This window comes from Catharus ustulatus, chromosome 8, assembly GCF_009819885.2.
Source record: "Catharus ustulatus isolate bCatUst1 chromosome 8, bCatUst1.pri.v2, whole genome shotgun sequence".
Taxonomy (NCBI): Eukaryota; Metazoa; Chordata; class Aves; order Passeriformes; family Turdidae; genus Catharus; species Catharus ustulatus.
Genome location: NC_046228.1, coordinates 8326869 through 8471047, shown reverse-complemented (window position 1 = coordinate 8471047; position 144179 = coordinate 8326869). Strand labels below are relative to the sequence as shown.

The 144179-nt window shown below is 40.7% G+C and overlaps 4 protein-coding genes across 5 annotated transcripts; 3 read left to right on the top strand and 1 right to left on the bottom strand.

The window, feature by feature from the left end:
• The first annotated feature begins 36622 nt into the window (after positions 1-36622).
• HABP2 (hyaluronan binding protein 2) lies at positions 36623-50835 on the top strand. Its single transcript, XM_033066019.1, has 13 exons — positions 36623-36641; positions 37349-37417; positions 42740-42877; positions 43967-44074; positions 44479-44595; positions 44890-45009; positions 45620-45791; positions 46220-46308; positions 46398-46629; positions 47520-47662; positions 48000-48134; positions 49613-49758; positions 50659-50835. The coding sequence occupies exons 1-13, from the start codon at positions 36623-36625 to the stop codon at positions 50833-50835; spliced, it is 1665 nt and encodes a 554-aa protein (XP_032921910.1).
• A 1209-nt stretch (positions 50836-52044) lies between these two features.
• LOC116999481 (nebulin related anchoring protein) lies at positions 52045-99954 on the bottom strand. Of its 2 annotated transcripts, XM_033066224.1 has the most exons (43): positions 99883-99954; positions 99519-99613; positions 98685-98772; positions 95506-95610; positions 94873-94977; positions 94078-94185; positions 93161-93265; positions 92523-92630; positions 91444-91548; positions 88585-88689; positions 86764-86880; positions 85296-85400; positions 84266-84373; positions 83463-83567; positions 80966-81064; positions 80353-80457; positions 79070-79177; positions 78171-78272; positions 77481-77678; positions 77156-77260; positions 74793-74891; positions 73640-73744; positions 73082-73189; positions 72152-72463; positions 71009-71113; positions 68715-68813; positions 66808-66912; positions 66306-66413; positions 65747-65860; positions 64261-64458; positions 62939-63043; positions 61840-61938; positions 60871-60975; positions 60396-60503; positions 58502-58813; positions 57638-57742; positions 56888-56986; positions 56666-56770; positions 55058-55165; positions 54065-54380; positions 53673-53821; positions 52400-52516; positions 52045-52335 (listed from the first exon to the last, which is right to left on the bottom strand). In XM_033066224.1, the coding sequence occupies exons 1-42, from the start codon at positions 99952-99954 to the stop codon at positions 52415-52417; spliced, it is 5214 nt and encodes a 1737-aa protein (XP_032922115.1). In that variant the 3' UTR covers positions 52045-52335; positions 52400-52414. The 2 variants fall into 2 exon arrangements, with proteins under 2 accessions (XP_032922115.1, XP_032922116.1); XM_033066225.1 differs by lacking the exon at positions 52045-52335 and having other exon boundaries at positions 52415-52516; positions 53676-53821.
• A 6332-nt stretch (positions 99955-106286) lies between these two features.
• On the top strand, positions 106287-128262 carry CASP7 (caspase 7). Its single transcript, XM_033066217.1, is given in 9 exon segments — positions 106287-106320; positions 107540-107652; positions 123012-123160; positions 124017-124145; positions 124615-124790; positions 126106-126199; positions 126202-126236; positions 126238-126247; positions 126752-128262. Coding segments are annotated over 8 exon segments (930 nt in total). The 5' UTR covers positions 106287-106320; the 3' UTR covers positions 126976-128262.
• Positions 128263-131596: 3334 nt separating this feature from the next.
• PLEKHS1 (pleckstrin homology domain containing S1) lies at positions 131597-143979 on the top strand. Its single transcript, XM_033066018.1, is given in 13 exon segments — positions 131597-131632; positions 132055-132146; positions 132238-132344; positions 133639-133773; positions 134950-135025; positions 135683-135790; positions 136459-136554; positions 139558-139668; positions 140669-140788; positions 142107-142285; positions 142502-142603; positions 142989-143124; positions 143911-143979. Coding segments are annotated over 13 exon segments (1362 nt in total). The 5' UTR covers positions 131597-131601.
• The last annotated feature ends 200 nt before the right edge of the window (positions 143980-144179 follow it).

Below are 144179 nucleotides of genomic sequence, written 5' to 3'. Positions count from 1 at the left end.
GGTAAGGAAATCTGAGGACTTACTAGTAAAGAGTAGCTATTAAAAGTGAAAAATCAAGATCTTGCCAATGTTTCGTACTAAGATGACCTTGTCCAGCCCGTGCCCACAAACATCATGTGGGAAATGAAATGAGTTTAATGCATCCTCTTCCTCCATCTTCCAGCACCCTGGGTGCATTCCTGGTGTTTATGCATCCCAGTGCTCAGCTCCCTGCTGAAGGACACACACCTGAATGTTACTCTGCTGTGGGCCAGTGTGGAGCATGGCCAGATGTTGGTTTGCAGACTGGGGTGCAAAGACCCTCACCTCTCCTTCTGCACCTCATATAAAGGGCAGCTGGGCTCATCCCACCCCAGTACATCCTCTGTGGTGCAGCCTCAGGAGCCTGTTTAATCCTTCTTCCTCACTGAGATGAGATTGAGCAACTCCTAAATCCTTTCTGATATCCTCCCTAACAGCTCCATCGAGGACACACTGCAGATTCCTGCTCCTCCAGGGGGCTGGTGGCCCACACTGAACCTATCTTTATGTCTCTGTGGAACACAGAGGGTTGTTATTCATTCCTCTTCTGTAACAGCCATTCACATGGGAAAAATTTTGCCTTCTCTGCCTTTTTCTTTAGTTCTAGGCTAACCAAAGCCATGGGATTTTTGCCTCTGATGTGGATTGGGTTTCCTGGATCTCAAGTGTTTCCACTTGCCACCTCTCCATCACTACAGAGCCCAGGTCCATGCATATCCTTGCTGCATCTATCTCCCAAAGAGGTTAGGGTCCCCCCACCCTTCCCATTTTGGAAATGCCTCCAAGGACTTGTGGAGAGGCCAGTGAAAACGTTTCACAGTTTCTCTGGAAAACCAGATAATAAGCAGCATTTGTCAATAAGAACAAAAGCAGAATGTGATGTTCCTTTTCTCTATGGGTGTGGAAGTGTTAAAGGCTTTTGAGCTCTGCTGAGGACAAGGTAAAAGAAGTCCCCAGCACGCCTGTAACAGTTGCACTGATGCCTGCAGGTACATGTGTTATCTGTAGCAACACAATACTTTTGCAGAGGGCTTTGGAAAGTGTGAGAATGAAACAGACTCGTTTTAATCTCATTTGTTTCCTCAGGCCATCTGGATTTAGTAAACACTCAAGACGACAGACAGGAAAAAGTTGAACCTTAGCACTAACAGGTTCATATGTGCATTAGAAGCCAGGACTTTCTGCACTCCAAGCATTGGCTGGATCATTGGCTTGCTACGAAGCCTTAATAGCTTTTCTGCAGTTTATACGTCTTAAAGTAGGCCCAGCTCTGACTTGTTGCCTCATGGGGTGCTTGGGAATGTTTTTTACTTATTGCTGAGAGTGGACAGCATTACTGAAAATAAAACTATCGGTCTTGTCCAAGGCTCATTAAAACCTTACAAATTTGGCTTGTGCAAAGTCATTCTCAGGAGTTACCTGTTGAAGTCTCTTTACACCTTCTTGTATGAGAATGGCAGAGCTGAGCCTTTCAAACGGTTTCCAAATGAATCTGCTCTCAATGTGGTCAGGAGAATCTTAAACTGGCTTCAGTGGAAGCGTGGGATATGGTCCAAAGTAAAAGAATCGGCACTCTGGGAGTTTGAATGAAAACTAGTAACTAATAAATGAAAAGTACTTTTGTTTATCCATGCTGGCAAGCAGCCTGTCTGTAGTGAGAGCACCAGTGCCCAAGTATGTTCTTGATCCGTTTGGATTTATACGATGCTAAAATGGGAGCCTGGCCAAAGCAGGAGGTGCCCCTGCCACAAAAAGCAAGCTTAGCTCTGAGAGCTGTTTGTGAAATCTGTGTGAAACAGGGCTCCCAGCTCCATGACATCTCTCTCTTTGCCTGCTCCTGTTTGTGTCTGTCCAGCACAGACTTCCATTAAAGATGCTGCTATGTTGCTGGCCTCTGTGTAATGCTGAGTATGGAGGGAGTATCTGGATGTAAATTGGGCAAAACATCAGCTAGAGGCCTGGATGTTTTTTGGCCTCATAGTTCTTAAAGTTCCTTCACTGGGAGGATTCTCAGATGGTTTAGTCAGCTTAGCTCTTTTACTGCCTTGAAGTAGCACCAGGAGTCTAACCCACCAACACTTGTGTGACCCTGTGCCTACCTCTCTACTCACTGATGTCAGAAAGGGGTTGAGTAAACCATAAGCTCACTTATGGTTTCTGGGGTTTAAAATAAACCTGTAAACCTTGATTTATTTTGATGTACAGGCAGCAGAAGGAAGGTTAAAGTGGTATTTTGCCAGTATTGTCACCTATCTGATGCTTACCCTTATCTATAGTCCTGCTGTGAGTCTTGTGTAGTTTTATTGAAATTTGTGTTATGATAGCTTTTATGAGAAGGGGGATATTCCTCTTTATTGTTCCTGATCCTGAAAACTGAGGATGCAATATTCTACTTAGACTTCAAAGTGTATTTTAACATTAGGAGAAAGAGCTGCTCAATGCCTTTTCTTGGTGTATACACTCAAGATACTGGGTTAAATTATAAAATTTGGTCTAAATATTGTATGAATGAAAAGCTGCTGGAGGGAGTTTTGAGGAATCATTCAGCTGAGCCACACCTAAAATATCTTCCTGATTTTTGTGCCCAGGCACACTAATTACAACCCCCACCTCCACCCCACAGCTCAGACTTGTGTAGGACATTTTATTCAAGTCAGGCATATCTTTGTAGCTCCTACAGCATGACACAATGCAATGATAAGGCAATCTCTAGCTGCAACATCATGGAGGGGCTTTTAAAATTGCAGACAAAAAACTCTCACCTATTGCAAGGCATCTTGGTCAGCTGCTTCACGTCTTCCACAGGAGGGGGAGGGGGTGGTTTCATGCAGGCTGGTAAATCTGAGCCCTGGTTTGACACCACCTCAGTCTGAGGTTGAGCCATTTGAATTTCACGGGTATGCAAAGTGATTGGGATGGAAGGTGTGGGGGGAAGAGGCTTTCAGCTAGTTAGAGCCTTACACTGTTCTTGGTATGATGCCTCCTGATGGGAAGCAGTCTAATAAAGCTTCCATTTTCAAGTTGAGATAAAAGCATTACCTATCCAATAGATCTGTGTGTAGAGACTAATGCCTCTCTGCTTTGTTTTCACGTATTATGTGTACAACTGGCATTAATTGTTACATTTTCCTTATGTTTTTCCAGTATGTTTTTAATCTCTGCAGGCTGTATTGATTTTTTTCCTGTGTTGCTTCTACACTTGCCACCAGGACCTCCTTGTAGATAAGGTGTTTCAATTCAGTGTGTGATATTTCTTGGTAAAACACTCTAAAACACTTTTTCTTTTTTTTTTTAAATGTGTGTTTTTTTTCTTCTCTCCCCCCTTTTGCGATGTATTAAAAGGAAGATGCTGGAAAAGAATTCAGAGCACAAAGCAGGGACTTGCAATGCCCTTTCTCTTTCAGCAAACTCTTTTATTCTACTGTGAGGAATGAAACGCTCCTGTTACAGCAAACACAGACTTGTGTTTTACAGCAAAAGCTTTTTAAAAGGTTATACACAGACTGTACACAGAGTTGAGCTTGGTAACAAGAGTGTTTCTGTGTTGCTAATATTGAGAAGAGACCACTTATTCTGAAGTCACAGTTGTTACAGAAGGAACCTTCCTTTTAGTGCTGCTGTCATCTCTTTAATTCAGAGCTGAGGGGATTCTGGTTGGAGAGCTAGGAGTTAAGGAACATGTTAGGCTGTCACAGAATTGGGCCTGGGGGCTACAAAAAGGGTGTCCTTGGCTGCTCTTCTTGCCTGATGGATGATAATGTGGGATAAAGTTTGGCATGGGGTGGGTAAATCCAGTGGCCCCAGATAGAGAAATCACAATATTTTGTATGTTCTTGGAGTTTATGATTCATTCCTTAAAAAAATATTAAATATTAAAGTTCTTCATTACCTCAGCACATACAAACAGCAGACATGAAACAGCCTGAAAATACGGTGGAGATGGACTCAGCTGCCATCTCCAGGCAAACAGAGCTGCCAGAGATGGCTTGTGGTATGTCATGATCACCAGTGTTGTGCAGATGTGATTTATGTCCTGTCACTCATCTCCCACCATCCCACCATCCCAGAGAACCCTGAGGGGTTCTGTCAGAAGGAAGCTTTCCTCTCAAGCATGCTGCCTCCCTGCTGCCAGCCCCCAGCCTTGCCCTCAGCTTCCCAACCCTAAACTGAGTTGTTGAAACCCGGTATGAGCACAATTCACCTCGGCACAGCACATCTAAAGAAATGTCATAAAGTCCAGCCAAGCCACCCTGGCTGTGAAGGTCCCACAGAAGGCAGTGCTGCTCCTGTTCCCCCACCTTGCTTTCTCAGCCAGCTGCTGTGGCAGCCCTGATCCAGGGGATGGGACTCACATCATTCAGTGACAAGTCCTGCAGAATCCAAACCACTGTCGAGCCCTCTTCAGTAATAAATTGAGTGGTTTCACTTGTCTCAGGAGGCAGGACCTTTTTCTGCCCTGTGCACTCCCCTGGACCATTGGTTGCTGCCCTCTCTCTTTCCTGGTGTGGACTGTGTGAGCCTGCTGCCCTGCCTGCTGCCTGGACAGTATCCTGCTGCTTTCTGGATATGGTATAAACAGGCTAACCCACATTTAGCAGTTAGAAAACTGTGCTCGGAGCATCATGCTGTGCACTTCCCACAGCCTGTATGATGTGCAAGCCAGCAGCCTTGTCTGCCTCAGCCATGCATCATTATCTGGGCCCTTCAGATCCACTGCTTCTCATTAGGTCTCTTTCTTTAGCACAACAGTGCCCACCTGTGTCCCCCCAAAATGTCAGGGACCCTCCTGGCTGGTGCTGCCGTGGTGATGACACACACACAAAACCAGAGATGATTTTGGTAAACCACTAACTCCTAGTTCAGCTCCAGACTGATGCTGCTCTGGGGAGTGGAGGATGGGGAAACACAGGCGTCTCTTGTTACCAGGTGCAGTAAAAACTCAAACCTGTTTCTCTCCCTTTATTCATGCCCTGTGTTTGGGTGCATTTGGCTGCTTATGGACCCCCCACAGAGTGCTGCAAAGCATCCAGTACTTTTGCCAGTACTTATGCGATGATCTCACTGTTCTGGCTAAGTTCTCAGTGCAAGATAGAGCAAAAGAAACTCCCCTTCAAAGCTCAGGGTTCAAAATCAGACAAATAATTCCCATAGCACTTTATTGCCTGGGAAGCCTATCTCAGCTGTGCATCATACACCATCAGCCTGGGATACTCCAGCACCCAGCCTCCCACAGGCACCAGAGGGAGAGGAGATGAACTTCCCACCAAGCACCAGGACAAGGGAAAGAGCAGCAGCTGAGCATCTCCCAGTGATGCTCATTCTTTCATGTGCAGTGAAAGAAATTGCCACGAGTAGGTCAAAGAACCTAAGCTCTGCTGTCACAGGCTGTACCTCGGGCAAAACACAGCTGAAAGGAAAATCAGAAACCTTCCAACCCAGTCAACTTGGATCCTAAGCAGAGTGAACATTGTTAGAGCAGAACTACATTTCCATCTGATGTCCCTAAATACAAGTGATCACTTTAGAAAATAATTTAACATTAAAAGTTCAGCTATCTTAATCAGAAATAAGCCCTGATTCAACACAGATGTACAAAAAAATGTTTTGAATTTTTAGGTCTACACCCCAACCCCAGAGAGCTAAGCACTGAATCATCACCACTTTGAAATGCATGTTGTCTCCTGGAAAGTTCTCCAAAAGGTGAAATGTGCTGTAGTTTGTTTTGCTTCCAGACTGATTTAACTAACTACTCGAACTTTCAAAAAAACTGTGTAGGAGTCTGACATTTAAAAGAGTCGGGGGTGGGGGCGGGAATTTAAAAAAAAAAAGGAAAAAATGTGGGGGAGGAAGTAGAATTTTCCTTATGAATTTTGAATTTGCAAATACATTTTTTCTGCCCCCCTCCCCACGCAGAGTGTCTGGAGTGCTGCTGGGCTGGTGTTTGCTCCCAGCGGGCAGGAGATTGATTGCTCCGTGTGTGTCCCGGAGCAGATGGGGGTGCTGGAGTCAGGTTTGCCTGGCTGGGCAGCCCGGAGGGAGGGGACTGCTCAGGAGAGCAGCTCTCCCTGCACGGCGAGATGCTGCTACAACAATAGGAAATGTTTGCAAACACTTTATGGGCCATGGGAGATTCAAAGCTGGAAAACACAGAGCGTGCTACAGACCGGTCATCTGCCCGGGAGCCAGACAAGCCTTGTACTCCCCTTAGTCAGTACAACCAGGAATTTACCAAAATAAACAATTTCCAGTGTGTTTTGTGTGTTTTTCCCCCCTCTGCAGAATGCAGAATTTCCATGCATGCACACACATACAGACATAGAATCATATAGAATATAGACTGCTATGATATATGCAAGTATTTTCCCCAGCTGTGTAAGTATTTCTTCCATATTTTGAGACACATTGTGGATGCAAATTAGTTGTTTGGAAGCACAATAAAAAAAGAGAGCCAACGTGTAAGCCACGAAAAGGTGTCCCTAGGTAGAATCTTTCTGAAATTTAGCACAAGAGAGGAAAACCTGCTTTTTCCTTAGGAAACTATCACCAGGCAACACATATTCTTAGAGAAAGTTTTTTTTCCCTTTCCCATACTGGCATAGACAGACTCACATAAATGATCTGGATTTAGATAAAAACTCCTGATGTCTAAATGTTGACATACAAATGGCAAAGTTCTCTGTAATCATCCTGTTGAGCAGGTGACCAGGGGTTTCTCAGCACAGCTCCTCTCCCAGGGCCCTTGCAGCTCCTAATGGAAGGTGCAGGTCCACACTGAGTGCCAGAACGATGCTGCTGAGACTGGTGAGAATTTAGCTCCCAGAAACTGAAATAAATGCCTCGTTCAGGCAGAATGTGTGGATGTTACTGAGGTGTGGAAACAAACTATTAGGTTAAGTCCTCTCCCTTGTCAGCACCAGATGTGGGCTGCTGTCCTCCAAAAGTGTACTCACACTAATCCTTCTCGCTTATGTCATGCTTCCCTGAAGTAAAAATCAAACAGTCCCTTTTACTGAAGTAAAATCCAACTCCAAAGCTATTCCTTTCTCTGAGCTTCCCTCTCCATCCTGTGTCTTTTGTTTCTAACAGAGGTTGGGAATGCGGGCTGTTCGGGATCGCAGCTTTCAGCACCAAGACTTAAACTGAAAATAGTGCCTTGCTGGTGAGGTGAGAGACAAAAAAATGTCAAATACAGATTAAAAAACACATTTTCAGGGGTTTCAGTAAAAAATGCAATCCTAACAGAGTATTAATTGATACAACTATCTGCAGAGATTATTTTTTAATTAAGTTAATATTTTGATTTATTGGAGAAATGCAAATCAAGATCTCTCTTCCTTAAAAAATTTCAATTTTAACATTTTTCTTTCATACAAGAAACCTGTGAATCTCCTAATTTTTCTTTTCCTTGCTTTTCCTCACACTAAGATGAGCTAAGAACACTCAACAAAAATTTAAAAAGAAATTTAATTTACATGAAGTAAAATAAAACGTGCTGTGTAAAAACAGAACAGTAACAGGCTCTCTTTTCATTCCTTTTTTGATTTTTGGTTGTCTCTTGGAAATTTTAGGGGTATATTTTTGCTAAAATTCTTTCAGTACTTACATCTTGCATCTTCAAGTTACATTTTTAAATATTTTATACTATCTCAGTGGCATATTTCCAGTTATCAAGAATGGCAGTCATTCACTTCTGCATGTTTTTAATGCTGGGGTTTCTTACATCTGGTTTATAGCTAGCAAAAAGGTGTGAACTGATTTGCACCAAATTCCCTCATAACAGCAAGAGTTTATAATAAAAAGTGATTGCAAAAGTGAGGGAAGCATTAAATATAATGGCAGAACAATTCTTTTAATCATTCAGAATAGGATAAGCATGAAATGCAGTTATAATATGAATGATAATCTGAAGGGGGGAAGTAACAGCTGAAAGACTGAAAGAATTTCAATTAAAATATATTAAGCTTAACTGATCGTGCAGATAAAACCCACCGATACAGCAACGATGGGCGCTCCATACATGCCAATGTAGATTCCCCGAGCACACCAAACAGTTTAATTAAAAATGAATTTCGATACAATTATTATTTTAGCCTGACAAACAACCGCAACAGAAAGTCTCGTCTCATCTCTGGAGCTCCCGGCACAAAGCGTTCCATTGTCGGGTGTTTACCCTGCCCGGTTTTGTTCCAGACCCGGTAAGGGACACTTGGAACGAGCATATCCTGGTGTCGGTCCTTTGTTCTGGAATTTTATCTAAAGATATAATGAGGGGGAAGGCGGTGGCACAGCCGGAGCCCCGCTCGGCGCGGGAGCCGAGCGCTCCATCCCTTCGGCTGTGTGTCAGTGCCCTCTCGTGGCTCGGCCCGCGGGGACACGGGGACACGGGATGTGACACACGGGGGTGTGACACAGGGATGAGACACCCGGGGATGTGACACCCGGGGGTGTGACACCCGGGGGTGTGACAACCGGGGAGGGCCCACACAGGGACACTGCCACCCGGGGGTGTGCCAGACAGTGACATTACCACCTGGGGATGTGACATACAGGGACACTGCCACCCGGGAATGTCCTAGGGGACACTGCTCCCCAGGGATGTGCAATACAGGGACACTGCCACCCAGGGATGGCCCTCAAGGGGACATCGCCTCCCGGGAATGTCCTAGGGGACACTGCCACTCGGGGATGGCCCATACAGGGACACTGCCACACGGGAATGTCCTAGGGGACACTGCCACTCGGGGATGGCCCATACAGGGACACTGCCACCCGAGGATGGCCCACACGAGAAGAACAGAGAACACAGGGCACAGAGCACAGGGCACAGAGCACAGAGCACAGGGCACAGGGCACAGGGCACAGAGCACAGAGCACAGGGCACAGAGCACAGAGCACAGAGCACAGAGCACAGAGCACAGAGCACAGGGCACAGGGTACAGGGCACAGGGCACGGGGCACAGGGCACAGGGCACAGGGCACAGAGCACAGGGCACAGGGCACAGGGCACAGGGCACAGGGCACAGGGCACAGGGCACAGAGCACAGGGCACAGGGCACGGGGCACAGGGCACAGGGCACAGGGTACAGAGCACAGAGCACAGGGCACACAGCACAGAGCACAGAGCACAGAGCACAGGGCACGGGGCACAGAGCACATGGCACATGGCACAGGACACGGCCCTGTCGCTCTGTCCTGACCCCATTCCGGGGCTGGCTCGCTGTCTCCGGTCCCTCCCCGCCTTGACTCCCGCTCCTGTGTCCCTGCACATCAAAGGATGCTGCAGCCCGAGCTGTACCTGCCTGCACGGGGTTTCTGTAACAGGCAGGGGTTATGGACTGTGTGATGGCTACTTCAATACTTAATCGAGCATTTCAAAGTTCTCCTGTGATCTATACATACGTGCCATTTAAAACATCTTTCATGTCTGTTTTGTTCTCATGGCATTTTTTTCCCCACCAGCTGGTTCTTTCTGCCCCTTCCTGTGCTCCCAAACCGAGCAGTGCCTTTCTCAAACTGCAGGGATTGGAGCAGGGGCTGCAGGCTCAGGAGCAGCCAGGCTCTGGGCAGCTGCCCAGGAGCATCCCACACACAGCACAACTCTCCCCCAGAAATGAAGTTTCTGGTTCTCTCCTAGTCCTGATTGTGCTGCCAGTCACACTGATTTGTACCAAACTGTGCTATACAAATGCTCTGATACCTAATTGTGCCTAATTCTGAATCCCAGTCACTTATCTAACACTGGTTAGGAGTCAAGCTGTGACCATTACATTCAGATCACTTATGACACTAACTTGATTTAAACACGTATCTCAAGCAGCATAAACCTGTGTCTTCTGACTTTACCACAGTTTTAGATGATGGTAAAAGTCAAAACCACCACCGTAATTACCCATCTATTTCTCGTTGTGTTTTCTGTAGTGCCCATCACTGTAAAACCAAGGATATGATGTTTGAAAGTTAAATAAATGATGTGAAACTTAGATCTTTGTTTCAGCTAGGCATTTTTTACAGCATCAGAGCTTGAGTGCAGACTGTAAGCCTTGTCTGTGCACCATGTCTTTTATTGCTCCCTTGCTTGTACAGTGCAGCTTGGGAATTTTAAGGCAGAGGAGGGTGTATGAATTGCACAGCTCTGTACCACAGATGGAACAGATCCCTGATGTAATCCTGCTGAAGGTAGGAGAGCTGTAAATGAGAAGGGGTTTTGCTCAATGTTTAGTATATCCATTTCACCTAGCAGTGCTCTGCTCAGCCTCTGAAGCCTCGTGCTGAGAAAGAGACAGCTGGTGGAGAGCACTTGTAGGTTTAAAAAAATTAACTGAGCAAGAGTCATATTTCCTTCTATTTTTTGTGTCTCTGTGAGACTATGTAGACATCACTTTTTATTTTCAAGGACACAGCAAATCAAAGCCATACCAGGTCTTGGTAGTTTTTCCTCTGATGCCTTCCAAAGAAGGTATCCCCTTAAGATGTTGTTGAATCACTGGTTTTATCTTCTGCTGATACTGAACTGATGCTCCAAGTGTGGGGAAGTTTCTTATAAAGATGTTTTTGCAAAAAAAAAAAAAAAAAAAGAGGAGAAGAGGCACCCTGACTCTTGTTTCTGTGGGGTATTTACTGGTTGGAAATCATGTATCAGTGCAACTGAGGCAGCTCATGGACATAGCTGCTACTTCTACTACTTTCCCAACTTTGCCATCCATGTTAAAAAGAAATGTATCTGGTCTTTGAGAAGGGTGGAGGGAAGCAGATGGGGTCACAGGAGCAGGCAAAATTTCTACTAGGGCCATCCAGCACATCTGGCAAGGCAGCTCTGCTGCATTATTAATATAAAAGTGTGCACACACAGTTCTCAATCTCGTATTCTGTGAATCATTAAATGGAACCTTTCAGTACAAACTAGGATACCTTCTTTTCAGTCTTCAGTACCTCTTGCACTGAGTCTAAAGATGTGAATAGAAGTTAGTTACTCATCAGCTTTGTAACTAAAATCCCAAAGGACCAAGGGCTAAGAGATGTTGAGCTCCCAGAGAAACCTGCAGATTCTGCACACAGATGTCAGGTGTGTGCCCAGTGGTGGGAAGAGTTGTGGGAATTGTGGCTACAGCCCCTTGCTGTGACTGTGAGTTGAAATGCAGCTCCCTTTGCACAGACAAGGCAGTGAGAGGGAGTTTCTTTATTTGCTTGGACTGGGGTGAATTCTGTGTTGCCATGATTTTGCTTTTCTGTGATTCCTGTCCTAGTGAACTCTATTTTTTTTCTCACTGACATTTCCTTGAATGCAACTGTTATAGTCAGAACAAAAGGTGAATGCTCAGAGATGTTTTTGGAAGCTGGTTGCAAAGGCCAGGTTAATGGTTACTTGTGTGCTAACACAGACTCTGACCCAAATGGTGCAGCCAGAGAGGAGGAGAGCATTGCTATCATCTGCTCACACAGCACAGGATGGCACAACACAGAGACGACCTGCAGTAGTGCTGTCTCCTCACTCTGCCTCATCTCTCATTAGCAGCAGCCTCTACAGCCACAGATGCTTCTTTCGAAACTTAAAAAGTGAGCGTGAATGCTGTTCAAAAGCCTGCTTGTTAGAAGACTAGAAATGAGTGGCAGCCTGAGCCAGAGAGATATAGAAGACTTTAAATACATATATATGAATCATATATGCCAGCCTATGAGCTGGGGTGTATAGAGACTGACCTTTCTCTTTCATCACTGCAGAGTAAACAAACTGCAGAATTTGCTCCATCCATGTGTACTTGTCCCCTCTGTGCTGTCTGTCCCAATGTCACATGCTGCATTTGGCAGCTTGGCTCCCTCCCTCTTCCCTCTATTCCTGTCCTCTCTCAGCCAGCACAGCAGGGAACCCATCCCTCTATTTTCCCTGTTTCTTCACCAAAAATATGGTCCAGTTTGTTCAGGTGCAGGGGTGAGCCCTGAACAGAGGCAGTGTAGAACAAAAAACACGGGAACACCTTGTAGGAGAGCTGCCTAAGCAGTCCCAGCTTTACTGGGACAGGCAGTATGTCTGTCTCACATACAGAGGGTTAGGTGGCTGGATGCTCATCTGGAAAGGCAGAGATCCTGCTCTTGGTGGAGGAAAAAAAGTTATGGCCAAGGAAAGAGAGAGAACAATGTAAAGGTTTACCATGTGAATGGAGCACTCAGACCTGGTCCAATACATGTTCAGGCATCAAGATTTGAGTTCACACTCAATGCCAACACATTTGCACAGGCTTTTTTGAGGATGGATCTGCTCCAGATTGAAGAAATTCCTCAAGAGTAGGTATGGTTTTATATTTGGATTCCCCAATGTTGGGGCACTTTAAGATTCAGCTGGAAAAGGTGCTGGGACATGGTGTCTAGACCATACTTTTTTTAAGCAAACAAAGTTGGACCTTAATGTCTCCTTCCATCATGGTATTAATGATTCTAAGATTTTGTGATTTGCTAGCTAAATTGCACCAAAAGATCATGTTCTCAAGGTTGAAGATCTACATTTAGTTTTTCCTTGAGGTAAGCAATCACCATCAGAAAATATATGTTTTTCACTCACATAAGCAAACAAATATTCTACATGAAACTGATGCATAAAATAAGCAAAGAAAGCACCCTCCTGTGAGTACAGCAGCCTGCTAGAAGTCCTGAGTAAGCAGCATTAGAAATCTATTACTTCATGGAGGCTGGAATAGGTTTGCTTAATATTTTTAGCCCAGTTGACAGTTTTGCTAACCTCTCTCCCTTCAGAATATTTTTCATGTAAATATTTTTCAACAGTAAGTATACAGAAGCAGAGTGGTAAAGGAGGAGGGAAATGTTAGAGGAGCACATGAAACTGGCAATGCAGGAGCTGAGACCTATGAAATACCAACTCTGCATCCTGATCTCCATCTGCTCTCTAGTGGATGCCTGCGCAGGGAAACTTCAAAATTCCCTTGCCTACAAATAAATCTGATCTCTGAGCTGCACACACACACTGCCAACACACTCTCCACCTCAGCTGGGAGGCCTGGCCCCCCAGCTCTGGATCTCTGACCCCCACAAATGACTGAGAGCAGCCCACGTGTTGCAGCTCAGTGGTGCCTCTGAGCACCAGATCCATGGTGCCCAGCTCCAAAGGGCCCAGGTGCCACTCAGGATAACGGGATTCATTTCAGTGTAACACTGAGATCTAGTCATAAAAAAGGAGTGTGAGCTCTTTATTTGTTCTTGACTGCTGATTCACTGAGGGATAACAATCCCAGAAGATGATAGGCAGTTATTTAATCAGCCTTTTTCTCATTGTTCCAAAAGAGATTTTTTCCTATAAGTTTCCAGATAAAGGTGAAACCATGGCCACTGAGAATTACAGATCATAGAAAGGTCAGGCTGCAGGAACACTACCACCTGCATGCCCTGAATCCTACACAAAGTGTTTGCTGAGCCTAAAAAGCAGAAAGAATGGTAAAGACTCACTGTAATGGAAATTCTGGACATGCATTAAACCACTGGGTGTTAAGGGAGGTTTAGGTGATGGGGCTGGGGAAAGGCATTATTTGTGGGGAAGTGATGTCATGACTGGAAAAATCATCCCTGTCCCTTCCTTTGTGCTGAGGTCCAGCCTTGCAGAGAGATCAGTGCTGGAAGGGGCTGTGCCAGGAGGCTGTGACTGCTCCTCTGCAAAATGTCCCTGAAATCCAGCTAGAAACATTCCTGCAGTGCTAGGGCAGGGGACAGCTTGATGAAAGTCACAGGTATTTGTGTTATTTGCTGTTTTCTGGCAGATTGGGTTGTTGGATGATTCAGCTATGTGTAAACCTCTGTCTCCTCCCTGCTGTAATGTCAAATTACCTTCACTTCTCCTCTCTCCCTTCCTGTGCCGCTTGTTTGGATGGAGGTTGGGTGACCTGGCATCCTTTATTCATGAAAGGAGCCCTGTAATATATGTACATTTGTTCTATGTCCATGGGGTTAATTTATTTTTGGCAAAAAGTGCAGAGAAGCAGCCCTGAAGATAAAAATTCTGTATTTTCCTTCCCAGTGTTGTCCATGCTGCAGTGGTTGTCCTGCAGAATTTCTCCTGCCTTATCTTGAGCACCACAGGGAATTTCAGCTGCTGGTACAGTCCTTGGCCTTACTGAGATCAGGATAACAGTGCCAGCCTGTTACGCTAACCTGGTAGATTTTATAGCTTCCCCTACCTTCTCCAAACTATAAACTGGATTGGGGGAACCAAATTTTTATTTTTTTTTTCTGTGGGGTGCCACAGAGAATCACAGTCAGTGTCTGACGTCGCCCCCTTCTCACTATTCAGCTGTAACCCATGGGTAGAAGATTTGCTGCCTTCAGCAATTAAAAGGTGGTTTAAAAAATGGTTATCTGTCCCCCTTATAGCAGGAAGTGTCTCCAGTTTAATTGTGAAACTTAACACCACCAGAAAACTCCTGTTTATCCCACATGAGCTATTATAGAACTTCTGAGAAAGAAACTGCATTTGTCACTGGGGAATAATAAGTCTTATTTATAGAGTAGCCCATGCATGAAATCCTCTGGGCAACTAACAAAATACAGTCTGGCTTCAAAAAAAACCAACAAGTAAAGTCTGAAAAAACATCTCCATGTAGTCCAATAAATGCCAAGAGGGGTGAAATAGTTTCTTAATGTTTTTATACCAAACGTGGTCAGCAGTAAATGAGTGCAAATGGATTTTTAACAGGCATTTTCTGGAGTTGCTTGGCTATCCTCTTCCAACCAGTTGGTAGCTGTGTGGGATGATCAGAAAAAGAACAGAGAATACAGCTGAAGAGGTGATGATGTCTTGACCTTCAGCTCATCAGAGCACCCCTTCCGTCTCTCAGCAACTTTCATCTAAAACTACTGAAAAAAACTAATACAGAGATGGCTCTGCTGAACACCAAGTGACATTAATTTTACCCTCAGAAGTGGTAAATTAGGAGAAAAGGCCACCTGTTTAAAATATTTCCTGGTTAAGTCTTGAGGTCCCATCCCAAGGGACAAAATTTGGGATTTTCCCTTCCATTCATGTGAGCAGGGCAGTCCCCATTCCCTGAAGGGGCTGAAGTCACAAGGGGATCTGAGAACTGCTGGGCCACCCTTGAGGATCTGCTGGTCCCCAGGGTCAGGGCTGGGTGTCACTGAGAATTACACAGACACAGCACTGGGGCAAAAGTGTGAGAAAGGACAATAATATCCAGACCTTTTCACCCCTGGCTGGAATACAGGTGAAAATCCAGGGAGGAGACTGGGGACCAGAGCCAGAGGTGTTCTCCATGTCAAGGTTCTCATCTCTACTTGTTTTTGAGGAGAATAAGAGTGAATTCAGGATGCTATGAAAAAACTGATGGTAATTTATGCAGGTACAATACATCTCTTAATATCTTCCTTCCAACCACATTTCCTGTATGTTGCAGCTTTTATTTTAATTATTGCATTCCAAATGACTTGCCTTTCAGTCAGCAAGACCGAAAGATCTTGAAAGACCCCAGAAGTAATTTATGAGCAATTATCTGATTTTCATTTTTAGCAGCCTGTACTGTTCCGATTTCTGTCACCTTGGAATATTCTTCGCTGCGGTGTAGATAATTTAACTAATAGGAGGGACACCCATTTAAAAGGGGGCTTTCTAATGACAGGCCCTGCTGAGCCTGCTGACACTGGTGCTGGTAGTTGGAATTATTATGGTGATTCTCAGCATTTTCATTAATCTCTTCTGCATTCTCTGGGGTTTTTGAGTTGAAATTTGCCAGGCAAGGTCTTAGCAAAGTAACAACTTTTATTCTCTTTCCTTAGGGCCTTTTTCCTATTGAGGGAGTGTATTAAATAAGTTAAAAGTAGTTCACAAAACTACAAATGAAGATGGTGACAACAGGCTGAAGGCATATATAGGGAGAGCAATGAGTGTGTGCTGGAGCAGTGAATTCCCCCTTTCTCTTACTCTTCACCTGAACATCTGGGTCGAGGAGGGGGGTGGAGTGGCAGTGTGTTGGGAGAGAGGAATGGAATGCATGCAAAGAGCCCTGTGGGGGCTGTCAGATGGGTCTGACCCACCTGCAGAGCAGGTTGCAGAGTATTCACCTTCCCTCTCTGCCTGTCCAGGCACAGCTGAGGTGTCCTCCAGCAGGTGTTGGAGAGTGGGGCAAGATTGGCAGTGGGGCAGCACTGTCACGTCCTTTGTTCACTCTCTCTGACCAAGTGGCCACTAAGGGCAGGAAATTGTCTGGTCTGACAATGTTTGACCAGCCCTGAGAGGACAGAGCTGCTGGAACCAAAGCTCTTGCATTCCTGAAGCTCAAGGGCTCCAAAGGGTTCCCTCTTGGACAGAGAGCCCCATGAAGGTGGTGGGACCCCGGTGTCTCTTCTTGTCATGTCACCAGCTGGGGAGGGGGTGCCCACAGCTCTTGCAAACCAACTTAGTCAGAGATGCCCTGGCAAAACGAGCATTTCCTCATTCTGGTCACTAAGAGAAATAATCTGTTTTCATCCCCCTTGGGTTAAATTTGCTTCAGAAGACAGGAAAATTCCACTTTTTGCCTGTACAGGATTGGCTGCAGGAGGCCCCATTTTTGTGTGGAGCATTTGGATGCTACCACAATCCAAATCACAAATAACATTTTTTGTGTTTATCTTGTCTTCCCTTTGATCTTTCCCACACTGTGATTGCTGATAGATTCAGCTAGCTTAGAAACAAATATTTATTGCAGCTATGCTCTTCCATAAATAGAAATTGTATACTTTATTTTTTTTAAAGTGTGTATCTGGAAGCTAAAGGGAAGGAAATCACAAGCATTTAGAAAGGCATGTAGGCATGTGCACATGTCCCATGTCTGCACTAGAGCTGAGCACACGTAGCACTGCTGTTCTCAGCAAACATCAGAGTCTTTAGTCATTTAAACATTCAGATGCAGAGGAAGAAAAGGCATGGCAGCTACCAGCTAGCTGGGAGGTTTTGTTTTATTTCTCTCTCTGTTCCTCTTGAACGCACTTAGGTGGCTCAGAGGATTCAAACTTCCTTGCTTGCTTGTAGGGAAAAAAAATCATCCCTGCTTTGGGAACCCAACTTCTCTACCCAAGTAGGAAGTCACAGATGTAACACATCAGTAGGTAAGAGGAATGCTCACCTTGCCCCCACCCTGGCACATCAGAAGTGAAACCTAGGTCAAATCTTTTCATGTGTTGCTCATAGTTTCTTTAAAATAGTGTTTCCACTGATGCACACCAATGTGATGAACATTTTTTCATGTATTATTAATGCATTTTTCTGTACCATGTTCCAAAAAAAAAAAAAAAAAAGTTTTGATTTATTCCACACCTTAAACCCAATGTGACAAACTAGTGAGATGGCAGCAGGCTGCCTCTTTCTTTCTCCAAGATTTGAAAACTGAACTTAAAAGTCTGGAATTATACTCAGATGCATTCCACTCTTGTAATATTAACATTTTTTTTATTACCTGAACTATTTTCCCTGTCTCCCTTGACTCCCACAGCAGGGACTCTCATATTATTTCCTGCAGTGTTCCACCCCCACTTTCAGAGACCTGGATTTGAGGAGCTGCCCTACCGTTTATCAAAGCTTTTCCCTTGGTCATCAGAGAGAGTCTTGTCTGGTTTGGGCTCTATGAAATTGTCTGCTTCTACTTTTTTCCTTGCTTTTTCTTCCTCTTCTTTGTATCGAGTTATCTGTTCACAGCTGAGTAATCTCAGTAGAACTGCGGGGATGGAGATCTTCTTGCCTCACGTCAAAGATACAGAACCTTTTTCAGCTGAGCCAGGGATTGGCAATGCAGACAGGTATTTATAAGTGCTCACACAAAGTAGGCATGAGGTGTCCGCTGTGGCAATTCCTGTGCAATATTGTATTGATCATACACACCTCTGACCTCCTTTCCTGCCCTCTAACCGTGCAGTTCACCTCCACCAAGACTAACTGCTTTCAGTCTTCTTTACTGCTTGGTGCCTCTCAAGCAGCAACTGTCTTCCTGGGAAAAACAAAAGAGAAGAAAATAAAACCCAAACAACACACACAAATCTGAAAAAGAAGGTCTTTGTTTCTATTCTTCAAGACGTAGGATTTTCTCCCAAACCAAGGCTATAAAATATATAATATCCATTCCTAGGTGAGCTGATATATTTAAATCTCAGTGGATTGAAAAATACCTTAAATCATCACTTTATTTATCCCACAGAGATTTGGAAAGCATTTGTTTGACAAGAGAGGGAAAAAAATTAAGATAGAGGTAGATTGAGAGATAATAGATTTGAAATTGCCAGTATTGTACAGAGAAAAATCACAGATCATTTCTCAGTGAAACCATTGCTACTAAATTTGTGGAAAGATTCCATCATCAGTAAATATTTTAAGGATACAGTATTAGTTTAGGTGATCCAACTGCAGAGTGCTATGATTCTAAGCAAACATTTTGGTTAAACCTGCTTGGGGGCTAAATCCTTTGTGAGCTTTCAGCTCTCCTGCTGGTGATCTTTTCCTCACAATGCAAAGCCCCTTCCCTGCCTGTGCTTTACTTCTGAAGCTCTTTAAAAACATTTCTCCCTGCAAGCCTTTCTGTGGTGCAGGCAGTTCACAGAGGTGGAAATTTTTGGTTGTCCCTAATCTCTGTCCATTTGTGTGATGGTGCCCTGCATGGGAGCTTTTCAGAACAGAAATGAGTCCCTCCTTCCTGAGAGTTTGGAAATCATCTATCTAACCCACATCAGCACCTGTGATAAAGATGCTGACACCAGTGTTGCAATGGCTATTACTTATTTATGTTCTTGCAACAGAGTAATTGAGTGCTCTCACCTAATATTAATAGAAATGTCTTTTTACAGCAAATATATATGTGTATGTATATATATATAGGATTACAGATAATGGGAACATCATAAACTTCACTAATCAGGTCCTCAAATATTTGCTTGAACAGAAATCTAGATTTCATCTATCTCTATTTGTTTTTCAGAAATTTGGGGAAAGAAAACATTTTTTCCCCCAAATATAATTGTTGCATTTCCTTTTTTAAAAAATAGAGAGAAAAGACCTCTCTTCTGATGTGTTTTTATGTTGCAGCCTTTTCCAAGCCTGGGCACTTCTGTGCCTACTCTAGGTGACAATTGCAAAACATTTGATGTTTGCTTGAGGTCCTGAGATATAGAAAACAAATTTGGAATGCTAAATGGTATGCAAGGAAACAAAATCTCATTCCAAGAGTAACGCTCGATCTGCTAACCTGACAGTGGAAAGGAAACCCATATGAGCTGTATATTCCAAACCAAGATTTACCAGCCTGGCTCATGTACCCCTACCAGAGGGTTGTAGGAGACTGTTTTGCTAATGGTTACAGAACACAAAATCTGCAAGGTGTAAGTGCACATTTTATAAGCATAAAAAAATGGGCAAATCTATAGAATAATTTATACACACTTTTCCCCACTTCTTTTTTCTGACAGCATAATTCTGCCCATACTGTGTTGAAAAAGGTTTTCACAGATTTGTAATGTTAACTGTTGAATCTATATTTATGAGTTTCCATGATGTTTCTGCAATAATAAGATTATTAACATCCTTTTTACTTAGTATGAGGCACTAAGGCAATCAATGGATGAAACTCACCCGCCTGTAACAGTGGCTGGTTCATTAGCCAGGGACTGCTGTAAAGACTGGGGTGAACATTAAGGAATCTGCATTTATTTTTAGCAAGGACTCGATATTCTGTGCAAATCCAGCATGAGAAAGGGGAGTGGATTTCTCATTGGCAAAGAGTCCTTTCTGGAATGGCCTCATTCAAACACTTTACATCTTTTCTTTCTAGTCCTGCACCCTAAGGTTCTGGTGAAAAAGCATGAAAAGCACAGAGAGGGTTTTTTGGTGAAACTACTGTTCTGTTTTGAGTGTTGTCCCCTGAGTGTGGTTCTACCAACAGCTGTGCCCATTTAATGCCTTGTCTCGTTTCCATTTTTGGCAATCAGCTCACGAGAACATCATGTTGGGTTCTTTCAAAAGCCTCACACAATCTTCAGTCACACCTTGCTCCTGTTGAATTCTACTCTGTCCTTAGAATCTCTGTTCCTTACAAGTGAGACCAGGTTAGATGGGAAGGCAGTTCCCAAAAGCTGGATCTTGCACCCTTTTGAGAACCCCAGATCCCTTGGTGGGCACTGAGTGGCCTCACCATTAGATGTGTGGTGAAAAAGGCTCTGATTCAGCACTGGGGTCCCACCCTGACACTGCCCACAGTGCTGAGAACATCACTTTGACAAAACAGGCTGTGAACATGTCCAGTTCTCAAGCTTTAATTAATCAGATTGGAAGTCCACTTGCTCAGCCAAAGAGCTTGCAACAGCAAAAAAACCCAGTAAATGCTGTGGTAAATGCCATTATTAGGAGTATTTCCATAGTGTGAGTGGCTCTCCATCAGCAGGCAGACATCCCAAAGTAATGCACACAGTATTTTCGAATTAATATAAAGTGTATATGAGCAGCTTTTGTAAGTGTGCTGTATTTCAGGGGAAGCTCAAACTGAGGCTTTGACCTGAATTTGGAATTGAGTGCTCCTTTCAGTTAAGTAAAAGCTCATTTTTCATGACTAGAATCCATTTATTAGGTGAACCAAAAACCCCATAAGCAGACAGTTTTAGGATTTCAAAGTGCCTTCATACAGGTTCTGGGAAACAACTTGCAAAACATGCAGGAATTTATACAGAGATGTTTAATAAATCAAAGAGACACTTACAACAATGAACATCACTCAGTTTAGGTGATTAGTTCTTTACAGTCATTAGGATTGGAGACCAGAGTGTGTGGACTAGTCTCTTTTTATAGATGATTGATGGGATGAGAGAGATCAGAAACAATATTGTAGACAACAGATGAACAGAGAATATTAAAAAAGCAATGGGGGGAGGATTGAAGCCCTGCTGAAAGATTAAAGAATAGAAAGAAGTACAAATGAGCAAATCAATTATTGTGTGAAGATTTCTAGGATGTTGTTTAATTCATATTGGCCTGTTCTATATTTAGTTTCCTCACAGTTTCTTTTTTTATTGATGTTTCTTTTAGTTCCCTCTCTGGAATCTGATTCTAAGATGCATCATTGAATCATCCTTTGAGGGGAAATGTTACAAAATGAGACCCAATCTAGCAAACATTTTCTGACATGAGCCGTCTTGCCTTAACTAAGCAAAATTCAATGATGCTGCTTCAGAGTATGAAAATCACTCAAAGAAGCAAAAAGTTTGGGAATATTGGCTGTGGAGGGGGTGCATCTTCTTTAGGAGGGAAAGGCAGAGAAGGAAGGGGAAGGAGTAACTTCAGACATGCTTTTTCCTTCCTCTGGAATTTACTTGAGCGCCCAGTATATGGGGCAGGTTGCTGGTAGGATGGACCCAAAAAATGTCCAGAGCAAAGGGGATTTATGTGCAATATCTCTCTGTCATCCCCTGTCATGCAATGTCAGGAGCTGGGCAGCTCCCCCATGGGAGTATCTGTTCAGGACCAGCTTCAGGAGCCAGGGAAAATGGGTTTTCCACCTTCTGCATCTGCCTGAATGCTTTCTTTTCCAAAGCATCCTGTACATGGCGTGAAAGATCCTTCCCTCAAGGGGGTTGTTTGCTTTGGTTTTTGGGGTCCCACTCAGGTGCACAAGTGAGGATGTCAGGGAGGAGAAACATTTTTACTAGGGAGGCACCATGGAAAAGGGAAAATGGGAAATAAATGCAGATTTTTAAAATCATATACTGTTATAACAGACCACAGACTTTAAAATAATGTAACCATATTACTTTGCTGTCTTCAACATGTCACAAAAGAGCTGAGATCAGGCTGTTCAGGAATCAGTTCCACTTTGGAGCACACTTGCATTAGTTTTAACAATAAATTATTCAGTTTTTCAATGCCTGACTTAGGAATGATTATAACATCACTGTAATTACTTTTAATGTAAACACTGATAAGTACTGCCACCCATTCCAGCACCTCCACATTCAAAATTTACAGTGAAAACTTAGGGGCCTGTCTAAACCTACTGTATGAAAAGTGCTGCTTTACACACAAAATATCAACTTTTTCTCAAAAAGTTCTTTTTAACAACAGCCAAAAGAACTCACTGATTTCCTTCTTGTGAAGCATTTCATAGGAATGTAGGACATTTCATAGGACTCTTGACTTTTCTTTCTGGAGAACAATGAGGCATTACAGGAAGATTGTCAAGCAGGATGTTCATGTTATCACCAATAGTTAGGAAAGGAGGAACTTGACAGCTGCTATCATGAAACACTGTCATGATAGGCTCATATAAAAATTTCTCAACCTTATAAATCCTGAACTTCTGGTTCAGGAGTCTGAAGTGAGAAAATCACGGCAACTTTCCAGTGAGCTGATAGAGTTATTGGCTGTTAACAAGAGAAGTCTCAATGGACACTGTCTGCATTTCCCTTTATGAACCCCAGACTCTGATTTTTCATGGTGCTGGGTCTGTCCATTCTCAGTCTGGTCCTTTGGAGGCTGTGCTGGTGGTGTGGGCACAGAGACCCACTGGGATGTAAATATCTTTGCTTCCATCACTTTCACTGGGTCTGGCTCTTCATTCCTTCCATCAGTGCATCTTTAAAGCCTGCAAGGTTTGATTGCAATGAGAACAGAAATTGGAGATGGAAAAGGTAAACAAAAGAGATTTGGTCAAAGGAAGGCTGGTTAAAGAGGAGCAGAGGGAAGCAGGCAAACTGTGCTGAATGCAGTGAATGAGGGGGAAGAACAGTGGTTGAAGCTTTCAGAGTAAGGTAAGGATGAATTAAGTGGAAATAGGACACAAAATCCCTTAGGATCTGTTCACAATTCTGGTGACTAAATTACAAACTATTACCCCTGCAGTTACTGATCTGGTGCTCACATTTAGCACTGCTGGCCAAGAGACAACTTTTTCATCCAAAAAAGTCTGATAAAAACTATGTGGTTGTCACTGTTACATGGAGAAAAGTGCAAAGCATGCTGTGCTGCTTCTGTTACAAGTTTCAGAATCTTAAATTTAAAAAAAAAATTGTATGACTTCAACTATGTTAAAAATGAGCTTGAATACTGGATCATTGTCTACAGAAAAAATAGCTTTTCAGAAAGAAAATCCAGGTCAAAGTAGAGATCTGAGGGAACAAAAAGAGGAATTGGAACCTGGGGGAGCTGAGCTTGAAATGAATCAACATCTTTATGCTTAACCAAATTGGCCCTGCTTATCACACCAGGCCAGCCAAGTTGAACACGAAACCAAGATAAACATGACATAAGGCTGCTCATGTCACCACTTCCACAAGGAGAACAAGAAGCTTAGACAGCATCCACCACCATGTACAACTTTTCAGCTGGCCATTCAGATGAATAATTCTGTCCATATGCACTAATGACCACTAGACAATATATGAAAATTTTAAATCTCCTTTATATACTTATTTAGTGTGTTGCACAAGGAAATCGAAACATTTCAGGAGAATGAAATATTTGTACAGTTCTTATTGAAACTTCTTTGGCTCTGTCAGAACTGCATAGCTGTGCCCATGAGACTTGTGCATCTTTGCACCTGAAGTTACTTGTGTCTGTTATTTCAGTCATTCAGACAATTCATTGAACACCATATTAAATTATTCTGCCAAAGAATTCACAGATATTCAGTATGTGTATTACTGTATGATTACCTGTTGGAATCCTTTCCTGAAAACAAATGGTGACTTAATGAAAAGTGTGTGACTTCTCAACACTACAGCAAATAGAAAGAAAAAATAATTTTAAAAAATTCAGCAATTATTATTTAATGATGCAAGTTGGAGGCACATCTTGGAGTTTTCTTAAAACTCAGGTGTTTTCTAATTTGTGATTGCCTCTAAATGCATGAAAAATAGCATGGGGGTCATGTTTTATTACATCTTTGCTTGTATGAGCTCTCTCGGATTAAGGTTCCTGCTCTCCACTCTGTCTGGAGAATGGGCCTGTGGAGGAGGTGTTTGGTAACTGGAGCAGAGACTATATTAGCTCTACCTTTGCAGTCTAAAAATATCTCTGTTTTAGGATGGTTGGACAGAATTTGGCCCTTGGGATTTGTAGCCTAGGCAGGTTAAGTGAGTGCTGTGCACATTAAATGCAGACTTTGAGGTAGGCCATCGCATCTTTCCTAAAATGATGTTACCCTACGGTCAGATTTTGTTTGTTTTTAATACTCTGTAAATTTACTACAGGGGCTTTGATGCATGTTTTTCAGCTTGAAAGAAAAACTGTCTCCCTTCATCCACCACTTTACAATTTTAATGCTTTTAGCAGGCAGCTCCAAGACACAGAAAAGCAGCACAGCTAACAAGAATATCTGGAGCTGTTCTAGGAAAGATTTAAAAGAACACCCAAGAGGCCAGAAGAGGACTGAAAATCTTTTAGCCAGGAGTCTGTCAATCTTTGACTGAGCACATGGACAAAGCCTCACCATGGCAGGTTGCTCTTCAAGGTGGTGTCTGTGCACCTTCAGAGGAAGAGTTTGGTACCAAATCAGTGTCAGAGAGAGGCTGCTGGTCCTGGTGTGCATCCCTGGGGTGGGATTGCCTCTCTCCTGCCAGCTCAGCTTTTTGCACCAGCTTTGAGCTTGCACAGAGCCTTTGATGGGTGACCTCTGGGTTACAGCAGGATGGACAAGGGAAGAGCCCTCTTGCAAGTCCAACACAACTTTCTGCTGCCTGCACTCATTCAGGTTTTTGTTTGTTTGATTGTCTTGAAATTTTTAACTGCGCTTTTGATCTGAGCCCATGAATTGAAACCATCACTGGGAATGTGCTGCTAGAGAGAATCATGAAGCAAAATGCAACCAAAATACTTTAAATGTTGATTTAAGGGATGTCTAGACCTCATGCTGGCTTTCTGCACAAAGATGAATTTCTCATAGACAATACCCCTCCTCCACTTTCCAGATTAAAAATCAATTTCCTATACTCTCAACTCCAGTTCTTCTGTATAAAGAGGAATAATAGGGCTTCTGCTTTCTCATTTTCATTTGCAGTTTGGAAAGGGCTTGTATTTAATGGAAGTGGAGGGAACACTAAACAGGAAGCACGAACATGTACAGGGTTTTTGAGTTATTAGATTAATTAAAGAAAGCCATAAAATGGTAGCAGTGTAAAAAACCAAAGTCAAAGCATCCATGCACATTCCATGGCATTGCTGTAGAATCTGAAAAAAGATGTTCTTACCCTTGGAGGGCCAGGCTGGTGCTCCTGTGGGCTGATGCCAGCAAGTGTTTCTAGAACTTTTGTTAGATTCACATAGTAGATGTTTTTATCTTGCTTTTATCTTTGGAATTTTCTCTCTTCCCTCACAGCTGTGGTGATTTGTTTATTCTGGTGTTAACAACTAGATCTGCAGTTAGTGAGTCTAACAGCATAATAATCTACATACACCAGACACATAGAGGTAGATCCAGCACAGAATATTCATTTGTGTTGGAGGATGGAGAAGAGTTATCAGCCAGGAAGGATTTGAAATGCTTTCCAGGATCAGAATTCAAGTGATCTGTACAGTGGCAGAAAAAATATCCAAGAGTAATATTTTTTCAGTGGAAATTCTCATTTTAGGGGAAAAAAAAAGGACCAAGTAATGTTTCTGCTGTTTATTCTGGCAACCAAAGCTGCTCAAGCATTATAGAGTATAATACTCAGTAGTAATTCCAAATAAATCATTTGAGACTGCAGTCTTTTAGGTTATTTTTTTCCTTCCTTTGTAGTAGACATCACAGCTAGGACAGGGCATGTCTTTTGCCTGGAGCTGCTCATTAATACAAGAAAAAATAGTGAGTCAGAAGAGTTTATTATCTAAACAGACAGGAAAGTAGAAGTTACTAGCCACACTCTTGTGATGGGAATGAAGGATTATTTAGAGAAACTATTTGTACCAATAGTGATGCAAGAAACCCCCAGACCACCACAGTCCTGATGCAGTACTTCAAATTTTATTTATTCTCAATTTTAAAGGGTTTGATGGTTTTTATCTTATTTTTTCCTCTGTGTTTATTGTTGGAAGACACTGAAATTGTCACAGAGAAATGCTTCATGTATGAATGGGCTTGGAGATGTAGGGAATAGTCAATTCCCAAAAAAAAGAACACCTGTACCTAAGTCCTGCACCTCCCTTGAAGCCCTTTGCCATGCACAGCAATATATATACTTTATGCATTCCCATGCCCAGAAGGAGGTGGCCATATCCTGATGGACAAGAAAAGCAAGATGTGAATGTGGACTCATGACTGTGAAATATCAGAATGGTTCCGAAGCCTCTTCTCAGTTTCTCGAAGCTGCTTCTGCTGACAAAATATTTCTCTATATAGGAAAGTGAAACAAGGATTTTCGCTTGTTTAAACTTCTTGTATTCACTTCATCTAAGCATCTCCTAAAACCAGAAGTTGCAGGGAGGTTTGCCTTCCCATTGGGTCTGACATGAGGATCACTTTGCCACCATCAGGAGGCAGAATAAAATCGGATCCACTGCACATTCACTGGTCAAAATCCTCCTGGCAACAGAGACCTTATGTCTTGCATCTTATTGTGTAGATTTATGTGGTATAAAAGGACCATGAGCACTTTTCTAGCTCTCTGCACATGGCAGGATTTCACCCAGCAGCTTGAGAAGGTCAATTAAGTATTAAATAGCACCAAGGATAGCAGGCTAAGATCACTAGGTGCCATGTAACATTTTTTTACATGTCATGAGCTGTGCACAAGGGCATATCTAAATAAAATGCACAGGAAATAGCATCACACAAATATGATCTACATTTTTTCTTGATCAAAGAGGCTGAGGGAAAAAATAATTAAAAAGTAAAAGCCTTATGCAATGAGATTTAAAAGAAAACTTCGGAGGCTGATAAGATGCATCTGGCACAACTTCAAAGTCCATCAAAGTACATATAATCAATGTTTGTCAATAGCAGTTTTGCATCCTTTAATTTATCTTTCATGGATATAAAGCATGATGTTATTAGGATCCAGTCCATACCTTAATTCTGTTTGAGATTTGATGAATCAGGGCTCTATTAAAATTCAGTGCAAATCAGCTTACTCAAGGACACATTACATAAAGTCGTGTGTTATCTAACTCCTTTTATCTTGCTGTCTTTCTAACTAGTTAAAGAATCTGGAATTTCATAAACTTGTATTTGTGGCTGGCCACCAACATACTGTCTCAAACACATATTTCTTGTAGGCACCTGCTTAAGGTATGCACATGTGGCATAATCAAGATACCAAAATTCTTTGTCTTTTTTTTTGGTGTATGAAATTTCTTTTAGGAATGTTCATGTTCCAGAGTAAGGAATCACCAGAAACAAGGTTCCCTGGCATCCAAATTTCATCACCTGTCACTGTAATCAAGTGCTCACAACTTGATGTTTTTTTTCACCACAAAATCCCATTCGGGATGGGAAATTTTGAAACCCTTGGGATTTCACTGTTTTCTTCGTATTTCAACATATGGACACTATTTCTATCACCTTCTTCCTTTTCAGATTCTAAACTGTCTCAAAGAAAGAATGGTCACTTCATTTGTTATTGTAACATACAGCACAAAGAACATCCAGCAAAAGTTTGTCAGCACTTCCGCAACAGAGGGTTGTTTATTCTTGCAGTAATACTCTGATTTCCTGAGTTGCTACTGCTGTTATAAATGCCTCAGCCTCAGGAGAATTGAGGTTACTCAAGGATTTGAATTTTTATTTAAAAAAATAATAAATCCTGGTTCTCAAATTAGTGGACAAATGCTTGAGAACATGAACTCTGAAATTTAGAAAATAATCAAATAACACACTTTGATACTTTAAAAAATCATATGTTATGTAACAAGATCTCACTGTTTTTCAGGTAGAAGTAAGTATGAGTCATACCTTTTTTCCAATTTAAAATAATAGTTGAAAGATAATTCTACTACAAGGTAAGCACTTGTTTTTATTGTTAATTTATACTTTTCCCATCCTTGTTATTTACTGATTTGAAACATTTGCCACTGGTCAATGCAGTGATTAGCTGGACAGGATGCATTTATTTGACCAGGGCAATCTGTTGAACATTAAACAATATTTGAAGCAGGTTAATTATTTGCACTGAATTAACTTGGCCTCAGAAGATTGCAGCTGGTCTGAAAAAACATAGGCAAGAAGAAAAAGCTAATTTTAAGAAAAAAACAAGGATGATTCACAGTGCTTTGACGCTTCAGGTTCTTCCACTGGTTATTGTCCTAGGGACCACATGTTTGGGCGTGAGTATGTTTTCATTCTCCTTTTATTTTCATGTGCCAGCTCTGCTGTATCTGCATTTCAGGCCACTGAGGTGACCAAGTTAATGCAAATAAGAAGAAAGCCCCATGGGGTTTTTTTGAAGCAGGTATCTCAAGGAATGGCTCTTCTGGGTACACTGGGTAGCCACATCACTCCTGGTGGTCTGTGATGGGGAGCCTGGTCCCTCTCCTAGCCCTGGGCACTAAGAATGCCCCAAAACCCTGGGCTGCAGCATGGGCAACTCATCTTAAAATCATAGAATGTTTTGGGTTGTAAGGCACCTTAAAGACCATCTTGTTCCAACCCCCTTGCCATGGACAGGGACATGTTCCACTAGAGCAGGTTGCTCGGAGCTCAGTCCAGCCTGGCCTTGAGTATTTCCATGGATGGGGCATCCGCCATCTCCCTGGGCAACCTGTGCCAGTGCCTCACCACCCTCACCATCAAAACTTTCTTCCTTCTTTCCAGTCTTCATTCTGAGGGACTAAATATCAGATTTAACAGGTCAGGTACCAGGCCCTGCCTTGGCAGTTTTGACAGCTTTTCTGCAAAAGGTAAAAATTCCCCCAGCCATGTGTTTTGATTGACTGAATTATCGTTGTCACTAACGTGGGAGGAAGGTTAATGGCAAAATATTCAACACAGCTGGGGGTGACCAAGCTCTGCTCTGGCAGAGCTTGATATACTTTCCTACATCTATTCATCTCCTCTTTAGAGAAGACTGGAAGGATGACTTGTAATCAAAGGAAAGTTAAAAGTCAGTTTTAAAAAAAATTTCTTTTGTTCTTCCAAGCAATCAAGTAGATTTTCTCATGAAGGAATCTGAGGTTCTTTTAAACATCTGCTTTCTTAGTGACTTTTCCTATGTGTGCAGGTTTGTATTTACTGAAATGCATTGCAAAAAATTCAGATGTTGACACGTTTAAACTGAATGCGTTGGGAAAATATATAGTAAAGGGGTTCAATGGGGCATAGATTTTTTAAAGAAGTCTGGAATTTGAGATCAGTGATTTTCACAACTCAATAGAATAATTATTAATTAGTGTATCCCAGGACCCATGCCACACTCGGTCCAGTAGTACATGTAGCATCTTACTGAGGGGTTCAGCTCTAGGATACTTAAATGCCAATTTTACAGACTTTGTGGGAACACCATCTAATACAAATAAGCTCGTCATGAATTTGGCAGTGTTAATTCATGATCACTTAGGAAGATGTGAGGCCAGTCTTAGACAACACGAAGTCTTGCCCAGGTTTTTTCTAACTAGTCCTAAGTGCTAGATTGACTCAATGGTTTGACAGTCCTAATCTGACTTTGCTTTAAAATTGCTATAGAAAATGTAGAGCATATCTCCCCCCGCCCCTGAAAATTCATTAACATTGCTAAAATGCAAAAGCAATTCTGCTGTCACTGAAAAGCAGCACGACAGAATATTCAGCAGGCTAGTTTTTAATAAAACATGCTTTTTCTTCATAATTAATATAACAAGGCTTTCTGGCTTAGCACTTGGCATGGATCCCAGGGAAAAAAAAAAAAAGAGGTGAATGAGTTGCCATGATGTGTCCATGGCATGACAAACAAGTTATGAGACGATATTTTTGTCTTAATGATTTGTCCTGAAGAAAAAGTTGCACTGAAATAGTTTAAATGAAAAAATAATAGATGTTCCGCTTTGCTGAAACCACAGAAAACACCCTTGAATCCCTATTTTCAGCCTTTTCTAGAACTATCTTCATCATTTTTATTTGAATCTGGTTTTAGAAGTTTTTATAAGTAATTAGCTGATAACAAATATTATTGGCAAAATATACCAGAAGTCACACTTGGGTTTAAGCAGCAGTTCATGTTGAGTCAGTCACAATAGGACAAGAAAATACTTGGACATTCATGTATCTGGCAGGTTTGGAGCAGAGCCCTAAGACAAAAAATTTCATTCAGTTCCTGAAAAGAAGCTGATTCCATCTGCATGAATCCAAACTATTTCCATAAAAGGTATAAAGCTGCATGGTGAGCACTGAGTTTGGTTCTTTAGCATGTGTGATGGAACTGCACCAAAGATTGTTTCCAGACATGGCAGGTCTTCTTGGGATGGGCTTTTTTCCCCCTGCTTTTCATTTCACTTCTGCTCAGCAAGATGCTGTAGTAGAAATGTGCCTGCCATCAAGGTATTGCATTGTTAAGTATTCCTTAATTAGTCAAAGAGAAGTCCAAAGAACTCTGCTTTAACTGAGCTGTGTATCCTTAGTTATCCAGACTTGCACTGAAACAACTTTTCTGGAATGCACTCAGATTTAAACGAAATGCTAAAATGTTGTGCTGAGTTGGCTAGAGCAATCTGGAACAGGACAATGGAAAGGTGCATCCCCCAACACTCCAGTGACAGACAGCCCTTCCTCTACACCAGGCTGCAGCTCCCACTGAACACTGCACTAAAGTTTGCAGGAAAAAAATTATGTTTAAATCTCCAGGTGTTCAGATCAGGCCCTTTCCTTGTATCAGATATCCCTGCATGCTCAATGTCCCTGGCAGCAGGGAGGAAGACTTGCAAGGGTGAGAGCAGCAGAAGTGGCTCTTCACTGAATATTTTGGATCTTCAGAAAATTGATGTCTGCTTAGTTGTGATGGAAAGTGTTTTGAAATCACGAGCCCTGCCCAATCCAATAACAAAATGCACTTAGTAGTGGAAAGGGAAGGATAAAAGTATCACATTAAGATCAAACAAATGCAAAAAAAGAAACCCTTATCATAAGGGCCAATCTCCCTCTTGGCTCACAGCAAGCTGGATGCTGCTGCCAGCAGTGCAGGTCTTTCCCTGCCTCAGGCGCTTGGAGACCAACATTCTAGGGTGTTCCAAAGACAGCTCTGTCTGACATCTTTTTCTAACCCCCAGTGGATCCAGTCTTGTTGAAAACTCCCAGTTGTGTTTCTCTCACCCTCACTGCTGTGCTGCACCACGCACACGAGGGCTTTGCGCTCCGCTGTGTCATGCACCGAGCGCTGTGAGGATAAGTGAATGCTGCCAAGCCCGCCTGGATCTGTGGCCCATTGGGTGTAAAACCCTTCTGCAGTGCTCGCCTAAATTTGCCTGATGCAGCAGGAAAGCAACAAAGCCCTGGGAGCGCTCCCAGCTAATTTTGCACCGTGCTCTCAGAGAGGGAAGTGTTCCTCGCTGACCCCCGAAGGCAATCAGCTTATGCCCTGCAGCGTGCAGGTTGATATCCCCTGTAACTAAAGGGACTTAATGACTTTGCATAAGCTTTAAGTCTAGCAGTATAACCTGCATTCCCAGTACTGGCTGCAGGAGTGTTTGATAGCGTCGGTGTGACTAGCTGGCTCCAGCAGCCCCCTGAAAACACATTTTGTAGCTTCCCTGTGCTGTGGCATCCAAGGCTGACCCCATTTTTCACCTGGGAGCACTTCAACCACCAGAGAGCTTTAAAAACACCCAGCTGCTACCAGGCCACCTCTCACAGAGCAAAGATTAATTTGGAAACTGATTTCTTGGGAAACAAGAGCAGGTAACTCCTTAGCAGAGGACCAAGCTGGTTTCAGCAGCACCTCTGAAGGATCTTGCTTTTTTTCCTGGATCCCTGTGGGTTTTGTATCAGGAGCCACCACTAAATAATCAGCAAAATAAAGATTTTAGGTGTGAACTTCACTGGGTACTCTGGGACTAGTTGATAAGGAATCCATTTACTCTGAGGCACACATTGCAGTTCAGTGTGGAGGCAGAAGATGTCTTGTTAGCAGAGAAGTGAAGAACTCAGAGGTTTTGGTGGAATCCTCTCAGAGAATGGTTTCCCAGGCTAAAAACACAACATGTGCTGCATGTGTGCTCCAGATGATAATATGCCCTGCTTTCATTATACTGCAACCATGGCCTTGGCTGAGAAGCACAATGTCATTGCTGGAAAAGCCACTTTCCCTTGAAGTTCAAAGACTGTCGCTACCCAAGATGGTTGCAGGCAAAAATCTGGCCGATTGTAAGAGCATCAGAACTGTCGATTCCCTCCTCCTTTGGCAAGCAGCCCAGACAAAGGTTCCTACTGAGAGCTGTCAGCAGGATCAAGGGGTTCACTACGAGAAGGCAGTAGCTGTGTCTGCCCTCGTGGCTCCTTCATGGCTTGTGTCACTTGTGGATGGAAGTTGATCAAATATCCATCTTCGTTCTCCAGTTCTACCCCAGCCCGCCTTCTTCTTGGCTGCAAAGCTGTGGCTGCACAGATGAACAAATGAAAGCATAATCTTTGTTTTTCTGCCACAGAGGCCACTTTGTGACAAGTTGCAGGAGAATTTGCAGGATTTAATGCAATTGAGTGAATAAGCCAATTCCGACCAATGCAGTTTAACACTGCAATTCCTGGAGTGCTTTGTTGCAGTGTGTGTGTATGTATAGAGCTAATTTTGCTACTCTGTCATGCCGCTTCGAGTCATTACACTGTTTTCTCTGGAAGTCTGTTTTGCACACATGTAAATTCACAGCATAACCCTGGGCTGTCACCTTTTTGCTCTCTTTCTGCACCTGCTTTTGTGTTTCAGTGATTGATTTTTATTGTAATAAGAGGTAGCAATGTACCCAAGACACAATAAACAGTTCAATTGCAGAATGCCCATGGTAGCTGTAAATAATTTCCCTTGAATTTGGGGTCAAATTTTCCTGAGTTTATTCAGAAAGAATTGCTAGAGTTTAACTGGACGTTTTTGTCTCAGAAAGAGCCATAGGATTCCATCCTGAGATAAAGCTCATGGTTCTGTCATTCTTGTTTGAAATCTATTACATTTCATTAGTCTCTCTTTCTTAAGGAGTTGAAATGGAAAAATTGAATGTATGATGTATCTGCAATGTTTAATATTAGTACAAATCTATTTAGCAGAATTTTGAAGATTCTTTGGAGGAATGAAGTTTTAGTGAAGTGCTGATCATTACAGTGACAAAAGACAACAGAGGTCAGGTGAAATTAGGACATTTTGAATTTCACCATTTTTTTTCTGGGAGCCCTATAAATGTATTTGGCTGCATAGTCAGCAGGGCACTGGTACCCATTTAAAATGTCCCTCACAGGTTTTTTGTTTTGGTAGAGTTTCTTTTTTTATGAGCCTGAAGTAGTAAAATTTAAAATTGTTCTCTGCAAATTCTTCCATCTCTGTCCCTCATCACTGCAGAACTGCTATGAACAGAATCCAGTGATTTTATTCCCTCTTGAGAGAGCACACAAAGTATCGGTGTCGGGCTGCAGCAAGGAGAGCGTTTGGTGAAACCAGCCCCACAGTCTCATTCCTTCTGCCCCCGCCCCCCTTCCTTTTGTTCAAGCCCGGCTCCTCGCTGGGCTCAGCACTGCACCTCGTCGGAAGGACAAGATCCTCCTCTGCTGGCCACGAGCAATACGGCACTGCAGGCAGGAGCCCTGCCATCCCTGCCCCTGCCTGCACTGCCTCCTGCAGCCCCTCCTGGACCCCCACCCTGTGAACCCCTCCTACAGCCTTCTGCATCCATGGCAGGCATCCTTCATCCACATCCTGCATCCACATCCTGCATCCCACAGCCTGCATCCTGCATCCCACAGCCTGCATCCCTCCTCCTGCATCCATATCCCACAGCCTACATCCCTCCTCCTGCATCCCACCTCCTGCATCCCACCTCCTGCATCCTGCATCCACCTCCTGCATCCACATCCTGCATCCACATCCTGCATCCACAGCCTGCATCCATATCCTGCATCCCACAGCCTGCATCCATATCCTGCATCCCACAGCCTGCATCCATATCCTGCATCCCACAGCCTGCATCCATATCCTGCATCCCACATCCACATCCTGCAACCCACAGCCTGTATCCACAGCCTGCATCCCACATCCTACAGCCACCTCTTGCATCCATATCCTGCATCCACATCCTGCATCCACCTCCTGCATCCACAGCCTGCATCCCACAGCCTGCATCCCACAGCCTGCATCCACAGCCTGCATCCACCTCCTGCATCCACCTCCTGCATCCCACAGCCTGCATCCACAGCCTGCATTCACACCCAGCATCCACATCCTGCATCCACAGCCTGCATCCTGCATCCTGAATCCCCATCCTGCATCCACATCCTGCATCCCACATTCTGCATCCCACCTCCTGAATCCCACCTCCTGCATCCCACCTCCTGCATCCTGCATCCACAGCCTGCATCCACATCCTGCATCCTGCATCCCAAATCCTGCATCCCATATTCTGCATCCCTCCTCCTGCATCCCACCTCCTGCATCCTGCATCCCACCTCCTGAATCCCACCTCCTGCATCCCACCTCCTGCATCCTGCATCCCACAGCCTGCATCCCTCCTCCTGCATCCCACCTCCTGCATCCTGCATCCCACAGCCTGCATCCCTCCTCCTGCATCCCACCTCCTGCATCCCACCTCCTGCATCCTGCATCCACAGCCTGCATCCACATCCTGCATCTTGCATCCCAAATCCTGCATCCCATATTCTGCATCCCACCTCCTGCATCCACATCCTGCATCCACAGCCTGCATCCCACAGTCTGCATCCCACAGCCTGCATCCCACAGCCTGCATCCCACAGCCTGCATCCCACAGCCAGCATCCACATCCTCCCCTGGAGGGGATGAGGGGAGAGCTCCAGCACACAGGAGGGAAGGAGTGAGCTCTTCCTCCTCCTCTGCTGCAAGCTTCATACCTTGAGTCAAAAAGCTAAAATTTGGCCCTCTGCTGGCTAGCAGGGGTGAAAATTCTTCAAAATCAGTGTGGTCTGGTGAGTGGTCCAGGGGACCTCAGGACACAAGAGAAAACTCTCCATGCTGAGAAAGCTCTGCCAGAGGTTTTGTCCCCTGTGGCTCTGCTGCTGCAGGTTGTGACAGGCACACGAGGAGGGAGAGCGGCAGCACAAAAGCAGATACAGGAGCCTTACAATAAAGATTGTGTTTAACTCCTGGATTCTCTATGTTGAGTGCACCAGAAGCCTTTGTTCCCAGTAATATTTAAACTGTGGCAGCAGACAGAGGCTTTCATCCAAAAGCAGGAATCAAAATCTGGGGCTGTCACCAGCCACCAAGCCATTGACTGTTCTGGAGGATGACAGTGTAAACCTGCACATTGTTGAGGGCAGCACTTTATTGAAAGAGTGAGTTAGGGTAGCTGCCTTTCTGTGGGCAGCTCAACCCGTGTTTGGACACAATGGCAGTTGGATAACCTGGGAAATAAAGTAGTGTAGCACAATGATGCATTTCTCATCTTTCCTATTTCCTTGGGGTATGAGCTTTGTGAGACTGTCATCTCCACCCTACAGCTGGGGAAACTGAGGCACACAACAGCCTGGTGCACCTCACTCAGCCTGGGCTCAAACCTTCCAACATTCCCTGGGGTGCAAAGGGCTGCCCTGAGTGCAGGGGCAAGCTCACTAAATCAAACCTTTCAGACCCAAACCCTTTCCAAGCCCATAAGGCAAGCACCACAACAGGGCAGCACAGAGAGCTGGAGAGTGAGATGAAATGTTTCTTGCATCATCCTGCTCCCAGAGCTGCTTCCTTGTTCTTTGTTTCATCTGCTCCTCCAAAAGAAAGGAGTACACTTGCAGGGTTTGTTTTGGTCTGTGTTTATGGATGAACACTATCACTAATTGTAAATGGAGCAATTAGACCTTTGCTTTGTATAGTCTCTGTTGGGGTCTGGCAAAAGATCTGACAAATGCTGTACCTGCACTCAAGAAACATATACACCAAGGACAGAGCTTTTACAGCCTTCTCATTTACCATCATCTCTGTACTCATTCAGGAAGGGCAATTGTGTGAGGATGTGTGTGTCCTTCCAGCTGCAAAGGATTTAGTTCTGTATGTGTGTGGCTCGCTCAAATGCACCTGGGAAGGGGCTCTGCTGAGTGGTTCAGGGGACATTGCTCTCATTAAAGTCAGTGGGGAAGGGAAGAACTGGAGTGTCTGTTCTCCCTGGCTCAAACACAAGAGGGACGCAAACGTGCCTGAAGCAAAAGCTCATTTATATATTCCAGAAAATATTCACAAATGAGGATTCTGAGCTTTTTATTTTGTCCTGTTTCTTATTCATTGCTTCTGATTCATTTGTACTTAGTCTCAACTAGTGTTATCTGAGAATTTCTTTCTTCTATATATAATGTGTGACTAAACAGGGCATATATTTACAGTCAATTGTATCTGTAGCAATGCATAGGTGTACATAATAATTGTGTGTGTATGTATGCTGTCCTTACTACGAGTGTTAAATTGTTTGGAAACACATTGCATTCCCTAAAATTATGTGGGGGATGAAGAACAGCAGCTTCAAATCTCTTTTACACCCACTGTTAGCATGTGTATCCTCACTGCAGGTGGGTAATCCTGTCCTCAGCTGGGATTTAGAGCAAGAGGGAAAGCAAACGGAAATTGTCATGCTGGGGATGCGTCCTGGTGTAGAGTCAGTGCCTTTCCTTTCAGACAAACCTCACTTACATTCTTCAAAGGCTAAGAGCTGTTTTCCTTCTTCTTCTGTTCCCTTTTGTTGCTTGCCCTTGATCATGAGCCAAACAGGAAAGGCTGGAGCCCCACGTTGGAGGTGGGACACACGGCATATCCTCCTGGAGAGTGCCAGAAATATTTTCCTACATACAAAGATTGTTGACAGCCTTCTAGCTCAGGGGTCCAGGTCCCACTGGGTGCACCAGGTGTAAGTTCCTGGGCCATGCTGCACTGCCCAACATCCACTCTGCCATGCCTGGGCAGCTCCCAGCCCCCAGCTTTGACAGCCAGCTGGAGCATGGCCTCTGTCAGCATCTCAGAGAAATAGGACAAATGGCCAGTGTGCAAACTCCATAAGCAAAGAAACAAATTAACTCATTCGGGTCAGGTTTGCCCCAAATCAGACCAGCTCAGCTCTCCATGGGTTGTTGACATTCTGTTACTCTTTTCAAAGAGCTCTTAAAATCTAGGTCAGTTAGCTCCAAAGTGGGGAACAGCCTTATCTGGATGCCCAGCACTAGGGGCAAACAGAATCTTTGTACTGTAAGCAAAGTTCTGTTCTGGCTTTGATTTTTCCCAGAAAATGACTCTGACTTTCATTATCTCATGCAGGCTTCCTACTCTTCCTTCTGGGCCAGCCTGATGGATGGTAAGTGGTTTCAGTTTCTTCCTTTCAGCTTCTGCCTGCCACAAAATTGAAAGGCTGGCAACCTGGTTCAAGACCCTTCACCAGTACCCAGTGCTGAATTATATTAACTTCATGGAGAGCCTTGCTGAGCTTAAAATATGGCCTGTGATCAAGTAGAAAGTGTGTTTGACTTTGGACAAGCAATATGATGAGTGCTTTCAGACCTCCACCTGTGCTGTGTCAGTGCAGGAGACAATGCTGCATCATGTCCCAGCCAGGAGTGTGTCTGACAAACTAGAGCCAAAAACAGAGGTACAGGCAGCAGCACCAATGTGCAGCTGATCACAGGGTTCTCCTGGACCACTCCTGGAACTCTCAATTCTGTCCCAAAACAGGACTTTTCTGCCATTCACACAGTGGGCCATGGTCTGGAAGAGAGGTCATGGTACTGGGCTGCAAACCTCACAGAAGGTTTGAAGCAAAGAGCTGGGGATGAAAACTGGACATCAAATAAATGAAGGCTGACTTTCCCTTGTAGCATGCAGCTAACTGTGGAACTTATTTCTGCAAGGCTTTGTCCCAATTGCTAGAATATTCACGAACAAGCCCATGCAAGTAAAAAATCATTAAAGGCTGTGTTGCATTAAGATGTTGATAAGGGAAAAGCTGTGATGAATATTGTGTGAGGATGTGTAGGATGTGTGAGGATTTGTATATCCTTTCACAGCCTACGTGGTCCATGTAGAAGATTATGGTTTTATTGATAAGTTTAGTATTTTTGCAGGTAAACCCTGCTCTTTTTTTTTCTTGATTTCAATGGACTCTAGACCTGAGTTTCTAAAGCATATCTAATTAATTGTTACAATACTTTTGCTCATTTTCCTGCAAAAAATTAAGGCGAATTTTATTATGCACTCATTATTCATCTGCATTCCTGTTCATTCCAGTGATATTTGGGCTTTTAGATCAAACTAGAAATCGTCACTCATACAGCAGTGCCCAAATCAATTTTGCTGTGCTAACAATATGTGTGTAGAAAACAAATTTCCAAATAATTTTTGCAATTGTATTTGGGTTCTGCAAATATTTGGCCATAGTCATGCACTTGATCCAGGGTTTACACACCTGGTAACACAACCTTGTGCAAACTGGTTGATCTGCCACTTTCACAATTTCATAATTCATCCTCTGCCTTATGGAGTGTGGTCCTTACATCTGTCCCTCCACTGTTCCTACAATCTCCTACTCCCCTTTCCCCTTAAAGTCTCCACTCCTACAGCCATCACAATTCCCCTTCACCCTGCATCTATCCCTCTGAGGAAAAAAGTGCTGCAAAACTGCTTTTAAGTAACAGCCACCAAACTATTTGAAAGGCTTTCTAGCTTTGTTGTTAGCTGGTCTCCCTTCTTTCTGAAGCTGCAGCTACTCCCAGCCACAGCCTGCTTGGAAGGGAGGAAATACTGTGAGGTCTCATCTCTGCAGAAGTAAATGGGGAATATCTCATTATTTAAAATACAGTCAGGATTTCAGCCTCATAAAAATAACACTGCAATAATCTCAGAGCTGGGGACAAAAAGTATTTAGGGGGGTGGTAGGAAAACTCATCCTGCTTAAATTAGGCTAGATTTCAGTCAGCCTCCAGAGGTTCAGAGAGCCTGAATAAATGCTGGGTACTTTCTGGCACTCTTGATGTGTGTTGGCAATAGGCTTTAACTCTGCACATCACTCATCTTGACAACTGCAGTCCAACAAAGTTACCTTGCAATTCAGGTCACCCGATGGCATCCTAATGCATCACTTTCCCACTTGGAACATTAGTCATCACTTGATCCAGGGAAGGTTTTGAAAACAGTGTGACTGTTGGCATTGGGGTATCTGTTCTCTCCGTAACAGAGAGCCTGTGTAAGCTAATGAACAAGGGGATATTGATCAGAAATCCATTGCCTGATTGACAGCTCTTGGCAATGTGAAAAACTGCAGATGAAAGCTTGCGCAGTTTAAAAGATCACCCAGACCTCAAAGCTGATTTGAAGCTTTAAAAGTCAATCTCTGTCTATCAATTATGGGGGGATTTTTTGTACTACACAGAGGAAAGTTATTCTTTGAAAATTTGCATGCAGGATGTCTAATTTAATTTCATGTAATAGTCACATTTCAGTGACAAATGTCAGATCACTGCTTTTTATAAGCATGTTAAGGTTTTCCAGCACTTACAAAGAACGAACACTGTGATTTAGTAATATGTTTAAATCAACCAGTGTATCAGACTTTGTGCTTTAATTATGTGCTCAGATAAAAAAAAGTGTTGTTTTTGCTTTACTAAACCTATGGCTTGTTATGAATAATTTAAAAAAATGGAATGGGAGCACTTCTTAAATAAGAGATGTGGAAGCCAAATAGTTATTTAGTGTCAAAACAGTGATAAATAAGAAGACATATTTTAGTTTGATATCATATGCCCCACTGAGGTTTTCTGGTCTTTGTTTTTAACTGCTTCATGAAGCTGGAGATGACATAGAATAGCTGGGAGCTGGAAACATCACTCATGTGACGTGTAGGAGCTGTGCCAGTTTCTCAGTTTCATGACGAGGGATAGCAATGGGGAAAGCAGGACCTTGGTCATTTCTCAGATCTGTTGCATTCTTACATCACCTTGGCTGGTCTCCTGGACAGTAACCTCAGCTTCCTGTCTCCCATATCCACATGGGGGACAATAGGGTTTGCTGATATCTTCTGAGCCCTTCCCACACACACCCATAGCTCCATGCCTTGGCCTTTAATATTTCTTGAAATGGAAATTGCCAGCCCTGGAGGGGGTTGCTCAGGGTTGCCTGTTTTGCCTCAGCCCTGGCTACCTGAAGTTGCCCTCTTGGAGGGCTGCTGAGTGCCCAACTGGCCTCAGGTGTGTTATGTCCTCTCCCAAAACTGCCCCATCAGTTCACACAGGGGATTGTGCCCCCAAACCTCTCAGAGCCACCAGAAACAGGTCTTGCAAAATGTGAATTGCGTCTTGGCCATCTTGTTTACAGAAGAGCTGAACTTAAAAATAGTTCATAACACACTAAGTCATTACATAAGTGTTCTTAACAAATGATTAATCTGTTGCTGAGCAGTCATGCCAAACAAAAATCAAGTTACAGTAGCCTAATTTCTTAACAACACACATTAAGCAATTGGTTTAAAAAGCAGACTAGATGATTATACAAAGGCTTAGCTATTGGAGTTCATTCAGGGCTCTTATTTTTCCTCTGTTGGCTCGGGAGTCCTCACCAGCCTCTGTAAAGTATGCTGGCATGTTTGCAGTCTGCCTTCCACAGTCATCACTCCCCTGTTCATCCTTCATAACTTTTAGCAGGTACATTTTTCCATAAAAAGGGATACCCCATCCTTCAGACTGCATCTATGGAATAAAAGCCAGCATGCCCCTCTAAGATTCTGAAAATAAACAGGGGATACAAAATCAGACTACTTCAGACAGTTCCCTCAACCTCAAGTCATTTGCAAAATCTCCTCTCCAACAAAGTGAACTTGGAGGCTGCATTTCAGGCAAAACTTCCTTTTTGTTTTTCTTCCTTAACTACATCACATTAAATTTAATTTTGTTCAGTGTAGACAATGTCCTTATCTTTCAGCAAGATCCTTCTGTTCCTCAGCAAGGCGTACACTTCTGCAACACTTGCACATAGTCGAGACTCGGCTCCTGTGGAAATAATGAGCTGAGGAAAAGGAGTCTTGACTTGACATAGCAATAAATGAGGTGAAACTTTCCTCTATTTTTTTTTCGTGAGAAACGAGAGTTGGCATGTAGGAAAAAAAAAAAAAAAGAAGAAGAAAAAAAAGACGGTTCTATTTTAATATGAAATATAAAACACCCATTGTATAAATGTGGAATTTCTTTCTTTTTTTCAGAAGCAAAGAAAGAATAAAGATAAAGGCTGCAAGTGAATGAATGAGGAGAGAAAACTAAGATAATGCAGTCGATAATCAGTTCAAGGCAGAGCATTATCCATGGGGCCATCGGCCCGGCCCTAGGGGAGAGCTTTTTAAAACGTCTCTGTACATAGCTTAGCTTTACTCATTACCATAGCTTGTCTTTGAAACACTGGAGTGGCTTCCACTGGCAAGAGCTGTACCTGTGCAAGGAGACCCCAGACAACTTTAATCAAACAACCCCCCCAGCACGGCTGACCAAGCCACGGTCCCCTGGGTTCCACTGGGACATTGGGGAGGACACTGACCCTGCTGGGGTGGGACTCTGGCCCTGCTGGAGTGGGACACTGGCCCTGCTGGGGTGGGACACTGGCTCCTGCTGGGGTGGGACACTGGCTCCTGTTGGGGGAGGACACTGGCCCTGCTGGGGTGGGACACTGGCTCCTGTTGGGGGAGGACACTGGCCCTGCTGGGGTGGGACACTGGCTCCTGCTGGGGTGGGACACTGGCTCCTGTTGGGGGAGGACACTGGATCCTGTTGGGTGGGACACTGGCTCCTGTTGGGTGGGACACTGGCTCTGCTGAGGGGGGACACTGGCCCTGGTGGGGTGGGACACTGTCCCTGCTGGGGTGGGACACTGGCCCTGCTGGGGTGGGACACTGTCCCTGCTGGGGTGGGACACTGGCCCTGGTGGGGTGGGACACTGTCCCTGCTGGGGTGGGACACTGGCCCTGCTGGGGTGGGACACTGGCTCCTGTAGGCCATGGGTGGCAGAGGCAGGGAATGGGCTCCTCAGCCCCTGTCTGCAGTGCTGGGCCCTCGCTCCTCAAAGGCTGTTTTGTGGGTGAGAAGCCACAAAACCACTCAGGTGCCTGGGGCCCTCTGCTCCCCCTGACTGCTGTGGAGATAGGCTCAGTGTCCCCACACAGAGCAGGGTCCCTGTGCTGGGAAGGGCCCTGCCTCATTCTACAGCACTGGTGGTGATGGTCAGCAAAGCAGCTGGACAAAGAAAATCCCTTCTTTTTATAGGAACCTGAATCTCTTTTTGTGCAGTACCAGCCCTGGTGGTGGTACCACACAGGGGGCTCCTCCTGCCTGGGGAACCCTGGCCTGCAGCCCCTCTGTCACCACAGCAGTCAGCTGGGCTGCCACAGCCCCAGTGCCCTTCAGGAGCATCCTCGGGAGCCAGCTGTGCCCAGGGTGCCATGCTGAGCACTAGGTGAGCTCTGCCTTTGCCAAGGGAGAGCTGAATAACATCTTTGGTCCTCAGGATGGTCACTAAGCCCACTGACATCCCAAATGAGCTGAAAGGGAAAAGTACTGTCCATCTCAGGAATAACCTCTTTCATAACTTGTCTCCATCCAGTTTTAATTCCTCTGTTCCATCACTCTCTTCTCACCCTTCTCTGCAGATGAGACTGATGACAATGAGAACTACGACTACTACTACGATACAGAACCAAAGCAGGACACCAACCCCCTGCAGGATCTTTTCCAGGAGGAAATTAGCTGGCTTGAGACATCTTTAGGTGACTACGATGTCATGAGAGGTACGTCTCAGGGGTGGGCAGGAAGGCAAGGAAGGGGTAAAATCCCAACCCTGTGCTTGAACCATGAGCATGGCAGGCCTGGCTGCCAGTCTGCTCTCGAAATGCCTGCATCAAAGGGATGAGTTAGGAGGATCGTTTGCAGTGTTCTTCTTTGTATTTCTCTTGTAAGAATCTGGTGTTTTATCTCCAGGTTTCACAGGATGGATTCTGATCATGCAGAACATTTCTGATTGCTACTACAAAAAGCACAGACTTATTTGTCTATAGACACTGTAAGATGTAATTGCTGTTTTCACAGGATATATGTTCTGTATTTATGCTAGGAACCAAATGTAGAGCAGGTTTCCTTTTTATTTTTTTCTCCTTCTTTTATCAGTTGCAGGGGGTTTATTTCCTTTTCTTTTTTTTGTTTTCCTAAATTTCAGGAGAATGGGAAAGGATCCTTGAGATTGCACAGGGGACTCAAAAGGAGAGGCAGGGAAGTTGCCTGTAACATCCCCTGAGTTATGCCCTGGTACAAAGCAAGCAGAGCTGACTTTGGTCTGTGTTCAATACCAATTGCTCCTGGCAGCCTGGACTGCAGAGGAGATGTTGAGCACAGTGTAAGGAGCAGCACACGAGTGACTTTCAGCAGGTGCCAGCTCCCTTGAGGCAACAGCCACCCAGGGGTATGATAGAGTCTATAGGCAGTGGATGGCTTTTCCAGAAGAGGGTTAATGCTATATTCCAAACAAGACAATGCCAAATCCACATCACTCCAGACTCAGTGCATGAAGGCAGACAGCCAGAGGCAATGCCACAGAGGCAAATCTACCTCTGATCAAAGGAGGAGACTTGCCCCATTTTGACTCTGTAATAGGACAAGGGGAGTAGAGAATCTCCAGACACAAAGCTGTGAGCTGCTGCAGCTTGGAATAAACTCTGCAGTAACTCATACTGCTCCTGTGGGTGCTGAGTTGATGCATAAGCACAGCACGTGTCACACAGGATACTGTGCCCAGGAAGAGACTCCTGCAACCACAAAATGCAAGAAGAAAAGCAGGTGATGAAGGTTGAGAGGCTGAAAGATCTCCATCCTTACCTCTGCAGACTCGTGCTTCTCCAGCCCCTGCAAGAATGGTGGTACGTGTGAACCCAAAGGACGTAACTTCAACTGTCGCTGCCCCAAGCCATATGGTGGGACTACCTGTGAGACAGGTAATGGCTCTTTTGCTAACCTGCACCCCTTATTTTGGCAGTTAACGCTACTGATGCAACTTTATAAACCCACAGCTGAGTGCTCTGACAGCCCACAGCAGTCATGTCCATAGTTCTTAGGACCTCATCCAGGCCAAAGTCTGTCTAAAGAGCATCCAGTGGAATAAAATGCAGGAGTGCAGAGGTTGCTCCTCTATGCCCTGCAACGTGGGCAGTGGGGAGCTGCTGATTGGTACTACAGATTTTTTGCCGTAGATACTGTGAACAAGAAGTGAGATCTTGAGCCCCCACCTGCCAAATGAAATCTTCCTTGGAGTGTCAATGGAAGGCATGTTCCCATGCAAAGACACAGCTCTTGTGCACACACAAATGCTGATGATGTACTTTATGTGTGTTTTCCACAGTGGAGGACATGTGTCTGGAGAAGAACTGCCACTTTGGTGACTGCCTGGTTACATTAACCCCACCCTATTATAAGTGCAACTGCAAGCCTCCCTACAAGAGACCCTTCTGCGAGCGTGGTGAGCATTCAGCTGGGCACAAATTGTGGTGGCACCATGGCCAGTCTGCAGTGGGAAATCACCATGCCCTAGTCATGCTACAGCTGCCATCCATGGGCCTGGCCAGTGATGAGTTATGCTTGATTTGCAGGGTGGTGGTTCAGTCACTGGTAAAAACGCCAGAGATATGCATTTTACAAGATTTCATGAGAACTCAAAGCCAACAGGCTGAGTGGGAGCTCTCCACAGCTTCCCTTGGGCATGTGTAGTGTTCAGCACGTTGACAAGGCTGTTCTGTGTTTTCCACATTGACAGCATCCCGACAGTGCAGTCCAAACCCTTGCAAAAATGGAGGCACCTGCGTACGGAACAGATACAGATCAAAATTCACCTGCAAGTGCCCTGAACCTTTCAGAGGGAGATTCTGCGAGATCGGTACGTCACAGCCCCTCAGGGGAGAGGTGAACATCCAGACAGCCAGGGGCTGGCTTCCCCCTGCAGCCAGACTATCTGATGCTGTTCCTGTAGCATCTTGTGGTGTTCCTGCCACTGCTCCAAGAGCCTGACTACACTGAGGGCCTTGGAGAGAACCTGACATCTGCAGCTACTGCTAGAAAAGGGGCTCGAAACAGTTCCCATCTTGGTGTTTCCTAAGTGTGCTTTGGCAAAGTCTCACTGCTATATGATAACTGAGCATACATTTCCCAGAGATCACATGTCACAAGGGGAAGAAATGTCAGGTTTTCCTTGAACATTCAAAATCTGATGTAGTAAAGATGCCTGCACAGTTGCCTGTGGCTCTCCAGGCTGAGGGGACTGCTTCTGATGGGTGGCATTTGAAGTCAATCAAGCTAGAAGGTGGACAGATGTTGGGACATTATTCTAATTTCTGGCCTGTGTACAATAAGGAACATAATTACTTGGCCCAGTCAGTTCTTCTGATCCTCCATAAAATGAATGTAGGAAAGGAAGGGAAGGAAGAGGAACCACTTTGAGCAAGGAACAACACAAAAGTCATTTTCTTATGAGCACTGTCTTTCTACAGGACCATATGATTGTTATGAAGAGGACTCCTCTACATATAGAGGAAGAGTGAACCAAGCAGAAAATGGCAGGACCTGCCTGCACTGGAATTCCCACCATCTCTTGGACCAGCCTTTTAATGCCTTTATGGAGGATGCTGACTCATATGGCATTGGTGAACACAACTTCTGCAGGTATTATTTTGAAAAAGCAGCTGTAGAGGTCTGTATCAAAGACATCCCTGAGGACAAACTGCCCACAAATTTGAGAAACTGATGGTGTTAAGATCTCACATCTATCTAGACACTGCCTGCCCATAAAACACCAGAATGTTAGAGATGCTTTCTCTAACCATGCTGATGCAAGGCTTCCAGAAGCTGCCTTCTTTGTTTTGAACCAATCCCACCTTTTTCTTATGGCTAAGATAGGTATGGGAATAGTAATATCGCAGTATTGTATGCCTTGATCAGTCATCTTCTTTGTCAAATCTTACGAAATATTATCTTTGTTCATCTCCCAGATAGAAGTATGAGGCTTCTCCCTGAGATTCCTCAGCTCCTTCACTAGTTTCATGGAGATTTCTCCATTCCTCCTGGCTGATTCTCTCAACTGTTCCCTTCAGGAATCCCGATGATGATGAAAAACCCTGGTGCTACATCAGGAAAAATAAGGAAGTGGATTGGGAATACTGTGATGTTTCACCCTGCTCAGGTAAACAATTTGAAGCAAGTGATTTGGCAGCATGTAGGTGGTCTAGATATTAACTCTGCATTATACATCTGCTGTCTCTTCCAATGCAGATGAAGAGACCCCAACAGAACCTCCTACAGACCCCCCTGAAACATTCCAAACATGTGGACAACCAGAAGTTCGTAGGACAGTCAAGAAGATCTTTGGTGGATCCAAGGCTACACCTGGAAAACATCCCTGGATGGCATATGTCGACATTCATACTACAGATGGGGAGGAACATTTCTGTGGTGGAGTGTTAATCAAATCCTGCTGGGTTCTTACTGCTGCACACTGCCTTGAGTAGGTGCAAGTCCTATCATTAGGGTAGATAAACGTATAAAAATCAGGATGGTTAGTAAAGGCAGCTTAGTATCCAAATTATTTATGGTCAAAATGATTGCTGGGAATCCAACTGAAGGGAAAACATACATGTGGACAGAAAAAAAAATGACTGCATACATAAAAATGTTTATATACTTGAAAATGGTGCTTGCTTAAATGGCAAACTTACGCCCCACTCAAAATGACCTGAAGAGGTTGTGTGAGAGGAAAATAGGAGGAAAGTAGGAAGATTTTGTGATGTGTAAAAGAACTCTGTTAAAAACTCGGGGGATATTGGTATGCCATAAGGAACATCACATATAACAGCAGAATTAAGTTCTTCAAAACAGTAAAAATATGCACTTAGCTTTAATTTTTTTCTGTGTCAGCTACCTTAGAATATTACATTTCCAGGAACATTTGTATTGAATCAGCTGGAAATTACCACCCTATGAAACAGGTAAATTACACACTGGAAATCATTTCAACGTGGATGATTTTAAATATGCTCAGACAATGGCAAGCAACTCTACTCCCATGACTACATGAGCTGCCACTCATCATCACTAACACAGTAATAGACTGCGTGCACTCTACTATTTTGCCCTAAAATGCAAAGAAAACCATGTACATGGAGCTTTAAATCACTTTATCTCACAATTGCAACAAGTTAAGACCACATGTATTTTCCAACACGGCTGCTTTCCTCTCCAAGCCTTCCTATAATGGTTTTAGGAAATCTTCTGGCCAATCTCTACAACAGGAAGAAATATCTTGACTTCTTGTTACTAAAAGCGCAGGTTTGCACCACCACTGATAAAAAAAAGTCTGTATATAAATGACTTTTTTTTTTTTTTTTTTTTTACCAGTAAACCAGTAAAAAAGATCCAAGTATCCCTTGGAAAGCAAAACCTCCAGAAGAAGGAGGATCATGAGCAAATATTTGATGCACTGGAATTTATTTTACATAGAGAATACAAAGACACGGATGATGCCCTACACAGTGATATTGGTAAATCCTTTATTTGATACTCTCATGGCTCACCTCCAACCTTTGTTGTTTGAAGTCTCTCTCCTGCTAAAGTCAATGTAAAATTTTCATTGAGACTATACTCTGGAAATAATAAGGCCAGATTGTGATCTAGACCCATTTGAATCTTGGGATGTAAATTGTGGTGGGCAGGCAGAAGTCACTGCGTAGGAGAAGCCAAACAACGGGAACAGGTCCAGCACAGAGAGGCAAATGGAATGTTTGGTTTATGCAGCTTGGCATGGTAACAACTGCTAACAATAGTTAGGGATCAAAATTAGCTCCAAATACATTATGTTATTGTTTATCTCCTCTCCAGCACTACTTAAACTGCAGCCTGTTGATGGTTACTGTGCACTGGAAACAAAGTATGTGAAAACAGCGTGTCTCCCTGACTTCTTCCTTCCTACTGGGACTTCCTGCTTCATTTCTGGATGGGGCCAGACAGAGAAAGGTACTTGTGGGCTAACTGGATTTTGGTGGGTACTCTGGAGGCAAGGTGGGCTGCTACTTTCAGTAGCAATTGCCAGACACAAATGTGGACCTAGGCACTAGTGAAACCAAGACATGGAATTCAAAAGTAAGGTCAGCTAAAACATGTCATGCAAATTACTCGTTAGCAGAAATTGCCAACTGCTAAATCAACCAAACTGTCAGAGTTCTGATAAGATGCCTGATGCTTTTTTTTTTTTTTATTTGCTTGCTATCTGATGCTCCATGTCATGGCTTCATCTGAAGCCAGCTGCAGAAGCTTGTGTGTTTCAAGACAGGACCAAGAGAGGAATTTTCACATGGTTTTCCAGCCCATTGGGTCAGATAAAGCTTTTCAGAAGCAGCATCTGGACCTTCAGATATACTGAAAAATTTAAAAAAAAATCCCAAGCTTTTCAAGTTCAACCGGCTCCATCCAGAAACCTTTCTTGCCCATAGTAAATCATAAGGGGAGAAATTATTATGCTTAAAAAGAGATAATGGCAATTTTCTGAAAAATGCATTTTCTCATGTTCTGGTTGATGTGTTGCAGTAAAGCAGCAGAAGGAAAACCTGTCACTGAGGCTGCAGTAGGTGCCCTAGTGCTTTGTGACTGATACGAACTGATTCAACATATGAGACTAAATTCTCTCTTCTGATATAACTCCCATTGAAGTCCACAACAGACAAATGTGTTCATTTGATCAGAATGCACCAACAGAATTTAATGGACTTTTTTAAAAAGTCCCAAATAAAAAGTCTCACTTACAGAGGATAAGGGAGATTTTATGGGTTTTTTCCCTCCAACAAAGAATATCAAGTACCCTGTACATGTTCAAACTAGATGACTCCTTCTTTGAGCAGAGCTATTATTAGCATTTCAGGAAATCTCTGCAGAAATGGAATATTTCCTGAAACTCTAGCAGAACCAAACTTATAAACTACCTTTAATTATCTACAGATGTAGTACTTTGAAACTAAGGCTATTGCCTTTAGATGTCAAGTTATGTCTTTAGATTCACTGTAATTAATCATTGCCCTTAAATATTGTATGATTTTCAGTTTTCATCTGTTTCATTAGCTTGCATGTTAAAGTATCTAATAGTACCAGTCTGAGAAGTGCTGAGCAGCTCAAAGTCCCATGGGGATCTCTGGGAGCTGCAGACAACCAGCACCTTGGAAAAGCAGAACTACACAGAGACAGCTGATTGGAACCAAATGCTGAACACCCAACTCCACTTCTATTCAGGCAACAACTCTGTCCTGAGTGAAACTTCAGGCTCCAGCTCATTGGAAACTTATTTCAGCCAGATAGTTCTTTCCTTCCTAGGCTAGCACATGCATCCCTCTGCTCTTCCCCCATCCATCTGTTTGTCAAGCAAGCTCGTATTTTGAATATAGAACAATAAGTAACAGGAATGGGAAGAAAGTGACCCAATTTTTTTGGTGCACATCCCATAGGTGACACATCCGATGAGCTGTTAGATGCCAATGTCAAGCTGATTTCACAGAAGAAATGCAATGAACCCAAACTACACAATAATGCACTGGATGACAGCATGTTTTGTGCAGGAAGACTTCGGAAACCCGGGATTGATTCTTGTGTGGTCTGTTGCTTTTTCTGTATTTGAACACTAATTTGTTGTGTAAAGAGTCAGGCTGTGCAGAGCTTTGGCAATGTGCTGCATATGTATCTGTTCTCACATCAGTATATTTCAATAGCCTTTCTGCAGTACACTTTTAGTTGTACATCCATAGAGCTGATATTGTCACTGTCACCTACAGCAGATCTGTGGAATCAAGACACCAACCTGGGAAGCTTGGCTTCTGAGGCAGTTTGCCATAGTAACCTGAAAAATTGCTCTTTTTCCCCTCAGTTTTGTTATGGCCTCAACCTCGAGTGCCAATTCTAATCTGATTTTCACTATCAGAGATAAGACTTGTAGGGAATCAGTACTGATGTTTCTTTCCATTACAGCTAACACAGATGTGAAACAAGTTCATACTTACACCATTGAAAGATAGGAAATAGTTTGAACAACATTTGTTAAGGTGCAAATTACCACTGTAAAACATATTTTGCAATAGAAGTAAGAAAAAAAAACAAAAAAAAAGAGACCAAGCAACTCAGAATAAGGTTTTTTTGAGGAGGGTGAGACTGCTTAAGTTTTCATTTGTGCCAGGGATCACATCTTTATCTTTGTGAGTTCAGGCTCTGAATTCCTGGTCCTTTCACACCTCGGAAATTTCATGTGACCTTGTCAGATTTATGTCACAGACTGGAAGAAAATGAAAACTTACAATCCAAAAAGTCTGGTATCGTTTGACCTGGTCACAGAACTGCAAGTCCACTTAGGGGCTAAGCAGCACCTGATGGTACATCTGTTAGGAAAAAAACCCATCATTACAGCTTCCAAGTCTTGTGATGAGAGAGAAGCATTCTGATTTTGGTTACTATTTTGCTTTGGTTACTGTTTGCTTTGAACATGTGTTCTTTCCTTCATCAGGGAGACTCTGGAGGCCCACTGACTTGTGTAGTAAATGGCTCCTACTATGTATATGGCCTTGTGAGCTGGGGTGAAGGATGTGGGTTAAAAAACAAGCCAGGAGTTTATGCCCAGGTGACAAAATTCACCAGTTGGATTAAAGATACAATTCAGTCTTCATCAAGGTCTCGTCACTAGGAGAGAGCTTTGGAATGACAAATGGTAAGATTGAGAATTTTACTATTTTTATTAATTCCCTAAATGCTTAATCTTTGACCAAAAATATTAGTGAAATTTTCTCATGGCCTACATGGGGCATCCTATCTTGAAAATAGCCTTAAGGGTGTTAGCTAGAATGTCAATGACAGTTTTTCTGTCATGGGCTTTGAAATAAGGTAAACAGCTAAACAGGTAGCTAAACAGATCACAAAGTAAAGATAGTCCCCAAATAAATCAAAGGCCCTGATATCATGTTTCTAAATTTGCTTTTCAAGCCATGAAAATTCTCCCACCTCAGCTGCCGCCAGACATTTCTTCTTTCCCTCCTGCTCCTGTCTCAGCTGTGTTTTTTCTGCACTCATTGGACACTGACACCTCAAAGCTATTGGTGTGTGCTCTCAAAGCCAGTGCCATTTTTCACACACAGCAGAATCACTGTGTGGCTGAGTTTGCAAGATTGCAGCCATTGGAATTTCATGAGGAGGGAGGATCAGGCAGGAAAATTATTTTTTAAAGCACTTTTGTGGGTAAATAACTAAAAATTTCATTAGTGATGCATTTCAGCTTGAAGAACCAGACAAACTTTCAGTATTAGGATTATCCACTTTATTCCTGACTAGAGAATCATTACATGTTATGCTCCAGATCTACAATGGTTTATATGTGCTTAACCAATGAGCACCAAACACTATTTAAAAAAAACTGTCTAAAGCCATTGGATAATTTGGGGGTTCTCATAAGATGTAACTTCTGCCCAATGATTCTGTACAGAAATTTGAAAAACAAGTGATTGATAATAAATCAGGGTATAAAGAATAGACTTGTTTATGTAAATTTGATTTCTTAAAACAGTAATATCAGTCCCACTTGAATTCCAGGGTTTACAACCTTCTCTAAGCAGCTACCTAATCTGTCAATAGCTACCCCTACTGCAAAGAGTAATTCTGATTTTTTACTTGGAAGGTTTGAAAAAAGCTGAAGAAATAATTGTGACCTGAATACATCCTGATAGTCTAGAACAATTCCCTGATGCCTGCTAGAAGACCTGCCTTTGGCAATTCAGCGATAGCTTTTCTCCCACTGGCCTTTGACTCATTCATCTCTCAAACCATCTGAATTGTGCTTTTTTTACTCTCTTAGGTCAGCGGTGCCAATATTCCAGGAACATCTACAAAAATGACAAACATAGAATAAGAGTCACCTGATTTATTCATTACAAATTATTTCATATTCTACCATCCATAGTACAAAGCTGAGCCTGCCAGTCATCTAGTACTAATTTCATTTACAGCTTTAAATAAATAGCAGAATCTGTAATACATTCAGTGATAAATCACAAAGTATCCACACAAAAGTAAAATGATGGGTTATAAGTTGCAATGTTTGGGTTGCTTTCTAAAACAAAAATTCTTAAATGCCATTCCAGAAAACTGGAAAAGCCACAGGATTTGCAGGACAAGATGAAAATCTAGTTATGTTGTGTTATGTTATGTTATATGTTATGTTATGTTATATGTTATGTTGGTTATGTTATGTTATGTATATGTCATGTTTCTGTTTACTTCTGATAAAACTGCATTTGCCTTCTCTTGCCTTGCAGAATTTCTGAAGCATCAGGGTTGACTCCGACTTGCTGAGATCCTTCTGTCCCCAACTGGTCCTGTAAAATCAAGCCCCAAAAAAATTGTGAAACCAGACAGTCGTTTAAGGGAGGGTATTAACTATTATTCTATAGCAATATTTTAATATTCAAAATTACACAACTGGCAAAAAAAATGAGGAAAATATAAATCACTGTTCTGCACTGAGCAAATTTCTGCTGTGGAGAAGTGCAAAAACGACCTGTTCAGTTAGATACCTTGCATACCAAAGGACTAAATGTGCTCAAGTGCTAGGTTCTATTTTGAACCCTAAATAAAAGCAAACCAGCAAACACCTGAGTTCCACATGGACTGCCCACCTGTAGGTTTCCTTGGGACCATCAGATCATCATCATTCCTTTAACTTAAGATATTGCCTGTAGCTCCCACTGCCTCTGTTACTCAACCATATATTTCACTGATTTCCCAGTTAACTTTTCAGATGGGAATGTAAATCATGTATATGTACCGTTTCTTTTGGTTTGGATTTTTTTTTACTTCTTACCAAAGTTAACAATTAAATGATAGAAGCACCTGAAGTGCAGTGCTTCTCTTTTATTGCAGCTGAATGCTTCCTAACTCTAAGGGCTACAAGATTGGACTTCTCCCTTGTGCTGGGACACTGTAGACTGGGAGTCATCTCTGTGGAGGCAGGCAGAAGGAAAGCCTGGAAAATCCCTGCTTGTGATAACTTTAACCTTGAGCTGAACAGAGGCAGAGCATTTCCCCTTTGCACAGAGCCTCCCACAGCACATTTCATGCTGTTAGGAGCCACACTCAGCCTGTTAATACAGCTTCCAGGGGAGATTACATGCCAACATGGAATTACACAGCAACACATGGTTCCAGATGAAATTAGGAAAAGAGAATGGGAGTTGCATGGCAAGTCCCTTCTATGTCTGCTTCTGCTTTCCTCAGAGGTACTAGGACACTTGGAGATCTCACATCATCCACAAGTTGGGGAAAAAACATCCTGACATGCCACTGCTGAATTTCCCTGAACAGTTCCTTCAAATTAAAATGTACACTAAAGCACAAAACTGCATGAGGAAAGTGCACATATCCTGTTCAGATAATAGGCAGAACTGTAGACTCCAGAGAGCATTCAAAAGTATTAGGATGTGTGCAGGTAAGGAACAGAGCTATTGGGATTTGTCAGAAGAATGGTTCACTTACAACTCCAGGTCTGTACTGAGCAGAAGCACGCAGCAATCCCATTTCCCGAAGGTATGCCAGCTCAGCAGCTCTTCTTGCCATTTCAACTTTGTGAGAACCTGGGGGAGTCCAGCCAATGCCTCTGAGCCAGTTCAAGTCAGACTTGTATTCTACCTGAGAGAATGAAACACGCACCAGGATGTATTATTTTGCTGAGCCCTAACCAAATCCCATGGCCTGGGTATTCAAGAGAGAGCATATAAAGGAGCAGCAGAGTCAATAATAAACAAATTATTCATTTTTAGCAAGCAGACTGTGGTTCTTTCCAGGTGATTTTGTTGGCAGGTAAGGTTTGCAAAGGAGATTCACTGACAGCCCCCAGCCCAGGGAAGGACCATATCACTCAGCCACACTTACATCACTCTGCAGCTTGTAGGCTTGCTTTGCATGTTTCACATTTAGCTGCTCAGGGTCACAAGTGTATTGGTGCAAGGGCTGCCTGTAGTTAACATTGCTGGCAAGCTGCTGGCTTCTCTTGGCATGAAGGAATCCTGGCTGGTTGAGGTGACTCTGGTACTGTGCCATGTTTAGGGCGTAATCATTCCTGTACTGGAGGTCACTCTGGAGTTTCCCCACTCTCAGGACATGTCTGATTTTGGGATCATCATTTGCACTGAGGAATCCAATTTGCTGGCCTCTGTCTCTCAGGAAGGCTTCTCTGTATTTGTACTGCAGGAAGTGCAGAGGAAAATCTCATTTTCACATTCAAATTACCTTCAAATTCGGTTATGAAATAACTTATCCTCCCCTAGCTATCAATCATGTTTCCCGTAGTGCACAAAGACCAAGGGTTTGTTTGATATCAAACTACATCTCCTAATCTAACAAGACACTTCAGAAGAGTTACCTTTGTGCTCATTTTTAAAGGAGTGGAAAGACTTAGGGGGCCCAAAATGCTCATCTCTCAAAAGTAATCAGAGATCCTCCTACTGTTGCACTCTTGGGTACACACAATACACAGCTCAGCCAATGAAGCTCCTCCATCTTTAGCTTTCTCACCAGCTGTGGTCTTCTGTGTTCAAAGATAACCCACTTTATCCTGGACTATGATTTAACTATTCATAGCCTAGTACCTTTTATTTCATTAAATTATTTTTTATTTCATTAAATAATAATATGTCTTCTTCCCAAGAAAAGCTCTTGGGACAGGAGACAGAACAGCCTTGTATTGGACATAATTAATGGTAGCCCTTAGGTGGAAATCTTTGCACGTAACCAGCACTTTGTTTCATTGGATCACCAATTTTCCACACCAGAACAAAGTTCACTCATGTCAGACTCATTTTCACAGGATGGGGTGGCATGGGAAGAGGATTGGGAAGTGTCTGAAACAGAACAATTCTTACATCACTGGCAATCTCTCTTGAAGCCTTTGCTGTCTGGAATGGAATGGCATCAATCCTGAAATCATAGCCAGATGCCCTTGTCTGTTCCCAAGATGTTTTATACAATTTCTGTGTTGAAAAGAAAAGAACAAAACAGTCATTTCCCCCTGCAGTTTCTTAAACGCAGTCCCATAACTGCAATAATAAATGTTTTATCCTACTGGGCTTATTTGTATCAAGAGTCATCAGTACCATCTCCAAGGTTTTGATCCAGTTCTATAGCACTTCAACTTCTTTCCTATTCACCATAATGATAAAATGCCTCATCTGAAAAGTGCCACCAGGGTTTCCTTTTGTACTTGAATGTGGTTGTTTTTGATGTGATTTAATTTCTATTAGAAACTGTGATGCATCAGTCACATCAATATTGCATTGATATTGCCCTTATTCTCTCTTTTGATGCATCCACTCACAGTGTCTTGGGTTTCCTGGCATCCTAATTTCAATACCAGTTATTTCAAGCTTTTCAAATGATCCCCGTCTCTATCCCCAGCCACATGTGGCTTCATTAACTCATGTGGAATAACAGCCAGTTCTAATGTGACTTTGAGGATCTGAATCACATTTACATCCTGAAGAGAAATTGCTCTAGATTTGGTTCTTCTTACATTAGCAGCTTTCTTAAAATAGCTTCCATTCTGCAGGTCCTACTACACAGCCATGGTATCTTAGCTGACACTTTCGGCTGTCCCTTTCTGATTTTATTCATTTGCTTTCTGTAAGTCTTTGATTCATCCCTTCTGGGGTTTGTGACCATACGAAAAGAAGCACAAAATCTACTCTACACTTTAAGATCATCTTCTGTTTCACTGGTGAATGTCATGCTAGGTGGTGATAATTTTGAAACTGAGATGCCAGAAATCCTGCAAGACAGCAGAAGCAATCACTGCACATCTTGCTAATGGGGCTAACCTTTCATTTGTGTGCAATCCTTGTGCACAATATTTGCCTTTTTACATGTTTCTCTATTGCTTCAAAAATGTATTTTCTACTTATTTCTCTCACCTATCTCAAAGTTCCTTACAAACTAAGGTCATTCTGACCCTACAAATAAAGACAACAGCTTTTTATTCAGGAAACAGGACATTAGGAACAGACTGAGTTCCTCTGTATGAGATAATGTGGAAACAAATTCTCTTTAAACTACTTCCACTCACTGATTCAGTTACATCCAGATTGATGACAACTATGCCTAAGGGATCAGTTCAACATAGTGTTGCAGCTTCAGAATATATATAGAATAGATGGTCTAGGAAAGAGGATTCTCCCTCTTCCCTCATCCAAACAAAACCAGTATTTTAATTTGTGAACTAATCATATCTATAATGAAGATTTGAAATCCTTAATAATAGCTTACTGCCCTAGAAAATCAAAGGAATGCTCAAAAGGAAAGTTAGCAGACTTTTCCCTATTCCTCCAGCCCAAACCTAGCAACACATTGGCAGTTCACTGCCTCTGGCTTCTTTTAGTTCTGGTCAGGCTCAGAGAACTTGGCTTCCGCATACATGAAAGCTTCTATTCCCAAACAAGTTTACCAAGTCAGCTCCCCAAAGGAGAAGGTTTGCTTACATCACTGATGTAAAGGGCATTCTGGCGGGCTCGGATAAAATCCGGATGATCAGGAGGCAGGGTGTACCTGTGCCTGTCTTCAGAGCCTCCAGCCTTGTACAGCCTCTGTGGGGCCAAAAATCATTGAATGCAGATGATACTGGAAGCAATGTCAAGATAATTCTTTCATGCATTATGGTACAGCAAAAGTTAAGATCACTTATACATTAGGATGTAACCTACATCATTGCACTGGAGGTAGCTGGTTTTGGCATGAATCAAACTTGGAGAGTCAACCACAGCAGTGAACTTCAGACTTTCTGGCTTCTGACGGTACTTGGTCTGAGAGGGGCAGGAGGCAACAAAAACAAACAAAGGAAAAAAACACGAGATGTTTCTGTTAATGATATATAACAATTCCAAGAGTGTGATAACTGGGGTAAAACATAAAAGACACTCTACTGAAGCTGCTGTTCTGCTTTAGTCTCAGTTGCACTTTCAGCTAGGGATTGGAGATGCCTTTGTATCAGACACAGAACTTTTTTGTGTGTGTCTATGCAAAGGACTTCCCACTAAAAATTCACATGCAAAAAGCTTTTGAACACTACACTTTTGACAGCTCATAATTTTTCTCCATTAATACATGATACTGAGCAGGCAAATGCCCCTTCAGTGTGGTTGTCAGTGCTGTATCTTTCCATGCAACTTCCTAACCACCTGCTTAGAATTTCATAATGGAGTTTCCTGCATTTATTTATTGCTGCGTGTTTTGCTTATACTCTTGTGTTTCATTTGGAATGGAAAATATTCAGCAGGTGTCACACAGTGGACTTGTGTCTCCCGTACTGCTTCTTGGTAACTTACACCTTGTATAAACAGGCTCCCACATCAAAAGGAAATGATAAGCTACATTCGTAAGTGTCATGTAACGAGGAGCCTTGATGGTAAACAATTCCTACAGACTTGCTATCCCATGAAAGATTTATCAGTTACCTCACTGATGAGCTCTCCAGCCTTCTTTACACTTTCTATCTGCGGAGATCTCAGAGCCATCCAACCAACTCCTTTCATGAAGTTCAGGTCTGATTTATAGCGATGCTGTTAAAAATGAAAATCATTAACTATCAGTTTTGTATCCACAGCTATTAAGTTTTTTTAAAAAAACTCCCTGGTTCATATTCACATTTTGAGGTTTTTCATTTGCCATGCACATATCAGATCGTAAAGCCAAACTGTTTGCATTTGTTCGTTCCACCAGGAATTAAATAATGTATCATATGCAAGTTACAAGAGAAGGCCCCACGAGTGAATTAGTATGACTCAAAGCAGTAAGTAATAACCTGTTTGTACTGGGCGTAAAAGAACCTCTTTTGAAATAATTTTATGAGGTGAGTTCAAGTCAGGAATACTAATTACTTTATCTGGTTCATGGTTCCTCGTTAACCCCATTTCTAGGAGGACACATTACTCTTTCTTTACTCACATTAAAGGCTTGCTTTTACATCCTAATCTATTAAATGAAATCAGGCAGACCCAATAAAAAGTGAAAGTCAGCAAAGTGCCTGCAATTCCAACAATCCTGATTTCACTTCAGAGTCATGGTTTCTCACTGTGTGACTTTAATCCAATTGTCCATTTCTCATATTTGTTCTCCCCTACATGTTAAAAGGATATGACAATCAACTAACCCATGTGTGCTGTACATTTCCAGGCAGTGAGGGCATCAGGCACAACCATCATCACCATTTGTCTGCACTCCTGACTTGGGGTTCTAAAGGCAAGAGCCAAGTGCTGAGGTTCTCCCTGTCCTGTCCTGTCCCTCTCTAGGCAGGCTCAGCAGCACATGAACGATTTTACCTCACTCTGTAGCATGTGGGCTCTTTTGGCCCACTTCATCTTCATGTCTTCCGGGAGTGCTGTAAATTCATGGAGTCTCTGTCTGTAATCTTGATCACTTGCTAAGGCCTGGGCTTTCCTGGCATGGACGAGATTGACCATGTCCATGGGCAGATGAAACTGAGACCACACGTCCTGGGATCCCTTCTTATACTCTTGTTCACTCTGTAACTTGGCGGCGTGCAAGCAGTGCAGCAACCTGGCATCATCCAGAACACTTCTGGCACCAATGCATTTTCCTCTCTCCATCACAAAATTGTGTTTATATTGGTACTAAAAAATTTAGAAAAAGGGTAAATGTGAAGATGGGCCAAACTTAGACTGTCTATTACAGACAACTAACTTAAGATAAATTACTGAAACATCTATGTTTTCTGTAAAACCGGTATGTACATAGCACTAGAAAACAATTGTTTGAATGTCTCATTGCTCTCAAATTTAAGTACCACAGGAGATGCAACACTGAAGTGCATCTCATTGCATTTTCTGAATACACCCCAAAAATCGATCATGTTTAACCTCAAATCATGTACTTTTATTATCTCTCTGAAAAATTTATTCCTATTGCTAGGAATGAGAATGTGAGGGAAACAAAAGACAGAAAGAAAAAAATCTGTACAAAAGCAAAACACCATGCACTCTGTAGCCTTCAGATTTGCAAATGCCACCCAGCTATTTTAAAGAGTAAATTCAGTTTTCCTGGAAAGAATAAGAACCAGCAACCCCTCATTCTCATCTTAGCTGGAACTATGACTCTCCCTGTGATCTTGCATTTATCCTCTCTGTGAAATAGTGATGATGATGATAATGCTTATTTATACAGCATCAACAGGGTGCTTAGAACTTTAAAGGGAAGGCCTGGGCCCTGAAGAGTTCATAATGTAGTTGAAATGGGATAATAACACTTATCTACCACACAAGAGAGTTGTGGGGATTAAATTACAGCATCTAATGTTTATAAAGTGCTTCGAAGATGAAGGGCCAAATTCAGATCTGTTGTAAGTGGATGTAATTCTATTATGGGCTTGTACCCTCTAGAGCAGATCTGAAGCTCTAAACCAAAAGCACTCTGCAAAATATGGTTAAATATATATTATAAATTACAACTAGAAATGGTTGCTTCATGAAACACGTGAAATATATTCATATCTTATCACATTAGAGACAAAGTATGCAAAGAAATACTACACAAAATGAAGACTTTTTCCATCTTCCTAGAATTTATTACATATCTTGTGAAGGAGGGATGAACTTAGGCTTTCTGAGAAATTGGAACCATCACGTCTGAGTGTTTTGCATACAAAAATCCAAATGATAGGATATTTATAAGGATAAGGTGACTTGTTTCCCCTATTCTGGAAGTTAAGGGGACATATATTTACAGGAATTTGCACTAATTTTTTACTTCCTAATCAGACAGGTAATTCCTGATTTCTGGGGATTCAAAGAACTCTCAGCTTTTTATGACTTCATTTCAATTTCAAAACACTAAACACTTCCAAAACTTAGCTCAAAACAGAATGGACAGAGTTAGTGGGCATTTATAATATGAAGAGTCAAAAGCCTGAAAAAGAGCAGAATCTCTGTTTTTTCTGTTTTCAAATACTTCAATTCATTTGCAATTTCCCACTGGAAGATGTTTAACCTGGCTTGGTTCCCGATTAGCAGCGATTCTTCCTCTTCTTTTTTTTCCTAATTCACACAAAGAGTCTCATTCATAAGTAATATATTCTGTCTCACACTTGTCTCACATGGTTATGGAGTTGCTTTAATTCAGTAAAATCTGCTTTAGACATTGTTTTACATGAAGTTAACAGAAATTAGGCAAGAAGGGAGGTTGAATCATTCAACTCACATCACTGGCAATTTCTCTGGAGGCCCTGGCAGTCTGGAACGGGAGCGCTTCCATTGTCAGCTTGTAGCCTTGAGCACGTAGATTATGCCAAGATTCTCTGTATTTTGCCTAAAGTGGGAAAGGCGCATGTAGACTGCTGCTTTACTTTTAAATGCACAAAGGAACAAACAAAGGAACCATCTTTCATTTGTTATTCTGTGTTACAGTCTCATTCTTTATAATCAAAGGATTTTTTTTTTTAAATTATCTTTGGGAAATCCTACTAACTCAGACAAAACAAGTCTCGTTCTTTATGTAGATTTAATTTACTCACAACCGTATATGTGCTAATGGAGATAAACATCATTATAATCAAATCAGGGAAAGCATAAATAGAATAGACCTCAAATCTCCTCTATTTATCCATCTTCCTTGCCACTGCACAATTCATCCTGCATGTGAGATAAGTTGTAAGAAACACAGAACAAATTCTTACATCACTGAGGTTGGCTGCATTTATTCTTGCCCGTGTAAACTCTGGCAGACCCAGCGTTGGAGTGTAGTGGTGCCGACTGTCCTCTCCTGCTGCTTTATACAGGCGCTAGCAAAGAGATCAAAGGGACAACTGAAATTAATTTTCTCTCTTGTTTCAGTAATACAACAGCAGTACTTAAGTTGTTAATGATTGTGGCAACTGTAGTCAGCCATCATTGAAAATAGCTGAGTGTATCATTGAAATGGCAAAGTTTTTTTCTGGGCATAAAGATGTGGGGCTTTTGCAGGGCACAAAGGACATTTACACTAATTTTTATAAATATATGATGATGCCAAACCACTACATTCTCAGCCTTGCATTGTTATGTTCTCAACAGGGCAAAAGTAGACCTAAGAATGTCAAGGGTATTATGAATGTGTGTGAAATAAAAAGACAAGTATTTTGGGGAAAGTGGGCATATTTTCTAGCTTGATTTTTTTTCCCCCCAAGTTATTATATATGATTTTGATGATTTTTAATAGGTTTTGTCTTGTTTTTTCAGAATTTAGAAAAGTGATTTTTTCTAAAAAAGAAAAGGCTCTTTGAGGAGCTCTCAAAGGTGAATCATAGTATGCAAATGAGCCCCCTCTAGAACACCTCACAGTCCTGAATTTTGAGTCTCAGTTTCAGGCAAAAAAACCTTCATAATGGAACTCTCTTGTATGGATACTATGTGAGCTTTTTGAAAGAGATTGAATTGAAAATGGTATTAAATGTTTGGAAGCAAAGAAAAAAAACAAAACAAAACAAACAAACAAACAAAAATAAAAAAGAGAGAGATCTAACTGTGAAAAAGCACAAATCAGTGATGCTTTTGCTTTATTTGATGCATTTTGCTTTCAGAACAGGGTTGTCTCTTTCGCAGTTCTCCATCCCCAGCCTGCTGCATTTTGAAAAGCGTATTTTGTGATTCACGTTAGGAGAGCCTACCTCATTAGCAATCATATTGCTGAATTTTGCATGAAGGAGGCCAGGAGAGTCTGTCACCGATGTGTACTTGAAGGAATGCGGCTGCTGACGATATTTACTCTGAGTTCACACACAAAGAAAAATGAGCAGAATAAGGAAATTGCCTTGTCAGATAAAGGATTTTTTCCAATTCCAGTGGTCTAGTACTGCTTCTTGTGCTTAAAACTCTAGTTTGTCTATTAATCCTTAGACTAATTTATCCTTTGCTCTTCTGAGTTAGGTGCATTTAAGTCTCACAGGGGAAATGAAAAGTAAATAAGGAATAAGACGTGAAAGAAAAGTGCTGCCATGCTGAATATGCTGAAAACAGTAATGAGGTTAACCCAGGGTATTAGAATTACAGCACAGGCAGTCCAGTCCAAAGAGAGAAGGAGCTGAACAAGCCCACCGGATTTTTTGTGAGGAAAGAAAAGGTTTCACCTGGCCTGTGGCCCAATGTCAGAATTGTGAACAAAACAACTGGAAGGCCACTGCAAGTAGGGATTTGTTCCCTAGAACACAACTCCTACTTTTCCTCATTTCACATCCATATGAATATGGGCAAAAGTTGCAAGATTTGAAACTAGGAGAGACTGTACAGAGAACATGGCAGATGAAATAAAAATCCAGCTAGAGAGGGAGAAAAACAATAGCACACAAAAGCAGCAGGTGAAAAACAGACTGACTGTAAAGCAGGAGTAGAGATGAGGACCCTGTAATATTTTGGGCACTACACAGCTCATTCTAATTTTTGACAAATAGTACCAGGTACTTATTACAGATAGGCACAGTTTTATTTACAGTTGGAAAAGCCCATTTAAATTCCTAAATAAGTAACATAAAATAACCACCTCCTGGTTCTGAAGCATTCTGAAAGATTTGCAAAATAAGCAAGCAAAGTTTGCAAAGCCTAAAACTCCATCAGGTTCACCCATCTGCAGTTGGACACGAGTGGAATGATCAAACACAGGGGGAGGGAGTTTGGAATTATCCTGTGAGTCACTTTGCCAGCCCAGTCTAATAGAAAGACATCTGGCAAACTCTTGTTCGTAGTGGAGAAATCAAAACCCTCTTTTGTTACCTCGCTGATGAGTTCAGAAGCTTTCTTCTTTCCTTCAATCTCCAGGGCCCCTGGGGTAATACATCCAACGCCTCGCATAAAGTTCATGTCAGACCGATATAAATTCTAAGGAAAGCCAAGCAGAAGTAATTACCAGTTTGCAGTTGAGATGCCCTATATTTATTCACCCCAAAATATACAATAAATCCATTAAAATTAGTATCTACCACAGAGAGTTCATGCACATTGCCCTAAGATCTCGTGTCTATGAATGTGCCTGTGTGAATACAGCCCTGCCAAATCTTCAGCACAGATGCAGGATTCTGAGGACTACTGAGCCTCACGAACTCCAAATGCTGCTGCAACTCTTCCATTTTTAACCTCAAAAAAACCTTTTCTAGGTACATAAATTTTCTTCATATATAACACATAAATCACAGGTAGATATTATTGATTTATAAATATACATAAAATAAGACCAGTTTATAAAAACATAAGAAAATATGATTTTTCTTTCTCTTTTATGTAAGAGAAACTGCAGACAAACTAGCCTTGACTTTTAACAGTTCTGAATGTTCATAATATAAGCAAGGAACACTAAGGAAAAATAGCACTGCATACACTTCATTAAAATATTTTCTGCATCACCAAACCTAGTAGTGACTCCCTGTAAATAGCAATTTTTCAAAAGTTACCAACTGGTTCCTGATAAACACACTACAACAATATTATTTCATTTGATAATGGGAAGGCTGAGGAGTAGGATGGATGGAAACCTGTCTCAGAATCTCTGATTATGTGTTTCACCCAAATTAGGGTAACACAACTAGCATCTCATGTCACACTTGTTTAGACACAGTCTGCCATCTCCAAGCCTGTTGGCTGACAGTGTTAAGGTGACATACAGTCTCATTTTGAGCATTTTGTGGCCAGGTATGTTTTTAAGATGCAGTCCCTCCTGAGGTGTGCAGGAACAATGTGATCTATGAAAAGCTCTTTGCTCAAGGCTCTGCCTACAGATTTGTGAGGCATTATTTAGTTAACTTTACTCAAGACTATGTAGGGAGTTAAGCTTATCCTTAGAATTTCAGTGGATGAGTCTTGGGCCAGAGTTTATAAGTGTATTACAAACTAAACCTTTCTTGTGAAAGTACAAATGAAATTTCACCCAGATCCAAACCAAGTTGTAAACAGCAGTTGGTAAAGGGTTTGCATTGTTAGAAAGACCTTTAAAAGGATATTTTCACCAACTGTCCAATCATCCCCACTTGAAAACCCTTCTCTACACAGTCATCAAAGACTTTATCTCTGTAAAATCATGAACTGGGACACTTTGCCATTACCTCACTCTGCAGTTTGTAGGCATTCTTGGCACACTGCAGCCTCACATCATCAGTCAGGGCAGTGTACTGGTGGAGCAGCTGCCTGTACTCCTGCTCACTGACCAACGACTGGGCTCTCCTGGCGTGCACCAAGTGTATCATATCCAGTGGCAGGTGGAACTGAGACTTTGTGTCCTCAAAACCTTGCTTGTATTTCACCTATCAAATGAGATCACATAGATATCACAGCAAAGTAATTAAAATTCAGGTTTTGATCAGAAGAGACGTTCCTCATATTTCTTCCATTTTGCAGTATAAATTATTCTTTTTAAAACAAGTTCCCTAACTTATTTAACCATACTGTGAAAGATCAATAATTTTAATTAGAATATGTGGCAGCCTATCCTTCATCAAAAAGTAGTCATCTATATTATATTCAATTAAGCTGAGATAATTTATTTAGTAAGTTTTTGTTAAAACTTCATCTATTAAATCTATAAAATTAGCCAAACAGGCAAGAAGAGTGCTAATTCACTGCATGTTTAGAAAGTGCCACAAAAAGGGGCAGCTACTTCAAGCAGCCTTATTTATATTAGAATTAGAACAAACCCTCATGTCAAAATATTTGTTGATTTGGCCAATTTAGTTTCATAATTTTAGACAAATCCTTAGTGCTGGGTTGGGGTTTTTTTCACTTCTTGTCTCTGTCCAGGAGAAGAAAGGTACAGAAATCTTCAAAGAACTTTTTCCACATGACATATCCTAATCAGATTATGCAAATTTGAGATGTTCAGGCTGTTCATTGGGATAATGAACAATCCAGAGTTATTGGTGGTCATCAAATGACTTAGAGTAACCTGACAGATGGATGAATTCTTCAGACACTTCTGTTACCTGTTTGTATAAGCCTGCCAACACTACAAGTCCAGCACTTCTGAGAGCCATGAACACACTCCCATATATTTCACTGCTTTCTGGATCAAGTCACAGTCTTCAAAATGCTCAGAAGAGTTACAATTCTTATAAGCAAACAACAAATTATGTGATTCTTAGCACAGGTCAAGACCAGATGAGAACCATTCCTCAACCAATAAAGTCCAACTTGAAATTCCATAAACTCATTCATCCTTTGGTCTTTCAGAAAAACAATAAACTGAAAATAAACATTGAATAACTAATTTAATTTACTTCTGTGCAAAGACCAGTGCTAGTTTTCAATTAGTCCTGCCTCTGAATGATGCTTTCACTGAGTAAAATATTCTGTAATAGGCATCAGTGGTATGAAGCAGGGGAGTGTGCTAGAACACAGGCTTCTTTTACTGTCAAATTAATGTTACTGTAAATAACATAGAAGAATGGCAAGAATATCATGATTATATTAAAATATCTGGAAAGTGGGACAGAAAGCCCTAAGTCCTAAATAACTAGGCTATTCCACAGTTAAGTGCATCCTCCTTGAGTTAGGAAACCAATTCAAGAATGGCCCCATCATCTTCCTTGTACTTACATCACTCTGCAGAGATGTTGCATGGACTGAATGAGCAATATGAATGTCACCATCCAGGCCACATGAGCCAACCATCTGCCCTTTCATTTTCTGGAATGCCTCCTTATATTTGTGCTGAAAAGGAAGTAGGAAGAGAAATATGGATAAGAATAAAGAGAAGTGTTAGGCCAGCTGTTAAAACCTGAATAAAAGGGTTTTCATAATGCATACATTTTTCATAATACAGTAAATTCTGACAATATTGAGTATGATAATAAATCTGAATGAAGCTTTAGTGGGTTCTAGGAAGACCTCACCCAACTGTAATCCCTGTGACTGACCAGTCTGCAGCAGGTAAACTGCTCAGCTTTGCTTTCTCAAACCCGCTTTTGCTAATTTACCAATAACACCTCACTGTGGCTGCACCTCCAAAAGCACCACTAACTGGTCTGAGGACAGATGTCTCCCAGGTGCAGAGCTGGTTGGACATGCTGTTTCCACCAAGAGTCACTCAGCAGGGCAGGTACAGTCTGGAGTGACTGACACACCACTGGACAACATCAGCAGGACGTTCACGTACATCACTTATGATTTCACCCGAAGCCTTGGCTGCCTGGAAGGGGATGGCATCCAGTCTCAGCTGATAGCCACCATCCTTCATCCTTCTCCAGGACTCCTTGTAATGAGTCTAGGAAATATGAAACAGAAAAAAAGAAGGTTTTCTGTTCAGAGGGTTGGCATCGCAGCATTACTGATATCCTCGAAATGTTACTACACGAGTTTCATTCTATTCTAATGCAGAGGGCAAACACAAATGAAACTATCAATGCCCAACAGGAATTATTGCAGGACAAATGTCCATTATAAAAGACTATTTGTTTGTTCATTCCTAATCTTTCTAAAGCAGGTGAAGTTGGATAAGAAGTTTGATTTCCTGTGTTACTTCAGAAATATTTAGACCACAGAATGATCATATTCTGGGGAAAGGAAAGAAATCTAGTATGATTTCCTGTTTAGGACAAACAGCAAAGCACTATCAACATTTTCACTTTCCTTTAAAATATTAAAGGTCAGGTTTATACCTCACTGATATTCATAGCATTCAATTTGGCTTGAAGGATTTCAGGAAGATCTGTTGTTGGTGTGTACTGATGCTTTATACTCTCTCCATGCTCTTTGTACAGCCTCTGCAAACAGAGATGAATTTCAGTGACAAGTACTCTACATGCTCAATCATTAGTTCAAACAAAAACATTAACAATTAAGTTTATGGAAAGCAAACAGTACAGAAAAGCAGCAGATTAAGAAATACAGGTAATTGCATCAGTCAAAATGGATTCAAAATGCTTTGGGAGTCTGATACACTTATCAGCTGGAGTATGCTAGAGAGGAGCTCCTTGAAGTTTTGAGTGTGTAAATCAATGTATATGAAAATTCTGATATTTGAATATTAATTTGATAAAACTTCTAACATATGTGAGTAGGGAGAGGAAAAATAAACAGTAGTAATTAAAAGTGTGCAGCAATGAGTAGCCCACAAATACTTTGAAATTCCACAGAAATATAGGGAGTCAAAGATCCCTAAATATCTCTCCAAAGGTGCACAATTTTAGCAGATAAATGGGATGGTAACTATCTCTGTGATTGCTCCAAATTTATTTCCAGAGTTAGTTGCAAAGGGGTCCTCAATAGCCAAGGGGAAGAGATTTAAAGACCTCAGAAGGTGATTTATCCCATCATAGAAGAGCTGTCTGTGTGCGCCACTCACATCAACCCTTGGAGGAAGAACACAGAGCTGGCCCAGGACCAGATAACTTTCAGATGTCTGCAGACAGGTAAGAGGAGTTCTGTGCAATTAACTGGAGCTGCAACTTCCCCTGCAATGGCTCTGCAGAGCTCTCCTTCTCACATTATTTTTCTTTTCCAGCCTAGTTTTCGTCTTTCGTTGGCACCCTCTGGGCACCTTTCCTTGGCCTTAGATATGACCCCCATGTCTGGAGCACCTGACTCGCCTTCCCCAGGCTGTTATTCCTGCAGGAGAGCTCGAGACCCTCTGCATTAGAGTGGACCCCTCAATTTCACCCATCTGACACCTTTTTAGCACCTGGGCCCACTTGTATTGCAGCTCCATAAGAGGAAAATTAATGAGAGCTCCATGTGTGGAGAAGTAGAGCACCAGACTGATTTTGACTGTGGCTCAGTGGAACAAAATGACTTATTTTATCCTGCCTGAGATGTAAGTCTTTTGGATCTTATTAATTAAACCAAAGGCACAGACACCAAAAGTATTACAATAGCATGTGTTTTACACAAAGCCTTTCATCTTCTCCTTCACTTTAAAAATATCTATTTTCACAATAAAACATCCTCTCATGTTTGAAACTTGTCTTTTTTGAGTGACTTTTGCTTATTATTCACTTCTGTATTATCCCAGTTAAGTCTACAATATTTTTAAATCGCTCTTCTATTAAAAATAAACATGTTTAAACACCAAACAGCCTCAATTCTTCCCTTTAAGGTTTCCCCTCCTGGATTTCTCTCTCAGCAGGATGACAGCTTGAAATAATTTATTTTTCCTTCCTTGTCATGCTGCCTTACATTTTGTTTCCAAAGAATATGCAGAAACTGAAATTTGAAAGATCTGTTTGAAAAGGGGAAAGAACCCCAAACAAGTTCTTCCTTAATGAATATCAAAAGGCCAAAATTCTTGTAAGGTCGAAGGTCAGTCTTACTCCTGAATTTTACTTCTGAAAATAAATGGGACAGAAAGTGCTTTCTGTGTGAAAATCCCATTTACTTCTGTGGGATCTCTTCCCAGTCCAAGTTAGAAACACACTCATTGTGGGATGCACCACACCAGAGTACAGAAGTTTCATGGTTCCCAAGGATAATCTCAGAGAAAGAGAGAGAGAGAAAGCCAGTGCTTCAATCAGGTCGTTCAAAGAGGATACCACTCTTATAATCATAATGTATATACATTATAACTTACATCCACAGCCTGGTTATAACTAATTCTAGCCTGGATCATCTCAGGAGTGTCTTTAATACTGGTAAACTTCAAAGCATATGGATGCTGACGGTACTTCTTCTGTTGAGCAGAAAAAGATCAAAGCTGTGAATTTTGTGCTGCTCTTTCATGCTATTTGAAAGAGAAAAATCATAGGTTGCCAGAGATTAGAGTGAATTTGTGAACATAATTATTATTCCTCTTTCCTCATCTTTATGTCCTAGGTGCTTTCAGATTAATATTTGCTTCAATTTAACAATAACCTTTTGCCAATTAATATTAATCTTTAAATATAAGAAAAGTATTTCAAAATCAGGTTCTGCTTACCTAAATACTCCAGAACTCAGGATTTTAAAATCTTTTGCACATTACTTCAAATAGAGTATGACCGATTTTATTTTTAATTTATAGTTCCTTTAAGCAAGAAATTATAGACAGTTGTAGTGTGTTTATAACAGCAACTATTTGATTTATTGTTTAGGGGTTTAGGTTACCTCCTCAAACCTGCAGCAAATCTGTGCAGTCATTGACACTGTACCTAATTGTTATGGCATATCTTCTAGATAATGATATTCATTTTGCTTGCTGTTAAGGACTCATAGCAGCTTCTGAGAGCTTCTTGGTCTTGTTATATATACATAATTAAGGTGTAGGCAGCTCAATGGAAAAATGACACTTTTTCCATTTGGTCAGGTCATAAAAGCTTCCCTTCCTGCAGGAGTTGGCTTAAATCCATCAATACCCTTATCACTTCTCCAAATAGCACATAATAAATTTTCCAAATGCAGATTTGGAATGCAAATTTCAAAATTTCCAAATGAGATAAACTCATGGCTTGTCATTTTCCTTTAAACTGAGCTGTGACTTACAGAAGTTTATTTGAAGCAACATTTTGACCCTTCAAAGACTAAAAATACCAATGTAAAACACAAAAGAACTTTAAAGTAGTATAAGCTTAGAAGTAATGTTTTGGTTTCCAAAAGTAATACCTTTAAAATGAGCAATATTACTGAGTGTAACAGGGAACAAAAGTAGTTTGTGCCTTGTCTTAATCAGATTTGGAGACAAAGCAGTGTTGACCAGAATATCTCTGCATAAAATTGCTAGAGATTATATTTTGGCAATTTTTTTTAGCAGCATTAGAAGGAGTAGTCCCTATATGTAAGAAAGGACAAGGCTCATAGGAACCTAACATTAGTTAGTACTCACAAAAAGGTTGAGAATGAACAACCTAGGGGGTAAAATTTCTACTCAGCATATTTCACTGCTGCTACATCCAAAGAGAATACCTATACAGATTCATGGTTACTGTTCCAGTTGGCATTACTGTACCAGCTTTTATAAAGCTACCTTGCTTGACACTAGCTGAGGATCTCATTTATGGTGTCTAAAAAAACCATCCTTCCTCACAATGGATGATTGCATGGGTCAAAAATAATGGTAGCAATCAGCCAGTTTTGAAAGGATGACTGTATTTTTCTGAGACACCACAGACTGAATGGACACTGATTCCTGCATCATAGTTATTGAAAAATCATAGGATTCAATCTCTTACAGCAACAGATTAGCCCAGTAGGACTACCTCTGAAATAACAGAAACAGAACCTTTTAACCATTTCCACCAGATTTTCATTTGAAGGCCTCATGCTACAGGCACAAAATATTCTGGAATCTGCCTTCTCCTGTAAGTGATATTGGTTATAGGGAGAAACAAGGATAAAAACAACTTGAGCAGATAGAAAGACATCTGTCTTTACATAGATAGGGAGATAGATAGATAGATAGATAGATAGATAGATAGATAGATAGATAGATAGATAGATAGATAGACAGACAGACAGGTATCTCTAGAGACAGAGATATCTATATTAATTTCAATAGCTAGCATGAATATATATGGAAAATGAGCAAGAAGGAAACAGATCTGCTACAAAAGAAGGTTCTGGGTCCAATGTCTCCATCTTTTCATCATCTCTCCTGTTTTGGTTCATTAAAAAGGTAGGCTAGTGGGTAGCAATTGAGCACTGTTTGATTGCCATTATTATTCATAATATCATTTGTCACCTACTTTGTTTTTGCAAAGGCTATATGGACTCCTACTGGTATGTGTTTGGTATCTGGTTTCCCTCTAATTACCAGTCCTATCCCTGGTTTTGAGGGCTTTCATGTGGTATGCCTTTTTCTTTCCCCTTTGAGTGGAAATTATTTTAATTTTATACAGACATTTTGCACACATTATGCAGCAAATTCTGTTACATGCTGTCATGAAATCTCACCTCACTAATGAGTTCTCCTGCCTTCTTAGCCTGTTCCACATTTAATGACCCAGTGGCTATCCATCCAGCTCCTTTCATCCAGTTCAAATCTGCTCTGTATCGGTTCTGACAAAGGAAAGAAAATGTCCTATTGTTGGTGTTCATACACTTAAAATGCCATTAAAGGGCTCAGACATCTTTGCAGCAACAATGAAGTCAAATTAGCTGCTGCTTTTGTTTTATTCACTATTGCATAGTTGCAAGGAAAGCAAAAAAAAAAACAAAAAAACAAACAAAAAAACCCCAGAATGAAATAGAAGTATAAGGACACACCAGCATTTGTGCAATATGCCTTGCAAGGTAATTTTTAAAAGTGGTCTACACCTTACTATTGCTTGCAATTTTTACTCTAACTTCAGTTTTATTGTATATGGAGCTCTCTTTAAAAGATCATCCATAACTTGCAATAAAAAAAAATGATACTTAGTATTTTCCAAACTATATCCTTTTGATTTACTGGAGACAAAGCGTTTTGTTTTGGGTTTTTTTCTATGTGTCTTTAAGGAAGAAGAGTACAGGAGCACTTCTCACTTTCTTCACAAAATCTCTCCTACCAAGAGCACTGCATTTAAAATGCTTCGCTGATTTCTCAAAGATGTCACAAAGGTTTCACCAGCCATGCTTCAGCAAGGCCTGTGCCCATTTCTATCTCAGTCTCCCTGAAAAGCTCTGACTTTCAACCTCAGAATGGGAAGTCTAACTTAACTGTGTACAGTATCAGACAGTTCATCTGATGGTTGCAGCTGAACATGTGGTCTCCATATGGAATTTTATCACCATTTTTATCACCATACTTTACTTAACCTTCCTTCACATTGGGAAACAAAAATAAATGTACATCATATAGGCATCCTAGTGCTTTATTAGCATTTGAAGTAGGCTTTGAAGAAGCCATGCTCGTAAGTGGAGTTATAACCCTCCTCAAAAACACTGCACACTTTAAATTTATCTCTTGAGGAAATAAGTGGTTAATATTTACTGTAAATATTCACTGTTTAATAGCTGAAAAATTAGGTACATAAGATGCCATGGCATTACAAGCATAAATGTCTGAAGAAAGGGCTGGATGAGAGGGCACTGGAAGAGGTGCAGTTCTGCACTTACATCACTTTGCAGTCCATAAGCCCACTTGGCCCACGCCACTCTCCTGTCAGTAGGCAGGGCTGTGTACTGATGGAGAGATGTCTTGTATCCTATATCTGTGGCCAGATTCTGAGCCTTTTTGGCATGAACAAGGTTAACCATATCCATGGGGATCTGGAACTGACTCTTTGTGCCCACAAAGGCCTTCTTGTACTCCAGATCACTCTGCAGCTTTGACATCTGCAGGGAATGAGCCATCTGCGAATCTTCCTCCACAGCCTTCACTCCAATGAGCTTACCCTTCATCTTCTCATAACCTTCCTTATATTTAACCTGGGAACAAGAAAGCAGACCAAGAGTAAATGATTTCAGCTGCCAAGCTGACAGCCCTACTGGGAATAAAGCAATGCTCTGTCCGTGGTGTGGCATGCTGGGTCCTCAACACAAGCAAATTAGAAGATCATTTGCAAAATAGAACTGGAATGCCTTAGAAATTAGTGTCTATAAAGAATAAGCCCTTTCTTGATAATAATATGATCACAAAAAACTGTAAGAAATATATTTTTTTTTGTTCTCTGTAAGAAAAACAATATTCTTCACGAGGTCAGAAGGTTCTTTCAGGAATTTTCTGGCCAGGCATAGCTGTATTAAGTTATGATGTTTTACAGGAGATTTCCACTTCATTTTGAGTTCTAAAATTCACCCTCGGGTCAAAATGAGAATAGGAAAACACAGTCAGCATGTGGGGAAAAGCTCTGAATTGCTCAGAGCAAACCTTCTGACTAATTATAGAATGCCAATCACCCAGACAAGTCCTCCATCACTCCTTAGCATGAATCCAGTGAGGGTGGCTCAGGGCACAGAAACATATGTGACACATCCCCAACACTAGCAGCAACCTGGACTGTCAGCTGTCCTAAGAAAAGGAAGGCTGATGGAGACCATACTCACATCACTTGCCAGATCCCTCTTTGCCTTAGCTGTCAAGAATGACAAAGCATCCAAACGAAGCACAAATCCTTTTTCCTTCTGCTTCTCCCAGCTACTCCTGTAGAGTTTCTAAAGAGATGACAACAGCACAGTTCCTTTATTACTATCAATCCATTCTATTTTTTCTATAGTCACAGTGAAAGCTCTCAAGTAATGAGTCCCTCCTTCACTCCATGCTCAGAAACCACATGGCTGCAGATCAGATCCTGGTGTCATCCTTTACATCCTGTGACTGTGGATGCCGTGGTTACTGCAACCCCAGCACCTCACTGGTTCCAGTGAAGCTGTCAGTGTGCTGCTTGCCTGGAAGCATGTGAAAAATGCACAGCTTCAAACTCTAGAAGTGGCAAACAGAACAGCAGATGTGACTACTATTTATTAGGGGCATGGAATTAAATTTTAAGTTTTTATATGTAAAACATGAGGACCTTCTCTGAGAAAGAACATATGTTTTACCTACAGAACAAGTATTTCACAGCAGCTGTAACTACTCACAGGAGTGAGGGAATCACACAGTACCTCACTGATATTGGCAGCATTTGCCTTGGCCAGCATGAAGACAGGGTCATCTTTGCTGATGGTGTACTGGTGAAGAAACTGCTCTTTCCCTGACCTGTAGGCAACCTGTCCACAGGAAACGAAGCAGACTCAGCAAGCAGTAGTCCACATTTGATGCTGAAGGAATACTGGTTAAAACACCCCAAATATTCAAGGATTTGTAACAGTTAATTTATTTGGGAAAGTTATTCTTTATTACCTTTATCTTTTATGTTAAATATGAGTTAAAAAATGACCTACAGAGTCAGGTTGACCAAACTATCCTGGTTAAATTTCCAGGAAGCTTTGAAACAGCACATATATCAGGATGCTTTAATTTTATTTCTCAAAGTTAGCTACTTATCTAGCTATAAAGCTGACAGCAATTCATACTCTACAAAATGCATGCTAAGACATATTTCACCTGATGTTAAACTGCTACTTGTTGGGTAGAATGAAAGTCTTTAATGGGATATAGAAACAGTGAATTCTAGGCTTGAAATGAAGAACACTAAGCAATTGAATCTGCAGAGAACATTTGTGACCTAAATGTAATTGCTGATACAATACTCCAGTGAGGACTAACGTTACAACTTCGAATGAAAACATCAATGAACTTTTATGATTGGAGCAGAAATCATCCCCTTTTATATCCCAGGGCTACGACAGCAGAGAAATGAACTGCTCTGCTTTAGCCCAATAATTTCTTGGAGGACCTGAAAAACTATGTTGAAAAACTATGAAAATATGCCCCATTTCACAAAGTGCTATGTTTCTTACCTCCCACAGAAAAAGAAGTGCCTACTATAAAGCTCTAAATCTGTGGTTACTGTTCTGATTTCAGCACATACAGAAAGGCAGTTTGTCCAGCACCCAAGAGAAAAGTAACAAGAGTCAGGAGCCCATTTCTAATGGTGCTTGATTTTTGTTGGTGTTGCTCTAGTTCAAAGAATTCCAGGAGAAAATTAACCAAATAAACAAATAAAACCCCTTAGAATCAATCTGAAGGAACTTTATATATTGAAAAGCTTCATGACTGGGGGCTCTCTCACCATCACACCGGTGTACAAATGTCAGGAATGACCACGTTATGCCTAAGCTGCTTGCAAAGAGACAAATTCAGTCAAGGACTCACATCACTTTGAAGTTCCTGGCTTTTCTTGGCATGCTTGATCTGAGAACTGTCAGCCACACTGGTGAACTTCAGAGCATCAGCCTTCTGCCTGTACTTTTTCTACAGCAAATTAAAGCAAGTTACACACAATTTTCTACAGTACTTGCCCTCCCCCCAAAAATGCATCACTTTTAAAAAAATACATGAGTGATAGAGCCAGAAGAGGCCTATAAATTCCCAAGACAGTTTTAGCACCGACAAGATAAGTTTCCAAGCACTACCCACTGTTGATATTTTGAGGTGAGGGGGGCAGTGCACAGGTGTGTGCCAAATGGTGGCATGGCTATCTGTGGTGCCAGATGTGCTGTCTATGTATCTTACAGGACCTGGTCTGCACACCAACCAGTGAGTGCTGTTCACAGCCTGGGTGTGACTCAAGTCAGGACCCAGGAGAGCTGATAACCCACAGTCAGTGTTATTATCTCATTTCCTTGCAAGAGATTTCTCAAGCACATGCTTGGGTGGTTCAAATCACTGAATTTATGTTACTGAGATCTTTTTAAATTATTAAGATGATAATCAAATTAGAGTGAAAAATTTCAGTGTCCTGAAAGTAACTTGAATTCAAAATCTTCCCCATCCTCTCAAAATCTTCCTCTTTTCAAAGCAGAGCAAGGCATAGACATTGCAGTCAAGCCTTTCTGGGATGAACAGCTCTGAGAGGCCTCCACAATGCTCAAGTCTCAGACATGGGAAAAAATATTATTCTTCATTCATCCTTTGGTGCCAGTACTTATATAAAATCCATTTGAATGGACAAATGCATTTAGAGACTAATATTTTTAGTTTGGTAAATAAGACTGTCCATAGTTTCATTCCATTTTACATTTTGTTTTACATCTGAAACACACTGAAGTGAATGGAAATCTTCAATTGACTTCATAAGGCTTTAGAGCAGGCCTGTTTTCAATCAATGTCTTTGCCTCAACCTTTTGCACCACTCATTTGAGAGTGAGCTAAGCATCCTTTCTTTCTTTGAGATGCTACAAGGAAATGCAGGACTCTGCTTCATGACCACAGTGTGACAGGGGAGACCAAGCAAACATTTCTTGTATACTTTAATTGAATTTCTATTCTACCATTTCAGTCATGAAGTGGGGCATTCCACCCAGAAAGGGTGTAAATGCATTTTTTTCATTATCTGGCATTTCAGGAGAGAAATTCTTCTGTTTGAACTGATGGGTGAACAGATCAGTTTACACTGTGTCTCTGCTAGGGGAACACAAAATAGAAGTTAAAAAAGCATGCAGCACTTCAAAGAGGTGCTCATCGCTTTATTTTAGAAACCTGGAAGGGAGGGAGGCAGATTAAAAACAGCATGTTTTGTCACATTGCATGGAACACAATGTAGTGACATCCTGCAAAGAAATGACAAAACGCCAGGCTTTGTATGGCAATAGAGATCTCTAAAATAATATCCACCAGTCTCCAGTTTAGGTGGCTGTCAGCCATCTCGTGGCCTTGCACAGCACTGGAATGAAAAGGCAGATCATTATGGATTAAATATTTGTGGAAGCGATTATTACTACAGCACACCCCAGAAGCAGATGTCAGTCTACCCATAGCAAGACACCAGATCTGAGGTAGCTGCTCTTCTTTTGTTTCTAAGATGTATTTTTCCCCTTGTAGGAGCATGAGAGGATGTCAGAGACCCAAGGTGTCAGAGTGTGACCGCCAGTAACTAACTGGCTTCTGCTCCTCCTTCCAGAACTAAGTGGGATTTTATCTTTCTTGTCAAACTTCCCCTAATTTATTCTCCTCTCTGGTCTCTAGTTTTCCTAGCACTAGTGAGACTGCTCAACCATAGCTAAGAAGCTGAGGAAATTTGCTTCCATAAGGTTAATGGCAGTGGAAAGTCATGAATTAATAAAGCAAAAGCAAGGAAAAGCAGGAAAAGCTGAAGCTGCCAGTAAAGCCACGGCCCCTGCTTGCCAAGGAGCAAGGAAATTTTCAACTATGGCTAAGAAAGATCTGATTTTTCAATGCTGTCCCTTAAAGCCTCTTTGTATTTCATGCAGCACATGAAACTCAATAGAAATTCAATGCTGATCTGCAGAATGGACAGGAGAATGAAAAGAGGTAGAAGCACAGCTATGGGGATTTCTACCTCACAGATTATTTTGATAATTATATAAAGGAAAAACATCATTTCAATCTCTAACCCAGGATCTTCTAAAGTATAGAATAACTAAATTATGCCCATCAGTTTTTCCATTCCTCAGATATTCCTGGTTAGGAATCCCTTACCTATTCCACATAATGTAATGGAATAAGAGTGCATGAACCTTTGAACAAACAGACAGAAGCCTGAGAACTCTGCTTACCTCACTGACTAAATCTCCTGCCTTTTTGGCTTGTTGTATATTAAGACTTCCTTCTGTGATACATCCAGCTCCTTTCATCCATGTCAGATCTGCCCTGTATTGGAGCTGCAGAGGAAAATTACATTTATTGGCACAGGGAACACGAGTATATGTTTGCAGGTGAACATGTGCACCCTTTCCAGTTTCAAAGCCATTGCAAATGACATTTTATAAATCCATAGTACCATCTGACAGTGTTAGTATGAAAGAATAATTAACCTCAAATGGAAAAATTATAATCTCTTGTACTGTTTTGAACAGTTAAGCTGGGTGTACACCATCTTACATCACTCTGGAGATCATAGGCCTTCTTTGCCCACTTGGTCTTCATATCTTCTGGGAGCACAGTGTACTCATGGAGTCTTGTTCTGTAATCCAAGTCACTGGCAAGTGCCTGAGCCTTCTTAGCATGCCTCAGGTTTATCATATCCATGGGCAGATGGAAATGGGCCTTGCTCTCCTCAAACCCTTTTTTGTAGGCAATCTAGAGAAAGGAATGAAAACAGTTTGTCTGTATCAGGTATTACAAAGATATCTTAAGTCACCCCTCTTGTTTGGGTGTTTACACAGATTAGGCATAAAAACCCCAAACAAATATAGAAATCAGATGCCAGGATAAATCTTCTAGATTCCAGAGACATTTTCCCTATTACACTACATCTTACTTTTTAGCATACCTTTACAGACTTGAAAGTTCTATGTAGAAGTGTTTATATTGAAGTTTCAGTATGATGATATTTTATTCATATTGAGGTTTTAACTTGGTGTTATTTTCCTGCCCCAAAGTAAGGACACTTGTCCAAAATCCCCTGCTGTGCAATCACTGCACAGATTAACAGATGGTGAAGGAAACTAATTTTGTTAAATGCTTCCAAGAATTTCTTACAGTGAGAGCAGTAACAGTTATAAATTGCATAGTGTTGCTGAAAGTTACATAATTATGAAAAACACCTTCTGTGTAAGAGAAATAATTTACCTCGCTACTCATCTTGGCCACCTTCAGAGAGTGCAAAAGTCTTGAATCCTTGGTTTCAGTTGCTTTTCCTTTTGTTTTTTCATATTCTTCTTTATATTTAATCTGTCCAAAAAATGGTGTAAATCTAAGAATATTTCCAATTACCCATGAGATAAGCAATATGTTTTTTGATTTGGATGGTCAAAAATTAGAAGAGCTTAGTCTGATTCCCTCATAGTCACTTCAAATTTCCCAGATTTTCTCAGAAATTCCAAAGATGAAAGGTCAGTCTCATTTATGAGGTCTTTAACCTCATTCTTTAAGGCTCAGGCCTCTGAGGTGCTTACAAACTTCAATTATTCTGATTAGTAAAATTATCTGGCTCTTAGAGGCAAAGATAAGAAATCAATCCAAGCAAGGAATTCAAGACTTGATTTTTTTGAGGTGGGATTTTAGAATCCCCACCACTGCTGAACAATTTTCAACTGCAGAAAAAGCGTCTCCCTTTTCTCCACAGGTTAAAAATCCCAATATAAGTTGTTTAGAAGGATTTTGTTTGGAACTTTTATTATATGCATGTGTTTATGTTAAGGCAATAGATTAAAGAAATATGTATTCCCTTTGTAGTAGATGGTAATACTATTTTTGAGGCTATGAACAATTTGAAACACTGAATTTCACTGTGAGTTTATTGTGTAAATTTTGCTCCACATTGTGCATATGATTTGAAAAAAAAAATTTTGGAGAGCAAAATTTCACAACAGAATCTGAGAAAGTTTCCAACTCTTCATTAGCCATTGAGAAAGATGGACAACCAAATGCAGGGTTTAAAAAACCAGATGAAGTGAGCTATGCTTTATTTCCCTGTGCTATAGATACTTATAGAAAGAATAATTCCCAGGTAACTAAATGTAACATACATCACTGGCAAGATCCCTCGAAGCTTTGGCAGCAAGTAAAGGCAGAGAATCAAGTTTCATTTCAAAGCCCCGGCCCTTACTCTTCTCCCAGCCTTCTTTGTACTTAATCTGAGAAAGGAAAGACAGCAACATGTCACTAACACATAAACACACAGGATTTTCAAACAAACGTGGAAATGGCTCAGAGGAAAACAGACCATAAATATGCTCAGTCCACAAACTGGGACCTTCTCAAGCCACAGCTCATTGTCATTTTGAGCTAGTTAATTGTCAAGGATTGAGTCAAAATTTTATTCTTGGAGTCCACAGGCACTTAATGTCCCAGAACATCCACCAGTAATTTTCAATTTCAGTCAGATACGGAGGAGGGAGGGTTTTTTTAAGCTGTTTTTCAAGATTCCACTTGAAATTCCATTTAATCAAGATCAAGTATGCCTTGATCCATGCATGCATGCACCTAATGAAGGTAGAAGGTTTTCAGGAAGCCCCAGTTTGTGGATTTGGCTTTTTGTATCTTTATATTTTACCAGTACGTAACAATGAGTGTGCATCCCAACACAGTACAGATGCAAAGAATGTTCCTCCACAACACTCTGCCAATGCAACTCAAAAAAAAATAGGAGAACACAAGACAAAAAAACTTGCAGTAATGACAACTCAAAACCACAAAAAAAATCTTGAAACTGGCTAAAAAATATAAGTCACACCAGCAAAATCTGGAGATTTTTTCCTCACTTTGCACTTATTTGTCTTGCAGATTTTTCCTCCAAAACTATCTATGACAACAAAGGCCTGAAAAATACACTAAAATTAAATCAAAATTCAACTTTTCTCACAAGTATTTGGTTTTAACCCACAAGACTCAAAGTGAATCAATATTTATTGCCAGGAATTATGAATGGAGCAACACTGGGCTTGATCCAACTTGGCTGAAGTAACTTTTTCTTTCCATTGATTTCAATGAACTTTGAATTACTAGAAATGCGTAAGTATTGGTTCTTCATAAAAATGTCACCTCAGAAGCAATTATTTTTGTGGAGTGAATACTGATTTACTGATTTAAAGAAATTCAGATCATCTGAATGTATCTTGGAAAAAAAAAAGTCTAGAGCTTTCACTGTCCTTGAAATTGGATCCCTGTCTATTCTGGGCACCATATTTCATGTTGTTTATTCCAAATTATAAGTGTTAAATGCTTCCAGAAAGAGTGCCATCATCTTTACAATAATTTCAGTCTATTAAGAGCATCATGAATGCCAGTATTTCCCCAAGGTTTGACTTACCTCGCTGTATAACTCAGCATTGGCTTTTGCTTTCACTAGCAGTGGTACATCCTGGGGCAGAGTGTAATTTGTTTTTGTCTTCTCATACTGGGCTCGGTAGTTCAACTGCATGTGTTGAAAAGGTCAGCACGAAACTCAGTTATTTTTAACTTAATAAAAATATAACCATTAGACTGATTGATTGCTGTTAAATTTCAGGTTATTGGTGCTATAAATTATAAATACACTCATAGGAATTTGTGATGCAAGTATGAAGGCAATAAGCTAATTTTTACTTAAGCACTAGGAAGTAGAAATTTATTGCATAAATAAAAGAGCTACTGATTATCTTTAAGTACAAAAGATGTAATTTCAAACCTTGTCTTAATAAATACACAGAAAATAATAATTTTAAAAAGCACATTGATACAAATCTTAAAAGTGGAGACAAATATTAGATCTACTGGCATGCTTGCCACATTTTTGAAAGTTATTTCATTCAATATATTCTTGGTTTGGCTATGAATCTGTTTAAATACTATCAAGAATAAAACACAAAAGGCTACAAATGCTATGAAATTTAATTATCTCATTATTCTAATTAACAGCAATGGCTAATGATGCCAGAACTTACATCGCTGAGCTGCTGTGCATTTATTTTGGCTTGAGCAATTTGTGGAGTGTTGGCAACAGAGCTGTACTTCAGCTTGTCTATGCTCTGCCTGTAGTTTACCTAATTTAAAATAAAATTTAAAAAAAAAAATTAGTAAAGGAAGAAATGGTCAGATCAGAAAATGAGAGATTGAGTAGATTAAGTTTTGCTAACTAACACTCTGGGTAAAATATTACTTAAACCATAATAAATAGACATGAGGAAAATGCCAGGATCTCTTGGATGAGAGCTGAGTTAGTGCTCTGAATGTTTCCCTGTCTGAGGTCGCAGTTTTTATCCCACTCTGAAAATTACTCAACTTACAATCTCTTTCTGTCAAACCCACAAATTCTTACAAAGATGCAGCACAAGCTGCAAATCATTGCTGTAAAATCCCCCAAACAATTGCTATGAAACTCATATTCTTAACGATCACTTAGTCCACTTTTATCTTCATCAGACAAGAATTATTGTAACTGTCCATGAAAAGGTCTGAAGTGTACCACTGGCTAGAGCAAATAAACTCTCTAATACTTGGCCATTACTGAGTTTTAATGTAATAAATTAATCACAGAATTTCTCTGTGTGTTCAGAGTTTTGTGTGGATGTTGAGAAAAGAAAAATATGTAACTATAATACAAAAAAAGCCATTTTAATGTCAGCCATCAAGAGGACTGGAGCCCACTAAATTACTAATACATTAATATGTTAGCAACAACAATAAGTTATAAAATAAATATGTAAAAGTCCCAAATTATGCATGATTTTAAAAAATGAGCTTTCTTTCAAACCTGTTGCTGCAAAAGAACTCATTGCTATATTACAAAACACAATTATTATTCTCTTCTGTAGGCTCTCATTAATATTCACTGTAGTTAATCACCACTTTGCAAACATTGCCAATCACATTGCTTAAAACTAGTTTCTTGAGAGCACCTCTTTCCAGTAAAGTGGAGCATATTTCTAGAGACTTTGAGTTACTGAAACTATTTCAATGCAAACCTTCTTATCTCCCATATCCTCACATAAACTTCCTCATTCTGCCAGAATGATAAAAGCTAGGAAAAAAGGCCTGAATTATCTCACAGGTCCAAAGTGATTAAGGTATTTAAAACAGTGCATTTTCTTCCTCGGAGGCAGAGAGAATTTTAATTCCATGGAAAGGGATCATTTCTTTTTAACAATAACTGTGTACTTATTGCTACTTGTGATTGCTTAGTGTATGAGAGTGTTGCATTCCTAAAAGATTTCAGAGTAAGCCTGTTGGTTATTCGGGAGCACACAGGTCCTGGGACCAATCCAAATCCTACACCAGGACTGGTGCAACTGAATCTCTGTGGTCAGTGGAATTATGTGTTTCAAACCCTTATGCTGACTTTCAACTACAGAGCCACTGGAATTGCTGAAATAATTTTTACATTTTTGACATGAATTTATGCTTACCTTGAACTCTTTAAGAACACAGCTGTCTCACAAAGTAAGCAAACACTGAATTTTACTGTTCTCAGCTTTTACAAAGTTAAAGATGAAGCCACTGCTGTAGAAGTAATAGCTCATCTTAGGGTTGAAGTTTACCCAATGCTCCCTCAAAAATATCAGGGTTCCCAATTCTAGCTCTTCATGCTACCATCCTTGCCTTGGAAGAGGTGTTTAGGCCCAGATAAATCTCACATAATGTTAATGACTTCTCTAAGGCATATTGCTCCTGCTTATTGCCATTCCAGTGTAAAGTCAGGTGTACATCCTTCAGGAAGTCAGAAATGCCCTGCAGAGCTGCTGCTCTCCTCCTGTTGGTTTCACAATCAATGCCTGGGACTGTGCTCCTAACTAAGGCACAGGGTAAGCTGCCAGCAGCAGAGGAGATCACTCAAGCTTTTAATGCTTGTGAGAGGTGGAATTATCACAAGCTGTGCAGAATGCCATCCTGCATTCACCTGGTGACACACACAGGCACAGCAGCACACAAAGCTCCTCAATTGCTCCAACCCAAGCCCAGGCACAGGGGCTCCTCCTCTGCATGGCTGGGGAGGTTCTGTCACCACCCAGCTCCCCTCCAAGGGCATTCACCAAGGGTCCACAAAGGCTCTTCCAGCCTCCCTGTGCTCTCAGGGCTGGATGCTGCTGTCGAAGCTGCCCCAGGATGGTGAGAATTTTGGAGCACAGAGCTGGGGTAGGGCAGGAGTCACTGATTTCACATCAGGAGTCACTGATTTCACATCAGGAGTCACTGATTTCACATCACTCTGCAATCTGTGCTGAGCTGAAGCCAACGACAGGACACGGCAGCAATTTTTTACTGCTCTGAGATCTCTTAGCACTGCACTTTTTTGCTTTAACTTTGTTAGCAGTGGCTGTTTGCTCCTATCATTAAATCATCATTTGACACATGCAATCTATCACAATCTCTCCTGCAGAGAGATGATGAGCTACGCAAGCCATAGGGGGAAAAAAAAATCCACAAAAACATAAAATTATTTACATCTTTCAAAGGGACCAACTTTCTGGTTGTCTGGTATGAAGGAGTGAGAGTAGCTGGGTAATTGTAGTCAACACCATCATGTTTGTAATCAGACTTATAGGCTATCTGAAACACAAGCAGAACAAAAAAAAATCATTCTTTTTTTTTCAGCTGTCATTTGTTTGAATAATTATCAGTCAAGAGGAAAGGAGAAGCAATAATATTAATATTAAATGCAAGAAACAAAGTAAGTTCAATGTCATGAGTGACAAAGAAAATGAAATTATTTGCATAGTTTAGCCACTAATTGATTCTTTTTCAGCTTCTCAATTAATCCAATGCCAACAGTGGGAGCATTAACTTAACTTCCACCTATGACACATCTCTTTTATCTTTCTGCTTAGTTCTCAAGCTTCTTACAGATTTGTAAATAATGTACTTGAAGGAATGGTATGTAATGAAATAGCTTCTTGACTAACCCAGTAAATTAAATTGGAATCCAGAAATCTTCATTAAAGACTGTTTTTTCCAGCAAAGGTCTGACCCTGGGGGTGGTGGCAAACAACCTTCAGCATCCTACTGATGTCAAAGAAAACTGAAGGATCTCAGTATGTTGCCAGATCACTGAAATTTCTTATTTTAACTTTGTCCACACAGTGAGCCATAAAACAGTACAAACGGGTTTCCAGAATTTCCCTTCTCAACACATCTATCCATCAGATCCCCAGTATAGTATGATCTGAAGTTTTCTATCAATTTAATTCTGGAAATACTGGAAGGCAAAGGAGGCCACAAACCTACAAGTGTGATTAAAAAGGACTCACATTGCTTGCCAAGCTGCCAACTTTCATGGCATGGAGCATCCTCTTGTCCATGCCAATACCCACATAGTGACCTTTCATTTCATTCTGGTAGGTTTCTTTGTATTTCAGCTGTACCAAAAACAAACAAACAAATAAATAAATAAAAATACATTCAATTTTTCTACCAAAGAGTTTCAGCTTTTTTCTTAAAGAGTTTCCATATTTTACAGTAGGGACACAAATTGTTACAGCTCTGGTCTACTAGTGTTGCTCCAATACAGGAACTCATTAGTCCACAACAGCCCTGGTATTTTGAAAAATAAAAGCTAAAACCCTCTGTGAGTTTCTTTTGCTACAAGACATCATTTTCTTGCTCTTCATATCACCTGAGTGCCACATAAAGAAGATAAATCTGCATTTCATCAGCAATAAATACTAGAACAAACTCCCAGGGGGACAATATTTGTACATGAAGAAATGAACAAAATTGGGTTGTTTTGGTGAATCTTTCACCAATCCCAGAGTGGGGGATTTGACAAGAAAAATTGATCATTCTACCATCTCAACTGTAGAGCAAGATATTTATTCCTCTGGGATTTCAGTGAATGGTAAGAGGGAGTATGAAACAAAATTGTATTTCATGAGATACAAGAGGTATAATTATTAACACTGATTATTTTCACACAAGAATTGTGTTCCTCTCTGGAATGAAGTCTGGTGAAGTCTCTTCTGCCAGCCAGGAAACGGACATGCACAATGAAATAAATAATAATTATGACAGACAACAGTAACAGCTGACTGCTACTCCTCTAGATCAGCAGTACATGGTAACCTCTCTTCCAAATACCAGTTGTTTTCATAACCCTAAATAAAATGAGCCCCAGCTATACATTAAGACACACTAGGATAATTGTACAAAAATGGGCTAAAATCAGTTATAATCACATTTCCAGCACACATTTATCTGAAACACACACACACACAGATGACTTGTGATTCCAGCAGCTACTAAAGCAAGAAAGCACACACAGGGGTGGTACTGAAAACTTACATCACTGGTGAATTTTGAGATCTTGCTCACATTCTTGAATTGTGGAGTGTCACAGTAGTTCATGCTGTAGCCTTTGTTGTTTCCAAGATCCTTCTTGTACTCCACCTTAGTGACAAAAATGCACAATGGGAAGTATGGTAAAACCTTAATCTGCTCTATCAAGTTCCTTCATACACTTTTTATTAAGCAGACCCACTGCTTAGAGATTTTGATACAAGGTTTTCATTAAATGGTGTATGATGAAAATTAATATGAAGAGACTTTTCATATACTCAGTTCTCATTTTATAGGCGAAAGAAACACAATTTAATCCTCTACAAAGTATATAAGAGTGACAGAAGGAAATCTATCAACAAAAACAATGATATTCAAAGAAATTCTGAGGTGAGTGTGGAGCAAATGAACATGTACAAATGCACCATGTACCAGATTCCAGCAGGACCTCAGCAAGAGCTTTTGTGCTCTTACAGTCATTCTTGTTTAAGGAACATGTACTCAGCCTGTAACAGCTGCAGTGAAAGACTGAGAGATGAGAAGAGCTCAGCTTGCTTAGTCGAGGAAATCAAAGGCAGAGAGAAGAAAATGATATATTTGTAAACCTCTCAAAAAAAGTAACCATGCAGGGAGAAGAACTTTTTTAAACTAAAGGGCAATGCTAGCACAAAACACAGTGGCAATAAAGTGGACAGGAATAAATGTAGGCTAGAATTGGAATAGGAGGATTATACGATGCTGTGTCAAACCAGCAGGAGCCAGGAATCATTGGCCCAGGAGGCCCCTTCCAGCCCTACTTCCAGGGGTTTTTCATTATTGAAGGTTTTATACTTTGACATCTCAAGAGTATAAGTTTTTAAACTGCCATGGGGAAGTTCTAGAAACTCACATTCATTAATAGTTTTATAGCTGATATGACACTATAAATAAATTAATAATTCAGAATCTACTGAGAATTCTGTTGCAATCTTCCCTTACCAAGCAGAAAAAGAATCAATTATCAGTGACTCACAGTCTTTCACATGATGGAAGAAAATAGAAATCTGCATAACCAGAACAGGATAAATTTTCCCTCTGTTCTTATTTTTTGATTATTAGAATACCCTTTGAGACACTAAGGTACACACCCAATTCACCCTAAAGCATTATATCTTAATATCCTATTAAAAGCACACTTCAGGTTTGGGGGTGTGGTTTTTCAGATTTTGGTTCTTTATGTGATCAGAACCAGAATCACTCTCCTGGGGTTAATTTCCCACACTTTCATACAGGTGATTGGAAGGGTCAGAATGCAGCACCTGAAGATCTGTTCTTGAGCTTTTCTCTCCAGTTGCTGTGCTACAAACAGATGATTTTTATGTACAGTGCAGTAAGAACAACAGCTTTTTTTTTAATTTGCAGTCCTTACTCATCAAACACAAATGTTTGTACAAGCTGCTCCCAAACTTGTTAAGACATCGATTCAAGCCTTTACCTCACTGACAAGCTTGTTAACACTTTGGGCTTGTTTAAGGACCAAGTTGTCTTCAGCTGTTAGGGAGTGAAAGTGAGCTGCACCTTTCATCTTGGAAAGATCTTTCTTGTATTTTATCTGAAAAGAAGTAGGGAGAATTATAAAATAGATGTGCACCTTTTCATCCTTGCTATTTAGACTGGCTTCATGAGTCAGGATAATATCTTCCCTGTGCTGGCTTTGATAAGTAAATGGAACTTGCCAAGCTAAAAAACTGTATTTACTGTCTTGAATAACCCAAATATAACCCCAAAGCCCTTCACAGTCCCTCTCAAGACATTTGACTAGACAGCATTTTTTATAAATTTCTGACATAGACTGAACAGCCCTGGTTGTTGTTCATAGCTTGAACACATTACTGGCAGATTCTTGACTGGAGCTTGTGTGCTCTTCTATTAACAAAGTTAATCCTCAGTACTTAATTTTAGTCAGAAAATTACAGATAGTCATCAAGTGCTCTGCATACTTTTCATTTTGTAGAAATCAGCTTTTTAAAAAAGCTGTATCTTTTTGTACTTTTAATGTGTTTAAAGGAATTATATTTCTCTAGAAAATCAAGATTGAAATAAGAGATTTCTAAATTTAATTTAGTCATCAAGTTATCGACGTAAATTGAACTTGGATGAGTGACAGAAGTAGTACTTGGCCTCTTATAAGTTATTTTACATGAACTGAAATGCAAAGTGTTTTGATTTTTTTTATTTTCCAAGTCTGCACTCATAAGGCAGGTTGGTAAGTAGTGTAGCATGCAAATTTTGCTATCATGAACCAATCGTCCTCTTCACTCTATGTAATATAAAGTAATGAGGAAACTACTGACCATTAGCATTTTTAAAACCTATAAAAGTGTGATCTTTATCTGGAAAGGTAAAATATTTCATGTTTGAACAGGGGATTACTGAGTTTATCATCAAATTGTGATTGGTCACAGAGGATTTGAGGATTTGATAAGCTCAGGTAACAGAACATGACTGATCCTTTCACTCCATTTTATTGCTTGTGTCTAGTCCAGACTAATAGAAGCTGAAAGACTCAACCATCTGTTGGCTCCCCAGAAGACAGACTGAGCTCATCAGCTCAGACAGCCCCAGCGGGGACAGGTGTCCGCACTACAGAAGTTGTCACTCACAGGAGCCCTTCAGAGCAGCCACAGGGTACTGACCTACAGGCTGGCCCATTTTTTGTCACTGCCAGAAATGGTCTCCCCAGACTGGGCTGTGGCCCTCAAATGGATGGGCAAGATGCAGGAATCACACACCACCACCTCCTTGCCAATTCTTTAGTTTACCACCCAAAACCAAAAATCCCATCCCAGAAATAAGCTCACTTTTGTGACGTGACAGTGTCATTCTGTGCTGCTTTGCCTCCATATGACTTGCTTTGTGCTAGAGGCATGATACATCAAAATATCAAAACCAGTACAGTTCATTCATCCTCCATTTATTCACTACTGGGAATACCACAGTAGTCCACAGGATGATTAAGGCAGTTGAAGGTTTCATTAATAATACAGGTGCAGATTTGCCAGGAGGGTTAACCTAACAGTAGGGATCCCCATTAGTTGCTACATCCATCTCCTCCCTCATGCAAGTTGGAGCTGTGCCCCCTTCTATTAATGGATATTATTAATCCCCTGAGCCATCCAGTTCCCAGCAATGCAGCAAAATGTCACTTTTGTTTACTTCTCAACTGCAGTTTTAGCATTCTCCTCCCAGGCACTGCTCTGACAAACTGCTGTTTTTAATTGTTTATGAATTGTATTGATTCAGGTTTCATACTTACATCACTTGCCAATTCATTTGCTTTCTTGGCATTTTGATAAGCTGGAGTGATCATAGCAGGAAAGCTTCCTTTCCCTCTGCGCTCCTCAAACTCATCCATATATCCCTGAAGAAAATTCAGAGTATTTACTCATTACTCATGGGAAGGTGGGGCCATGGGTTATTTCACAAAGTCCTTGTTAGTAGGAAGGTTCATGGATTCAATTTTTTTTTTCAATGAAAAAAATGACCAAAATACAAGAATAAATTGACCTGTCAAATTACCTATGCCTCTGAATCCACCTGTGCTGCATTCCCAGAGAAATTTAAGTAGCTATTAGATGTGGTCAAATAGCAATCAAGTGTACAATGACAGACACCCTCCTGATGTCACCTCATTTCTTACAGAGATATATGCTTGTTTCTCTGTCAATACATGTCTCCCTGGAATATTATTTGGTTAGCTAGGACACCTGCTTAAAGTTAGCAAGTTTAATATAGGATCAACCTTCCTTTGTGGTGCTACAGAACCTATTTGATCTTTCTATGGTCATTTTTCACATCATAACTGACCACAAATAATAGTTCTCTAGTGCAGTGATATGTTTTGAAGAGGGAGTAATAAATATAGCAGAGACACCTAGATATCAAAATGCCAAACTCCTTAGTGAGCAAAACCACCAAATTCTGTTTGTCTGATTAAAAAAACCCCAATTGTTGTGGAAGCAACACTCTTAAATCTATCTACAGATAAGCTTATGTGTAAATATTTGACAAATTGAAAGCCATTAAATAGTTTAACAAGTTTAACAGCATTTTTTTTTCCAATTGTAATGGAAAATAATAATTCCAAAGCCTTCTATGGCAAGATCTGGGGAGAATATGGAGTACAAACCAGAATACAAACAAGTGAGATATAGTGTAATGTATCTTCTCTGCAATATTTCGTAAATCTTTTGTAGTAAAGAGGCAGCTTGAGTGAAAATAGAATGTGCCATGAATAGAATGTATGTCAAGAATGCCACGGAGAGCACAGACAGGAAGGACTACAAATATCTGGGATAACTCTTTTGTGTGTTCTCAATGCAAAACCATCCACTGGAGGTAATTTTGTGCACCATCAAGGTCGTGTTTTAAAATAGGCCGCGCCACAAGTTTGTGAACAATATGATGCCATAGTCACAATGGCATTAAATTATTCTATAAACAGGCACAGAAAAGAAAAAATAGAGTAGATAAATCAGATGAGTTAGTTTCTTAAAATACCATTAATGAGTTTGAATTCTCCAGACCAACCTGCCTTTTGCTTCTAACTTTCTTAAATACACTTTATATAATTTCTAATATTGTGCATATATTCAAAGTTTCAGAAAACTACTTTAGCCACTCTTAAGGTTTTTAAACATAAACAAAACATATGTTCAGCACAGGAATTTTTCAGTAGGATTCCTTAAATTGTCTCATTTTATATATAAAAATATGCATGTGCATATATATATATATGTGTATATTTATATCTGTCTGATGCACACTCGAGTCATTGTTGATGATCTCACCAGTTAGAAATCTAATCCCTCTACCCATGTTAAGTCACCATTTACTCAGAAAGTTCCATTAATTTCAGTGACTCTGTGTTATTTGACTAATTATCAGTATCCAATCTATAAAGATTAAAACTCAAATCGAATTTGAAGTCCATGACTGAAGTTTCAAAGACACTTTCAAAGAAAGAAAACTGAAATTAATTCTAAAACAGAAGCATTCTAATGCTTGGAAATGTAATTAGTGCTTTTTCAAATTCATTTTATTTGTTTATTCCTATTAAAACTTGTAGCAGTTCAAAAGACAGAACTAATTGAAGCATTCATTGCTACAATTCTAAACTCATTTTCTTCAAGGATGGTTTGCTTTTCACAGAATACTAAATGTAGATTTGGACAGAAGAAGTAAAGAAATGAAAAATAGCAAAGGTTTTAGGAAAATACAGCCCCTGTTCCTTCATTTCTCCAAAGTATATGGACCTACTGAGGAGCAGGACAAAAACCCCTGAGATTAACTACATAGTTTTCTTTATACAACACCAATATTCAATTCCTTTCAAATTCCAGTTAGCTGCATTCAGTTCTATTTAGCTGTGCTACTTCCCTAACCTAATTGAAAGAGAACTTTGGGTGCATTTTGGACGACCACAAAACCAATTGTATTCCCTTAAAAATGAAACATAAGCAAAACAAATGCCACGGACCAAAACAGAACTAAAGCCTGTTTGGTTCCACAAATACAGAGCTACAGCTTGTCAGGTTTATAATTCCCCTTTCCTAGAGGAGGTGAAATCTCAGGTTTATAATTCCCCTTTCCTAGAGGAGGTGAAATCTAAGAGATTCAATGCTGTTCACACATATTTAGAGCTGCAAAGCTCCTAAACTTTGTGAAAATACCCACTGGGAAAAGGCACCTAACTCACTGCCAGCTTTCTACCATTTCACAACCCTTTCACTTTTCTCCTGGCTGAAGTTCCTTATTAATGGAATAGGAATATTTTGAGTAAGCACATTTCAGTGTGAAACATAACAACACCACAATACAAGTGTAGAGTGCATGCATGCACACAAATAAAATTTGCCAAGGCCAGTTTTTAGGAATGGCCTCACCACAAGGGTCATGCAGTGACAGTGAGCCACCTTGTAGCCACATCTTTTGGTGCCAGTGACAGACACGTTTAGGAGCACGGTGCTGTTTGCACACCATTCTTTCCCCTGAGACCTTGTTTTCTCACACAGGAAAACAAAAGTGAAAATAGGTGTGACCAGTTTCTAAAGCCTTGAGCAATCAGCGTAGCAGTGACCAACATCAGCATGGCTGTCTCTTGGATGTTACATACCTGCCCATATTGATCCGCATTTTCTCTTGCAAAAGCAACATCTGTCCCAGCTGTATGGCTGGCTTTTCCCTTGATCTCTTGTTCATACCTTTGATGATACTTTACCTAACAGGGAAAGAAGGAAACGAATAACCCGGGTGAGTTTAGTCTGGTACACAGATGCTGCACAATAAATAACAACCAATGACATGCACGTGTTGTCAATAAAAGATTGTCATAATTCCCATTGCCACCAACCTGCACAAGTCAAGTATGCCACTTGAAGATATAAAAACAGAACTACTGGTGTACTTTTTAATAATGCAGTAGGAACATGGGACTTGCCATTTCAATCCAGACCATTGGTTCAGTGTGTTCAGCACCCCCTGCTTGACAGTGGTAATCCCTGATGCTCCAGCAATTTTTAAAACATAGAACTGATCGTAATGCAAATTCATGGTTACCACTGAGCACATTTTTACCACAGGGTCACCTGAACCCTATAAATAAATGGGTTTGTTTCTGAAAGATGCTTTATCCCCAGTGATAAAGGGAATTTTAGGCAATCAACCTTCAAGTTTAGACCAAGATTTGCACTACATTTGCTGAAGTCAAAACAATGCCTGTAACCAGATGCTGACCTTTAATTGCCATGTGTGTTTGCTGACAAAAGTGAAGGGTTTTCCACAGATCAAAGGCAAACAAAAACATTTAATTGTTTTAGAGTCAGCTGCTTTTACCTTCAAAATTACGGATCTCTTATTTTCCTCAATGACTCTTAATAATGTTTTAAATTCACTTCCTTCGAGTTATATGTTCTTCCATATGTTATCTTCTCCAACAAAAAAAGCTTTTCTTTCAGTTTCTAATAACAAAGCACAATCAACTGTACATTTTGAAGAAATACTGATATCCTTTTGTGGTGCTTTTTACAGAGTATAAGGGCATTGTGGTTTTATTATGTTTGGAAAGGAAAAGAAAACCAGTAAGGATCAGTATGCCATGTTCATGGAATTTCTGCCAGTAAATGTTTTCATTCAAAATGTGTGTGGCAGTTTAATGTTTTCTTTCCCAAAAGAGACTTTGGTGTGGACACTTACATCACTGGCTAATTCATTTGCTCTCTTGGCTATTTGATAAGCTGGAGTGATCATAGCAGGAAAGCTGCCTTTTCCCTTCCGTTCTTCAAAGTCTTCTGTGTATTTCAACTGTAAAAATTCAAGACAGTTCAGGAGAAACTAGAGTAAATCTATCTTGATTGCACACATAATCAATCCTTAAAGTTGCAAAGTCAGGCTTTGATGGCTGTCATCTGCCAAAAGGAAGATGAACCATGAAGTCTGAACCTTTGCAGTTCGGTCTTTAACTACACAATCACACATCTTCACACATCTTTTGTTCAGGGTGTAGGATGGAAAGAGCTGTTTAAAGAAAATACTTCAGGAGTCTGCAAGATGCCTGCTCTGTTTACATTAGAGTTGTTCTTTACTTTGCATGGCAGCCAGTTGCTGGGTATGGAACAGACTGGTTCCCCAGCTTCTGTTCTGGCAGCCTAAAATGACCTCAAATTGAATGCAGTCTTTACAGCTGAAAGTATTACATGCTTAATGGTAAAACTAGTCTGCCTTTAAAACATTAATTTTTTATTTTTCTTTACTCATATTTTCAAGTAATTTATAAATACCCTAAGAACCACTTGCAGAGCCAAAACCATGACAATCTATTTTGTTTTACTTACATCACTTGCAAGATGTGCTCCAGCCTTTGCATGAAGTATATCTGGAGTGTCTACAACTGAGGTGAACTTCGAAACTCTCTCTTCATGTCCACGCTTATATTCCACCTGAAGAGGAAAACACATATATCCATATTACAAACAACAAGCAGCAAAAGTATATTTCCTCTCAGAAGGTTTCTGGAGAAAATGAGCAATAGCAGTTGTGACACTCTCCACTCTCCACAGCCCAACTATCCATATATCTAAGGCCCAATTTCTTTAAATTGAATACCAGAAACAGACAGAAATGGACCCAGATATTCAAATTTTCACTTGATATGTGTGACCCATACATTTGATTAAAATTCCATGAGAGCAGTCATTAATGTCCCAATGACAATGTGGATAGTATCTGAAGAAAATAATGCAATACTTTAAAATCATTTTTATGGGATTTATTTTTACTTATCTTTTTCATGTGAATTGTTGATTTTTTAAATAAGCAATTTTCTGTGCATAAATTTAAAGTAGCTTGTATATTAATTAATTTCACTATTACAGCTATTTGATTTCAAATAATAAAGTGAAAAATGTCAAATGTAAATAATTAGGTGAATAAAGCCATAATGTCAAAGCAAAGGTAATGAATTGAATTAACTTTTCAGGGCAAGTCACAGTCTTTTTCAAGTTGTGATAAATTATGGCAGAGGTTGCTACATTTTCCAGGAAATATCTACATTGTCATTTATTCTATATGATTGTCTTCCCAGGTCAAGTAGTTTGTTAACTCTGTTCTCTGCATCATGTTAACATTTTCTCACTTTGAAAGAGTATAACAAATATTCACCATAGAATCTAACATCTCAAGTGAATGGCCTGAACCCAGCATTCCCCAAACTCAGAAGTGTAAAATACAATTAAAAATCCCTGTGACTTACATTACTGCTTAGCTGGTTGGCTCTCTTAGCAACCTGATACCCTGGAGTGATCATAGCAGGGAAGCTGCCTTTGCCTCTTCGTGGTTCATATTCTTCTGTATATTGAAACTAGAACATTAATTTGTTTATTAGAGAAGAATCCACTGTAGTTTAATATGATTCCTCTTTTCATGCCTGCCTCCTAAAGGTATGTATCATTTTATTTAAAAGCAAACAAATTAAAGAATTTACCTTTATGAGTTTGTTAGTTACAATTATTTCATCCATTCAATAGAAAACATTTCTCATTCACATCAATTATCCACTGTTAATTGCCTATGTTGATTAGGTCACTAACCCATTGTAAGGACAGAGTCATAATTCAAAGATGATTTTTATCAGTCATGGAAATTCAGTCAATGAAAAGTCTGGTCTGAGGAAAATATGACACATTTTCCATCATGAGTTCTGCTCTACTGAGAGAAAGAAAGAGCACTGCCTGCTAGATCAGAGCACCTCAGTTTGGTGAGCAGCTGAAGTGCTTCTGAGTCACATAAATATATAAATGCATGATGGCAATAGAACTCTTATGTGACTTTAATCACTTACATGGCTAAGTATTGTTATTGACAGAAATAAACATGCCAGTGTCTCCTTTGGCAACATCTTAACAAAGATCAGAGCATAGACAGACCCTCCAGAAATTCTTCCTGCAAAGCCTGGAGGTGACATCTTACCGAAGACCGACTTTGATCTTTTCTAAGTCTTCAGAATATGAGAGACCATGAAAATAAAGCCAAACATCAGTCCACTTACATCAGCCAGAGCCTTTTGTGCCTGTGTTATCTTCACCATCTCAGGATCTGGGATTGTTCCTGGGTACCACGATTTTCCCTCTTCATAGGAAGCATAGTAAGCATTCTACAAAACAGGAACTAAATAACTACCTATCTTACCTTGGTTTTAACACTCAAACAGCTGATCTGACAGGGAAAAAAAAAAAAGGAAACACACAGTGCTGTGGAAGTGAAATTGTGCAGCACAAGGCCTACATTCCACATCCCTTCAGAGTGCCAAGGCAGAACTTGTACAGCAAGAACTGACATCAAGATGACAGGATCTAGGATCCTGGAGTGAAACTCAAATAACAGCCCCTGGGAATCAGATTCCCTGCTGTGAAGCTCCAGTGCCAGTAGAGAGAAGACACATAGAGTATGGCTGTACATGCACTGTAGAACACTCTTCCTTCCTCACCTTCTGATTCTCCTATCCTAAGCTTTGCTTGAGCTACTTCACCTTGAAAAGTTTAGCCAAATGAGAAGCAAAGGCTTTTTTTTATTATTTTAGCATTGAAATGTTGTGGTTAAACCCCTTACAATCAGGACAGCCAGGGCCAATCCTTGCTGTCCTGCAGGCTACTGGCTTGGAGACTAGAGGGGTATTTCTTACCTGGGTAGCCAGCTGTTGGGCTTTATAGACACTTTCAATTTCTCTGGACCTTGCATCCCACTGAAAGACTGATTTCAATTGTTCACTCTCTTCTCGATATTTTATCTTAGGAAAAAAAAAAAAAAAAAAAGGTGATGACTCATTTTAATAGTTTGTTAGTACATACTAACACATACCCCCTTTGGAGAAAAATAAGACGGGAGACGAATAAGGTGATGATTGTGATGATTGCATTTAGCCCTAAGGCCAAAACTCTGCTTTCTAGTCCACACTCAGCTTCTACCTAAGATTTTTGCCAGTTTAGGAGCAGCATATTGCACCTGAAACCTGGCATGACATTCTGAAAGAATAATCTGATCTTTAGATAATACTTTTTGTGGGGGAAATCATCTATGAGAATTGAAATACCTAAGAAATTTTAAGCAGGATGTGTCAATGCATTAGATGAAAACACTGTTACCAAGAGAGCATGATTCTACTCTCCTATTTCCCTGCACAGGGTCCACAAATTACTATGTCCTAACTGTGCATATGTAAATGACTGCTATATTTAGTCCTGGGTTATTATGTTCCTACTGCTACTTTTATCATGATAGCATGTAGAAATCCAACTGAAATCACAGCTCTGCTATACAGCTCACTCTTCAGATGCAAAAACCCAGGGCAGGAAATTTAAACTGACTGGACAGAAATGTTACTGAGCTTGTGTACCATTATCCCCATTTATAAATTAAGCACAGAGTTGCAGAGAGCTGAATTATTTGTCTGCTAATGCAGAAATTCTGTATAGAGAGACCTAATTTTTATGTTTCACTCCAGCAGTTGTATCAGCATGAGACTTATGTGAGAACATCATGTTGGGATTGAAGAAACATTCTATTTTCTGCATCAGAAATAAATATAAAAACAACAAACTTTCATAGTAGCAAGTGAAACCTTTTCCCAAGTTATCATTATTTTATACATTTAGTAGTGAAAAATTTTCCTGCTTTCACAATTTCTTTACTTTATACAGAAGTACTCCCCTTAAGCAGGGACTGCAAAAACAGCTTCTTTACTACCCCTAGCAATTTATCTCTGGAACAGAACCTCATTATGTGATTGAAAAGGACAGAAGGTGTTTAAGGTGTGTAAAACAACAGAAAGTGATCTTTGAGCTATAATTTCTCTGGCTTGTGTACTCACATGCACTGGAAGTATCAGTCTCATATCACTGCCTAAACCAGAAATAGAACCTGCAGTAATCCCAAACTCATTCCTGAGTAGATCCGTCACACACAATTTAAAGTAAGTGAGACAGTCATTGCTGAAATAGTTACAGCCCATGATACTGCAAAAACTGAGGCATAAGAATGCTGTACAAAATGATACATGATGCAGTGTCTGACGAAGGCTACTCATGTGCATCAAGTTTTTAGAGCTAATTCAGGACATCAGAATAAATTTTGCATGCCATAATCTAAGAAATACAACTTTGTTAATATTAGTGACAGCTAATCACATCAAAACACATTGCTTTGCCTGTGAAACACATTCACAGTGAGTAATGCTATTTTAGAATATAGAAAGACGTGAAATTCAAGGAGAGAAGGAGAGAGGTGAGGTAGCCATCGATTACTGGGCGTTGCTGTGTTTTTATTTTAGGTTTGAGGATGCTGTGTTTTTAATTCAGGTTTGAGGATGCTGTGTTTTTGTTTCAGGTTTGAGGATGCTGTGTTTTAAATTCAGGTTTGAGGATGCTGTGTTTTTAATTCAGGTTTGAGGATGCTGTGTTTTTAATTCAGGTTTGAGGATGCTGTGTTTTTGTTTCAGGTTTGAGGATGCTGAGTGTGGAAGGAGCGATGCGGGACGCCCTGGGAATGACGGCGGGCCGCGAGCGCCCCTGGCGGCCACACGGGGCACAGCAGCGCCCGCAGGGCCACTGCGCCCTCATCCCCAAAAACACCTCCATCCCCCAAAAAACGCCTCCATCCCCAAAAACACCTCCATCCCCAAAATGCCTCCATCCCCAAAATACCTTCATCCCCAAAATGCCTTCGTCCCCAAAATGCCTCCATCTCCAAAAACGCTTCCATCCCCAAAAACCCCTCCATCCCCCAAAAAACACCTCCATCCCCAAAAACACCTCCATGCTCAAAAAAGCCTCTATCCTCAAAATGCTTCCATCCCCAAAAAAACACCTCCATCCCCCAAAAAACACCTCCATCCCCAAAAACGCCTCCATCCCCAAAATGCCTCCATCCCCAAAAACCCCTCCATCCCCCAAAAAACACCTCCATCCCCAAAACACCTCCATGCCCAAAAAAGCCTCTATCCTCAAAATGCTTCCATCCCAAAAAAACGCCTCCATCCCAAAAAAAAGCCTCCATCCTTAAAAAAGCCTCCATCCCCAAAACACCTCCATCCCCCAAAAAACGTCTCCATCCCCAAAAACCCCTCCATCCCCAAAAAATGCCTCCATCCTCAAAAATGCCTCAATCCCCAAAAAACTCCCTCAGCCCAAAATGCCTCCATCCCCTAAAGCCGCCTCTATCCTCAAAAAACGCCTCTATCCCCAAAACACCTACATCCCCAAAAAACACCTCTATCCGAAAAACACCTCCATCCCCAAAAAAGCCTCCATCCCCAAAAATGCCTCCATCCCCAAAAAACACCTCTATCCCCCAAAAATGCCTCCAGCAAAAAACCCTGCCAAGCTCCCCAGACATGGTGCTTTCCCACCTCAGGCTCGGCGGAAATACTCAACAAAGTATTTCTGGGAACTCCTGCCTGCCTCCCACCTAGATATAATTTATCTATTGATTCATGGCAGTTTCTGATGAGACCACAGAGCAAGTTGTTCTTTCTTCCAGAGGTTGTGCAATCCCACTTAGTCACCGAGTTTGCACAGCTCTGGGCAGTTTAGGGGAGCTGTGCTTCCATACAGATTATTAGACATACAGGTGAGGAGTTCCAATCCATTTTTCCTTCTGAGAGCAGAAGCAAATCTAGATCTGAGATTTCTTACACATGAGTAATCTCATTGAAAAAAAAATTATGATTCAAACCCAGCTAGATCTTACTGATCTAAGAGAACACAGGAAGTTGAGTAAAAAGCACATATTTATACTTACAGAACAAGAGACATAAATATGTTATCAAAATGTAGAACAAACACATTTGACCCTCAAGCTTCTTACCTCACTCACCACTTCAGACAGTTTTTTTGCATTCATATTTACTGGTGTTTCAAACACACTCGTGAATGCATTGTTTTTGGGATTGTGCCTAGAAAAGGGAAAAGTGTAAAAGGGTATCAGGAATGCACCAGGCAGCCCACCAGAAAGGTTCTCTTCAGGCACTCAAAAACACAATACCAGCCTCCCCCCCTCTATACACTATTCCCTCACTCACAAAGAGATCTTAGATTACATTCAAGTTATTATTGAAGGGAGTTTGTGCCTAGAGCAAAATTAATTTTAATGATCATCATATCAATGCTGTGTTTCTAATAACAAAAGAGAATAATAGAATAAAAGACAACTGTCATCTCTCCTTTTTCTGCTGACAAATTTGACAGGAATTGATCATTATAAAATAAAAACTTCCTAGAACAAACCAACTCCAAAATCTGCATTTTATACATTTTCCTTATGATTAGCTCCACCTTGTTAACTCTTAACCACTGATTTGGAAAGCACTGAATTTTGTGGTTGGTTTTATTGTCTTCCCACAATACTGAAATGGAACTTTATTTGGTTATCTTTCAACACAGTGGACAAATGAGGAGGCTTCATGCATGGTAAAAAGAGTTTCTCATCATTTGTGATTCACATAAATCCAAAGATACACATGAAGTCACCAACAATACCTAATTTCACATCACACATGGGACAGACTGAGTCCAAATGGTGATCTTCCATTATATTAACATGACTAGCCAAATTAAATCTTTGTTTTAAAAAAAAAAAAAAAATTAAAAAAAAATTTTAAACTAATTTTAAAAAAAGAAGGAAAAAAGGAAATACACTTACGCTTGACAGTAAGGCTTTTTCTCATGGCTAACAAAGTTGTTTACTGTTAACATCATCTTACATACTTCACAGTGGAAACAGGCTTTATGCCACGTCTGGAAATGCCACAAAAGAGAAACCAAACTGATATGATTTGTATTTCATTATTATTCTGCTAAGTTTAAAATCTCACTATTGATCCTCACCATTCATTTAATGAATTTGACTATTTTTTTTTCTTGAAATATATACATGTTATTAATTCATTTCAGTTCTGAACCCAGTTAAGAGCAAAGAACTTTCGGACCCGAGAGATTTGCACGGTGTTAGAAGCGCCAATCTGTACATTTATTATAGTCCAAAATGATAAAGAAAGAGAACTGACCTGATCTATACAGTTAATCTTCTCAGCAGGGTAAACCCCATAGCCACATCTAGCACACGGCTGCACATTCATCTTGAAATCCACAGAGTGAAAAATATATAGGTTTATACAAAAGGTTCAAAGAGTATGAAAGTGACTTTTTGGCCTGTGCAAAGCACACTCTAGACACTCCAGTCAAGGCCTTTTGCTGTGGTCAATGGCTCCCATTAAAGCTCTGAATTGAAGTCTCTTGCTCCCTTTGCTGACCTTCTGTTTCAAAGTCAGCTGCAGGCTGGCTTTTAAAGCTGCCAGTTAGTAAGAGCGGTTATTTTGGCAACTGTGTCAGTGCAGAAGGGAGGGTAGCAATATCTTTCTCTAAATAGAAGAATGAACTCAGAGAAACGAATCACATCCATGTGAATGTTAGGGCCTGATCATTTTGTATTTCAGTTTTGCTGTCAGAAGCCCAGGATGAAGAGAAAAGTACATTCAGCAGCAGCGTTTTACCATTAGTTTCTCCTCACCCTGATAAACAAGTGGCCTCAAGGGGGAGTGTTGTGTTTTTAGGAGCAGCCTCACAGCAGAAGGAGGCACCACTGGAGATACAGATGGGATTAACAGATGAGTTTGAAGCTCCTTGGCCCTTGGGTGGATGTAGAAGTTCACTGCCATAGTCCTAGACAAGTTATTAATTTTTTCTCTTGGTGCAGCTCAGTTTTACCTAGTATATTATGTCAGCAGAGCAGAGCACACTCTTTTCTCCTACCTCCCTGTTTCATCCACCTGCCACTCCATCTCCAGGTGTAGGAGGATGCATTGTGAAACAGGCAGAGCCCCTTATCTCAAAGTGTTCTAAACATCCTGGGTACAAATCCAGACTTCTGTCTCCTACAGGAAAAACTTCAGAAAGGAACCATTTACTTTTGAATAGAATGAACAAAGCAGTTATTTAACAGTGTTCACCAAAGGTAGATTAGAATAGATCAGAATATAAAAAATCCTTCACCAAAAAATGATAAGGATTGTCTGATATCAGGATTCAAGCAAGCTATTAGGGTTGTGAAGTCTGCTCTGGACAAACTTAGCTATTAAATTCTACCAGCTACACATGGTCAGGATTTAAGATTTACATCTCACGTAATCATCATGCCTCCAGCTGCAGGGCTCCAAAACCCTGGGACACAGCTAAGAGTTATCTCAATCTGAGCAAAAGTCTACTTAGTCATCCATGCATCTGCCCCACTGCCTGCAGCAGTCCTGGGATATTGCTAAGCACTTCCCTTTTCTATAAATTGCAAACTATTCCATCATAATAACTTCTGTCTAAACCTTCTGGGTATGCTTAGAGAGCCTCCATTCATCTCTCTATTGAGATCTGCAGTTCTGCTTAACTTATTATTGCTACTTTTACTGAATGCTGACAATGTACTGGCACAATCAACTGTCAGCAACTGGTGTGCTGAAAATAGAGTCTCTAATCTGAAGAGCAGTGGCACAAAGCCCTGAAAACACTTAAGGCCTTTCAAAGTAACTAATATCAGTATATAAACAGATGCATTTTCATTTTTAAAAAATGTCCCCAGAACATCTTTTCTTACATTAAAATAACTGCTGAGTTACCTCATGTTATTCTTTTTGGGATCAAGAAAGATTTATGTTGACCAAGTTACATCACAGTAATTATCCCACTCACACCTGTGAACCAAAATAGTTTGGAAGGCTTCCAGTTCCCTTCTCACACAGCTTGGCATCTTGTCCCAGATTGCCATTCTGTTTATGCAAGTGACCTGTATTAGGATCACAGTGGCCAGGCTGTCCCCTCCTTATTTAGCACTTGGCACACTACCTCTTTGTGTTTATCTACCCCAGGAGTCACCATTCTGTATGTTTTCTGGACAGTCCTAGTTGTGTCCATGCTGTCTGAAGCCATGCTGGAGCCCTTGTCTCACTCTTTAACAAGAATAAGGGAGTATGACCTGCTCCTGTCCCTGCACTGCTTTAAGACCCTCCTGAAATGAGTTCAGAGAGTTGGTGAAAGCAGGACATCCCTGAACCACACAAAACCATAAAGACTTGGTAATTATAGAACAAATAATTCACCCAGGAGTCACCTGAGCACTGATAACCTGGAGAGAACTCCAGCATGGATCATCATGCTGTCCATATGCACTATGTACCCACTGAAGGGAATGAGACCGTGTGCTCCCTCCAAGACAGATAAAGCCCTTTATTTCACAGATAAATCCTACTTCATTTCAAGATATACAAAGCCTGTTTTTCTCTTTTCACAGTGACAGATACTGCTAGCTTGGCTGGTACCTTGCGTTTTCCATGTTCTCCTGCTTCTCCCAAGGCACAGCATGTTCAAGAGAAGAATTATGGTGAGACACAGTGTCCTCTACAGCTGCTGTCTTTTCCCAGCCACACTACTTCCCTTACATTCATTGTGCACCAGTTCTGCTGGAGTCTCTTAAAGATTTTCCCATTTCTGAGGACCCCAAAACTGTCCTGTTCTTCACCACCCTGGATTAAAGCCGACTTGCTAGCAGAAAAGGGAGTTTATCAAAAAATAAACATGGAATGGTCTCATTACAAAGCATGCACTGCATTTTGATCATTCAAGGAATTAAATCACAAAACCAGTGCAGTTTGTTATCTTGACAAATCTTAGCAAGACATTTTCTCTTCAGTTAAAAGCTCATTGTGGCTTTTTTCCTCCTTTAGTAAGGCCTCATAAAGGCTTTTTGATATCAATGAACATCTTAAAAGGCTTTACTTAACAGTAGAACCTTAATCAATGTGCTTTGAAAGTACTGTGGTTACACGTAAAGTACAAGAAGACAGTACCTTGAAAGTGCAAATTAGTGGGAAGAAACATTGTTACCTCTCCAGCCTCCTTAAATTCTTTGAATTAACCGCACAGGAAACTTGAAGCACATCTGCATCCTCAATCTGATTGTAAAAAAGCACATATTAGTTACACAAAGTAACCTCTTAAGAGACATTCAAGTCAGGGTCACATCCTCTGTCACTCCTGAATTCAAGCTGTGCCCTTCCAACCACGTGAAGAACAGGAATCCAGACAGAACAAATTATGGCAAACCTATCTTCCCTCTGTTTGCAAAAAAACCCCAAAGGTGCTGGCTCACCACACAAAGTGGGAGTTTTATCCACTGGTAAAAGCTGTCTGTGAAATTTCAAGCGCTCAACCAGCCTTGCCTCTGTTCACCTTCTCTGAACTCTGTGGTTGATTAGTTACCTGGGCTCAGGGCCTTTTGCCTCTCTCCGTGCTAATCAAATTTAGCATAGTAGCAAATCCAGCTTGGAGAAATATTGAAAGAAATATGAAAAATATTTATCAACACCAAAATTTCCCAAGACTTAAATAAAAACTTCTAAGGAACCACCTTCCAAATTTGTACAGTTGCTTTTTCCATTTTTGTTGTTTTGGAAACCAACCAACAACTGTTTATATTTCATGATTAAAGGGTTTATGTTTACACTTTCCCCTTGTTGCCAGTGTCAAGAAAACCTGAGAGTGTAGGGATTTTGCAAATGCTTCTAACTGAGTGAGATAAAACAAGAGAGAAATTGAAAAAAGAACTAAGGGGGCAAGAAGATATCACTGTTACAGAGCAGAGAAAGAACTGGTGAGGATGTGCTACAATCTAAGCTAAAAGCTTGAAGAAAAGTGTGAAAAGCATGAAGAGCATATCCCACACGACCACCAGTGTCCAAATATGCCCATTTGTTGTGTATCATAACACAAATAAGACTTAAAACTCATAAAATATGGCATGTACAACAGATTATCTCTGCCTGATTACAGAGAAATCCCAACAAAACACGTGCATCAAGCCAACTGAGGCACATTATTCTACAGAATTCCATAAAGCTGTGGTGGGATCAATCACCCTGCCCCATATTCCTCACAGCATATCAAAACCATCTATCCTGTCTTGCAAAATACATGAAAATCTGACAACTGTTGTTTAGAAGGCAGCACATTGTGAGTCACTCAAATCCTCCATCCTAGAGGTACCCTCACACCTGCCTCCCAGGTCTCACCAAACCCCATCCTTGTTTTCACAGATGTGCAGAACACAGGACATAGTTATTAATCCAGATTATTCCAGGCACTATTCAGTAGCCTCAAGCCTTCTAGTTTGTACCTGCCATCCCCCTTTCAGTTTCCCAAAGGCACACCCCATTTTCACCCTGCAGCTGCTTGCAAGGGTTAAACTACAACAAATAAAGTGTTTATTTTCCCCAATGCAAATATCCAGTCAAAGGCTCCATTATTAATGTTTTTAAGGAGGAGAGTGAGTCTCCAGGGCAAAGGAGAGGAATGCTGATGCTACAGGTATCACACTGCTGGTTCTTCCCCCTGCCCAGTAATGCATATGGCCAGCTGTGCCATATTCTACATGAGGTTTTTTCCTTCCTGACCCTTTCCTAGGTGGCAATCACTCCACACCCTGAAGCAAGATGCTTCCTTCTATTTACTATTTTTTCTAACTTTCCCCTTATTCCACACTGAAGGCAAGCAAGATTTTCTGTAAAAAGAAGTCTAGCACCTTCTACTGCATTAAAATTAATATGTGTTTAAGAAAGGTATTGCATCCCACTGAGGAATCAAACTTTCTCTTTGTGAATGCCAGCAACCAATGCGAAAAGAAAATAGAAATAGAAGTTTCATCAACAGTTTGAATCAGAAATTCTCCATAACCAATTCTGATAGCAAACTCTTGAAAATTGGCAAGCATTATCAGACAACTTTTTTGATAGCAATACAATGATGTTTAGAAAAAAAAGCTGTTTCTAGATCTGCTAATTTGGCTGTGGTGACCAGATGGCAATGGATAAACATTTTCATCAAGATACAGAAAGTGAAGTTTCTGTATTTCCAGGGTAACACCCATGCACAATCAGAAAAGCATTTTTGGATGTTCTGAATTTTAGGTGCCGCTGCCAGTCACTGCTGGTGATTAGAGTCCTCCTCCTCTCCTCTCCTCTCCTCTCCTCTCCTCTCCTCTCCTCTCCTCTCCTCTCCTCTCCTCTCCTCTCCTCTCCTCTCCTCTCCTCTCCTCTCCTCTCCTCTCCTCTCCTCTCCTCTCCTCTCCTCTCCTCTCCTCTCCTCTCCTCTCCTCTCCTCTCCTCTCCTCTCCTCTCCTCTCCTCTCCTCTCCTCTCCTCTCCTCTCCATTTCCAGTGTCTCTGCTGTCCATGGTGATCCATTATGGATTTGGAAGTGATGCTGTCCTCTTGAAAAGAAGCAGCTAACAGATGGCATGAGAGGAACCACGGGATCCTGTTGGTTTGATTTTCAGGAGAAAACTTTGGCTTCGCATCCAACCAGGAGCCACAGGCATAATCCCAGGAAGCAGGGAGCAGTCCCAGCAGCAGCGTGCAGACACACGGCAAGAGCTCCTCCATCACATCGAGGCACTGACCTGTGGGGAAGCAAAAGCCTGTTTGTTACCAAGCCTGTGTTTTGTGCCAATTAGGAGGCAGTTACACTGAAAAATGTCTCTTTGATGTAAATCTCTTCAGGTAGTGAATGTTAAACACCACGCACCGCTGGGTAGGTGTATGATTTTGCAGGATTGGAGCCCACATCCAGGAGTAATTAGCAAGACTGTGCCAATCTTCAGTCCCTGCACTGGACTGCTGGGCCTGATGCTACGGCTGCTCAGTGGGATATCGTAATTAGCAGAGATGCAACACGCAGAATAATTGGGAGGATAAGGAAATGCCACTGAAGTTTATATAAGGGGAAAATTTCCTTAGATCTAGACAACCTCGTGTCACCATGAAACTTTCAGCTCTTCTTTGGCGGGGGTGTGCCAGAGCACAGCTATTAAAAGGTGGCAATTTCGGTGTCGCTGTGATGTGGCCGGCATTACCTGGGGAGCGAGGAGGGCCTGGGGCTGTGGCTGAGACCTTCTGCTGGGGAGATGGACGGGGACAGGGATGGGGACAGGGATGGGGATGGGGACAGGGATGGAGACAGGGATGGGGACAGGGATGGGGCAGGGATGGGGACAGGGATGGGGATGGGGACAGGGACAAGGGTCAGGAATGGGAGTGGGGTCAGGGATGGGTACAGGTGACAGGGATGGGGTCAGGGATGGAGTCAGGGATGGGGACAGGGATGGGGACGGGGATGGGGATGGGGATGGGGTAAGGAATGGGGACGGGGTCAGGGATGGGTCAGGGATGGGGACAGGGACAGGGATGGGGTCAGGGATGGGGATGGGATCAGGGATGGGGATGGGGACAGGGATGGGGACAGAGATGGAGATAGGGATGGGGATGGGGACAGGGATGGGTCAGGGATTGGGACAGGGATGGGGATGGGTACAGGGACACGCCAGGGAGCCCGCCCCGCCCCGGCACCGCCCCGTTGTTAAGTTTCACTTTAAGTTTCACTTTCGCTGCCGGCCGGACCCAGCACAAGGCAAGCCCCGGGCCCTGCCCAGCCCTTCCCCTTCCCCCTGGCTCCCCCGGTTCCCCTGGTTCCCCTGGTTCCCCTGGTTCCCCCGGCCCTGCCCCGCTCTCCCCCCGGTGCTCGGTCCCGCTCGGTCCCCGCTCCCCGGGCAGCGCCGCTCTGCCCGCACTGCCCGCGGCCTGCTCCACTTCCTCCTGTGTGTGTGTGTGTGTGTGTGCGTGTGTCTGTGTGTCTGTGTGTCTGTGTGTCTGTCTGTGCTGCTCAAAGCCGAGCCTAGACCCCGCTTTGCGAGCTGCCCTTCCTCTCGGGGAGCTCCCAAAGCTCTGCCTGCCCGGCTGGAGCCGCTGGTGCTCTGTGAGCTGCTGCTGCTGCTGCCAGGTGTGCGGGATGGTTTTCCGTGTAAACCCCGGCTCTTCTTCGTGTAAATGGATGGTAAAAGCAAATTCAATCTGCCTAACCGTGGGGAAGGGGCAGGAATCACTGCTATTTCCCGATAAAGTCTGGAAGCAGAGACGAGATGTTTTAGTGCCTCCCACCCTGCCTCTGCCCAGCGCTTCTCTGCTGAGCTGGCGCTGATCGTGTGCTGTCCTTCCTTCTTGGAGCTTCCCAACTGCTTACTGATCCAGGTTGGATGAAAACCACCCATAGAGAATACACAGGACTCCTTCCCTTACACACATTTGACTGTGTATATGCAAATGGAAACACAGGACCCTTGCCTTCATCCCAACACACTTCTTTCCAGACCATGGAAAACTTCCTGGGAATTGCTTCTGTGATGTGGACAGTGCACATGTGGATGTGGCAGGATTCTTAGGACTGCCCTGTGTAGGTCAGGTGTTGGACTTCGATGATCCCAGGGGATCCCTTACAACTCAGAATATTATGTTTCTATTTTATGGTTGTATTCTATAATTCTGTGATCTTTCACCATAAAATTATTTTTAATTTTGCTGTAATCCACGTTTTTGAGGGTGGTATTAGACGAGTTCCTTTAGGTAACTACCACAAGATAATAGAGATGGCTGAACATGTGCAATGCCACAGCAACTCAGGACCAGAAATCTGTAGCCACTCTTTCTTGATGAAGTATTATACAATGAAACTGCCTAAAACCCTCGGATGTGTCTTCTATAAACCAAACCATAAACAATCTAGTTCATGGAAATATTTGTAAAATGTCTCTGCTTGCTGAGGGACACTTACATTCCTGTACTTTTATTTGTAGATGTCGGAGGATCAGCATGGTGATCTCCCTGCTGGAGAGGGAGGGGATGGAGATGTCTGTGATGTAGTTGATGCAAGGCCAGACAGAAGCAGCAGGTTCTCACTTTTTAGAACGTAAGTTCCTACTTGTACTCCTGTTCTTGTCATTGTGTCAGCTGCTGTGATACTTTTTTAGTCAAGAAACATAAAAAGGCTTGATTTGATGTTCAGTTTACCATGTCCACAATGTTATTGATGGTCTGGATAGAAAGGTGGTTTATGTTGTATGAATTTGATGTATCTGGTCTGTACCTTAAAGCATTTCTTTATAGTATCTCCCTATAGAGAAATCTATAATATCTCCTGTAAGTTTTATTTGGCAGCTAAGAGACCACCAAGTTCATTTAGCATCAATTATAGTCCCACATCTCAAACACTGACCTTTGCTGGAGCTGGGAATTGAATATACCATTAATTATCTATTTTACTGCACTCAGCTCAGCTAATCTCTAGCATCACTGGAATCCCCTGCTGACTGTCTAAGTTACTTTAAAGCCTGGATGTGCCATCTAGGTTGTAGCACAAAGAAGCCTCACCAAGTCTAGAGATGTAACCCCTTGCAGAACACATTAAAAGCCTTTTTGTTTTAAAGCATAGTAGTCTCACTGAAGCATAAGCTTACTTTCTTTAAATCAGTGAGAGGCAAGAATTATTTACTGCTTGTCTGCACTCCTGAAAACATGGGATAATGTGATTGGAAATGCAAAAAGATGAAGAATGAACATGCAAAGTTTATAAATACTGTTGAATGTCAGCAAATGGCTGACACACTGGATTTAGTAAAATTTTACAAGAGATATATAATGCAAAGTCTAATGCATTTACAGAGAAGTTTTGATTTTTTTTTACAATTGAAAATTTACATTAAAGTGAGCAGTATAATTCAGAGAGTACATGGCTAATATACAGTAAATTTCACAATTATAAGCCGCACCATTTTGACTAAAATTTTCATCTGAACTGGAAGTGTGGCTTATAATCAGGTGCAGCTTATATATGGACAAAGTATGAAAAGTTGCTGTTTTAGTTTGGAGGACAAGTGTCTGCTGAGAAAGGCAGGAGCTTCTCTTTTAAATGGAGAATGTAAACCCCTTCCCTCCAAATTATTATAATTTTGAAATCAAGGGGACTCTCAGGCAAAGATATGGGAATTAGGAATAACAGTTCTTTACTAGAGAAATTAAAATAGAAATACAGTACTACAAAGAAACAAACCCAAACCCTGACAAAGTCAGAGTACAACCTGACACCCGTCAGGCAGGGTGTTGGCAGCAGTCCCATTCCATGGTGGCTGCATCCTCCTGCAGTGACAGATGTGGCTTAGTTGGAGCAGTGCTCCTGTACAAGGTGCAGTTTCCCTCCGGAGCTCCAGTGGTGATGTGGAGAAATCCGGTTTTCCTCTGGAGTCCAGTGGAGAAAGGGGCTCCCTTGGTGTCCCAAAACCTCTGTTTTTATCTTGGTAAGAAATGTTGGGCTCTTCCCCCTGGCTGGAGCAACTCCCAATGGGATGCAGTAATTTTATCAGTCCCACAGTGGGACTCAATGGCCATGAGCAGAAAATGACTGGCTGGAGGAAGGATGGGTTGTGAAAAGATAAAGAACAATGCCCTGCCTGGTTTCAATGGATGGCCCATTAGCAGAATATCTCCCTTGGAGATAAGGATCACTGCCCCCACCCTCAACAGATGGTGACAGAACAGATACCTTTTATCACACTCTGTATTGTAGCCCAAGACAGTTGCTGACACGCGGACTTGAGGCTTATAACCAGATGCGGCTTTTATGTGGACAAAGAACGAAAAGTCGCCTACACCTGGAAGTGCTGCTTATAATCAGGTGCGGCTTATAATCGTGAAATTACTGTAATTTTATTTTTGTTGTTTATTCTATGTGTTTAATGGGGTAACAAATCTGTGAGAGAAGTGAAGATGCTGTAGTTTTAGAAGACTTTTGATGTGCTGTTAAGCAAATCGCTGTACTTCGTCTATTTTATCATTCCTCAAATATGTTTCAAGATGTGTATGTGTATTACTAATTTTAACAAATAGACAAATGTAACATTTGTTTCTAAATCTTGTCAAATATTTTTCAAAGGTTTCTTAATTGATTTGGTCTTCTTTATAAGAGGTGATATGCTAATACTATGATTAAATTATGCAACTCAAAGTTAATTTCCAAAGAAAATGAAATAATCAGCATTTCTATGACTTTTCTATATGAAATTTTTCAAATAATTTGGCTTTTCATCAGTTTGAGGCATTCATCTTTTAGGAACTCCTTGAAGATGCAATTTGCAACATTTTTCTTCAGAAGTAAAAAAATTGCTCATTATTATTAAGTAATTGAGAGAATTCAATTTAGATTTTGTAGGAAAAAATACTTTTGAGAAATCTAACAGTTTCTTGAAGAAAGCAGTGGTTGCTTGAAGAGGAATAAGGTGTTTGACAATTAAGGTATTTGTCTTTGTCCTACAGAAACTAAAAGTCTTTGGTCTGAAGAAAGATAGGAGAGGAATGTGAGAGGATAAAGGAAGATGGGATATGATCTAAAACTATGATTGTAATAAAAGAGAAGGAAGAGAGAATGATCATTCTTTGTGCCTCACAGGGAATCTAGGGGGCTTCCAACGAAAAGTTCATGCAGTTGGTTTAAAACAAGTGTTAAGGTCTAATTTTAACATGGAGCAGAATGTCACTGTAGAACTTAAAGCCAGGGGATATCAGATGTCAAGATTTTAGGTAAATTCAGGAGAGATTAGATGTGTATGTGGGAAGAAAATTCCAGATGCTAGTATCTTTGGTGAAGATCTTCCTAAGGCACATCTCTGTGAGAATATATTCTGTATCCAGTTTCTTTTCTTTGCTTTCTTCCAGGCTCATTTCTAGTCAGTACCAGATACCAGGCTAGATTGTACTTTTACTTGAACCAGTGTGGCTCTCTGCCTTGATTGTCAGTATGAAGCAATACATCTTAAATAAGTTTTAGAGTGATGATGATTTTATTGTCCCTTTTTTTTTTTGTTTTTTTATCAACCCAGTCTTCACCAGCTGTGCAATACTCTCAATTAAATTCTTCACTGCATTTCATGTACTATTGCTTAACATATGTAAGTTCAATAGGAAAACAAGTAACTTGTGATGTTAAATAAGCACATTAATTTTAATTTGAGAGAACAGAGAAATGAGAAACCAAATTCAAAGCTGTGGCAGAAAGACCAGCTGTTTTCCAGTAGCTTCACAGCTTCAATTTGCCACTCTCTGGCTGTGACTGGAGATCTACCTTGTCAGAGCAGTAACTAGAAGTAAATTAAAATCTTACTCACTGCAAACATATTTCCCTCTGGAAGTCTGTGAGGCTACTTTGGCCAAGGAGGGTCAGAACAAGCCAGGCTGGGCAGATTCTTCTGACATCTCAAGATTTCAGGGGAATTATCTTCTACATATTTCCTTCTCTTTGGAAAAGTGCTGATACTTTGCTAATGTTGGTGAGGAAAACTGTCCAGTGCGGAAAAGAGTTGGAAGAAATTTTGGGTTAAATCTACCAGCCGTGTTTGGCTCCGGGAATTTTTTTAGCCACTAGATGGCAGGAGGGTATTAATTTTGTGCACTGCAAAAAGAAAAAATATTGGGCTTTGTTGAGTTTCAGAAGGCAAAAATATCAGGACACATTCTGGCAAGGATGCGCACCAAAAAAAGTTTAAAACGTTTAAAGAAAGATTCAACTAAGGATTTCAAATGTTTAAACTAACTAATAGAATTTTTCCCCTATGAGTTTGAGGTTTTTTACTATGTTATGTGTGCTCCTTTTGTACTTTCAGGGCTTTAAATATAGTCTTGCTTCTCCACAGGATGATTTAATATCCTCATTTGGTATATTTTGTGTTTTACTGGGGACCTCCATTAGGAGATTGATAGCAGCAAATGCTTTTGATTATCCAGGAAAGTTAATGTAACGTGAAATGGAATAAAATTGCAGTTGCACTGTGTTAAGTAGAGCTAAGATTTCTCTTAATCCTAATTAAAGTTGGGTGTTTTTTTCTAAAAAAGCTGTATCCAGATATTCTCAAGGCTTAGTAGACTTGCATTTGCACTATCAAAACTCCTGACTGTTTGTGGGCTTCAGTGAAGAAACAATGCAGAAGTGTTTTGTTATTAGTAGTATCCAGGTACCAGTTTTATCCTAATTTAATTGCATGGAACCATTTGTCTTCTGGTTACTTTTATCTGCTCCAGCCCTACTGTCTTGTTTTACAGTCAATATTCCCCTTCTCATCTGGAAACAGAAAGCACAATTTGAATATATATTTTAAAATCTTTACAAATACTTAGTTACAAATGAAAGGGTGTGATTCTATAGTGCCCTCAATGCAGAGACATGAAATGGATTGTAAGAAAATCTACTGAGGAATTTGAGAGGTTTTGTGGTGCATATAGTCACCAAGAATATTTTAGCTGTTTAACACTGCAAATCCAAAATATCTGTAAGATATTTATTTCTATCAAGTCACACCACTTGAAACTTTGAGACTTTTGAGTAATTTGAAGGTTTCCTGGAAATGCCAGTGTGCATCTCTCCTTCTGTAGTTCAATGGTTGTGATAGTTATATTGTTAAGATATCTACTAGGTTTGTAAATAAGTATGTAGATGAAAAAGTTTCATGGATATATACCTTTTCATGTGTACAGTGTTTATTTGGATTGCAGGACATCAAAGTGGGGAAGCAAAGATGTCACCAAAGGCTGTCCATTTTAACTTCATGAGCCTTGCCTCAAATAACCTTGTCCTTCAAAGAATAAATATTAGTTTTTGAGGTTCATCCTCAGCTGAACCTCAGGTCTGGAATTGTAACAGGTGTAGAAAGTTGTCTGTGTTTCAGCTAAGTTTTTCTGTTGTTCCTCTGTCTTTTGAGGATCTATTTTCCTTCCACTTTTCACAGTGGTTTTCCATTATTTATTCTGAATCGGAAGGGACCCACAAGGATCATTGAGTCCAGCTCCTAAGTGCCTGTGGGGATTACCAACAGCTTATTTTTATACTGATTTGTAAGAGAAGCTTTTCAGGTAGAACTTTGATGAAGAACAGCTTCACAGTGATGCAGACACATGTTTTCATATATTTTCCAGAGTTTCCATTCTCTTACACATCTTTCAGTGTCAGAAAATTATGGACCTTTCAAAGTAAATATTGCTAAAAAAAGGATCTCTTTTATCCTTAGATAGACTAAAAATAGTAAGCTACTTTAAAGCAAATAACAGCTGATGAATCAGTATCTGAAGTTATGTTCTGGGCTGTAACTCAGATGTCTGAGCTGACCTCCTGTTTCAGCCTCATGTTTCCTTAATGTCTCTAAGGAAGTCACTGTGTGCCTTAGTTTGTACTGTAAATGGGTGATGATCTTTCCTTTTACTGTCACAGCTCCAAAATCTGTCACAATATAATTTTGATTTTGTTTGGAGTGCTTAGCACAAGGTAAATGTCACTTGTTTACGTTCACCTGAAAGCAGCAAACATAAAATTTCAGAAGTAACCTACAGTCTGGTCAAGTTCCTACAAAGACAATTAAGAGATTGTAACAAGGAACAACAGGGATATTTCATTTTTATTACTCTTTTTTAAGTCAGAGGTGGTTTTGGTTTGTTTTGGCTTTTTTGTTTGTTTGTTTGGGGGGGTTGGTGGGGGTTTTGTATGTGTGTGTGTTTTGGGGTTTTGATGTTGTTTGTTGTTGTTTTGTTAAAGCAATTTTTGTTAGCTCTGGAACTCAGCTTCTGGAGAACACTGCAGGAATGTTTAACAATGAGTGGAAAGTGTGGTCAGTGCTTGTACTTTCCCTTGGATGCTTACTGGACATACCTCATAGGAAAAGCCCCGAGTATCCTGAAATAGGATTCAAGAACTCATTGATTCACAGTCAATATTGTTTCCAGTCTCCTTAGAGACTTTTTAATGTGAAGTACAGCAAACACTGGGTTATCCAGGGAACTGCATCTGAGGTAATCACAGTCAAGAATCCTAATCACTTTTTAGTGTAGTAATTTATTTCCTTCATTACAACAGACTCTGGGCTATGTCATACAGAATTTGGAGGACAGTTATTTTGTTGTGTGATGTTTAAGCTTTCAGAGCAATCCAAACAAATTTAAGCCAAATCTGTAATAAACCAAAACTGTTTGAGGGTACAGAAAGGCTTTGTAAACTGTACATGTTGATTTGCATTATTTTGCTAGAAACATTCATTGTGTAACTACTGTAGTGATGGTGGATCAGGTTTTGACAGAAGGAAGAGGGATGCATCACAAAGTGAAGTCTGCTGTCCCACCTCCATCTCAAAATCTGTTTTTCCTGTGCTCTTACGTGGGAGCAGAGACAGAATGAGTGATGGCAGCGTGTTTTCCTCTTGTCAGCAAAGGTAAGCTGAGGCCTGCGTGAACCTCAGCTGGCAGGGGGATGGCTCTGAATGGCCCCACAGAACAGTCCAGCGTGACCCACTGCTGACACAGGCAGTGCTGCCTGGGCACACAGAGCATCCTGCTTCTCTCTGCAATGTGACCCCGAGCATGGTGGGCTCCTAGCACCAGCAGGGAACATCAGACTTCTCCTGAGGACAGGCTGAAGCTGTTTGCAGATGCAGTGTGGAGTACCATTTGATGATGAGCCAAGGTACTGTAAGAACGTTATTCACCTCCTTCCTTCTCTGCCACCTGTTTGGAAAAGTCATGAGTTTATACCCTAAAACAGTTTAGTTCAGCTAATCCTGGCTCCACTGGCATTTTGCAGCTGCTAATCCTCTCCAGAGTGTTCTCTGAGCATTAGTGTTTGGAGGGTTTGCTTTATTTTGAGTCATTTTCCAAGCAATCCATATGTACCCGTTAATTTCTCTTAGTAGCTATGAAAGGTAAAAGAAGCTTCATCTTTTTTTTAATATATATAATTGTCAGTTGTCTATGTACATTTTACTGCCTGGAGTATGATCCTGGAGATTTCCATTTCCAGAACACCCATGGAAGGTATGGATGTGCAGGTTTTCTAGAAATGAGCAGAAAGCCTTTCAGCAAGCAAAATTCTTTATTTGTAAAAATTTACCTTTTGAATGTTTTTTGGCTATTATATTGCATACAATGTTGTGAGGCTGCATGGCAGATATGATGCAGCTAATTGGGAAGCTGAATCTCAATTACAAAGTGATGATTGAGAGTTTAGAACTCTGTTTTGCAGACATCACACCACACAATTATCGTGTGGGTTGTAAGTGATCCCTAAAATATTAAGTGCACAAAACTAGGGTGCTGCTACCTGTTTATTTTCTTTTTACTTTTGTCTTTTAACTGTTGTGAAAATGTGGACAATATTGAAACTTATTGTCCAAATGCAGCTGGCTTAGTCCCAATGCACTTGGTCTGCTTCATTTATATGTAATAAATTAAATTGCAGTTGTGGTTTTGATGTGAATTAGTTAAGGCCATCACTGATACATACTTTAAAAGGCAGGAAAGCATATTTAGATTAACAATCAGAACTTCAAAAGACATTTACAAAGTATGCCAGAAGTATGTAGTCTGGGGTTTGTTCTTTCCAACAGCTCAACTCTTTCATTGTACTGTGAATTGTCTTGGACTGAGTTTCTCACTTTCCAGGTTTTTAGAGAAGATTCTTTCTCCTAATTGGAGATGGATCTAAAACTAAAATGGTACAGAAAAGCTACAACAGCAACTTAGGGTCTGAAAATGTCTTATAATGAGGTGTTGATGTTAAATACTCATACACAGGCACTGGCAGTTTTCTCTCTTCAGGAAGCTAATGTGCAGTGCTCAAAGTTAGGAATTTGCTTCTGGACTGAGAGCCACTGTAAACCTCCATAGTGGAGGTTTACAATAAGAATGTAAATAATAACTTTACAGTAAGAATGGCTTTGAAAATAAGAATTTTAAAATTGTTCTCTACTTGAGTGGACAGAATCCCAGAGTGGGTCAGGTTGGGAGGGACCACAATGGTGATCCCAGAGCACAGGCACAGGATTGCCACTGAGGCTGGCTCAGGGTTAGAACATGGGGCATCAGTTTTTGCACTGCCCTCCCCCTGGAGAGAAGCCACAGGATCTGCAGTTGCTCTGTGGAATAAGTTTGTTTAGACTTCATTTTGTAATGGACAACTAAGACCAAGGGATATGGAGTTACTTTCCCAAAGTTATTCAACAGCAGAAGTGCAACCCATTTGGTTTGTTTAATACTTTTCAGCAAGTTAATTGGGCAAAGAATAGCTAGCATATGGTTTTAATAAATGCATCTTATTCTGTGTTGTTTCTCTTGGATGTGATATTAGGAATTTAGGGGAAATGCCAAGATTTCTTTAAATAAATTGGAGTGGTTTATTTTGCAAATTTTCTGTGAAATCTGTTACAGTACTGCTACATACGTCATATCAAGAACAAAAGTGTGTTTGTAGTATGATATTGGTTCTTTGGCTAAATGAACTCAGTCAGTCTTGGAAAGAATTTTTTAATGATAGCTTGGGTCCTTCCCAGCCCTAGTATTATCTTGATAAGTTCAAGGAAATAATTTCATTGTTTACCTAACTCCTTTCTTTTGATACTGCTTCAGCAATATTTTCTGTTCAAAATTACTGTGTTTACAATTATTTGAAGGGCCTGTGACATGATTTTCTAAATGAACAAGAGGTGCTTTCCTAGTAGGTTCCTAATTTCAGCTTCATTCAAGGAAATGGCTTTGCCTCTGTTGACTTTCAAACTGGCTTTGTTTAGTCAGCTGACAAAAAAAGATTCCCTTAAGAAGTCATGAACTAATTTCAGAAAGAAACTGAAGGCTCATTAATTCCTACAGCCCTGTTCTTGATAATTATTTTATTGCCTGAGCAGTCCTGTTGCTCCCAGGAGGAAAGTGGAGTGTGTTCATTGGGGGCTCTGGTGTTCCAGGAAGCACACTGGCCATTTCCCTTTCTTCCACGCATTCCCAAAAATTACTTTCAAAGTTTAGACAATTCAGCAGAGCAATATATAAATAGGCAAGGGCAGCACAGACTTTATAGATCATCAATATTAATATATATCTATATATGAATATATCATCAATATGAACTTCAGACTCCAGTATTATTTTGTATTTTTATAGAAGATAAAACAAAGTCCTGACAGAGAACAGAAATCTAGGAACAGTTTTCTCTGTGTGTGTGGTGGTGTGTTGTTTATGTTTGCTATTCTAAATTGCAGCTGTCAGTTTTCATGCCTTTTGTGTAAGACATCTGCGTGCCATGGTAAGCAATGTAGGTGAAATAATGTTTGAATGCTTTCTGGGGAACTCCTGTGTGCAGTTTTGTAGGGCCTGCTAAATGAGGACTTTCTGTTGTGTGGAAAAAATATCCTGACTTTAATATTAGAATTTTTTTTTAGTTTTCTTTTGACATCTATCTGGGGCTATATTTTAAAATAGCCTTCTAAGGACTGGTGGTTTTGTTGGTGCTCTTCTATCAAAGTCAGCAGTTCTTTGCTAATGTTTGCTAAAGGGAAATTGAAAATGTGCAATGCTTACTTGAACTTCCTTCTATGCTATTAGTATTGTCCCTTTTTTCCTCAGGAGACTTGTGTTTCAACTGTTAAGCTTTTTGTTTCAGTTTCTCCAGTGGCATGTAATTTGCAAGCCTGAGTATGCACTTTTGAGTGCACTCTAATACAGTTTTAGTATTTGGTCTAGACTTTGTGGTTTAGTCTTTATCCCATATAATTTATGCTTTCTGATTTTTAATAGTAAAGGAATATTCATTTTTATAGAAGACAATTCAAGTAGTGACACATTCTTCTTGTCCAGAAATGTTGCTGTTCTGCCAAACTGATGAAATATTAATGGAAAAGGCAACAGGATAATCTTTATTTGCATGCAGTCCTAAATCTGTGTGACACTACCAAAACAGATCTGACAAAGAACAAAGAGTCTGGCTTAGAGCACTTAAGATCTAAAAAGCTCCAGTCAGGTTTAACAAGTGTCTTTTGCTTGATATTGCTGACAGAGTTCAAGATTAAAAAAAAAATTCAAAGTGGGGAGAGTGTACAGAAATGAGAGGTGTATTAAATACAGTGAAATTAGACTGGTTAAAGGTATTAAAGCTGGATAAAGCTATTAAAGCTGAATAAAAGTATTAAGGCTGGTAGTTTGAAGAGAAGATTATGTAGCAGTAAGAGATCTTAATGCATGATCATTTGAAAGCATGAGACTTAGCAATTATGGAGCCCACATCAGACCTCTAATTATTGAGGCTAAGGTAGAAACACAGAACAAAATGTTGAACCTTGTTTTGGCTAATTTATAAATTCTGTTTCCTGCTCAGTTATTTTTTCAATGAATAACTCTGAATTGATCTCCAGAACACTCAGTTTTACTACATATAGCTTAGGGATGCCTTGGGAATTCAAACCACAATCTTATTTGCATTTTCCTTGTTTTCTGTCTATTCTTTTGCTATCTTTTTTAATAAATAAGTACAGACCAGAATTTTTTCAGGAGAGCAACAACATTTATGATGAGCAGTAGTCACAAACATAATTTGTACTGTGCATGCAACAATGGAAGGAGTGGGAGTTTGGACAGAAACAGCTACACAGAGCCCAAAAACTGCATAAATATAAATCAGCAATATAGGCTGTGGAAGTTTCTTTAGGGGCCTTAGAAATAATGCTTTGTCCCATGCACTCCACAATACAGTAACTTAATGGGAAACTTATTCAAATGAAGCCTCTAAAGAGTTTCCCAAATGTCAAAAGTCCTAAGGGAAACATCTCAGTTGTTTCTAATAGATTAAAGAGCATTGCAGTTAAGACACCTTGCATCCCACAACACTCAAGTGTATGAAAGTTCTGGTTGGTGTTGATGGATTACCTAAAAATATTTGTACTGTCCACTGCTGTAATCTTACTTAGACTCTAGAGAAAGGCTGAGAATGTGACAGAAACTAGAATAAAACTGTCCACCAATGCCAAAAAGCATGTGAACTCCAGAAGGAATCCTGAAGTGATGTGTTTTGCAAAGACACCATGTTTTTAAGGACAAATTTTCTTTTTAACAGAAACATGTTATCAGTTATTCAAAAATTATTTTGCACATTTATAAAAGAAGGAAGTCAGAGTAAAACTGTCTTGATGTTTTGAGACATTCCTTGTCAAGGAAAGGTGAAGTTTACTGAACTGCACAGAGCACAGTAAGAGAGTTCTCTCCTTTGTGGGTTTACTTCAAATAGAAATTAATGGAATCAGTGTGGCCTTTTCCACCCAACTCTGTATATCAGCTCCCTTAAATTAAATAGTATAGAATTGTAGAATTTCTTTTTTTTTATCTGCTTACATTTTTCAGTGCAGCAACAAAAGGCCCTAATTTTCCTGGGAGAGAAGGGGATTATAGCTTTTTATAAAAACAACCTATCTCTCTATAATATCATTTTTTGAGTTTATTTTGAACAACTCTCCCTGGGAAAGAACAGTCACTTAAATAGCCAGGCAGAGGAGTAGATGAATATTAGATGAACGAAGACAATGCTCAAGGAAGCCTTTGTCCTGCATATAGAATCTTAATATGTTGGTATGTCACACTAATTTATGGCAGCAGCAGGAATTGAGGAAGGTGCCAGTAGAAGGGAAATCAAAGGAGAGAAAATCACAGCTGCTAAGAGAGACTGCTGTATTTTTTTCTAAATAATCTAAAGGCGTAGTTAAATGTTGTCAGTGATATTTTTACCCTTAAATCTTGAACCATATTGAAACAATATTTTTTCCAAGTATAAAAGAAAAGAAGGTTTGTTGTGGTAAGTAGCAGTCCTTTAGATGATCAAGTCCACTACTTGTGTGGTTTTGCTCCATTGGCTTTGACAGAATTTAGCCACTCATGCTGGTAAAACACTTGACTACTACTATTTAAAAGTTCAATAACAAAATGATAAATAGAATAGAAAACTTTAGCTTCATATTTGAAAAGTGAGGCGTTAATAATGATTTTTGCAGGGTTGATACTGAGTCTAGACTTGATGAAATCATATTCCCACATATGCTGTTGGAAAGCCTAAGGCCTGGATTTAGAGCCACAGTGAGACTGAAAACATGCAGGCTGTATGAGAGTGCCAGAGTGGAGTTTCAGTTTTGCTGAACTTTTGACCAAAGGGAGACAACATGAAATACGTGACAGCAATAATGGGGAGAATATTTCTCTGTAAGGGAAGGATCAGTGACCACTACTGGAGTGAGGAATAATGGCACAGCTGTAATTAAGACATGAAGAATGAATAAACAGTCATGAAAATCAATTTTCTGTTTAGTCCAGGTAAGTTTGAATCCTAGAAGAGGTAAATTAAAGACACTACACATCAGAGAAGCAGAAAGAAATCAAGCAGAGGGCACACAGTTTAAAACGTTTTATAACAGCATACTATAACTAATCTGTGGAGTATAAAAAACTAATCTGTGGAAAATGCAGTAATTAAAACGCTTAGTAAGAACACCAGTAAACATTTATATTAGTAGGTGTTCAGTTCAAAGTTCAGAAAAAAAATATTTTGGCTTTCAGTTATAAGCCAGCCTGTCATTGATAGGAGTTCTCCTTTAAGGCCTGATTGTTACTTACTTACAACTTTATTAGTTATCATTACAAGGTCTGATTTAGCTTGTCGAATTTGAAAAGTTGGACGTTATACTGTCAGTGTAGTGCAGTCAGGCAGTTCCCATATTGTGCTGCTTTGGCACAGGAACCAGAATCATCAAAGAAGATTTCTGTCTGGGCTGCAGGTCCAGCCTAAGTATAATCCATGGCCTTTGCCTCCTTATGAATTCAGTTTGCACTGATGCCAAAAGATTTCCGGAACTTTTTATTGTCTGCCAGTAAAGGAGTAATAGGTGTAGCCGTGCTGTGGTTTTTTAGTATCTCATTAACCTGCTCAGCTCCGAGGAGTCATTAGAATAAAACCACAGTCCTCTGTAAAGGAATGGGGAAATGTGCTGCCAGGGCTTGTCTGGGGCTTTTGACTGGCACAGAGCTGCTGGCTGCTTTTGAGAATTCCAGCAGCAGGAATTACATCCCTTAAACTCACGAGTATTTCTGCATGAATGAGTGCAAACTATTGAACTTGGGAGTGAAGTGGTTTCAGAGAAGTTGCGTGGCTGCATTGCTGTGCCACTTAACCCTTGCTGCTATTTTCAGTGAGGTTTTTTGGGATAACGTGGCTGCTCGATTTCTGGGCTAGACTTAGGTCACTTCCAGCACTTTAGAAGTTCAGACAGTGCAAATGTGATACTGCTCAAATGGGTCCATCCCTGCATGTTGACAGTTGTTTGTGGGTTGGATGTAAACAGGAATGTGTGCACAATCCCCTTGAAAATATTCCATTGTCTGTAACAGGCACTGTTGTTTGAACTTTTTCAGCAGATCACTGAAGCCAGATAAATCTGTTGAATCTGGAACCCATGGGCTGAGGAAATTCCTCTTCATGGACCTGAGTTATCTGTTGTTCTGAAATTTCTTTTTCTCTCTTTGACAAAGAACTGTTTGGTGATGGAGGATCAGGGGGAATTTTAGGTTAAAATAAGAATCCAAGATCTCTTTGAAAGTCAAATGTAATATCAGCATCATACAGCTCTAATTCTTGAAAAGAATTAGTTAAGAATTGGTTAAGACTTTTCCTTGAGGCAAAGCATATTTAATTATTGCTTCCAGGGCCTTCAAGAAGCATATGCAAGGAGAACATCCATACCTGAAATTTGTCAGAAAAAAACCCCCTTGTATTTCCAGACATAATCCTCAAGTAGATACGGTTCAATGTCTTGTTTTTTACTCTCTAAGGGAAGTCTAAAAGAGAGCATGATATTAAGATGGTCACATGCAGAAAGAGTAATGAAAGCCTGCCAGGTGCAGCTATTTAATTTGGCCCTTTATAAAAGAGCGTGACAGCACTCAAAGATAAGAAGAAGCTGTTTTGAAATTGAATTGCAGTAGCATTTATACATGATGAATCATTTAAAGAAGGTTTATTATAGATTCCAATTAGTCTTGTCCTTTAGTAATAAAAAAGGGGACACTTGAAGCTAAAAGACAACCATTGTTAAATCAGGAAGGTAAGAAAATAGATTACCTAAACAACATTGAATCAGTTCATAGCAATCTCATGTCTACAGGTTACTATTGAAGTAGATAAATTAATAATTCTTTAGGAAGATGTGAGAATGAGGCTAGTAAAAGTACTTAAATTAATTGTGATTATAGGAAAAAGTCTAATTTTGTTATAACCAACTGTATTACACAGTTCTTTGTGCTGTGAACGTAGTTTAGTTTATGTTTTCCTCTCAGACATCAGTAATAAATACTGTTGGAAGCTGGATGCTGGAAGAAATAAGAGAGGGACCAATAACTTCTTCTGCCCTTTCCTGAACATTGTTTTTAAGTTGACTGGCTCCAAAGCTTGCTTGTAATTCTGAGGTTGAATAAGACTCCTTATAGGCTCTGACTGACTTCAGTTCTGCTAGAGGAAATCTTAACCACACCTGAAGCCAACCTGCTGGGACCAAAAAGTCCACCTCTAAAAACAAGTACTGAGTTCCTGGTGCTTGTACATCAGGTGTGCATGCTGGCTGTAATTGATTTGGTATTAATACTTTATTTAGATTAAATCTGTGAGTAATGTCTGTGCTATGCCTGGGCTTCTCTTTCTAATCCAATCTAAGACCCCTGTATGTAGCAAAAAGATCAGTACACAGTCATATAACTGGAGAAGATTTATTAATATAACCCATTAGCATAATTATTAGAATAGTTTGATTTGGTTTTTCTTAGGTTTTATTTGACATGAAGTTCAGGTATCAATGATTATATTGAAATGTGCTTGGGTTTTTTACATAGGTTCAGACTGCAGTTTGGCAGACCAAATTAACACATGACTTGTTCACACTCTGTAACCTTATCAGTAGAAACTGCCTCCTGCTTAGTCTAATCTGCACAGAATTTAGGGATGATGGTGGTTCAGTAAACAAATCTCATCACACAGTTGGGTAAACTGCATGTCTTCGTGTTCCTGGAGTAGCTGTTAAGGGAAATCTGTCTGTTCTTACCTCAATTACTTATAGTAAAAGTAAAATATGTCCAGAACCAGTTTGCAAAAGGTTCCTGCCAGCCTGACTTCACGTAAGCTGTTTGTTTTATCTCTGGTCAGGATCTGTGTGTGCTGCTGTTGGCTGCAGTTCACTCCAGAGTTATTTCACCTCGTCACATCCATCCACACACAATAATCCCTTCATGGAAATCACAAGATCTCTATGCCTCCATCCAAAATGTAAATGAAGGAAAACAAATATTAGAGAAGGAGAAACGTTGGGCAGGGCTGCAGGAATGGTTTGAATTACGGTAAACAGGCCATGCATGTGACTGGTCACTAACAATAATTTCATTTGGTTCACCTAGAAAAAAGAAGAATGGAGAAGAAGAGCAGCCAAAGCCCTCTCTCAGTAATCAATACAGAATTGTTACACCCACATTCCAGTATAATATGGATTATAAGAAGGTTGGCAAATGCATTATTATAAACAACAAAAATTTTGAAGACAAAACAGGTAATGCTCTTTCGTTGAGGATACTCATTACAGACCATAGAATTTTTATAGTTTCTTTAACCAATAAGGATTCTATTTTTATGGCATGGAATTTTAATGAATGTTTTTATCTTTTTTGATAAATAGTTGTTCCTAAAACTTTTCCTATTCTCTAACACTTATGTTAGAGTGGCTCTTTTCAACATCTTTTCAGTGTATGTCTCAAAGACCATGTCTCCTTGCTGTACCAGCTTCAAACTAAACCTTTGTTCTAGAGTTTAAAACTATGTTGTTAAAATTTGAACTTTGGCATCTGCAACCCATGTTATAAATTCTCTGTTCCTGAGCTACAGCTGTGAGCTACAAAAGCTGATAGCTGTAGGTGTGCTCTGTTCACACTCCTGCATTTAACTTTCCAGACCACATGTGGTTTCAAGGTAGACAAATACTCATGTTATAATAAGGCTTGTAGGATTTTTCCTGTACACTTGTAAGTTGTTTTCCCCAAAGATTCTGTATCAGTTCCTTGTGCTGGGTATAATAGGGACACTTTTCAACAAGTTTTCCATGGGGTGCTTTGTGCCTGTGTTGCACTGCATAGCCAAAAGAAGAAGGATCATCCTTAGAGGTCCTGTGTTGCAAGGTGCTGAGGGCACACCAGCATTTTTCAGGATAAGAAATGTCCTAACACTGAACATTGAATTATTTTTAAAATCTCACAATTTGTTCTCAGTGCTGCTAGAGGATTGTTTTAAAAACATGTCACGGACATATTGCTGAAGTTTATCAATTATAAACTTAAACATTTGCCTTTGAACACGTGAATCATTTTGAGTTGTGTAACGTGCAGTCAACCATGTTCTTTGTTTTCCAGCAGGAATGGGCACCCGCAATGGCACTGACAAAGATGCTGGAGATCTTGCCAAGAGTTTTAAAAACTTGGGGTTTGAGGTCATTATATACAATGACCGAAGCCGTGATGATATGGAAAAATTACTGAAGCAAGGTAAAAATTCAGAATCATAGAATAAATCAGAGGGGAACAGACATTTGAAAGTCACTGAATCTACTCCCTGCTCACAGGGCAGATTCCATAGGCCCCTCACATACAATTTTCTGTATGGAAGGATTTGTTTTCTTAATGGACTGGGCTTAATTCCCCACCTCATCCCCCAACCTCAATTCAGAAATGCACAATGTTCTTGTGAAGCACTTGTCCTGTGTATTAGGTGAAGAGCCTTGTCATATTAGATAAGGAGTTCAGCCTGTTGATTCCAGTGGGCTGAACTCAGAGTCAGGTGAAGGATGCATCCATGTACTCAGGCTACTCACCACATGGTAAAAGATGATCCACTCCTTCTCATTCCTGACAGTAGTAGCCCAGTGTATATTTCGCCTCAGAAAAATGTATTTGCTAAGTATCATTTCCATTTAAAACATAGCTTCCTTTTGACTCAGAAGTGTTTTCCTTGTAGCTGCTGAGGAGAACCACAGTGATGCTGCCTGCTTTGCCTGTATCCTCCTGAGCCATGGGGAAGAAGGGCTCATCTATGGCACAGATGGACCCATGGCTATCAAGAGTCTGACTGCACTGTTCAGAGGAGACAAGTGTAAAAGCCTCATAGGCAAACCCAAACTGTTTTTCATTCAGGTAATAGCCCTGAGGTAAATACAGCATCCTGCTGCTGCAGCAGGGAAAACATGCTCTGTTGGTTGTCTGCCCTAGAAAAACCCTTGACTTGACTTGCTGAATGTTGATGGAGGTTGTATGAAAAATTTGTTGAGAGTGGTTGTCTGTGGGTAAAATTATTGTTTGTTTTTAAAAGATAATTTTTGTACAAGATTTCACAGGTGTATAGAATATTATTGTAATTTTCTACATGGTTTCACTTGGTAATATATGAACTTCAAAGCAGAAAGATAAACTCACTTCTGTGCAGTACATATTTTCAATAGGAATAATACTGTCCAGGTCTCTTGAATTAAGGCTGCCTCTACAAATTATTGCTAAGAGAAACATTTTTCTTTTCCTCAGTAGCCTAATTATTTATATTGCATTTTAAAATTAGCATTTAATTAATTGTGTATTAGTTAAACTTTTAAAGACAGCTGTTTCAAACAGCATATGAATGAATTCTGAATTATGCCTGAATTCTCTTTTTTACATAATACATAGTATTACTTACATATAAGAGTTGCAGAAGATGTGGTTTTCCCTAAGCTATTCCATCAATTAATCTTCATCCCCAAAGTAAAAACTGTTTTAGACTCTTCATACTACTAAATTGATATTTTTTCTAATTACACTTTTGAAATTGTTACTTTATAGACTTTTAAATTGTCTTAATAAAGGCAACCAGCCCTCTTATATAAGCCAGTTAGACTTGTTCTTTTGCAAGAGCTGTCAGTCAAAGCTACTGATCAGAGCTGAAAATTACCCACCTGGAGCATTGTCCCAGCGTGCCCTTTAGCTAAACCCACAATTAAGAGAAAATTAAGAATCAAAGAGATAAAAGAAAAGGTATTAAAGCCACAATATATCTGTAATGGGTGGTCAAACGCTAGAACAGGTTGCCCACACTGTAGAGTCTCCACCTGTGGAGTCCAGTGTCAAGAAATTGTCCAGAGGTCACACTGATCATGGCATTATGTAATAATTGAGTGCTGAGAATTACTCCAGACTGGTAAAATCAATCATGGTTAGAATAAACCAAAGCTGACATGGCACTTGCTGACAAACAACTGAGATGCACAGCCTCAACACCTTTGCCTCCCTCTGCTTACAGGATGCATATTTTTAAAAGGGTAAGCTAGTAACTTTATCACTGAACCCTGAGATATCCCCCAGAATTGCATCTCTGCTCTTCATACATGCAAAGTACTGCTTAGAACTGAATCCATTAAAAAATTCTGATGAATGCTAATTGTTGTAACACCCTGTTTCTGTTTATATGCTGTGCTTTCAGGCCTGCAGAGGCTCTGAATTTGATGAGGGTATACAGACTGACTCTGGACCTGCCAATGACAGATGCCTGGAGACAGATGCCAACCCCAGATACAAATCCCAGTAGAAGCAGATTTTCTGTTTGCTTATTCCCACAGTGCCAGGTAAGGAAAAGAGGGTCAGGGTGGGGGTAGGAGCTCACCATCCATACTGACTGGGTTGGAGATGGACCCCATTGATGATACACTGTACACTGATGGGAAAAACACAAAGGTCCAGTGTACATTGTGTATCCACCCCTTCTACACTGGCTTAGAGGAGAAGGGAGATTACAAATGGCAAAGACAGAGCTGATTTCTGGGAATGCTGCCCTTCCTGTGGTGTGTTGAATGCGTGATGAAGGCAGTACTGTACAAAACTTATTCTCAGAAAGGAAACCTGTGTAATTTTACTTTTTGCAGATTCCCAAATGCCAAAATGTAGAATGGTACTTCAGCAAACCTTTGGAGAGATAATATACATTATTCTCAACTTTAATGAAGTAGGATATGTGACACAGCTGTTAGAAGTTCAGTTTCTTTGTGTGCATTGTTAATCTTTGCCCAGAATCGTTCACACAAAATAGCAAAAATAACTCTGTGTATTTTCTTCCTTGCCTTTCCTGTCAGGTTATTACTCCTGGAGAAATCCTGGAAGAGGCTCCTGGTTTGTGCAGTCTTTGTGCTCTGTGCTAAATGAGCATGGGAAGCAGCTTGAGATCATGCAGATCCTCACTCGGGTCAACTACGTGGTGGCCACGAACTTCGAGTCGCAGTCGGACGATCCGCGCTTCAGCGAGAAGAAGCAAATCCCCTGCGTGGTCTCCATGCTCACCAAGGAACTGTACTTCTGAAAAACAACTTCTAATGCAGCCCCTGGGGAAAGGTCAGGGCATGCCTTTGGGTGGAGATGTGGTTGTAAACAGGAGTAGCACATTTTTAATGGCAGAAATGTAATGACACTAGGTTTTTATGTGTATGAGCTGGGGGTACCGGATGGATGGACAGTATGCAATATTTTAAAGTAGCTGTGGGCCAGCCTGACAACTATTACTGTATCTTGGTTTCCCTTAGTGATTTATGGCTGCTGAAGATGTTATGAGTCAGCTACCTGACCCATAAAGTTTTTTTTGTTTCCCAGACAGCAGATTGTAAATTAAGAATAAAAACAAAAAAATCTTGAGACTCCTCGTTTACTGCTAGGTTGTAGCACCATAACATCCTTGGAGATTTCCAAAGATCATATTATGGGTATGTCCAGTTTGTAGCTATTTAAAAGGGTGTTTCTTGTCTAATACATTTAATTTCCTTTTAATGAACATTATTAATGAACGCTAATGGTTGCTCTGTGCTCAATCTGGAAGTCATTATAGTTAGTCACCATTCTAGCATAAGATTAATGTATAGAAAATCTCTATTTTTAGATTATTTACCTGATCAGTGTAGAAATAGAACAAATAGAACAATCAAAATTAAAATCTTTGTAAAAGATTGGCAAATTTTACTTGGATGATAGGCATTAAAGTGCCCATTGTAAAGATATTTTGCCTTACAAATGACAGTTGACTGAGAGAACAGCCTGGAACAGTGGTATTGCAATTCTTCTGCATGCAGAAATAAAAATGTCTGCTTGTTGATTCAGAACTTTGGAACCAGCAGAAAGTTAAGGACAAGACTTTATTATAAAGCATTAAAATTTAATGTTGAAAAGGTAAAATTATATGTTCCAGTAACAAATGTATGTTTAGATTTAACTTGTAGTTGCAAGGAGTTTTGCCAAAACTGGAAATGCTTACTTGAATCAGAAATCAGAAGTGCCTTCTTAGTTACTGTATGGTCTTAATTTTGTGTTTTAGAGTTATGTTGGTGATGTTTATATTTCTACTTTTTATATTCACTTTAGTTGGTAGCTAGGTCAAAGAAGTAAGTTTAATGATTTGGTTAAACTGATAATTAGTTGTTCACCCTTTTCCCACTTAATGTACTCTATACTCCTTGCAATCTTCTGAGAAAATAAGTTTATAGTATTAAAGACAAGTTACCAAATTGTTAAGTTTATTTTCTTACAAATACTGTGACACAGACATATATTTTTTCCATAAGTCAAATTTACAGCTGTTAGAATTAAATAAATGGACGTATTGAGCATGAAATCAATAAAGACCTTTTTTTAAAAAAAATTCCTTTGTATATTTGCATGTTTGTCACTAAGTCTGGTAAAGTAAAAAGCAACCAAGATATATCCCAATCCCTTTTTCATTAAAGAATGCAGGTGATCTCTGGCATCTTTTCAGGAGGAGGTTTACAGTCAATGGAAAGGTAGATTAGAAAAGTAATTTGGCATTGGATGACCTGTGTTGGACAGGCCACGTCCTCTTTTGGAGTAAACCAAAGTTAATGGGAATATTTTACTGGAAATATCATGTTCTACCAGTGCTCATTCTTGCCCTTGAGGCAGTAAATTTTCCAGTGCTCTAGCAGTGCATGTCAAAGTGTTCTCCCTGTTACTTCTGCCAGACAGCTCCATCTTAAGCTGTTTTCTGGCATTAAGGATATTCCTGGTTTACCATGGCCAGCCAACATTTCAGTATTTATCACTTCTCTGGAAGCTCTTTCATGTCTTTATAGTTCATTAGTTTATTTGCTTAAGGTTTTGCCTATTTATAAATTTCTGTGTACAATATTCCCCTGTCTCCAGAACTATCCTTCAGGCCAGTTCTAATGTATGAGATATAGGAAGATCTGCATAAAATACCTGAATACACTGCCAGAGAGGAAAGTAACATGGAAAGATTAACTTGGAGTAGAAGTGAAAAACATTCCCTTGTGTCAGGACCAGGATCTCTGGTAGCAGAACATTACTTTAGATCATGTCCAGAAAAAAATTAGTATTATTTCAAAAGAAAATTGTTACCAACAGACATCACCCCTGAGTGGTGATGGTGACACAGCTGAGAGCTGTGCCAGCCCATGAGCCTGGAGGAACCCACTCAGTGAGGAAGCTTGACCCTTTCACTCCAGCTGAGCCAGGTTGCTGAATTTAAAAGCTGCAGGTTGTTTCAGCTCTTTTTCCTAATCAAATTTATGACTGTTTTCTATCAGAAAGCAATTCCTTTGCCATCTGCAGGATTAGCCAGATGGTTTAGTGTGTAAATCCACTTTCATTATTGATACACTAAATGTTTCTAGAGAGAATCCCAAAACTTCAATTACAGCCAAGACCAACTCTGAAATTACCTTGTCATGACATAGGCAGCATAAGAATTCCTGCTTCACATTATATGTTTAATTAAATGCTGTTTAAATCTGAAATTGGTTTCAATTTATGGTACTTTTAGGATCTTTTAGGGTTCTTACTGTTGCTTTATATTCCAGCCATGGGTGGATATCATGCTTTAGAAACAGCTCAGGAAATGAAGGGGTCTGTTCAGAGAGCTGAACCAACAAAACATGAAAAGCTGTCTCCAGGCTTTTTTTTCTGTATAGGAGACATTTATCCCTGCCCCTAATGTCCGTATTTTTCATTGCTTCTAAGTGAACATTAATCTTCTGGATTTCCCCTCTCCAGAGCAGTCTTTAGTTTGCTTCCCATGCAGAAAGAGGAATTTCCTTGTGGGTTGTATTTCAGGGTGTTTGTATTTATACAGGGACTGTGAGAGGGCAGTCACAGTGCAGGGCAAGGACACAGCGTGTTCTGCTGCAGGAGGCAATACAGCAAATCTGCATTTCCTTCAAGGTGTATTTCTCTAAACCCTTCTTCACCATGAAGACACTTTGCTTGTAAGTATTAACACAGTTTGTTTTCCTTATCTTGGAAATTTTTGAAGTTTTATAATAGCTTTCATCATCATGATTTGAGGCATTTTATTTGCGTTTTGACTGACGTGTCTCATTGCATTTCAAAAGGTTTGCAGCAATCAAATCCCTTAATGCCTGGCATACAAAAATCTGAGGGGGTATAAACACAGAATTGGCATTTTTGAATTACACATAACTTGTTTACAATGTGGCTTTCTGTTGAAAAGACAATTAAATGTAACAATTAAAAACTTTTTCCCAAAAGGCAGAGTGAGATAGCACAACAAATCTCACAGGTACTTGTCTTCCCACATGCAAATCTTGACTTTTACTGACATCCAGAAGAGACTTTTATCCTGCCAGAGACTCTTGGAACATTGTTTTGTAGTAATTGCTTCGTTTGCCGGTTGAGGTGACTGCCAGTCACATTGCACAGAACAATACATTGCCTTTCATTGCAACCCCAGGTGTGTGCCCCTACTATTGACTTTGTGTACAGTCATTTTTAGTTTTGGAAATTGCTTTTTTGTGCTTGTATTTTTCTGGCAGGCAACAGAGGAAAACTCTAGAAGCATATTTTATAACAGTTTGTCACAGCATTTGTACAACAAGTCTTTCTCCCCAAAAGGCAAAAATTGCAAAGGTTTCCCTGAAAAAAAACTCAAAAAATAAGTACAGAAATGTGCAGAAACCTCTGATGGACTTAAGTTTGCAGTGGGTCATTCCCATTTACAGCCTGGAACAGGAGGAATTAAAGTCTATAGCTTTAGTTGTATCTCAGGGATGAAATTCCATGTATAACCCACCTCATTCCTGGCCACCCTACTCCTGCCTGTACCATGTTTACTTTTGGCACCATGGAGTGAATCACTGAAGAAACAGAAACAGAGGAAAGCCCTTAATCTCTCACTGCAGCCAGGGTTCTTAGTGAAGAACCAGAGAACAGCACTTGCAGTCCTTCAGGTTCTCCCAGGAGAGGTTCAGGTGGCACAAGAGGGTCTGTGTAACCTTGTAGGTAAAACAGCTTCCAGCCAGGATCTCATTTTGCAGGGAATGAAAGTACTGAGGTAAGGCAGAGGGAAACTTTTGAAAATGCGTTGTATTTGTATGACAAACTTGCAAATTATTAAAATAGCCATAGTATTATAACTGTATTTTCTACATATATTTTAAACTCTTTGGGCCAAGTTATGCCAATTTTATACAGGACTGATCATACTGGCAAAGCAGTGTCAGAAGCATACATGGATGCAGTATTCCAGATCACAGGTGTTGTGACCAGTGCAAAAGAAAGAGCCAAAATAAGTTCACTTGGCAGCTCTCATGACTTCTAGGCAAACCATCTTTTTGGCCTAGAAAAGTAGATAATATTTGTTATTTGTAATTTTGTGATTGTAAAATAACAAATACAGCATATAGTGTATATTGTGAAATAATCAATATAGCATATAGTGTATAATGTAATATAAAATTATTTATAAATACATTTAAATTAATAGTTATTATGGCTACTTTATGTATTTTCATCATCAGTATGAAAATTAACAGTTGTAAGTTTTTTTGTTATTTTCCCAACAGCAATTGTGTGTGCAGTGAAATGCTGCTCAGCAGCAGGCAAACTGAAAGGAATTAGCTTCAACATTTTTGCTCTTTTTGTTATCTGAGTGGAAGAAATAATCAGGATGGCTTCTACAAGTAAAAGAAATTCTGCAGGTACAAAATTTCTTGTGCTAAAATTTGTCAGTAGTAAAGTTGGGAGATGATCTATCCTTAGCTGATTCAATGCCATCTATGAATTTCTTTAGGGGTGCATTTCAGATCACTAATTATGGAGCTAAATAAGACCAGACCCCAAAAGTTAAATAAGATTGGTTAAATAAGACAGCAGCTCATGATAACTTCTGAGTCCCCACGTTTTCACTGCCATTCCTTTGCAGTTTGGACCAGTTGTCAGCATTAACATCAGGAAGCAGGGCCTGGCTCTGTGTTTTATAGCTTTGATTTGTGTTTGTCTTATGGCCATTTAAGCACAGAAACCCAGTGCTAAGCAACAATTTCCAGTTCAAACAGGTCTTTTTAAAGAGATTAATTGGCAGCAAGTTAAGTAATGGTGCTGTTCATTTCTCTTTGATTAGTGAGAATTCAAAATACATTTTGCCCTGAAGGTGGAGTCTGCAAGCACGGATTCCTCATCAAATCACCACCTCTTCAACTCTTCAGCTCTCAGGTATACCAGCTCAGATTAGTCATATTTCAGCAATCCTTCATAACTGCTATCCTGAATTTTAATGAGAAACAAATTGCTTCTTCTTTGGCAGAATTCCTGGAAAAGGCGTCTTTTTGTCCTGTCCAAATCCAGCACAGGGAATTACATCCTGAAGTATCTGAAAGGCCAACATGTGAAAGGCTCCATAGCTGTTGATCAGTATGTAGCTCAAATGCATCTTCTTTTTTTATTTTAAGTCATGTATCAGCACTCTTCAATGGCCACTGGTTGTACAAGCACTTCTTCCTGGCTGAACAAGTCAGGATTGGGTTCTTGATTCAAACCAATGAAGTCCACAAATTCCTTGGGATTTGTAGGCTTTGGGTGCAAATGTGATATGTAGAAGTGAAAATCTTGAATTGCTTTATTGTAATTTACTTTTGTGTGAGTGACTGTTGTGATGTATCTGCCAATGAGATACCTGGCTTGGCTCTACATCCCAGGCTGTATTCCTGCAGGAGAACACATTTTACCTCCTGTGAGGACAGGCTATGCCACTCAGCTGTGGCACACACCCTTTCCCAGCTTACACCTTCACAAAGTGCCTTGCAGGCTTGTGCAAAGGTCTCCTGGCTTTCTCATAAACCTTTGGGCTGACTGTGGTTGCTCTCTGCCTCTTATTCTGCCAGGAAATTGCTTTGTTTGGGTCGGTCATTTGGGTTGGTCATTTCCTTCTTGGTGCCTACTGCAGCAAGACTGAGTTTGGACTGGCACCCTTTGCCATGTCATGGGGGTATGAGATATGTGCAAGGGAAACAGAAAATGCAATGGGAAATGTAAATATTTTCCTGTCAGTCTAGAGGTTAATACTCCAGGCTCCTGGAATTGTTAGACATGGAGGTCATTAACCACATTGCTGTTGTGCTTCTTCCATTAAAAGGATTTACACTGTGAAGCTTTCAAAAATATTGCAGCTTACTCAGTGGTCTGTGGTTACATTATTACCATAATTATTGTTGTTATTACTTCTATTAATTTGGTTTCTTGGAAGATAATGGAAGTAGTGCTTCAAGTGTTTCAAGTATCCATTAAAAGTACTTCTGTTCCTCTTCCCCTCCATTAAAACACTATTAATATACAATTAGTTTCGAATCAAATTTATTGGTTTTATAGTGGTTAAAAACTTCCACAAAAATTTTTTCTTAATATTGTTTCAAGATTCCAAAAGCCCCCTTTTCCAGAAATGAGGATCTATAGTCTTGGCACTTTGCAGAAGTTAATTTTATATTTTTGCCTGGAGATTTTCTTTGTTGAAAGACCATCTCTTTTGAATGTGTACATTTATTTTCTTGAGCACTTTTTTCTGTGGAAAAATGTTGAACTTTTCCCTTGCAGATCTCATCATATTATGCTGTGTTCAGAGTAAAGTATAGACATGCACACACATTTGTGTGTCTATTTGTACGTAAGTGTGTAGAGTTATGTGGGATGTTTCATGTGGTTATCTTCACAGAATGATAAGTATTGAAGCTGGCATACGTAATGCTGAAAATATGGAAACGGTGAGGAAGATGTTTAAATGCCTTCCTGAGCAGGTGATGTCCATCAGAACTGGAAGCAGATGTTACTACCTCATTGGGGACAGCAGGTGGGCATGGCAGGGTGTGCAGAGTGACAGTGCTGTTAAACCAAGGTTTAAACTAATGCAGCACTAAGCTGCTGCCCCAAGGCAGGGTCCTGCTCCTTCACAGCCACTCCCTTCCCTTCTGTGCCTCAGCTACAGCTCTGGGATGAGGGGATTCAGCTGCCTGATCCCATGGAAAACAGATTTTTTCTGTGACATTTCCTCCCCTTACTGATGGCTGGGTTGATTTTCTGCTGGTTCAGGCAGGTGAGCTCAGCTTCCCTGCAGGCACAGCAGCTTGTGAAAGCAGGGGGGTCTTGTGGCAGTGGCAGTGGCAGTGTCTCAGCATGGCTGTGCCGTTTCAGACCATGCTGCTTAGGGCACAAGAAAGAGCACAGACCTTACCTTCTCACCCAGCAGCTCCTGGGAGTTTGAAAAGGTTCTGCTCCTCATGGATAAACCACAGGGAATAATATTGCCTGAAAACTAGGTTATTGATCAAGGGAAGCAGACTTAAGGCAAAAATTCTCCTGAAGGAAAACAAATCCCAGAAGTACTGACTGGGGCTTTTGCTGAGCAGGGTGGTGAAGTCTCTGCTATTTCAGGCTGGAATTGAGTCCTTAACAGGAGTGTTTCTGTGGAGGTGATCAGCCAAAGCTCAGTCAGGTGAGGGAGGAGGATGTTTGTCACAGTGCTCCTGTCCTGCTGGTTCCCAGCATCTCCTCTTCAGTTTCCCAGTCACGAGTGTGACAGGGGAATTTTGGCCTTTTTGCAGAAGAGCAGCTGATGTGTGAAATTCTGATAAGAAGAAAAACACATACCTGAGTGCTACTTGAGCGTGCCGCCCAACGCCTTCCCCCTGGGCACGGCTCTCACAGCCCACACTCAGTGGGAAACATTCCAGAATTAATCCAACTAAATCCACTGCAAGCAAGAAAAACAGCTTCAACCATCCTTTCATGGTGTGTTTTTCATCCTGATGGCCCAAATGCATTCCCAAGCCTTGCTAGCTCTCTGAGTCAGACTTTGCCATCTGGCTATGACCACACAAGCACTGTTTCCTGAAAGGCAGGTGCAGGGTTTTCCCCTTGATCTCAGGAATTGTTGTTTGCAGCCCCACAGGAAGAAGTAGGTAGGCAAAAGGATTGCCCTTGTGTGTTACCTGTCAGTAAGTTTGCATTCCTCTTGTTCCAACTTCAGGCAGGAAATAGAGGACTGGGTCACTCTGATATCTTCAGTCTGCAGGGAGGACAAAAGAAGTGGATGCTGCCCTCAGGTGACATGTTACTGTACTTTATTTTAGGGAAAAAAAAAAAAAGCATTTCTTTTTTTCATTACAAAACTGTGCAAAGGAATTTTCCCGATCTTTGCCTTGCAAGTTGCCTCTGACCTTGGTTTCAAATTCATTTTCATATAAATCCTGTACCCTGGCTTTATGCATCAAGCAGGTGTTGCACAGTCTGTCTGCACTGGGATAGATTTTACATTGAGGAAATCTCTTTGAAGAGTAAGCTACATAGAAATGAGGGGAGGATGGATATTGTGCTGCAATGAACAGCACCTTTGGTGCACCAGAGTGAAAACTTGTGTGTTATATTTAGTGGTTGCATTTCAGATATATTTACATGTTGCTTTACATCAGTCTGTCAATGTTATAAATCACCTGCAAGCCCTGGTGGGTCAAGCTCAGGCCCAAGTTTCTGCTCCTTGTCAGGCAGCCAGGCCCAGCAGTTTAGGCTCAGCACTAAGTACTCACATCCCTTCAGCTTCCAGACAGCTCAAAAGGCAAATTTATGTCTACCTGAAAAATGCCATGCAGACAGTGTCTCTGGGCCATTAGAAATAAAATTTGCTCTGGTCAGATGTGTCAGTACATTTTAGCCCTCACCCAATAGGTGCCTGTTCTCTTATACTGCTTTTGCCTTATTTCTAGAACCAAGACCTTCCAAATCCAGAAGTCAGAAGCCGGCCTTCCTCTTTGCCACTATCCTTGAATTCTATAGATATGACCAGCAGTCCAGACAGGCAGAGCTACCAGAAGGTAAATAAACTAACTGTCCTTAGCAATGAATCTGTGCCTCAGCACGACGGTGAAATTTCTTTTGCCTGGTTGTGTTTTCCCATCAGAAGTTGTTCAGAGTTTCTGCAGTGGGTACCTGGGTGTCTGTTCTGTTGGGGCTCCTGAGCAGGACCTGGATGGTAACACCACAGAGTCCCCACAAGGGAAATACTTTTGAGGCAAGTCTGAATGTGAGTGAGGGCAATGAGAGACAATACTCACTGGTTGTCTCACCTGAGTGGCAAATGTTAGTGCACATTAAGTAAACTCCTGAAGATTTGCTTTGACATGCCTTGGCAGAGGTATGTGATGATTGTTTGGGCAGCTGCTGGCCACATTCCTCCTGATTTGTGATTGTGCTTTTATTTTTCGCTCTCTTTTTAGGCTGTAAAGCTTAGAGGAGAGTTCAGATTCAATTCTTCTCTGCCTTACTGACTTTCCCCTCAATATTTAAATAAAATGGAGGGAAAGCATTGCTGCTGTCCCACAGCAATTGCGGTCAGGTATCAGGGTGAAATAGCAGCCAAGGAATTGCTGGGTTTCTGTAGTCACAAAGCTCCGTGCAAATGTGCCAGCAGAGGAAGCTGAATGTGGGTCAAGCACCTCCAGTGTGTCTTTATGAGAAGTCAACTTTTTTCCTTTGTATGCAGGAGAATGGTTCCTCAGAAGACAAGAACAGGCCTTACTCAGATCCTGGCCCCCATCAGGCTCAGTGTGACTCACCAAGAGAAGTTTCTCCAAGCCTGGTGAGCAGAACAAATCAAACAGCTCTTGCCATGTTCTGTCTGCAGAAGAGAATATTGGCTTTTAGCTCACTTGGATATCTGTGACTAGATTATCCACCTACTTTCCTAGCACATCAATTTGATTTCCACTATGAAAGTTTCCTAAATGTTTAGTCTGCTTTTTTTGTTTACCCCTGAAAATGATCTTCTAAAAACCTGCTTGAAATGCCTGTGTTTGTTTGGGGGTTTTGGAGTCAGAGCCTCGGGGTTTCTGTGCAGCAACTGGAACTTGTGGCAGCTCTCTCAAACTTGATGAAGAAAGCTCTGCAGTTGCACTGATTGAGGATTTGTCCCTCCCTGCACATTTCTCAGCTGTGCCACAGCTCTTCCTAAATGGTTTATTTCTTCAGCCTTTGCCAGTAGCAGTCGAGTCGATGTAACTAAATTACAGAACAAGAGCCTGCTAAATTGAGGCACATCTTAGAACTGACCTTCTGTCAGCATTAATATGTCTCCAAGTAATTCCACTTCCATATCTAGCAGGAGTGATTTGGAAAGATAAGAAGATGAATGTTATCTTGTATTACTGGCTAAGTGTTCTGACCTGTGTTCTCTGAGCTAGTGCCTGCAGCAGTTTTCCTCTGCCGTGGACTTCTGCCTTTGCAGCAGAGTCAAGAGGACAGAAGGCATGACCAAGGCTCTAGCACACCACTCTGCAGCTGAAACCCACCTTTACTGACAGTTTATGCATTGAATTATGACCTGGAGTGGCTGAGATACAGGGCAAAGGATCTGTTCTGCTGTCACAGCTCACAGGGTGGTAAATCACTGCTGCAATCACCATCCCTGTATAGAGGCTGACAGCAAGTATGAGATAATGCAGCTAAATTTGGTGGAAAGAAGTGAATAGCTGAAACTACATTGCAATGCCATGGGCAGTCAGCATAGCTCAGCTGATGCACAGTGCTTTATAAAGTTGCAGTAATTCAATTGTGAGTCTGAGCTCTGAAATGCACGGGCTTAACCCTTGCTCTGATTTTAACCAGTCCTGCTCTGGGTCTATGTCAAGAATTTCTTTGTCTCTTCCTTGTGCATACCTTTTCTGTCTTATTCATTAATTCTTCTCATACCTACTGTGCCTCACAGGGCAGGTATTACATGCAGCTGCTCAGGCTAGGACAGGCTGACCACGATAAGGAATTTGGATTTTAGCTTTTTAGCCTGAAGCAGAGGGAATAGCACAAAGCTCATGTTTCTATTTTGGCATGTGTGAAAATAAATAACCTTGCTGTATAGAGAACAAGAACCAACAATGTTTGTTCATGAGATAAAAATATTTCTCTTGCCTCATAAGTTTAACATCTGCTGACATCTCCAGACCTATTCTCTGCTAAGTGACATGTAGGCAACTGACTTTCTAAATAATTCCTTGTATTTACTTCCTTTTAGCAGTGGGACTCCCCATTTCAAGCATCTGATGTGTTTTGCTTTTTATTGGTGGGTCCCTCACCCAGGCCCAGACCTGGAAAACTCTTTGTTAAGTAGTTGTCACTCATGCAAACAGGATTCTCCATGTCAGTGAGTCCAGTTCTGCTGGCAGGGATTCTGGAGGGACCTGGCTCCTTTTCAACCCACCCTTTGGAGCCACCAAACCTCATCTGACTCAGCAATTCAGTATCAGCTATTTTGGTATACAGCTTTCAACATCTGAAATACATCAAAATTAGGAGCCCTGCCTTGCATCACCCTATGCTGTGCATTACTGTATTGCAGTCAGCTTGGGATCTGTTCCACACCTGGTTTTTTGAAAGAGGGATTCCTCTCTCTAAGGGCAATATATAATTTTCCTTAAGGAGCTTATAGGTAACAATGACTCAGTTGTTATCCAGGTGTCATTTCTATCTTTTGCTACAGCAAATTTTCTCCATAGTCTACTTTTCTCTCCAATGTAAATCCCTATTATGGTTCAACAGACACTTGGAGTTTGTCCTGACTCTCATGGTTTGAGTTGATCTTAATGCCATCTATACCAAGAAGGGAAAAAAATACAATAATCATCCTTAATTAATATTCATTGCCAGTTTCTTCTTTTCACATGTAAGGAAGTAATTAGTTTAATTTACTTTACCTAGAAAACAGTAATATATTCATGGCATATTTAGCAACTATTCAAATGATCACCATGGAAATCAAGGATGTAGGTGCAGAGATAAAAACCAGTTGCATCACAAGCATGGCTCAGAGAATTGAACTGGGAGGTACCATACCCTTCACTACAGTGAAGTCAACAAGGAGACATAAAAATAAATAATTTCTCTTTGTGATTTGAAAAGGTAAACTTGGTGGAGACATTAATTTCTTCTTGGCTTACCAAATTGTCCCAAACTTAATGTTTCAGGTATTTATGAAGGCAGAATATCACTCAGGACACAAAGGATTCTAAGTAAGAGCTCCAGTCTTCTGCAGAATCTTTTTGTTCACAGAGAAATATGAGATAATAAATTCCTCGTTAGTCAGGGAAATCCCAAATTCATTCTTTATGATAGCAGTAAAAAGCTGCTTTAAAAGGACAAATACATCCCAATTCAACCCTAGATTTCCTACAGATTTTCTTCCTAATGTAAGGACTTAGAACTCATTGCAAAAAGAAAATTTTTTCCACACAAGTGACCCTAAATTCATGCAGATTCATGCACAAAGTGTTTTAAACAGATGATTTTTAAACAAAATAACAGGTTGCAATCATGAAATCAATTGCAACAGCCTGGTTACCACTAATCCATCTATGAGAAATACTGTTTTTTTCTGTGTGCATTGAATTTCAAAAACACAGGCAGGACTACAGATATAGAAACCTTGTTTCTAAAATAGGCTGGCTCTGAGCATACCTCACTTCAAGGAGAAATGTGTCTTACCATGTTTTTTGTGACTATTTGCTGTTTCTGTTACATCTCCACAAAAAGGAAGAATGCACATTAATCTGTATAACTGAGCCTGCTAAATACAAACCGATTCTTTCAGCAGGATAACATTCTGGGAAGAAGTGAGGAAAATCTGCTGTTGTCAGATCCAGAGGAAAACACCAAAAAGGATGAAGAAGATTATTACCAAACTCCCAGCAGTGTTTTAGCACAGGTAGTTTATCAGCTGTGAGTTCTGCTGCTCTGTTAACAGCTCCAAGGACACAGGAGACATTTAATGGGCCAAAGAGGAATTGGTAGGAGGAATTACTTGTACCTTGCAAAAGGAATGCATAGATAAAGCAGTAGGTAATAGAGCTTTCATTTATACAAGAAAAAAATATGCTAGAGTCATTCAAAAGATCTTCCTGGTGCAAAGTGGCATTTTGACAAAAGCATTGCTGATTTTGTTGAAATTCCCCAAATTGATTGTTTTATTGTAAATTACTTTTGCCCATTATATAATGGGGTAGGGTTGGTTTTTTTTTTTCTGAAAGTGAAAACTTCATTTAGAGGATGCAACAGTACATTAGTTTTATATATTTTGAAATGTAATTCTTTGAAGCACCAGTAAGCTGCATAAAAGCAGCTCTTTTAAAACACTGCAGTACATTTTGGTATCTGCATTTCACTATGAAACAAGGCAGCAGGGGAAATTGTGCTGTTAATTTTATACAAATTTTGACACCAAATTTGGGAGGCTAATTTCTCTGGGCTTCCCATGCAATTGGTGGTCAGGAGAAGATAAGTGGTCAGTTTTCTGCAGAAGTCACAGACTGTACATCTGACTAAAGGACATTAACTATGGCAATGTGGTCATATAATCTAAGTGCTCTAAGTCAAGCATACCCAAAGAACAAATCTCCTTTTTCAGCCTGCTTAAATTAAAAGGCAACCTTTTGTTGTTGTTGTTGTTTATTTTTCTGCAGTAGTACTTCAGAATTTAGCTGGTCTTGTCCCAGTCTGGCAGTGCCAATAATTCCAGCATTAACTCATAAGTTTCTAGCACCTTTCTAGCTCCCGTTTCCTGGGAATTGACTGATTTGAGGAAATCCAGGCTACATTAGCCATTGTGTTTAAATAGCATGAGCACTGAACAAAATAAGGAAATTCATGGGGGTTTGTTCTGCTGGGCAATGACATTAATGTCCTGAATTGCTGTGTGTTTCTGACAGTGCACAACTGAAGTATCAAAGCCTGACCCTACAGCTGAGTCTGATGTCCCTGTGCAGGAGATGCCAGTGCAGAAGAACCCAGTGAAGGAGAACATTTACATGTCAATGAAATCACTGTAAGTAACAACTTCATTAAGGTTTTGGAAATTAAAAGTGGCATGGCAATAGAGATAGAGCTGACATCTCTGGTATTTGCATAACAAGATCTAGAGGCTGCATTTTGTTTGAATGGGTCCTTGTTGGGTCATTCTTAATAAAGTTCAGCACTTATGGGAGCACTGGAGTCAAATTCAAACTCATCACCATGAAATTTAAGCTCACACTGCACTCCTGCACTCACACAGGCTCTGACTGTACGATGCAGCACCTTTTGTTGACTCATACTTTTTTATGAGTTTTCATGACAAAACTTTACTGAGTCACTGCAGCTGAGATCCAACAGCCTTCCAGACAGGTTCTCTCCAAAGCAGGCAGCATTATCTAGAGGTTAAAAGAGAAAGGTAGAAATGGGGCATTAGCTCCCAGCTTTTCCATTAAGAGGTTATGTGAGTTAGGACACGTCCTGCCTTTCACTTTGCCATCCAAAGAACAGCTCTGTTGCTGTGTATTTTGAAGGTACAGTGTTTGCCACGTCACAAAGAAGAACCTGAACTTTCTGTCACAGTTGTAGGGCCACAAGAAAACTTTACAACCTCCACAAGATAGCACTGAATACTGAAGAGAATTGTGCCTGCAGGATAAAGCTCCTCCTGAGCCAGAGGAGTGGTCAGTAGCTGTTGCTGTGACCTGACACCAATGGACAGTCAGATCTTAAGGCACATGGAGGGAGGCAGCTGGAAATGCAGACGCACTAACCAATCAATCCCAACAGATTAATTCAAGCTTGTCTGTGTCTTTGGGACCCCTCCAGAGGGGATTATTATAAAATCCTCACAAAATTATGCCATCTGAGTTAAAATATACCAAGAGCAGCTTTTACTACTAACCCCAGTCCTGTTTGGGGCACGCTGGGGAGTCAGCTCCAAGTAATATTAAGTTTATCAAATAAAACTAAAATGAGCTCAAGTAGTTCTGAGCTATCACATCTCCCAAGGGACAGCTTTACATCCCTGCAGAACCCAGTACAGCCAAGTCCAACAATGTGTACTCAGTTTCTTTGTCAAGACATGCTGTGAGCTGGAATATTTCTAGGCTTAATAAATAGCTTTTGCAAACTGAAAACGCTTATTTTGAGATTTATGGTCCATTTTTAGAAGGGCTGTTTATTTTACTTAGATTTTATTTTGTCCACTGGATATTCTACAAGAACTTGTTATTCTTTGCTTTATTGAGGGCTGCTTGATCCATCTTCAAAAACAGCAGGAGTGCCTGGAATTGTCAAACTCCTTAATTTTTATCATCATTCCTCTTTAGTAAGCTGCTGGATGAGAGATGCCAGCTCACGTGCAGACGTGATGGACTCCCATCCCCTCCCAAATTCCAGAACAACAGCCCAAGAGACTTGGAAGCAGACAAAGACACAGAATTCCCAGAAAGCAGCACCAGCCTGCAGCCAACCCTCCAGAGAAGACAAAACTCTCTACCCCTCTCAGTGGTTCACTTGTCTATATTGCTCAGGTAAGTGTCTTCTCCAGCTGGGTGCAGAGAAAACACACGTGCTCACGGCCTCATCTTGTCAGCATTCCAGAGGCACTGGGATGATGCTCTTAGTCACAGCATTTAGTTTTAGGGAGTCTGCATGAAGCAGGGAGTTGGACTCAATAGTCCTTATGGGTCCCTTGCAATTTGAGCTGTTTCTGTGATTCTGTGGTCTCTGATGTTTTTCTCTCACAGTCAAGTTACAGATGAGATGCAGCTGCAGAAATTGGATATTTTCGTACCCCTGGCTGATATTAACAATTACCTAAAACTTACAGAAGCAGCAGGACGAATATGGTAAGTCTGGATGTTTTGAGACAGTGCCTGTGAGATGGGAATAAATGACAGGCACAGAGGTGTTCAGCTATAGATACCCATGTGCAGTTTTGGCAGGCCAGAACAAAGCAGGGGCAGTGCTTGTTGGCACTTCAGTGATTCCTCCTCCTCTCTCAGATTCTTTGTGCGCTTCAGTTTATATTTCAAATGCTGTTGTAAAGGTCTCTACAGAATCCAGCATGCTGTGTAATAATTAGTAATGGCTTCAATCAGAATCAGATCAAAAAGTTACAAAGTCATTGAATGCAGGAATCATTTCCAGAGGGGAGCCCATCAGTGCAACCCTGTCCAGCCAGTGCAGTCGCTGGATTTCCTGAGTGTTTTCTTTATTGTCTGCCCTCCACAGCGTCTCACAGTGGGCTGGTCCTTGCAGGCTGGGGTGTTTGTTTAACCACGGAGATCACCTGGTGGCTGTGAATGATCTGCAGCCCCAGGGTGTGGAGGAGGCTTACTTCTTCATCAGCAGGTCCACGAGGAAGGAGGTGAGCTTGACTAACCCTGACTCAAGTGTTTTGCCAAATGAGAAAGCAATTTCATTTTTTGCATTTCAAGAGGCTCATTTCAAACCAGTTTACTCTGGTCTAGGTTTGGCATGAGTAACTCCAGCACCAAATATCTCCTCAGCATCACTCTGATGTGGTGTCTCATGTTCCTGACCTGTGTGGGGAATGCAAGGCCAGCACTGCAGAGTTTGCAGAGGAGTTTGAGCAGCACCAAGAGATGTTACTGGGCAACCAGAAACTAGAGTTACTTGGGATTTTTTTTTTTTTTTTTTTTTTTTTTTTTTGCCTAATGTATATAAATTGCAGGTTTTGGGGAATACACCATTGCCTCCAGTGGATGTGTGGCTGCTCATAGTGGTTTTGGGTACTGAGGGCAGAGCCCTGGACTATTGCTACATCCTATTGCCTATCCAGCTCTACACATCTCCTTGTGTGAGACTGTGTTTTTTGAAGAACATGGGATGTTTGTAAGATATTCTTTTACCCAGCTGTGATCCACAATGTGTTTTTGAACTCATATTTCAGTATTCAGGTTCATGACCCATATCCAAACACATTCACACTTGAATTCTGCTGAGAAGGTTGAGGTCATGAGATGCTGTTGCCATCTAAAGAAAGGAAAGCCAGTCTTAGCAAGGAAAAAAATACTCATCTCTCTTAATGGGGAATTTTTATTTAGCTAGTTCAAATGCAAGTCAGATAGTTGCACAAACGTTGATCAGATATAACAAGCCATAAAAATGTCATTTTTTTTTCTTTTTTAAGGTGAAGCTTACTGTATGTAGGATTCCACATTCAGACATCTTCCACGCTAAAGGCTGCTCATGTTCCTGAAAAAAAAGATCTCAATGATTAAGTAAGTGCCAAAACTCAAGGGAAAAGATAGGGAGGAGAAGGTGATGTATGGTATAGAGAGATAATCATCTTTTTGAGCTGCCAGACATCTTCTGTTGCTGTAGTACAAAGGACTCATTTATGGTGGATTTCATTTTATTTCCTAATAACTTATTTTGTGGCATGAATGGCATGTATTT

What these genes read in the sequence shown, in the direction of transcription:
- LOC116999481 (XM_033066224.1), bottom strand. Translation starts at nt 99,954, where the DNA reads ATGAATGTGCAGCCGTGTGCTAGATGTGGCTATGGGGTTTACCCTGCT. An exon ending in CACAAAAGGCTCTGGCTGAT is followed by an intron (nt 94,186 to 94,872) that starts GTAAGTGGACTG and finishes TTAATGTTCTAG; the next exon opens with TTTCAATATACAGAAGAATA. An exon ending in GCTACCTCCAGTGCAATGAT is followed by an intron (nt 56,771 to 56,887) that starts GTAGGTTACATC and finishes TTGGCCCCACAG; the next exon opens with AGGCTGTACAAGGCTGGAGG.
- HABP2 (XM_033066019.1), top strand. An exon ending in CTGGGCCAGCCTGATGGATG is followed by an intron (nt 37,418 to 42,739) that starts GTAAGTGGTTTC and finishes CCTTCTCTGCAG; the next exon opens with ATGAGACTGATGACAATGAG. An exon ending in GAGACCCTTCTGCGAGCGTG is followed by an intron (nt 44,596 to 44,889) that starts GTGAGCATTCAG and finishes CCACATTGACAG; the next exon opens with CATCCCGACAGTGCAGTCCA.